This window comes from Lynx canadensis, chromosome A1 (assembly GCF_007474595.2).
Source record: "Lynx canadensis isolate LIC74 chromosome A1, mLynCan4.pri.v2, whole genome shotgun sequence".
Taxonomy (NCBI): domain Eukaryota; kingdom Metazoa; phylum Chordata; class Mammalia; order Carnivora; family Felidae; genus Lynx; species Lynx canadensis.
Genome location: NC_044303.2, coordinates 81,541,036 through 81,684,112, shown reverse-complemented (window position 1 = coordinate 81,684,112; position 143,077 = coordinate 81,541,036). Strand labels below are relative to the sequence as shown.

The following is a 143,077-nucleotide window of genomic DNA, read 5'->3' as shown; positions in this document are numbered from 1 at the left end:
TGGGCCGTGGACACAGCCGGTCAGGATGTGGCCGTGAGTGGATCAGAAGAGGGTCCGAGTAAAGCGGGTCACCCTCCTTGGTGCGGGCGGGCTGTGCCGTTGCATTGAACCCGAGAGAAAAACCCCGAGTGTCCTGAATAGGAGGGATTCTGCCTGCAGACAGCCTTTGGGGTGGGAATCTCCATACCCTTCCTGGGTCTCCAGCCTGCCTGTGGGCCTGCTCACCTCAGACTTGCCAACCTCCTGAATCGGGTGTGACAGTTTCTGAAAATAATCTCTAACACACTTCTGTTTGTCTGGAGAACCCCCACTAATACAGGTAACGAGGTGTGATAGTGTGTGTCCCTCGCAGGGGGACAAGGAGGGTGGAGTAGGTGGCCGTGGCGATGATGGTGGTGTGGGGGTTGGGGGTGACATTGGGGGAGGGGTGATGACCAGGGTAGGACAGTGGGGGGGTGTGACGGCTGGGGAAGTATGTGATGGTAGGGGAGTGATGGCAGGTGTGTGTGTGTGTGGGATGGGAGGTATCTGTGTGTGATAGTGGAGGGATGTGTGGGACAACTGGGGAGTGTGATGGCGGGTGGTGTGTGTGTGATGGTGGAGGGATGTGTGGGATACTCGGGGGTGTTACCACGGGAGGCGTGAAGGGGGGCTGATGGCAGTGCTATTCCCACAGGTCTGTTGGGTGGGATGCGCTCATCCAAATGGAAACCCTTTGGACAACTCGTGGCACACAGTTGGCCCGTGATGATGGTCAGGGTGTCAATTACCACTGTTAATTACGGCTATTTCCTCCAACTGGTTATTTCCATTTTCATCACGGCCTAAATTAATCCTTAGAACCACCTGTGAGCTGAGTGCCATCATCCCCTATTTTGAGTTAAAAAAACAAAACCCTGGAGTGAGCTCGGGACGTGGCATCGCCAGGCCCTCTGGTGACCCGTGGCGGAGGGGGGTTGGCGCCAGGCCCGCTGGTCACCCGTGGCGGGGCCTGACCTCCCTGCCTGCGGGACGCCCCCTCGGGTGCTGGCCGCTGGGGGTTGGGGGCCCAGAGCTGCCTCTGTAAAGCGCTGTTATCAGGGATTCAGATGCGAGCAGTTAAGAGTGAAATCTGAGTCGAGAAACATCATGTGCGATCTTTAGCTGGAAAACATTTTCTAGCAAATGTTTTTCAAGTCTATTTGGCCACTTAAAAATAGCATCTTTTTTAAAAAAGTGTTTTCTGGGCTTACGACTTTTAGCCTCTGAAGACTCAAGTGGAACTTTTTTCTCTTTCGGTAAAATCATGCACAGGTGTGTCTGTCACCAGGAGCGAATCTTCTCTGGGCCTGAAAGGAGATACCAAGGAGGGAGTGTAACCGGGAACTCGGAGGGAGTGTAACTGGGAACTCGGCCCGGTGCTCACATGGAACCGGTCGGCCAGGTCTCAACCTCCCTCACCGTGGGGCCACGCAATAGGCTGCCTCGATCGTTTACCGTTAACTTACCTGAAATACAGTTTAAAATCTAGTTCTTTGCTCACACTGGCCACGTTTCAAGTGCTCACGGGCCCTCGGGGGCTGGTAGTTCCCACGCCAGGTGGTGCCCGCGGAGAATGGCTCCTTCACCGAGCCCTTCCCCTGGGTGGCGCTGTCCCACGCAGCCGTCTACGCCCAAGGCCAAGCCTGACTTTTGTAGAGTCTTGGACACGGCCATCCCTGTTCTGCCGAATGGTCTCTAGCTGCCACCATCTGACTCGTAGCAGAGGCCAGGCGGCCTGCAAAGCCCCCAGGACCTTCTATCTGGCCCTTTACACAGAGTGTTTGCTGAGCTTGCCCTGGGGCTGGCCTGCTTGTGGTGGCCACACGTGGCTCTTGAACCCTGGCCCCTCCTGGGGTGCAGCCGGGTGGACAGGTCTGAGACGGGCCATAGCAGGGGGACGGGGGAGTTTCTGAGCACAGCAGCTTAGGTCACAGGGTGTGCCGGGAGGGGGTGTGGGGACACACGGCCTCATCACACGTGCATCATACATGTGGTCTGTGCGCGCGTGAATGTGCGTGTTCCCTGTGGGGTGGGCATACAGCCAGTGAGCACTGCTTCCGTGGGCAGAGGCAGGAGGGGCCGTGGGGCTGCCTGGGGCTGTTTCCTTCTCCAAGGCGGATGGAGGGCTAGGATCCCACAGGGCAGAAACCCCCTCTTCACCAGGGAAAGGCCACCAGGTTACTTGCCAGTGACACTGTGCCCCGGGAATAACAGGCCTCCGCTTTATTGCTCATTGCACCAGGAGGCAGATTCGTCCCTGCAGGGCTGTTTCTAGAAAACGCGGTGGCATAAACTCCAGAGCAGGGGAGGCTCACGCTTGCAATCAAAGCGAGGATGCTGCCCAGGACTGATACAAAGTCCTTGGAACCAGACGCAGGCGCCAACCTGTTGAGCTGGGGGCGCGGGCTGTGACCTGTTTGCTTCGTCACCTGCGGGCTGGGCTCTGCCATCCAGAGAGGAGAGCTGCTAGGCTGGGGAGAGCTGGGGGACCGGTGCACCCAGCACGTCTCCCCATGGGAGAGCCACAGCGCAGGGCACGCAGGGGCTCTTGGGGCACAACAGCAGCAGCTTTTACAACGTGGGTCTAACTGCAGAGCAGACGCTTGTGTGAGCAAATCGGGCTGTGCTGCTGGGGATCCAGCGAAAATGCTGGGAGAGAGACACTGTGTCTGAGCACAACGTCTGGGCGCTCCTTCCTTTCTCAGTGTCCCTCTACTTACCCTGAGTTTGAAGTCTCTCACTTATGCCCCTGCAGGGCAAGAGGACACTGTGGGTTCCTGGGTCTCTGAAGTGTGACTCATGGAAGACGTTGGATTGAAATCGGTTCATCTGAGCACAGCATTGGCCTGTGACGCTGACCTTGTGACCGAGGCACCTTCCCCCATGGAGGAGGGGGGACGATCTTGGACACAGATGCAAGCGTACGACTGTATTTCCTCTCTGTTGATGTTCTAGAAACATGACAGCCCGAGGCAGCAGTACCCCCTGCACAGGTGCCGAATCTCCCGGAGTGACAGAGCAGGCCGAGATCCAAGCGCTTTTGCTTCTGACGGTTTCCCCAGGGGTAGACGCTGCTCACCCAGGAACGTCACTTTGAGGAACCGGAGTCTGAGGCACAGAGCTGGCCTCCTGGCACCTGCAAGGAAGGCAGAGCGCCCAGAGATTCTGCACCTGGGGCGGGGCGTGGATGCAGCGGAGCGGCCCAAAGGGAAATGCGCTTGCAGAGTGTCCTGGTCACCTGCAGCTACGCCCCACCCCCCCCTGCACAGTCGCAGGGGTCGCACCGCACGGGGCTGGACTCCACCAAGCACGAGCCAAAATAGCAAGAGCAGGGATCAGCCATATCCCGAACTGCGTGTGGTTTAGGGTCGAGTGTTAATTTGTCGCAGACAGAGGGACTGGGCACTCTCTGGGTGCTGCACCCACACAGTCAACGGTGAGGGCATCTGCTCCCAACAGCAAGTTGGGATGGAACAGCTAAAGGAGCAGGCTCAGGCCCCGGACGAGGCGGGTGTCCCCACGACCTCGGCAAGGCAAGCTCTGTAGAAAGAAACTGCTCGATACATTCGTGGTGAAGGAGTGTGTGCAAGAAAGAACTGCTGGCCGAGTACCCGGCCGGTGAGGAGGGATTATAACTGAGCGCTAGAATCACAATAATTGTACCTTCACACGATCTGGAACTTCTCATCCATGCTCACGGCTTAGGTCTCCTGTTAGTAAGCTACACGTCGTTCATTCTGTAGCTTGGGCTTCTCAATCAATTTCTTTTGGTCCTTATTTAGAATCTATTCCCACACTCTTCCGACTAGACACCCAAATAAGAGTAAAATTCCTCGATACTGCATTTTGATCGGATGTACCCGGGAAAGCACTTGTATTTGCACCAGGAGAGAAAGACTCCCCACCTGCTTCCTCGAGTTCCCCCTTAGTTTGACGGGGATGCTGCTAGTTAACAACAAATGTCCTATGTGTCAAATTCAAATAGATTCTTGCCTCTCCTCTTTGTTCCTCTATTTTCTTTAATTTTCTCCACATCTTTAGGTTGGCGCACACAGTTGCAAAGGCAGACGCATCTAACTTGGCGTCTGATACATACACAACTTGAAACCCTGGAGTCACGATGCCAAGTTGAGAGGGGGCGGTTCTTGGATGGACTGGTCTATGGGGAAGGGGGACAGTGAATGATTCAGGGGACCCCCTCCCCAACTCTGGGAAACAACTCAAAGTATTTCCTCATTACAGCCAGCGGCACTATTTTCAGGCCAGAAAGACCACAAGTTGTGAGAGAGAGAACTTCTTTGTGCTGTTTTCCTAAATATAAAAATTAACAAGTCTTATAAATCTTTACCTGTAATATTTTTTCTTTCATTTTCTATCCTCACTGCCCAGGACAGTCTCTGTTTCTCAGAGGTCCACTTCTGGAAGTGGTGGTTTGTTGGTAGTGGAGCTATTATCCCACTGGAGACACCGTTTCAAATCTGTGTACATTGGAAAGACACCAAGAACTTGGGGTCAAGACACCAGAGAGGACAATTCACTGATGTGAGCTTTGTATTCTAAACCCATCTTCCCCGTGAAGCATTTGCCAACTCTTACGTAATCATAGTTACAGAGTCTGACAAGCAGAGCAGAAATCAGGCACTAAGAGTCTCCCAGTAATCTCCCAGGGCCGGGGATAAAAAAAAATGTGAGTTCAGGGCTTCTGAAGTAGCTAGGACTGGGGTGCCAGAGAGAAGGCATGTGAAGTGTAGTGAGTCTACACATCTGATCTCTTTGTCCCTCAAAGCATTCTTTAAGTTCCCAGCCATGCATTCAGAAATGAGGTGAGCAGAAAGTCATAGCCAAGAGGCTGAACACCCAAGGAGAACTTTTACGCAGCCTCATAGCATGAAATAAAAATAAAACTCAAGGTCCTATAAATTCTCTCAGATTTAAATCAAAACTCCTGTAGAAATGAAGAGTAAGAGAAACTGGAAATAGACCAGATATTACAAAGACTGAAACCTGGTGTTACAACAACTCAAGATGATCAGTTCTTATTCTAACTAGATGCCAGAGCTAGACGAAGGCCCTCCAGAGTCTCTGCAGTATTTCACAACACAACGTCCAGCATTCAGTCAGTAAGCACCAGTCATACCAAGAGTTGAGGCGACAGAAATAGACTCCTTGTGATAACTTCGATAGTGGAGTTGTTGAATACAGATAAAAAATCACTATGGGGGCGCCTGGGTGGCGCAGTCGGTTAAGCGTCCGACTTCAGCCAGGTCACGATCTCGCGGTCCGTGAGTTCGAGCCCCGCGTCGGGCTCTGGGCTGATGGCTCAGAGCCTGGAGCCTGTTTCCGATTCTGTGTCTCCCTCTCTCTCTGCCCCTCCGCCGTTCATGCTCTGTCTCTCTCTGTCCCAAAAAATAAATAAATGTTGAAAAAAAAAATCACTATGACTAATCTAATTCAACAAAAAAGATGGCAAGCTTCACAGAGAAGTAGAATCCATAAGATAGACTCATATGGAAATTCTAGGTTTAAAAACACATTGATGGACATTTGGTACAAAGTAGATGAGTAGCCACAGCAGAGGAAAGTAAGTTATCTGGAAATAGGTCAGTAGAAAACATTTGGATAAAAGCAAAACAAAACAAAGCATGGAAAATAAAAAGAATGATAAGAAACATATGGGACATAATAAGATCTAATATGTACAACTGGAGAAGGGGGAAGAGAGAAATCATTCAGAATTGATATTTGAAGAGACAGATTAGAATTTTTCAAAACTCACAAAAGAAATGAAGCCATAGACTCAAACATCACTAAAAGCTGGATCCGGGCACGATAAGTGCAGTGGACAACATCCAGGCACATCGCTGTAAATCTGCCGAGATCAACAGACAAGAGAAAGTATTTAAAATGCCAGAGGAGGAAAGGAGCCTTAACCATCAAAGGAGCAACGAGAACACAGAGGAAGACAGCAGACTTCTCAGTGGAAACTATGGAAGGCAGAAGACAATGGACACACTGAAAGAAAATAACTTGCTAACTCAGAATTCTATGTATTTAGTAAAAATATTCCTCGAAAATGGAGATATGGATATTTTCAGACAAATACGCGCCTGATAACATACCCAGAAGAGCCACACTAAAATGCTACAAGGAATTCTTTAGTCATAGGAATGTATTGTCGGTTGGAAGCATTAAAAATGCACTACAGAATAAAGGGCAGAAGGAAGGGTACATATATGGGTAAACCTAAATGAATATTAACTGTATAAAACTAACTATAATGTTCTGTGGTGTTTAGGACATTTGTAAAAAATTCGTGATGAATATGATATAAAAGATGGTTATTAATGGGGTTAAATAGCCTCCTGTCCTTGCATTTCTCAGGAAGTAGTAAAAGCGCTAATTTATTTTCAATTATAATAAGTCTAGGATGTAGGGGCACCTGGGGGGCTCAGGTGGTTGAGCGTCCGACTCTTGATTTCAGCTCAGGTCACGATCTCATGGTTCATGAGTTCGAGCCCCGAGTCGGGGTCTACATTGACAGTGTGGAGCCTGCTTGAGATCCTCTCTCTCTCTCTCTCTCTCTCTCTCTCTGCCCCTCCCCAGCTCACACAACTCTCTCACAAATGAATAAACACTAAAAAAAAGTCTAAGGTGCATATTGTAATTTCTAACAAGGCTGTTAAATATTAAAAGAATACATAATTAACAATGTAATAAAGGGGAAAATGGAACGAAAAAATACTTGAGTGACTTAAATAAGGTATGAGGGAGAAAACATAGGCAAGGGAGACAAAAGAAAACAAATAGTAAGACAGTAGATATAAACCCGGCTATATATATCACTAGATACATTCCATGTACGTGGATTAAGTAATTAAAAAGCAAAAAGAAGGAATTTCAAAAAATACATCCTTATATTTAGTGCCTAAAATACATACATGAAATACAATGCACAGAAAAGGTGAAGGTTGCCAGACGAAAGATGATATACCATGCGAACGTTAGCCAAAAGAAAATTAGTGTGGTTATGTCCATTAATATCAAACAGAATAGATTTTTTTTAAGCAAGCTCCATGCACATGCATGGAGCCCAGCACGAGGCTCGAATTCACGACCCTGAGATCAAGACCTGAGCTGAGATTGAGAGTCAGACGCTTAACTGAATGAGCCACCCAGGCGCCCCCAGAGTAGATTCAAGGCAAGAAGAAATACACAGTTAAAGAGAAACGTGTCACACAACTAAGGCTTCAGTCCACCAGAAAAATATAATAATTTAGTCTTTATGAACTTGATAACATAGCTTTGAAATAAAGAAAAACTGACAGCCCCGTAAGAGGGTGAGTCCCTCACAATCATCGTGGGGGACTCAAATGCACGTCCCGTAGAAACAGACAGTTGATGAGTCTATAGGACCCTGAGCCCAGCACCTGCAGAATACCCATTCCTCCCGACTTCCAGGGGGAGCAGTCACCAGAACCGTCCATGTTTGGCCATGAAGCAGGCCTCGGTCAATTTCCGAAATGGAAATCATAGAGCAAATCAGTATTTTTAAGCTTTTTCCAACCCATAACACATCACAGGGGATCCCTCTGTGCCCCGGGTGGCAGTGCCCATGCCCATGTGCTTCCTGCCTCCAGAGGGTCACGTCCACGTCTTCTCTGTGGAGCTCTCACCCAGCCTGACTCCGGACCCAGTGGGAGACTCCCTCCAGCTCAGACTTAGTGGATCACCTGATGTTTGTTAGTAATGCTAATGTTTGTGTTCTTGTCCATAAATGTAGTTCTCAGCTGCTCTCAGCAACCGTCTATCCCCTGCAGCACGCAGGGTCTGGACACGCGGGAGCCACCACCGAGAGGAGACGTTCTGATGTGCGCAGACTATTAACTCATTAAATTTTCAGCTTTGAAAATCACCGTATTCAGGGACCCCGTGAGAGTGAGGGAGGGGGTGGGGGGACCTGGTTGATGATGTTTTTACATTTTATCTTATGGAGGTCAGTCCTGCTCTGTCAAAGCACCCCGGGGATAAACACTGCAAGGTCCTGCTTGGGACCAAAAATGCTATCGGCATGCCTGGCAGGGAGAGCCCGCCGGGACTGGCTCCACCAGGGACCCTGTGATGGTGTGGCGATGAGAAGGCCACCTAATACCTCTGAGTGGAGACAAGTGGAGGTGACAAGACAAAAAAACTAGAACTGTATGCAAAAACAAACCCCAACCCCCTGAGATACCCATTTACTGATGGAGGGGCCGAAGTAGGAAAGGGGTGTCTGCGTCCTGCTCTGCCACCGACTCACTTGGTGATGAGGGAGTCCCGTGTCCCCTCTCTGCCTGGGGTCCTCAGCTAGGATCACAGGACGGGCTGAAAGCCTCGATCCTCTGGTCCCAATGCCCGGGCCTCCACACTACCACCGACTTGATGACATCGGGGAAAGAGAAGAGAGGACTTTTGTTTCACTGGAGAAGTGTGGGCAGCCGGCAACCACCAATAAGAAGGGCGTGTGTTCTAGAACAAACACCAGTCCATTGCCAACACGGCCTCAAGGCAGAAGTTCTCTCTCCAGGGCTGTTTTAGGACCTGATTCATGAATGTCCACCGACTTGCCCATTTAGAAAAAGGAGGCAGCTACACCCTGTCCCGAGTAACATTTCCTAGCCTCACCCCCATGGATCAAGCAGAGGCGTAACCTGTCCATAGTCAGAGTGGGTCTGGGTAAGAAAACCTGCTCAGAGAAATGTTCTGGTCAGCCCCGAACATGCCGTACGTGGGTCAGACGCCCCCTGGAGCTCACAACCATCTGCACCACAGGGACCCAACCTGTGTGTTCCCGTGCTCGGTACACATTCCAATGCGGAGAAGTTCCATGTGTGTTTTGTGTACACGTGTGTGCACTCTGCAGGGCACTGCCACGGGAGGGGGGCAGCAGGTGACTCTGGTTCTTCATGGACACAACCCTCAGAAGCTAAGCGTCCTCAAGCCTTATCCTGTTAGAAAACAGGAGCCTCTCAAACCTTTCCTTTCTCAGACTCAGTAATTTCTGCTTATTAAAAAAACAAAGGAAACCCACATACCCTCCACCTTAACATTTAAAACAAATAAGCTCTACTTGGGACTCATGAATAAAACACACTTCCTCGCACAGCGTGGTTAACAGTATGTGCACATATATGCTCTTTATTCCTGAGGGTGGGGCTGTGGGGTCTCACGAAGTCTGGAGTTTCCTGCTTAGGGAGCTCCCTCGGGGCAGGTGGCCTTGCTGACCGTCCTCTGCGTCTCCTCGGAGCTTCACCCTTCTCTTCCACTTACTGGGAAGAGCTCCCTGTTTGGAGAGAGAGTTTCTTGAGAAATCCTAGGCGCCCTGCTCATCCTGTGGCTCGGACCCTCCTGGGCTGTCCCACTGGTGCAGGACTACAGGCGTGAAGCCAGCCTCCAGTGTCCCCAGTCTGTGGGCAGCAGTCACAGGTGCTGTGCGGCTGGAAGGAACCGCAGGAAGAGAGAGTCCTGGGTGGGGGGAAACGGGCTTGCAAGGGTGCAGAGGACGACAGAGGGCAAGCCAAAGCCCCAAGAGGTCAGGGCAAACTCGGAGGCACTGTTTGCAGGAGGGAGAGGGGGAAGGTGTGGGTTCGGGTGAGGGTGGCAGTGGGCCAGGTGGGGAGAGCCCTGGCAGGATCTTGGGGAGCCCAGGCCAGGATGCAGAGAGGGGAGGAGCCACAGGGAGGTGGTCACAGAGGGAGGACCGAGTGGGGGCCAGGCCGCACCCTTTAATGCCTCACTTGCCACAGCCTTCTGCCTCCAAACCAAGTGGGGGCCCCTCTGAACACTACTGGGCTGGGCTGGGGTGTCCCCTCCCCTCGGGGGCACCCCCTGTGGACGCAGTCCTGTGATGTCAGGCTCTGGGAGGTCAAGGACCTCGGTCCCTCCCGTGTATGCACTGCTGGGCCCCCAGCCCTGGCACCAGAGGAGTGCCCGCCGCCCATCCCCCAGGCAGGGCAGGCCCAGGGCCAACGTGCAGGACGGCAACGTGGAAAGGTCCTGCCTCAGACACTGGAGCCATAGGGACGTTCTGTTCTCACGACAGAACTCTCAGGGCCCGGGGACTGGGATTTGGCAAAGTTTCCCTGACATCTGACTAAAGCAGTAGAAAGTGGCTGGATGTCAGTACCGGTTGGTAAGTTTGTGGCAGGCGGGGCACCGCTCACCCCCCTTTCAACCCCCGACTGCACTGGGCTGTCCACTGGGGGGGGGAGGTGCAGACTGTGGGGGGCCTGCAATTTCGGGGCCCCAAGGCTGCTCTGGGCCCGCACAGAGTGGCTCCTGGCTGCTTGGTGACCAGTCACACAATGCGAGGTCTCTAGTGACCCGTCTGTGGCTCCACCCTGCTGGGCATTTAAAACAAAGACAAGATAGCAGGCTGGCCGAAAGACGATGACGGGGGGCGGCGAGGGGGGTGGGCGGGGAGGTTTGAAGGAGCGACTGACCGGAAGACGCCGGACACAGAAGTGTCCCAGCAGGCTGGAGCGGAGGGCGATCTAACCTTCCCCTGGAATGTGGGTGCCTCGAGGGCAGGGGTTCCGTGTCCACGGTGCTCAGTCCCCAGAACTGGGAAGGGTGTGGGCCCGTGGTAGGTGCCCAGTGAGCACTGATGGAGGGCGAATGAAGGTGGCCAGGTGTAAGTGTTTGGTCCTGCACTTGGCTCTACGAGGACCCAACTGATGGGGCCTGCACCGAGGCCCATTTACAACCCCCCGGAAGTCCTTCGCTAACACTAGCTTGAAATGTGGGCGTGATGTGCCCCCAAACCCGGCGGTCTCAGGGTGCGTGGACCGGTGTGTGGTAGAAAGAACGCAGGAGATGCTGATTAGAACCGTCTACGGGACTACAGAGTCTACCTGGGAGAGGCTGGGAGGCCAGGAGGAGGACTGGCCTGGAGAAGAGGCTCAGGAGTGTTCTGGAAAGTTCCAGGAAGAAGCATGGGCCGGGGCAGAAGCCACCAGGGGAAATTCGTGGACCAACTTCAGCAATTAAGAAGTTGTCCTGAAAGGGCAGGGGGTGGGAGGAGTGGGTGGGGGGGCGGAGGGCGGGGGGCGCTCAAAGGTGTGGGACTCCCCGGGTGGGAGGCTTGGGGACCTTGTGGGCCTGGTCCTGTGGTATGTGGTGGTGGGCCCACAGGTCCCAGGGACAGCTGAGAAGGGAGGGGACACCCACACGTGGCCCAGGACTCGTGGAATTTGGACTCAATGGGCCAGGAGTCCCGCACTGACAACACAGGAAACCCGTGGGGGTCCCTGCCAGTCTTCCCAGGGACTGAGTTACCTGCCCCTCCAGAGAGCTGTCCCCTGGAGCAGACGGTTTACTTCTCTCCACGGCCGGGGCGGGGGGGGGGGGGGGCGCATCCCAGCACAAGGACCCACTTATCTATTATTCCACTTACCTGAAGATTTTCCAATGTTTTGAAGGATTTTGTCCAGAATTGATGTTTTTTTATATTGATCATTTTTTAAATTCTTTCCTGTGGGGAAAAAATAAGTACAATGATCAGGATTTGGTCAAGGGTTAAGTCACGATTCCAAACACCTTTTTAGCCTCAGAACGACAGCTCTGGAGACACCAGTTCGCAGGTGAGGGCGGCCTGCCCCCGAGCCAGAGCTGCGGCCTGTGCGGCCCCGGGCGGTCACGGACACGGCCCTGTGGCTTCCTCCTCATGCTGCCGCCCCAGCCTGCGTCCTTCAGGTGATGCTCCTGGTCCCTTGGACGCGTATTTATGACATCTCACGCCCCATCCCGGAACTGCCCTTACCCCAGAATCGCGGGGCCCATCTCACCGCTGCAGAGAGGGCAGAGTGTGGGTTCACAGCACGGGTCGGCGGGGAGAGGCCCACACGGCCCACGAGGCTCCCTTCCCCGGGGGTGTGGCCTTTGCCACCGCCCGGGGCGCTCTCCCCCTTCTCCTTCCTGGCTGCCCGGCTCTCCAAGCATAACAAGGACACTGCCATCCTGAAGGTTTCCCGAAACTCCACTTGAGCGCAGCAGGAAGACGCAAAGAAAAACGTTCAAGCCAGCACATCTGTCCACCACGCGGGTCCTGCCTGGTGGCCGGCTGCTCTGTGGGGCTTATAAAAGCGCAACCCCTCATTCTCCTGGAGCCTCCCAGCCCCGTGATCAGCAGGTATTCACCGAGCAAGAGGACTAATCTTTTGTTACAGCGAAGGCCAGCCGTGAATCACTGATTAGGGCATAAAATTATCCGTGTCCCGTGCGGCACGCAGGCTGGAACAGAGCCCGAAGTCCAGGCACATTCCAGAGGTCAGGAGTGGTGCTTTGGGTCGTGGGGCATTTTTGGACGTTCTGGATAGCACACAGGGGGCTGGCTGTTCCAGCAATAAGAGAGAGAGGTTCTCGGCAGATCCTTCAAGGTGCTTCTGGCTTTTTTTTTTTTAATGTTTATTTATTTTTGAGAGACAGAGAGAGAGTATGAATGGGGGAAGGGCAGAGAGAGAGGGAGACACAGAATCGGAAGCAGGCTCCAGGCTCTGAGCTGTCAGCACAGAGCCCAAAGCAGGGCTTGAACCCACGAACCGTGAGATCACGACCTGAGCTGAAGTAGGACGCTCAACCGACTGAGCCACGCAGGCGCCCCAGTGCTTCTGGCTTTAAAACATTCCTCAAAGTTATTTTACGGTAACAAATTCGTATTTTATAAGTATTATAAGCCCATGGTAGAATTTGAAAATCTGAAAAAAATAAAAAAAACTGTGGAAAGTAAGGCCATTTCCAATAGTTGGTGCCTCGTTTCCAGCTTCCTCCTGGAGGCCACAATTGCCATCCACCTCTGTTTCCTTCTGGTGACGGAGATTGTTGCCAACATCATACTCTCGCTCAATATTTAAAACCACATTTATGTTTTTTAGAGGAAATTGCTTAGGAAATTTTGGTGGTAATTCAGACTGATGAATTTTAGGGAAACACATAATTCATTAATAAGTATAAAACATGTGCATCTCAAAATGCTCATTTCTGGACTACGATCTTTAGTTAGGACTCCACGTGCCATGGCGACATTTACACGGACTGTGTAGGTGTGGTTCCACCTGAACATCAATGCACTGATGAGGCTTGTGGGAAATGTTTACTTTCCAGTTGGGATGAGACCCCAGGGACACAAAGCATTGAGGTCACTGGGTGGCACGTGGTCCAGCTGGGAAAGCACCCGGGAGGCAGGGCCCCTGGCTTCTGCTCCTTCTAGGCCACCCTGAAGCTTTGACCAGAGTTGAAATGCAGGGCTTTTCCTATATGTGAGAGCCCGCTATTTGAACTTTCACACCTGGAAAAGATGGGAGTAACAAGGACCATATTTGTCCTCCCAATTTATTTTTATTTTTTATTTTTTTTAAATTTTTTTTTCCAACGTTTTATTTATTTTTGGGACAGAGAGAGACAGAGCATGAACGGGGGAGGGGCAGAGAGAGAGGGAGACACAGAATCGGAAACAGGCTCCAGGCTCCGAGCCATCAGCCCAGAGCCCGACGCGGGGCTCGAACTCACGGACCGCGAGATCGTGACCTGGCTGAAGTCGGACGCTTAACCGACTGCGCCACCCAGGCGCCCCTGTCCTCCCAATTTAATAAAAAAAAACTAGAAAATTATATGAAACAATGATTTCCCATTCATCAGACAATGGGCAACAAGGGACAGTGACCCCTGAGGAGGGACTGCCAAAGGGCTCCCGTGAGCCTCTGGTTCCTGCCTGGAGTGTTTCTGGTCCTGTGTGATGAGGGAGGACGTAGGCAGAGCCCTGTGGTGGTCACCAGGAGGGGATGGGGCTGGGGAGGCCAGAGCAGCAGAGGCGAGGGAACTCGGACACTGCAGAGGGTGGCCCTGTCTCCAGCTGAGTAGGGGTCAGTGAGAAGCCACAGGAAGCCTTAGCGTGGAACAAGAGCCACCCAAAAGGTGGCAGAACAATCTCCAGAGCTCACACAGGCCAGAAAAAGTGGCGTCTTCGCTGGTAAACGTAAAGAGCCTCATTATACACAGACATCGGGTAGAGTGCTCTGAGTTTTACTGCCTCGGTATCGGGGAATATTAGCCTTTGGGGTAAGGGCTGCTTGGTCTTAACAAAGCTTAAAAGTGAACCTCAAAGTATTTTAAGTGGGTTCAAGAGCAAGGCTTGCTAATATTTTTTAAAAATAGAATATCCAACATCCAACAAAGTGAGATTCATACTTGGCATCCAAACAAGAATGAGCAGGTATGAGAATAACCAATGAAATATGACCTATAATTACCAGAGTCAACCAATCAAAACTGGCCCAGAATGACTCTATAGGTAGAATTAGAGGGCAAGGATATCAAAATTATCGTAACACCATATCGCAAATGTTCAAGAAGCACAGAGTGTCAATTCACATAAAAACACAAGACCCAGCTATTGCACTGTCTACAAAATCCACCTTAAATATAAAAGCACAAGGAGGTAAAAAATGAACTAAAAAGATCAGCCATGCGAACATGATCAAAAGAAAGCTAGAGTGGCTATTTAAATATTAGACAAAAACAGAGAATATGGCCAGGAATAAAGAGGGTCATTTCTTACTGTTAAAGCAGTAATTCATCCAGAAGATAGAACAATTCACATTTTTATGCATACGGATGAAGTGCAATGAAAGAGCTTCGAAAGGCGTGAAATGAACACTGGTAGAGCCGAAAGGCACAGTGAGCACATCCACGGTGATCGTCTGAGACTTAAATTCTGCTCTCTTAATAGTCGAGTAAATGGGGAGACAGGAACTCAAGGGTGTAGGAGACCTGAACAAGGTAGTTCAGCTACTTGATCTAATTGACATTTATAATTGTTGTGACTCCACAAATCAACAACATGTACACGTTCTTTTCAGACATGGGAGTACTTGCTAAAGAACGCTGTATTCTGGGCCATATTTAAAGTTTTAAAAATGCGTTAAAAAGATCTAAGTCATACACTGTGTGTTTCTGACCAAACAGAAATAAATCATAAATCGGTAACACAATGTGTTGGAAAAGTCCTCCAAATACTTGAAAATGAAATGGCACATTTCTAAATGGCCCACGGGTCAAAGAACAGATTTAAAAGGTGAGTTATAAGGCATTTTGAACGGACAAAATAAAAACACAGCATATTGAAATTTGTAGGGCGGGATTAAAGTAGAATTAAAGGGAACTAAACATTCACAATAAAAAAAGAGTTAGCCTCAAGTCTATGACCTAAGTATTCACATTAACAAGTCATTAAAAAGGAGAGAAAAACCTCAAAATACGCAAGTGAAACAAAAGAAATTAAAAGAAAAATCACTATGATAAAAAAATAGAAAACCAACATGGAAAAATGAACCAAAAGCCTGGTTCTCTGGACAGATTAATAAGATTGATAAACTACTGATCAGACCACCAGGGATTTAAAAAAAGGCACAAATTACTGATATCAAGAGCGAGAGAGATGACAGCCCCAGGTTCCTGCAGACATTAAAAAGGGCGTTGAGAGACCACTGTTTAGATGAAATGGGAAAATTCATCTAAGACACAAACCACCAAAGCTCACCAAAGAACATACAGATACACTAAACAGCCTTTATCTACAGAAGAAATAAAATGCGTACTTAAAAAACCTTCCCACAAAGAAATTACAGGACCTAATGTCTTCATTGGTAAATCCTTTCGAACATTTTATGTAGAAGTAATATTTATTTCATACAGACAGATCTAGAAAACCGAAGGAAAGGAGTACTTCCCAATTCATTCTGTGAGGCCATTAGTACCTTGAGACCAAAGCTAGACAAAAAGCTCGAGTAGAAAAAACTATAGGCCAACATGATCATGAACATAAATGCGAAAATTCTTAACTAAATTTTGGCAAATTGAATCCAAAGGATATAAAAAAGGAAACTGTATCACGGGTTTATCTCAGAAATACAGGCCTGGTTCAAACACTCAGAAATCAAGACAAGTAATTCGCCATATGAACAGAATAAAGAAAAAACCAACTGATCATTCAGTAGATGAGGGGTTGGTAAACATGCTTACAGGCCAAGTATGGATCAGCACCGGTTTTAGTAAATAAAGTTTTGTTGGGAATATAGCCACACCTGTTCTTTTATGTGTGGTCTCTGGCTGCTTCTAGTTAGTAGTTGCAACAGGGGCCATATTGCTCTTAGACTAAAATATTTGCTATCTGACTTTTACCAAAAAAGTCCTCTATGCTTGCAATTAGATACACCTAATTTATGAAAGGGCACCCGTTCTGACCACTCGTAGTTAACCTCCAACACTGTCTGGAACTAGCGGGGTAAGGCAAGAAAAATGAATAAAAGGTGTATGTATTGGAAAGGAAAAAAAAAATCTATTCACAGATGATATGATTCAGTAAGCAGTAAATCCTAAATAATCTACAGGAAAGCTTCTGGAACACAAGAGTGAGCTGAGCAAGGGGGAATGTTACAGAGTCTTGTACAAAACAATCACATTTCTATACACTGGAAATGACTACCGGGGGTTGAAATTTAAAAAACAGTATCATTTATGATCACATCAAGAATTATGAGATACTTATGCATAAATCTAATAAGACATATGCAAAGTCTTTATGCTGAACACTACAAAACTCTGGTGAGAGGAACCAAAGAGGACCTACATACACAGAGTCCTCCACAGAGGGCAAGACTGAATACGGTTAAGAAGTCGGTGCCTGACAAACTGATGTATAGACTCATAGCAATTCCAGACAAAGTCCCAACAGAATGGTCTGCGGAAATTAACAAAGCCGCTTTTAAAATGTATACGGGAAGGCAGAGAAACCAGAGCAACCAAGTTGATTCTGAAAATCCGAACAAAGCGGGAGGACACTACCTGATCTCAAATCTTGGTATCAACGTACTGTAGCCAAGGCAATGTGACACCTGAAAAAGAGTAGATCTTAAGTCCGTGGAACAAGTAAGAGGCCAGAAACAGGCTCACAAGAATGGTTGATTGTCAAACTATGTGCACAGGCAATTCAACAGAGGAAAGAGGAGTTTTTGCAAAAAATGGTGTTGGCACCGGACATCAATATGCAAGAAATCAAACCAAAACGAAAGAAATCCTTATCTTACACCATATCACACAACTTCACTCAAATGGATCACAGCCCTAAAGTAAAATCTACAATTTTAAAACTTCCGGAAGAGAACGTGGAAAATGTTTGTGACTTTAAATGAGGCAAAGATGTCTTATTTGACACTGAACGAAACTTGATACAATTGGATTGGCCAATGTTAAGAACTTCTGATCTCTGAAAGACACTGGTATGCAAATGCAAAGCAAGCCACAGACTGGCAGGCAATCTTTCCGATCACATGCGTGAAGAGGCTTGTATCCAGAATGTGTAAACACATCTCAAAACTCAACAGTAAGAAAACAGACTAAGGAAATGGGCACTAGACCAAAGGAGATCTTCAGATGGCAAATAAAGACAGGAAAATACGCTCAGGATTACCAGTCACTAGGGGGGGAAGTGCAAACCCATGCCACAGTGAGACTCTTGTGCGTCTGCTAGAGCGGGCCCGGAGACAGAAATCTCAGGTGTTGAGGAGGACCCAGGGCCGCTCCAATTCTGCTAGCAGGGATGCAACTTGTGCTGACAGTTTCTTTCTTCTTCTTTCTTCTTAAAATTTTTTAATGTTTTTACTTATATTTGAGAGAGAGAGAGAGACAGAGTGCAAGTGGGGGAGGGGCAGACAGAGAGAGAGAGAGAGAGAGACACAGAATCCGAAGCAGGCTTCAGGCTCTGAGCTGTCAGCACAGAGCCCGACACGGGGCTCGAACCCACGAACCCTGAGATCATGACCTGAGCCGAAGTCGAAACGCTCTACCCACTGAGCCACACAGGCTCCCCCACTGACAGTTTCTTATACAGTAAAACATAGCTGCCATACCTTTAGCTGTTTACCTAAACTAAAGGAACATTGTTTATTCACCCAAACCCTTGTATGGGAATATCTCCAGTGGCTTTTTTTGTAATTCCCAAGCTCATTCAGCTGGTGGTGAGTAAGCCAGCAGGGGCTGCAGTGAGGGGAACCGAATAATTACGGGCAAACATGCATGCGTCTCAAATGCGTTGTGCTAGTTGAGGAAGCTACACTCAAAGGTCTACATGGTCTTTGTAGTGTATGACATTCCGGAAGGGGGAAAATCATAGAAACAGGACACAGGTCGGTATATTAGGGCTCCGTGGAAGGAGCGTGGAATTTTCGGGGTAACGGACCTCTTCTGTATGTCTTTGTGGTGATGGTTACATGACTGTAGAAAGGATGAATTTCCCTGTATCGCACTGAATCTTACTAAAACACAGAAAGTCTAGTAATAACGCCTAACACTTCTTATGAACCAAGATCTGCCCCGAGTTCTTACCTTTTCAACCAATTTAATTGTCCCAATGACCCCACAGCTTAAGGCACTATGACTCCCAGCTTACAGATTGATGAAACAGGTTCGAAGACGGCAGAGCCAGTGAGCGGTGGAGCCAGGGTCTGACAGGCTCTTCCTCTCTGCCCTGCACTCTTTCCCACGTCCCATGTCCCACAGACGCTTGTCCGTTTCCAGACCCGTTCCGCCGAGAAGGATGGCAGGAAGGTTAGCTGGACTTCCACGGGCAGATGACAAACACACGGGGTTGAGATCAAGCAGGAAAATGACCCATGCCCCCAGGGGACAGTCATATCACATGAGCAGTCCCACCTATCGCTTAGCAGGAGAGAAGGGCTCCCAGCCCAGGAAGGAGAGCCCGTCAGTTTCCAAGAAGGTGCCCTGCCGTGGCGGCCAGAATTCACATTAGAGAATTCTATCCTTGGAGCCCTACTTTAAACCCTCTTTGCCGCGCTGTCCCAGGTTGTGGCGTAGGAGGACGACGTTGTGGTGTCTATACTTTTTTGTCTCTTGGCAGTCGGTTGGTGGAGCTCAGCGTAGCCCTGAGCAATGAGTCCTCAACACGTGGGGTTGCTTGACCGCCCCGCTGAGAGCCGCCCATGTGCTCGCCGGGGGCGGGGGCTGGAGCTCCGGGAAATGCCCGCCTGTGGCCACAGGCCCAGGATGCACACCTGCTCTCCAGAGGGGCCTGTGGTTGCGTGGGCTCGGGGAGAAGGGACGCCTGGGGGTGCCCAGCTACGCTGAGCCGCAGGGGCCCAGAAAGGTTCCTGGAGCAGGTATCGGACTGTCTTTGATCTGCACAGTCATTTCTAGTGGCTCAGCCTAAGACCCTAGTCCTCAGGGAGGTGTTCTAATCTACTCATTCCTTCTAATTTGGAAGCTTCCAAAACCTGCTCGCTGTTGACCAGAGACAAAGAAGAAGACTGGTTTCTAAGGGGCCTGTTTGTCTACAAATGACATGAACTGACTTCTAACCCAGTGTAGATGAAATCACGGCACACCTGGGGGTCTAGGACGATAAACGAGCAGAAGTCCCCTTTGTCCCTAAAGTCAGTGTGAAGGGAAGAGAGTGTCCGCAAATCTCACTGGCCCAGAGCACTGGACTGGAGATGATGTTATCTTGTGGCCGTGAGAAAGTTCTAGATAGATGTGTCCACAAAAGCTGGGGAGGGGCCCCTCCCCCGAGGCACCCCAGGGAGGCAGGAAGCGTTGGCTGCTGGCTTCTGAGATGGAAATCATTTCCTGCAGGGACACCTGAAAGGTAAAATCACCTCCATTGTTCTCCCTGGCACCCGTCCTGCACACTCACAGCGCAGGTGGGAAAGACAGGAAGGGGGAGGCCGAGGGCCGGGGTGCAGAGCCACGGGCAGAGCCAGAAAAACCAAGAACTGGTCACAGAGCTGGTCCTCACTGCTCCAGGCAGCCGCAGGGGAGCCCCGGCCCCGGGTTCTCCAATGCCCTTGGAAGCGGTGTGAATCTCCAGGGCTAGGTCCTCGGCTCCCCGGCTCCCCGGCCTGAGGTCCCGACACAGGACCGCCGTGAGGTCCCTCGGGGTGATTTGAACGTGAAGGGGCCAGGCACACCGTGAGCGCTCCGAGGGGGAGAACGTCACTGTTGCTGCAATGGTTGTAACAGTCACAGAGGGACGATTACCTTTCATACTTATGCACCATTGACGACGACACTTGCACTATTCACCCGCTGACTCACTGATTCGGCAAACGCCAGGCAGCAGCCGCTGTGCCGGGTGCTAGGTCGGGGGGCCACGCGAAGGGTGCCTCCTGGTGCCTGTCCAGGAGGGGCGCACAGGCCAGGGCCCATCACAGTTAGCGGAGCTCTGGACTTCGTGTCCCCCTTCCGTGGATGCACACGGAGGAGTACTGGGGAGGTAAACGCAGAGGGGAGTGGATAGAAGCCTCGACTAGAAATTCGCAGACAACCGTGGGATCCTGTGGTTCCTCCCAAGGAAGGACAGAAGTGACGGCTTTCAAGTCAAAAGGGTCATTGTAGACACTAAGCTTTCTTTCCTCCTCAGGTGAGGGCCCTTACCTGTCCCTGTACCTGGAGCGTCCATCTGTGCGTCTCCACCGACATCGCCGTCACCCAGATACACGCCTCGTGCTCCACACGGTGGGTTTCTTAGTCCTTGTCTGCTAGCTCTGAGGACAGGACTATGCTTACGCGGCTTCTGGGAGACGGCAGGACCCGGTGGATGCCGGCGTCAGCAGCGACCCCTCCTGCCCACTTCGCTCGGGAAGTCTCTGCCAAGGGCCTGTTGTCTGCAGCTACCCTGGGAAAGTGTGCGCCCTCCAGAGCATGCCTGTGGGGGGCCCTGCCTGTGCTGCTCTGGGCCTCCGGGGGCCGCGGGGTTTCCGATAAGGAGCCACGCTTGTCGCGGTCGGACCTGGAGTCATGGAGGAGGCATCCCCTGGGCAATGGCTGTTCTCTCACTGGCTGTGGCACAGCCACCAAAATCTGCTTTTCCTGGATCGGGGAGGAGTGATGGTGGCTTCCTCCCCTGGTGGTCAGGGGCCGCCACCCCAGTGTGCTCCACGCACAACTCCCTGCTCCTTTGAAGCTTCAGACTGCGCACGCGACAGTACGGGGCCGTCCACAGGTCACCTGTCCCCGTCCTCCTCAGCACCTTGCCCCACTATGTGGGAGCCACGACTTTGCAGGGCTGTGTCTCCGACCGCGAGGTAGTCAAGGACGGGCTGAAGAAGTATTGCAATTGTCACTGACCACCACGTGCTGGTTGAACTGCCTCAGGGTCTCTCGCCCACAACAACGCGGCTCGGGGCAAAAATGCACGTGCAGCCCACAAATAACACCCACGGCTCTCGGTCTGCAGCACAGCAGCGGCCTGGCAACACTGAACACAGGTCCGTCCTTGCTCACGGGGCCAAAGTCTGCAACGTCACTGTCCCACCCAGACCACAGCCTCCTCACGGGAATGTGCGGGTGGTGCTCCAGGCGACTGATCACTCAGAAACAACCTCCCGGCCGGCCAGCTGGGGCCTCCCCACCACCACCGCCCCGCAGGACCCCACGGTCCCCCGCCCTTCCCTGGCCAGGGCCGGGCGTCAGGGGCCCCGGGTCACCGGGACCGAGAACAGCCCAGCAAACCAGACAAGGCTCCTCTGAGCCTCGCACGATCTCTTAGTGAAAATAAGACGGCAGAGCATTTACTTCTTTTTTACTGCAGTCCACATCCGGCAGGACACCCCGGGCTTGTTTCTGGGCACTGACAGAGGGTGTCCACTGCCAGGCGATGTCATGGGGCGCCCTAGAGTTCACGTGGTGGCCTCGTGGAAATGGGGCTGCGGCAACTGTGACCAGTTCAGAGCCGGGCCCACGGTAGCAGGGCGGGCCCCGATCCAGCGTGACTGGCGTCATAATTAGAGGAGGACATTCAGCTGCAGAGCAGTGCGTAAGGAGCAGGCATGTGGTAACAAGGCAGGGGTCGGGGAGGCTGCTGCAAACCAGGGAACCCAGGAGGGCCTGGGGAGACACCTGAGAGCTGGGAGAGCGTGGAAGGGACTCCCTCACGGCCTGGAAGGAGCCGCCTGCCAAAGCCTTCGTCTGGGACTTCTACCCCAGGACAGAGTGACAACGGGTCTCACAGCACAGGAAGCCAGCACGCAGGAGGACAGCCTCTGGAGCGGCCTGGGGGGCTGGCAGAGGGTGGGGGGCCGCCTGTGCCCATGGCCTTCACGCGCTCACAGCTCCCCGCCGGCGGGACCCGGCCCTTTGGGTCTCGGGCACAGGAGCCTCATCAGCACCGGCCTTACAAGTGTCGCTGCCCCCGGGAAGCTGATTTCCTGGCCCACGTGTGGTGCCTCCGCAGGAGGCCGGTTCCTGGGGAAAGGTGGCTTGGGGAGCCCACGGCGCTGACTCTCCACGAGGGAGACGGTTTCTCTCCGGATGCACTCATGTCCTCGTCCTGTCTTGCTCTGCCACGGCCTGTCTTTGTCCTTCGCTGTTCGAGAGCTTAGAGAAAAGATTTCCTTCTCCGTTTTTCTCCTGGTTCTCCAGTCGGCTCCTCCGCCATCACACGGGCCTCCCTGGGTCCCCCGACGGGTCCCAGAGCACCCGCCATGCGCAACACGCAACGATTCTATCGAATTGCCTTTCAGTGGCTTGTGAAGTTGTGAAACATTATGGAATGTTGCCTTTTGGGTGTTAATGGATCCACGTTTCCTCCACACATTCCCACAGTGGCATCTTGGCCAGTGTTTTGCTCAAATGAACCCCAAGATTTCAGGATCCCCTTGACAGCTGGTTCATCCAGAGCCCACAGACGCCTGCCTGGTACAAAGCGCTGGGCGACAAGGAGGACACAGCAGGCCCCTTTGGGAGCACACAGGGGACTCGTGGGGCTGGTGGGGGGCAGGCAGGGACAAAGCAGGGGCCGTGCTTCCCCAGAGACCAGCGCCCCAGCTCTACTGTGCATCGTTCCCTCAGTTTTTAGGGGCCAGGTTGAAGTGGGAGTTGTCTTAACACTTCTGTTCAGCTTTTTCCAAACGCTCGAAGGTCTGGCTCAGGTTGTGGCGGGAAGAAGAAGTGACTGGGGGCCTGGGGCCTTGTCACAGCCAGGCTCTGCTTCCTCGACACCTCCCCCTGAGGGAGGCTTTGGACTTCATGAGGCGGTTTCCTCTTCACTGAAAGGGCTAACACAAGATCCAAGTACACATTGTGTACTACAGCGCGACAGCTTATTTACGTAAAGATGAAAAAATGGACAAAGACACAGCAGGTAAACTGAAATAACAAGAAAGCAGGTGGTAGTGACCCTTACATCAGGGAAAGTAAAATCCAATCCCGAAAGCATTAAACATGACAAAGAAGGGCTCTTTTTAATACTGAAAGCTAGAGTTCGTAACGAAGAGATAATGCTCATGAACATCCTTGTGCCAAATGATACAAGAATCAACGCTCGTAAAGCAAAAACTACAGGAAATGCAAGGATGTGTACGGGGGGGGGGGGATTTACACCCCATTCTAGGGAAAGATGAGGAGAAAAGAAGAGGCGAGCAGAGAGGGGCCTAAAACCACATCAATAAGCAGATACTACAAGTACCCTTCCCACCCCGGCAGAGTGCACACCTTCTCAGTGCTGTCGCAGCATTCACAGAAATTAATGTCAGGTCACAAAGAAAATGTACATCAGCCACACAGTAGCACTACTGAAAACACTTCCTGATCATAGTTTAATCAACTAGGAATTATTAACAGAAAAAAGAGAAAAGGCCCTACTACCTAGAAATCAGAAAACACCTCTCAGACAACTTTTGGGTAAAAAGGAACTATGCACTAAAATTTGTAGAATTTCTGGGAGATAATGACAATGAAAACATGATATATGAGAATCTATGGGACACATTGAAAGAGCAGAGCACCAACCACTTATCGGTAGAATGAAGTCAGTGAGCCACTCAGCCCGCAGACTGGGAAAGGCAGCAAAAGCTCACTACAAAAAAAGCATAAAGAAGGAAATAGTAATGACAAAGACACAGATAAATAGGGGTGCAGAATGGAAACTCGGTGTAGTTAGTTAATATTGCCAATACCCTAGATCGTGGGAAGAAATTAATACATTAGACAAAATGCTGGTTTACCTAATAAGGAAGATAAAAAAAAGAGCATATATTTATAAAATAAGACATGACAAGGGGGAAATAGCAGTGGAAACAAATGTATTTTTAAAATAATGCGATGAGTTGGAGACTTCCTTGCAAATACGTTTGAGAACACAGAAGAAATGGATGTTTTCTAAAAAAAATATGCATTGCTAAAATTGACTGCATCTGATTAAGAAAGATTAAATGAATCACTTTGCCTAGAAGAAATAGAGAGTTACTGAGTAATTATTCTAGGAACAAGCACCAGAATGAGATGGTTTCACAGGGCATTTCTGACAAGTCTGAAAAGACCAGATGGTTTCAATGCTCTTTAATTTCTAAGAGATTCAAAAAGAAAGAAAAAAAAATTTAAATCTTTGTTATGAGGCAGGTATCACACTGACATTTCAATCTGATAAAAAGTACCAAAAAACACTACAGACTAATACCACCTATGACTGTATTTGGGTGCAAAGTTACTAAATAAAACACCACAAGCAGGATCCAAAACAATGAACATGACCAAGTGAGATCTGTTCTAGGAATGCAAGGTTGGTTCAACACAGGAAAATCCATGCATACATCATTCACTGCATTAATAGATCTAAAGAAAAAACTTCAGCGTTGCCGAAGATAATGAAAATGGCCGGGACAAAATGTAAAAAAGTTGGTGGTTACTTTTTTTTTGCTCATGAAAATATGTAAGTCTTTGTCTAAAAGCCAGAATCTTACTTATTGGCTAAACTTATTCTGCTAAGACTGTGAATGAGGCACTGAAACCCACTAACTCTGCTACTTCCAACCACTGTTCTAGAAACACGAGCTAATGCAATTAGACAAGAGAAACCAATGAGATGCATACACATTGGTAAAGAAGAAGAAAAATTCTATTTGTACGTGATAATGCAGTATGTTTGGAAAACCCGAAAGCATCAATGTTAAAATGAACTGAAACAATAAAAGGATTTAAGAAGGGAGCAGAATAATACTTAGCCTTCAAAATCAACAGCATTCAAATACACAAAGAAAACAGTTACAGCACTCAGGGCAAAGAATGTCCTCATTTGTAACAGCAGCAAGGCAGACTGACTCTCCCGCCCCGTCCTCCCCGGCATGCAGGCAGGGGTAGCTACTGAGTCACAGTCGCTGTCAGTGGAAACTCTGTCCTTACCGTCAGAAGAGAACTGTGATTCGCTGTAACCCTCAGGATTGCCGAGTCGGTAAACTCTGGTCAGTACTGGTTCTTCGATGACGCACATGGAAAAAACAGGTAGACAGGGTTTTGACTACACATTATGAACGTTTTGGCCATGGTTTATTTCAAACACTAAGTTGAAATGCAATATCATTTCAAATTTATTTAAAAATGTGTTCTGGGGGCGCTTGGGTGGTTCAGTCGGTTAAGCGTCCGACTTTGGCTCCAGTCATGATCTCACGGTTCGTAGGTCAAGCCCGTGTTGGGCTCTGTACTGACAGTGAGGAGCCTGCTTGGGGTTCTTTCTCTCTCCCTCTCTCTCTCTCTCTCTGCCCCTCCATGACTTGCACCTTCTCTCTCTCTCTCAAAATAAATAAATAAGCTTTAAAAAATAACGTGTTCTGGAAAGCCATGGCACAAGTATCAAGTCAGGCGTCATCTATCAAAACCTTGTATTCACTTGTTTGCTGGCCCCACCTCCCAATTAGGAGAATTTACATCTCCAACGACATGCAAACACACGCCCAGCAGGCTGTTGCCGTGGCGCCCTGCAGAACCGTAGAGACAATGTAAAATGGAAACAAGTAGAAAGACGGCGGGCACGAGGCGTGGTTCACTGGCACAGGGGCGTGCCCCGCTGGAGAACCAGGCACCAGCTCCCTTAAGGGTGTGCGGTGGCTCCCAGCTTGGTGTGAGGGGACAAAGCAAGGGCCTGGTGGGCGCCCTCACCTAACAAGTGAGGTGATCTGAGTGTACGTGAATCTCATTTGAGCCCAAGGGAACACGGGACGCGTGGGCACGGCCCGCTAGGCATGCACGTGGTGGGCCACTAGCGGATTCTGGTACGTACCTCTGTCTATCGTGATGACCTCCAAAACCATAGTAATGCCCACATATTCAAATACAAACATCTACATCAACAGCATGAGGAATGAGCCTGACTTTAACGGGAAACGAGGGGCACACAGAAAGGGCGGGAGGAAAGACGTGCCCCGGGTGACCCTGAGAACCACACGTGAGACAGAGACAAAGAACTCCTCACCGACACTGCTCTCCTGTTGGCCAATCTGATTTTCCCAAGGGGTGGGGGGAGCAATCCGAAGTCTCTAGACTAAGCAAGTGCTTCGGTTACTGTGGAAATGGGAGCCAGATTTTTAAGAAAGTTCCAAGGAGCGGGATGGAGGCCGGTCAGCTGCAGGTCGTGGTTTTACGTAGAGAAAGAGGGAGACAGTTTAATATGGGTGTGTGTGCACGTGCCTCTGTGTTTGTGCGCGTGCACGCCTGTGTTGCACATTTGTGTGTGCGTGACTGGTTGTGTGTGTTTGTATCTGCACACACATGTGTGTCTGTAGGTCTGCATATGCACACACGTCTGCATGTGCCTGTGTGCACACACGTGTGTCTGTGTGTGCATGTGCTTATCTGTGTACGTGTCTACCTGTGTGTGCACGTCTCTGCATGTGTAGTGCGTGTCTCTGTGTGCACACATCTCTGCGTGTGCACAAGCATGTATCTCTGCATGTGCACATGCGTGTCTGTGTGCATGAGCGTGTGTCTGTGGTGCACATCTCTGCGTGTGCACGAGCGTGGTCTCTGCATATGCACATGCGTGTCTGTGTGCACGAGCGTGTGTCTCTGTGTGTGCACGTCTCTGCATGTGCACAAATATGTGGCTCTGTGTGTGCATGTCTCTGCGTGTGCATGTGAATGTGTGCGTGTGTGTCTCTGTGTGTGGTCACATACTTCCCCAGCCCAGCCTGATGAAGGAGGCAATGACATTCTACTCCAGTCCACCTGACACCCACTTCTTTGTTTCTAAGTTTCCATCCTTTGGTGAAAAAGAATCGCGACTCCGGGGCTGGGGCTGGGGGGATAGAGGCCCAGAACACCTCATGGTGCCAGAAAAGTGGGGAGGTGTTCAGAAGGAGGGGGCACAGTAACAGGACCAAAGAGCCAAATGGAGGGACCCCCCAAGGGGCAAATCTGGGGTAAGTGAATGAATAAATAAGGGACAAGCTCTTCTCAGGGCAAAAATCCCAATAAAGAAACCCAGAAGGAGTGATGGAAGCAGAAAGCTGCCATTTCACAAGCTCTCTTCTCTAGAGCCTGCCACAACCCTTCACGGGCCAGGCATCCCGCGAGCTACATGGGCACCTTTCTTTTGCGTCATCTTTAGGGTGAGGAAAAGATCTGTCACCCCGTGGGGGGCTAGCTCCTCAGCCTCAGTGCCTGAACACTGGAGTTCATTTCAGCAACCGTGGCCGTTGGAGGGACACTTTCCCTCACTCCGGGGGAACCTCCCTGGTGGCGGGGGCGACACTGGCTCTCCCTGCCCAGCCCCTGACCCCAGGGAGGGGCAGGTACCCAGCTGACGTGTGGGAGGGGCGGGCAGTGTGGCAGCCCTTCCTCCCGGCTAGTGGCCACCTGCCTGCCGGGACCTTCCTGCCAGGCTCTGCTTCTCCAGGGTCAGGACCCACGGGCAGGGGTGGTGGGCAGGCGGTTCCTCGACAGAGACGGGAAATCAGCCCCACTGGGAGTGAAGCAGCCTCAATCTCTCTCCAGCCACGCTTTCATCCTCCGTGACGGGGACGTCCCCGTGTACATCTGCCTGGCTCCTCTGTCCTCCCCACCACCTTCTCCTAAGGCAGGGGCATTACCGTGTTGCATTTACCATTATTGAAAATTTTGTCCTCACTGCCAATAGAGAATTGTGAATTATCGGAGAGTCCCTGATAATTCTGAGTGCCACCAACTTCAAAATCCTCATTCATGCTGTCATCTTTGATGAAGACCATGGAAAAAAATAAGGAAACAAATTTTTGATTACACACACACGAACATTTGGGTCCACACTGTATCTTACGGAACGCTAACAGTTGTCAAGTTCTACTGAGAACGTGCCTTGGAAAGGTTGAGATGTACCGGAGTCAGGCGTCATCTGACCACCTTGAACCCAGCAGTTTGGGCCCCAGCAGACGCTGGGTGGTGTTCGTCCCAGGAACCAGAATTCACATCTGGGCGCACAATTGCAAGAAAGTGCTGAACTTCCCCGGCTGCTGAATGCAGTTCACGCACTGCTTGTGGATTTCTGCTCCCGGCCTCCCCTTAGCAACTGTCAGCCAAGTACTGGGTCTTGGTTCTCAGCGAGCTGTTTCACTGATCGACACGCACCCCGGACACCACGGAACCGCCCTTTGGAAAAGCGCCTTCTCTCCCCCACGTTCACTACTAGCGATGTGGCCTCGGGCAGGTTCTTCAGACCTTTGTTCTGTCCCGCGTGCAATGGGGTCAATGTCACTGCCCGCCCTCTCAGAACGCTTAGGTACGTGTCAGTGAGCGGGTGGTCGCAAGTCCCCGTTTCCATGTGTCCCCCCCGTTCCCGCAGTGGCTAAGCCGCCTTTGCATCCTGAGCACAAGAACCTGCTTGCGTGTGCACCCCCGAGACCACCCCAAAATAAGAGGAGCTCGTCTCTGCCAGCCTCGGCTTGGCCGCCTCAATCTCGGGAAGGTTACAGAGAAGGTTCCGGACACCTGTTTCTTGCACACGGCCATTTGCTTTTGCCCCAGAAGTAAGCTGGCCTTAAAGAATGTAAACTGGTAGGATTGTGTCTTCACAACCACAGACCTCTAGGAGTACACGCAATCACAGGTGTAAAAAATGTATACTTGCTTTTATCGTTGAACGACTTTGTTGACAATGTTGATGCTGTCATGTGCTTTCCAGCCACTGATGACTTATTGGATTCAACATCTCTTGGACTAGAATTTCATCTTGGGAAAAGCACATAAGGACACATCAGAACCAGTGGAGCAGGACAGGTACCCTCTTGTTCTACCTGGACCGAAGGCAGTCTGTGAAGCGGGACTAGAAACCGGAACTCAAGGGGCACCGTGGAGACGGACAGGGTTGGGGTCTCTAAAGAGCCCTGTCTGGGGTGGGAGACCACTGCCCCCTCAACAACTCCTGAAAACCTGAGGGGCGTCCAGATGCTCTGGACAATAAACTTTGTTCCCCAAAGACACGAGCTAGAAAGCCTGCCCAGGTGCCGTCCCACCTCTACTCTCTGCCCCTCTGTCCTTCTGTCCCCTCTGAGACTTTTCCCAAGCCGTCCCCTTGGAGGCACACGGTCTTTCCCGATATCTGCAGAATGCAGCATTGTTTTCTCTCTCCCTCTACGTCTCCCTGACAGCTCCCAGGAAGCTTCTAACGTAAGCGCACTGGGCTTTGCGTCAGACAGACGGGACCCACATCCTGGTTTTGCTCTCACTGGATCACGACCCAGGAAGCTTCTACTTGGACCCTCATTTTCCTCCTCTGTAAAATGGGTCTGTCTTATCGCATCAGGTGTGTTAATGAGGGTCACATAAAGCCGTGTATGTGGAAAAGCCCTTAGCACAGTCGGGGACCGTGGTGGAGACTAATGTAATTTAAAAGACAGCAGCTGGAGTTGCCCGACCTCTGCCTCCTATGAGGAACCCTGAGCAGGTCCGGTCCAGGTGCTGAGGCTGGAGCCCACCTAGCAGGCGATGACTATTTGCCCAGACTTTCCTGGTCCACATCCTGGGAGCCCTGAGATCCTGGGCAAAGCACACGGCTGCCCACCCGGGTTCCAAGTCATGTGACTTACAGGAGTCCAGGGGAACAGAGTGTGAAGCGTCAACTGGAAACAAAGGTGTCACCGCCATGTATGGGAAGACGCTCTTGCACGGCTCTGTGTGGCATCCTCCAACCTCCCCCACAGAAGCTGAACTTGGCTGGGGGCCGTGGGCGGCTGGGGGCTCAGGACATGCAAAGGTCAGCGAGCCCCTGGCTTGACAGGAACTTGCTTCTTCTCCCGTTAGAGAGAAGTGGGTGCTTCACCCCCCACACCCTTACTTCTCCTGCCCTGGAAGTGGACCAGTTCTGGGGCTGTGGAAGCCATCTATGACCACAGGCAGAAGCTCAAGGGATGGCCAGGGTTGGCCTCAGGGCCATGACTTGATTGTCGCCGAGCTGCTGGTGACACGGGAGCACAGCCCCTTACTGCTCCCATTCTGGCCCTGCTCATGTGGCCAGTGGTGTTTTGCCACACCTGTTTCCACCTTGAGAAGATTTTGGCCACATCTTCTGGGCCAGTATGTGCAGAAAGAGCCATTTTAAGTCCCCGATCAAGGGACTAGTTAGATCAAGGTGTCTAGTTAGATTTTGGGTCAGACAGAAGAGCGGATATTCATGGAATAACTTGTATTGAGCACTTACTGTGTACCAGAAACTGTCCAGGTGCCTGGGGGTCAAGGGCGGCCCAGCCCTGGTCCTGGTCTCTGTCTGGAGCAAAATACGCAGCCGTGTGCAAGGGGCAGGACTCTACGTGTGTGACTGTGCACAGCACTTCACAGAGCACCCACCAGGGGCCGGGACAGGAGCCTGACTGACCAGCTCAAGGCAGTGGGAGCTCCTGGAACCAGTCTACCTCGTGAAGGAAGCCAGGTGGCCTCCTGGGACACTAGAGACCATCAGCTGCACACATCCTGAGAGGTCCTCAAGTGGGCGGGGACAGTCCTCAGGGCCAAGAGGAGGCTGAAGCCAGCCGACCTCACACCACCTTCAGAGGGGGGGCTGGGGGACACCTCAGAGGTGAGCAAACCCAAACCACAAGTTTCCACAGGCCTCCAGAGGCACTGTGCGGTAATCATAGCAGAAACCCTCAGGGAGTGACAGAGCATCAGGTTGCTGTACGAGTGAGACAACGCTTGCCTTTGAATTGTGTCTAATTTCTTATGGGTACTTGTTGTTTCTGGTAAATGAGACACTGAATATACAAACGGACAAGCACCAGACCTACGTCAAAATAAAACCAGCCCATTGTGTCGGCCGTAGCCCAGACGGCCGGGGGGGCGGCCTTCCAGAAGGCACTCTTGCAGCCCCACCTCCACCCCGGGCAATCTGCCCCTGAGGGCAGGAAGGCTTCCCCAACTGTTGTCCTGCTTCCAACCTGGGACCAACCAGAGAAAGCCCCATGTGCTTCCCTAACCCATCTCTGGACCTGCTTCTGGTTAGCTGCCCCCCGTGTCCTGGCCAGCACCCACGTCTGGCCCCTCCCCCCAGCTGGCCTGGGCCCAGCACTTCCCCTAAGGCTCCCCTCAGCTGTCCTGGGCCAGCACTTCCCCCAGGCCTCCCCCCGCAGCTGTCCTGGGCCAGCACCTCCCCAGGCCCTCCCCCAGCCTCCGCCCCATGCTGTTCTGGCCAGCACCTCCCCTAAGCACCCCCCAGCTGTCCTGGGCCAGCACCTCCCCCAGGCCCCCCCCCCCAGATGTACTGGGCCAGCACCTCCACCATGGACCAACCCCACCTGTCCTGGGCCAGCACCTCCCCAGACCCCCCCCCCCCCCAAGCTGTCCTGGGCCAGCACCTTCCCCAGGCCCCTCTCCCAGCTGTCCTGGGCCAGCACCTCCCCCAGCCCCTCCCAAGCTGTTCTGGGCCAGCACCTCCCCCAGGGTCTCTGCCCCCAGCCACCTCTTTTCCACCCTGAGCTCTCCCTGCCCCACCCACCTGAGTCTCTGCCACATGCACATGGCAGTGGCCTGATGGATGCCCTGCTACAGGGAGCTCTGAATGGGCAGCCCCTGCTGTTCTCACGCGGTGGCCTCACTTATTTCCAGAGACGCAGATGTCTTACTCTCCCGCCCCCATCCGGGGGAAGTATGGGGTGGGTGGAGAGGGAGCCTCAGCTCCCCTTCTGGGCTTAGTTGATCAGAAATCCCAGTGACTCATCCTTTCCGACTTTCTCCACAGTGGCCGGGACTTTGGGGGGTCGGCCCACGGGATGGAGGGGGTGCTGGTGTCAGGACTATGGTCCTGCGGGGCCCGGGACGGTCAGAAACCCCAGGAAACTTGGGAGCATTTGTCTCCACCGCTCGCGGACCTGCTGGTGCCCCCGTTCTTGCTGGAAAGTTCACCTGACAAGGCCTCGCCCTTCCAGGTCTGGCACCCTCAGACTTACCTGACCTGCACGTAGCATTTTTAAGGGCATCTAAGTCACACCTTTAAGCTCACACCTGCGTGGGGCAGGGGCCTCCATGCACCTGAGTTCTCCCCAAGGCCTGAACCACACACAGAGCTGATGTCCTGTCATTTTATGGCCAGGACCTGCTTCAGGGGGACTGAGGCACCTGTGGGCATCGGAACCACTGCCTCTGAGTCTGAGACGGGAAGCGCGGAGATGAGCAGACGGCGGTAGCCCCAGACCAAACTGGAACATTCATTCATTCGCTCATTCATGTAATCTGCCAATCCACCTGTCTGTCTGTCTGCCATCCCTCTGGCGGTCAGAGAGGATTTCCCAGGGCCTCTGCTCCATCAGACTTGGAAATGCAGCAAAGTCCAACGTTGTGGCAGAGATGCTGCTGGAAAGAGCCCACATGACCAGACAGGCACTCCGCTGTTTGAGTTTCTAGGGCTCCTGCTCAGACCCAGGGAAGTCCGAGTCCCCAGCCGGAGCCTAGGGGGAGAGCCGTCCCAGCGGGAGGGAGACTGCCGGGAGCCCTCTCTCTCTGCCCAGGGGGCTTCTACAAATGTGAAGTGAGGGCTGGACCAGAACTGGGCGCCCCCGTAGCTCTGGCCATGTGGGACCCACGCGTGTCCGACTGACATGTCCTCTAAGCGTGAACTACACTGAACTGTGAACACTCCGTGTGACAAAAGGCTGAAAATACCTCATTAGTACTTTTATGTTGGTTACACGTTGAAATGATAACATCAAACAAAATGTGATTAAGTTTCACCCGCTTCTTTTAAAAAAAAAAATATGGCTACTGGATGGGGCGCCTGGGGGCTCAGTCAGTTAAGCATCTGACACTTGATTTCTGCTCAGGTCGCCATCTCACGGTTTTTAAGTTCAGGGCCCGTGTCAGGATCTGTGCCGGCAGCACGGAGCCCGCTTGGGATGCTCTCTGTCCCTCTCAAAGATAAAATAAACACTTAAAAAATATATGGCTACTAGACAATTTAAAACCGTATGTGTGGCCTGCGTTGTACTTCTTTTGAGCAGCCCTAAAGTCAGTGATTCCCAGGACAGCAGGGCTTCTGGGGAGGGCTGGATACTGGGCATTTCTTACGTGCTCCTGGCTGGCATGGCTTGCTGGTCTGGGGACCCGCATTCAGAAGCGATGCTCCACGGCCCTTCTTGCGTCTAATGGCCTAAAATTCTACTTCTTTCCTGAATTCTTGGGAGTTTGACTCAGGTGAAAGCACTGAAGCCGTGGCCATGGCTGTGGCCATGGCTGTGGCCATGGCGTGTGGTTCTAACCTCAAACCAAATCACACCCTCCACCTGGGCCACCAGGTTCTCTGGGGAGCACCCATTCACAGGCACCCACCCCTCCAGATACAGGCCAAATACCGATATGAGGAGGTTCCTTACCAAATATTCCAGGTATATCCTCCGGATCTTTTGAGCTGGGTGGCATTTCAGTGGTTGGACCTGGGGGGAAATAAATACCCTAATAGTTTAACAATTCGTTGAATTTGCACTGATCTCTCTCTCTGCGGTGCCCACCAGCCCGCTGCAGGGGGGAGAGGCCTGCAAGGGGTTCCCAGGACTGGGTTCTCATCCGGAAAGTGGCGGGCAAGGCGGCCGTGTGGTAGAGGGACGTGCCCTGTGCTCTGACTCCTGCCGCGTGGGGCAGTGCTCGCTGGCACCGTCCCTCAGAAGGGAACACGCGTCCTGGCACCTGGGATGACTGCCCTTGCACGTGCTCCGCGGACAGCCAACCAAGAGGGACGCGCACGTCCTTTCTGAAGGGCTCCAGAGGCCGGTGCCTCTGGGAGCTTAGGGACGTGATTTGGGGAACGGTGGGGGTTCTCTGGTCGGGAGGGGATCCCAGAGAGACTGGCCACCCGCTCTCTCCCTTCAGAAGCAGAGTGATTCCAGGTGGTCTGTTTACAGGGAAGGCACGGGGTCTCAGGGGTGAGCCGGCCAGGCCAGACGGCAGACTTCCGTGGGATCCCTGGACGCCCGACCCCCAGCCTCCCCGGCCTCGCTGGGGGCCCGGCAGTGCTTGGAGTGAGGGTTTCCGCATGGCGGCACCAGCCGGGGGCTCCCTACTACTCCTTTTGCTCAGAGCTGGGTGTCCTCGTCCATTTCCTCGACTCAGGGTCAAGGTCAGCCTCCCTTCCCGCCCCCGGGGAGGGGAGAGGGCACGCCCGGGACCCGCTGGGCAGCGCCACCTTGCCCGGCTGCACAGAGCTCGCAGGCGTCTGCAGACTCTCCTTCCAGCAGTAAACCAGTGACGACGCTGATTTTCAAATGGTTTTAATGACGGACAATCTGCATACCAATGGCCTCATCTGCACGCGGGGCTTAGAACAATGCGGAAATCTCTGCAAGGAGGTCTGCACGGAGATGACAATCGCTTCCCAGTGTGCTGACCTCCCGGCAACGAGGCAAACAAAAGTACAGTTCGCCGGGGATGAGGCATTAATGAGTCATTAAGAATGGGCACAGCTGCGTCGAGCGAGCACTTTGTCAAAAATACTCTTTTCATTCTGTGTCTGTCCCGTGATTATAATGGGAGTATTGTGCCAGTCAGGCAGCAAGCGTGTGCAGAAAAATATTTATGCTCTAGAATACCCGCACGGTTTTCAAAGTGCATTGTCAACGGTGGCGGCTGTGGCGCGTTTCGCCTGTTGTCACCTCCGACTGACAGTCTCTCGGCTTCAAACCGCCGGCGCCGGAGTTACCAGGATCCCTGACTACTCCTCCATATTTGCACAGTGCGCATCCCGGACACCGGGAAGGGCTCGCTGCTGACCTCTGCGGCTGTGCTCTGGTTAATTTGGGGAAAACAAGGCAAACCAGGCCCATGGCTGCCGTTCCCGTCTCTCCTAGTGGTCAGGGCGACTCACGTTGGCCAACGGCACCAGTGCCCTCGGAGGCGGTAAGCCCCCGGAGGCGGGGGACTTCAACCATCCCCGTTTTGACTGCAAACTTTCTAATAGATGAAGTTCTCATTTCCAGTTTCTCCCTTAACTCAAGCAAGACTCGGAAGGCAAAGCCTCCTCTGATGGGAATGGAAACTGCCTGAGCCGGCCGGAGCCCACACGTGATGGACCCCATGACAATGATGCACATGACCCTTCCTGTCCATCCGCCTGTGCCCTGGCCTCTGTCCACATCTCTGCAGATAAACCTGGAAGGGTCTTTGCATTTGGAGACAGTCTTGGGGACGCCAGTCCGTGCTGTCTTCTGGCTGTCGGCCTCACCGAAATAAACTCCTTTCTCGTGTCACCACCACTGTCTCCACCTTTGGATTTTGTCAGCAGCCGGAGCTGGTCTGTTTGGGACCCCCGGAGACAGGTACTCCCGCGCCCCTGCACCCCAGCCGCAAGCCCATAAGGAAACCCACTGTTTCCTTTCAGAAAATGATTAGGGACTGCCCTTAACTGGCCTTTCAAGCCGGGAAGACCATGACGGTCACCTAAGGGTGTCCCTGTCTGACAGGAGACCAGGTCGGGGAGGGGCGGGCTGGCTTAGGGCTGGAGGAGTGCTCTGTCCCTGGGCGCTGGGAGCACTTCCCGAGGGCACTGGCCCGTGACAGTCTGAGCAGGAAGGAGCAGCCTAGAGGGACGCGCCCTCCCATGGGGGACACACGGCCCCACCTGTTACACACCCACGGCGTCGAAAAGGACACTGTCCTTGGGAAGCGCCTCAGAGCTCAGTTTGCTGAAGAAAAGGAAGTTGGGGATGTTCAGTCCTTTCAGGACCCCTGACTTCTGGCCCGACTGCAGCCAGCTGGCCCGTCCCCCCCTGGGACGTGTGGGTGTGGCAAGGGCGGGAGGGGACACAGAACCGGCTCGGGCAGCACCCATCGTCCTGCTCTCAGAGAAGCCCCCAAACCCTGTGAGTGAGCCTTCAGGGTCCACTCGGCCATCCTTGGGAGCTGGGGCTGGGGGACCATCTCGGCCCCGTTCCTTCCATCTGTGGTGACCTGTGAGGCAGGTGTAAGAGTGGCCAGGTGGCCTGAGAATAGAGCTTCCTGGCAGGAAGTCGGGTGGGGGGTCACGGAGCACCCCCTCCCTGCCATCCTTTACTGGGGAGTCACAGAGTCCCATCCCGTCCCGGCCGGCCTGTCCCCACTCAGATCCTCCACAAGGAAGGGGCCAGCATGGGAGGGCCGGGGCCAGAGGCACGCGGGGGCCGTCCTGGGTGTGATCGGCACCCTCCCTGACAAGGGCATTTGGGGACCACGGCAGATCGGGTGCAGCCGGGATGAGCTGCTGTGCAGGCTTCCGTTAATTTTGTCCGGGTCTTCACGACACTGGCGTGCAAGGGACAACCGCCTCATGTTAGCAAGAAAAGGTTTACGTGAAGCGGTAAGACCCCTTGGACAGGACTACAAGGTCCTGGGGACAGCAGCAGTGTGTGTGTGCAGGAAGTGCAGGGTGGCGGACGGGGCGGGGGCGACCGGGTCTCTGTGCTGCCCTCGACTTTCGGGAGGTTAGAAATTGTCTTTGTTTCCTTAGTTTAGGGGGAGAGGGAGAGAGAGAGAGAGAGCAAGCATGTGCATGAGTAGGGGAGAGAGGCAGAGAGGGGAGAGAGAGAAAACCCCCAGCAGGCTCTACACTCAGCACGGAGCCCAATGCGGGGCTGGATCCCATGACCCTGGGGTCAAGACCTGGGCCAAAATAAAGAGTCGGCCGCTCAACCGACTGAACCACCAGGCGCCCTAGAAATCATCTGTGATAAAAAGTGAAAATACATCACATACGCTCCTTCCCCATGGGGTTCTGGAGTTTGAAAAGGACTTTCAAGGTAGAAAAGTGTTCAACTCGCTTCACTCTCTCCCAGAAATGGGTGGGAAACTGGGGAGGTGGGGAGGGGCCTGACTCAGCCCCAGGGAGACATGCGTTTCCCACCGGCCCAATAGCCACCCACCTGTGACTGTACCTGAATTCGTGTTGATGGGCTGGGGCTCCGTGTGGCACCAGCAGGACAGCAGCAGGACAAACAGGGTCACTCCTCTGTCTCCTGCCATGTTCCCTCCGGCTGAAGGAGGAAGACCATGCCCTGAAGACCTTGGTCTCCAGGATACCCTGGAATGTCCAGGGTCCTGTGACATCACGGCAGGAAGTGAGCGGGGTCCCACCCTGTGTTCTGGGGAGGGTAGTGTCCAGCGTCCTGTGACCTCACAGCAGGAAGTGAGTGGGGTCCTGCACCCTCGTGCTGGGAGGGCCATGTCTGGGGAGCTGTGACGTCATGGCGGGAAGGGCGCAGGGTCCTACCCCGTGTTCCGGGGAGGTTAGTGTCCAGCATCCTGTGACGTCATGGCAGGAAGTGCACAGGGTCCCGCCCCTTATGCAGCGAGCGTGGTGTCCAGGGTCCTGTGACGTCACGCAGGAAGTGAGTGGCATCCTGCCCCCTGTGCAGGGAGGGCTGTGTCGGGGCCGTGTGACTATGAAGAAGCAGGGAGGCTGACTGGGGCAGTAGGGTAACAGAGATCCCCTTAGCATGCTCACTTCCTGTTCTGGAGCCTTCTTTTGTCCTGCAGTCCCTGAAGCCCGAGGGGTGGGATAGTAATCAAGACTCTAAGGGCACGTGGCAGAGCCAACCAAAATCAGCTTAAGTGACAAGAGGTGCCTTGGAAGGAGGATGGTGAGTGGTGGGACCAGCATTTCCAGGGGTCTGAGAAGAATAGGGCTGATGCCCCAGGTCTGCCACTGTCCCCCTTTCCCTCCTTCTCAGCAGCCCTGACTTCTCTCTGGTGGTGGACGCTCATCCCAAGACAGGAGCATGGCTACATATGTCCCACAGCTCATTGTCTCAGACATTCTAGGCTTTTCTCCATCGGCATCTGTGAGAAAACCCCAAAGGAAGGACTCTGGTTGGCTCGCCTGGGTCATACCCGACCAGGACCGATACCTGTCCCCAGGCTCACAGTGGGGTGGGTGGTCTGCCCAGGCCACTGCTCTTGTGTAAACAGGTGTGGGGTCCCAGGGGAGTGGACCAGGGTAAAAGAGAGCAACCATGCCTCCTAAAACCTGATAATGGCTCTGAAGATGGCTGGCCTACCAGGGGTCTCTTAGAGTTCTGATTTTTTATTGCTGAAATGGGGAACTTTTGCAGATTTTTGCTTAGGTATTCTTCCTGGTGGATGTAGTGGAACCGTTCTACCTCTGGGAGTGATCATGAAGGACGCTGCAAATATGTGCAGTGTCCGTCAGGCATGTTAACATGGCTTAGGTTGCGGGTGATGTGGTGGGTTTCATGTCCCGCTTGAGCTAATTAATGGACTGATGACATATAGACCAGTGGTGTGGACTTCTGCTGTTCAGGTCCTTGAGCCAGCAGCCCCAGCATAAGACAGTGGAAACAAAACACAAATGGACAGCGGCACCTCGAGTGACAGAATTGTGACCCACCGTCCAGGGCCACCGTCCGAGTGGTTAAGCAGCAGTTCCTACAACAATCAGCCCCAAATGACCTGCATCTGATCAGTAATTGACAATTTTCTTAATTTTTGTCCCACTTCCTACCTATGCCACCAGGAGAAGGCAGCTCCAGGCATTTCCCTGTGAGGGGCTGGGGAGCAAACCTGGGGAGAACCACCTGGGGCAGGCGTGTCCTCAGCACTCACTTAAAACAACATAAATTTAGGGGCACCTGGGTGGCTCAGTCGGTTGAGCATCCGACCTCGGTCCAGGTCACGATCTCATGGTTCATGAGTTCGAGGCCCATGTCGGGCTCTATGCTGACGGTTCAGAGCCTGGAGCCTGTTTCAGATATGTGTCTCCCTCTCTCTCTGCCCCTCCCCTGCTTGTGCTCTCTCTCTCTCTCTCTCTCTCAAAATAAAAACATTAAGAAAGAAACATAAATTTATCATCTTAATAGTCCCAGAGGCCAGAGTCCACACTGGGTGGACGGCAGCGATGTGTGACTTCCAAGGGCTCTCTAGACTTCCTTCCTCTGCCTCTTCCAGTGCCCAGAAGGCACTGCGTTCCTTGGCTGTGGTTGGTCTTCTCCATCTTCATCTGTCCTCTCTCTGGTTCTCCCTGTGCTGGTTATATAGACATTTGAGATTTCATGGGGCTCTCTGTGAGCATTAATTTTAGGTGCCAACCTGGCTGACCCCGTGGCCTAGACATGTGGCCAAATATTCTGGATGTTTCCATGAGGGGCTTCTTGATGAGATTTACGTTCAGACTGTTGGACTTTGGGTAAAGCCGACTGTTCTCCATAATGGGGGTGAGCCTCATTCCATCAGTTGAAGGCCTGATTAGAGCAAAAACACCGATCCCTCCCGCGCAGGAGGGACTTCTCCCAGCAGATGGCCTTCAGACCTGGACTGCAGCGTCGGCTCTTCCGTGGGCTCCAGCCTGCCCTTCAGTTTGAGACTTGTCGGCTTCCACAATCACGTGAGCCAATTCCTGAAAATAAATCTTTTCTCTCTGCATCCACACCGCCTCCTGGCTCTGTTTCCCTGGAGAGTCCTCATTCGGGCCCCCAAGGACAATCCAGGATCAACCCTCCCTCTAAATTCAGGTGGCTGGCGATCTGAATTCCACCTACAACCGCAGTTACCGCGACCATATTAAGTCAAAAAGTCGCAGGCTCTGGAGATTGCCGGCCTGGGTGTGCAGACACATCTCTGGCAGACCACCGTCCCACAGACAAGAATGTCTTTTGCCCACTTCTGACTCAGTGTGGAATTTTGAGAGTTCATTATATGTTTATTCTTACTAAGTACGAGTACTTATTAGAGCTTCCATTTGCAAACAGTCTCTCGTGGTCAGCAGCCTACCTTTCATCTTCTTTGCAAGGTGTTCTGCAGAACAACAGTTGTTTTTGGTTTTGCTGAATCCAACGTGTAGAGGCCGCTTTCAGGCAACGAGCCTGGGCAGTGGAAGTCTGAGTCAGGGGCCTAGAGTGACCGCCAGGCTGAATGCAAGAGGCCCAGTAAGCGACCCACCCTGAAGTGCCATCGGCTCCAGTGGACCAATGGACTGCCTACAACCAGGCCCGACTCCTAAGATTACCAAAACAGGGAAAATTCCTCCGTCCCCATGCTTCCTCACTGCATCCTGTAACCACAGCGCCTCACCACTGCCTCCTGGCGGACAGTCTCTCTGCTGTCCTGCCCCCACCCCCAACCCCGCCCCCAATGTATTCAACAAACCTCTGTCTCTTTGTTCTGTCCTGGGGGGTGAGTTCTTTCACCGCCTGAGGCCCGGACCCACCCAATCAGAATGTGCCACGCAGTGTAGTTATGTTTTCCATAGTTGTCCTGTCTCTTCCCTAAGCCCTTGGTCTGGAAGATTTATCTTCTAAAAGTTTTATACTTTATAGCTTATAATTATCATGTATAACCACATAGATTTATGATAATACTGTCTATACTTGCGGAAAAATTTTGCTGGGATTTCAATGAGAATTTTGTTAAACCTTTAGATCGGTTTGGAAGGAATTGTCAAAAATGTTTTCCTGCGTGAATTGATACGATCATAGATTCCTTCTTCGTTTGTCCGCCAATATGGTCAGTGACAGCGGGAAATTTCTACTGTTTTAACCTTTTTCTCCTCCGCTGATCCTTTTCTGTCTTCTCCTGCTATTGAACCCATCTTGTGAGATTTTTAACTCTTCAGACATTTAGCGGATATTTAGTTCTAAAATATCCGCTTGGTTCTTTACATTCTCTGTGTATTTGCTGAAAGCTTTTGTATCTTTGTGGAGACTTTCTATTTTTCACTTGTGCCGAGCATGTTTGTAAAGTCTCGGGGAGGCATTTGTATGATCAGTGCATTGAAATCCTCAGCAGTTACTTCAGACACCTGTCCCGTCCCGGTGCGATGAGTGGGCTTTGACTGACATCCGGCCGGTGCGTGCATCGCCGTATAAGACTCTGGGGTCATTTAGACCTTGTTCTCCGTAGGCAGGCGTCTGACACTGCCCTGGAGCCATCGTTACTGTCGATGGGGTGGGGTCCGGCTGCCGTGCTCAGCCTGCTGTACCGGTGTCCCCAACAGTGAGTTGGGCCCTTTTAATAGCTCAGTGAGGGTGCAAGGCTAGGTTCCCCACACAACTTTGGCTGGTGGGCTGGAGACAGGGAACATTTTTTTCTGTGGTGTCTGGCTGGGGTAGAGGCTTTGTACTGTGGAAATGTCGTCTGTCTCGTGAGGCTGACCCCGCGTCCCTGTCATTTGGCTGGAGGGAGCAGTCTGGGTCTGTGGGTGTTTGTGTGTTGCCAGCATCTCCAGCTGGACCCCACTGGGATTCATGAGGCAATCTGAGAACCCAGGGGACCCATTGCCATGCTGTCCCTCGGGTCCTGAGGCCCCTTGTCCTCGGCCGTCTCTGCGTCTCCTGGAGAATTCTCACGTTTGTTTACAAGTACATCAACAGACTTCGTTGTGCTTAGTGACAAGACCAGGGGATGGGTTTTCCTGGTAGAGGTCCACGCGTGCTTTCCTAGAAATCACCAGGGGGTTCGTGTGCAGTGTGGCCAAGCTTTGAGAGGTGGTGCACACTGGGAACTAGGCTGACTCAGCTCCCAGCTCAGCCGCTTACTAGCTGGTGACCTCAGAGAAGCCACACCGAGCCTCGGCTTCCAAGCCATCCCACGAGGACAGGTGTTCCCATGGGTCATTTATTTCCCCCTCTTGCCACGTAGCCCCTACTCACGGGGCTGTGTCGGGGCCCCCGGGGTCATCTCTGCCTCACCTGGCTGTGCCCTTGCCGGTCCCCTCCTTCAGTGGCTCTCCTCCTCACCGACGTCTTGTCTTGGGGGCTCTGCTGTTGGCCTGTCTCGTGACTGCACGGCTTCTGACATGGTTCTGTGGTCCCAGGAGAGACTCCACGCTGGCCAGCTCTAGGCGGGGTGGGAGGGGCTGGCAGCATTTTGGGGTTCAGGTACCGAAGAGGCACCTTTGGCCACAGAATAACCACTGGCCTCACCAGCTCATGGTCCTGCCCAGCATGACAGCTTGAAGGGCTGGGGTCCGTGGGGCAGAGAGCCAAGGGGCCAGGGACAGAGCTGTGACCAGCACCGCTGTTCTGGTTTCCAGGTCCACGGAGCAAATCTCTGCTCCTGGAAAACCAGAGAGGGGAAAAATGGGATGTTTCCATTGACTGGAAGGCCCTAGGGGTAGCGGGCGCAGGTGATAGTCCGTCTGCACGTCGCCAGACGCCCCAGTTAAAGATCCTTTCGAAGATCGTTCAGAGTTGTTTTCACTTATGAAAATATCCCGTAGACCCATAATTTGGCAGTATACATATAATCAATTGTTTCAAAATCAGAAGTGATGCTGGCTATTATAATGTAAACTGTTTTCTAAATGAAGAATTACAGGAATCTAATTGGAGAAGTATACAAACAGTGGTTAATATGCTGCTTCTCACAAAGACATATTACAACTTATAATCTTCCTTTATGGGTGTATGTTGTCAGCGCCTAATCAGGCGTGCGGGTGTATTCAGGTGTTACAACGTTCTATTAGCGGGGACGCCGCACTGTTATTTGCCGAGCTGTTTGTGTTACATTGTTGCTGGCTCTCTGAGCTCCCTTTCCCTGCTCCTCTCTCTCTGGTCTCTGCAATCTGTATAATTGTCTTCTTACTTTTGTCTTCAGAGCGCTTAAAATAGAGTCCTGGGAACAATTAACTGTGTCAGAACCACAGAGATCTGGTGCCCTGCAGATGAATGGTAGGGACCTGTGCTCATGAGGTGCAGCCGTGTGGTATGCCAGTGACCCTTCCTTCCCCGGGCTGCCAACCCGCCCGAGGCCGCATCAGGGCGGGCTCAGTCCCTGGGGGCGCCCACTTGACCTCAATGGGCCCCGATGACAGCTCTGTGTCCTGAGGTCCCTCTACAGGGAATCCCAAGGTGGGGGGTGCGGCAAAAGGGAAATGCCAGGGGTGACACCGCCTCTTCTGTGGGAGCAGCGGAGAAAGGTTTGCCCACGTGAGGAAGTCCCTCCCTTAATTCATTTGTTCGTTGGTTCGGCTTCCTCGTCTCCCCCCACAGCGTGTCTTCTGTCGGCCTCAAAGAGAGGCCGAGACCGGCTCCATGAGAGCAAAGACCGACGTGTCTGCTGAGACCAGCTTCCATGGTTTCAGTCTCTGTTGGGTTCAGTCAGTCTCCTGAATTCAGGTAAGGAACCTGATGTTGCGTTGGGGTAGAGTTCTGTCAAAATGGAATATGATAGACAAGATGCGGTGTTGTGTGAGGGTAGCAGAGCTTCATAACTACAGTTGTGCTGGAAACGTCTGCCCAAACCTGTGCCCTCGTACTGCTGAGGAGGGGACCTCTGCTAGCCGAGCTTCAGTGCGGGTCTTTGTTTTATGTTCTCAAGGGCATCAGCAGGAGGGACGAACAGGGAGACAGGGCAGAGAAACGGAGAGGACGTGCCCCAGCCGCGCGCGGGGGGAGCATGGGCTTCCTCGGTCACGGCCAAGGGCGGGGGCCACCGCTGCCCCTCCCCGTGGGGCTGAGGGTGACCAGGAATTGAAACAGGAAACCCTGAATGTCTGGATTACCTGACCATCTTTAAGATTCCAGAACCATGACTTCAACTCAGACCACTCTGCCCACACCCCTGGCCTTCTCAGCCGTGAATATTGGCGCGCGTGGAAAGAATCCTGTTCTGATCCTTGATCGTTTCAGTTCCTCGTCGCCGTGGCCAACAGACCCAGGTAACGGCTTCTTCCTGGCGAGCTGCTGAAACGGGGGGCGACGGAGAGAAAGCTGGGAGAACCTCACGCGGGCAGCGCTGATCGGGGCACACTCTGGGCAGCATACCCCCCGGGGGCCTGCCCCGTGAAAGGGGACCGAGTCGGCTCCTGACAAAGAAGAGAAAATTGGTGTTACACCCCGTAGTTAATGTGACAACATACAGCTAATGAGCACTTAATGACCCCCAGTCTGCTCATTTCTGTCACCCGTTTGAGAATGTTACTTGTTTTATACTTAGCCCTCTGCTGGAGGATTAGCTCCGCGCTCAAGTGAATTAGTCAAGGTTCTTTAAAAATCAGAACAAAAAGTGCTAGCAAATGTGTACAGATATGAGGGGCCTGCCTATGTGTATGCTTGTCTGGACGACATGTAATTAACGTAAAGAAATTTCTGGCTGACTGTGTGAACTGGCAGTGACATTTTACCCACATTTGTTAAGAATGTCACCTTCACCTGGGATGTTATCTTTTCTCCCGAAATCCCTCCGGGGAGGACATCAGAGGCTGTGCTCTCTGCACACGGACAGAAGGTCGTGTGTAGAGCAGGTCTGGGCATCTGTGGATGCACGCGGTCCCAGCACGGATTCGTTGGTTACACACACACACTCACACCCAGTTTTTCCTTCTTCCATTTGATCTGGTTCCGCTCTCTCCTCTTCTCTCGTGTTCTCTTAGGGACGTGCACCGAGAACTGTGGGCATCCAGAAAAGTGGTAGAATCTGTCAGTTTAAAAAAGTGCAAAGGTCTCTTTTTGTTGTTCTCATGCTCTACAGGTCAGATCAACTTAGCAGAAAAGCTCACTCTCACTGCTGTTACATTTTGCAAATGACTGAAAAATATTATTCTCATTTGCTGACTTTTTGTTTGACTTATTTAAAAAATTTTAATGTTCATTTATTTTTGAGAGATAGGGAGAGACATAGTGCAAGCAGGGGAGGGGCAGAGAGAGAGGGAGATGCAGAATCCAAAGCAAGCTCCAGGCTCCGAGCTGTCAGCACAGAGCCCGACGTGGGGCTCAAACCCAGGAACTGCGAGATCATGACCTGAGCCGAAGCCGGAGGCTTACCTGACTGAGCCCCCCAGGCGCCCCTCATTTGCTGACTTTTTAAAGATGACACCAGAGCCTTGAGACCGGTGCTGGGTCTGTCTGCTTTCCCACTGGAATTACATATCTCCAGCACCCACTCAGCCAAGTTTATGCTTCTTTGTAAGAACTCATGTCTCTTTTAACAATGCAGAATAAGTAACAGCCAACGTGCTTTGGAGCCGGGAAAGCAGGTGGAGGCACAATGGTTCTCTTTTGACTTTCAAGTGTTCAGAATAGAATCCCAGTTCCGCTGCATTGCCTGGCTCTGGGGGACCACGGCAGAAATTCAGCCGGGAATCTGCAGTTCACAGAACCAACCATAGATGTCGACACAGTACGCGGCTCCTTAAAACCATAAAGGCACAGATTGTTTCTTCTTGGCTCAGGTGGCTGAATTTTTACCATTAGAGAGTTCTTCCTTTGCTTAAAATATTATGTAATTGGGGCTTACCATTTAAAAATTCAATACTTTTGGAAGGGATAACATGTTAATAATTTACCAGCCGCTGATACCCAAGAGCTAATTAGTTTAGGAAACGGCTTCACGAGCTGCGGTAAATCGTGGTAAGTGATGGCACAGGACCACAGTGGACTAGTCCCTACGGCTGTGCTGTGCTGAGGAGGCCCCAGAGCGCTGGGAGTGGGTGTCCGGAGGGAGGAGGGGCTGGCTCCCTGAAGGTACCCTCCACTCGATTCTAAACGTGTCCGTGGGGCCTTCTTGTAGCCCCCTGTTTCGAGAAGGCGGTACCTTGAAAACCCACGTGCACGTGGAATTCTTTGGGAAGCTGAGGGGGGAAGCGAGAAGAGGCAGCGGGCTGTTTGCAAAGGCCGCTTGTCTGTCGATTTGAAATTGAACACTTAGAATTCTGAACTTTTTAATATTGTTATCTAGTAGCTCTGGGAGGTGGATGGGCCAGCCTTGTGAGACCATTTTAATAGATCCTGTCATCAGCATCTGCTCATGAAAGTTCTTCGTTACATTAGTGTCCCTGAAACTGGAAGGAGACTCCTTCTGCAGTCTCCAGGTGGCCCAGAGTTCAATGCAAAGTTGTTTTGCACAAAGACATCTGCAAAAATAATTGGCCTTTCCGTTTTGATTTCCTTTCTATTGATTTATGTTAGGGACATTTAATTCCAAACCTTGGAGATGGCCGACATGGTCATTCGATTGCGGCTTTGTAGTGAAGAAACCATTAAGAAAGTGGAGAGGGAGAGTCATACAATTTCCTCTGGGATGAGGGATCGGGGCTAATTTTATTCTGAGATCAAGCTCGTGCCAGCCCTGAGCAGGTCACAGGCCGACACGTAGAGCCCCTGGTGGTGGGCCCCGCGCGGGAGGATGCCGCACGACCCAGGAAGTAGAGCTGCGCGCTCTGTGGGAGGGGGGTTTGGGCGCTGTCCCGAGACGCGGTCCTTCTCTGTTCCAAGGGGACAGCTCCAAATACTTCCAGGCACACGTCTCCTCAGACTGTCGTTTGAAATAACTGAGTCCAGTTTTTCTTTTTTTTTTTTCAACGTTTATTTATTTTTGGGACAGAGAGAGACAGAGCATGAACGGGGGAGGGGCAGAGAGAGAGGGAGACACAGAATCGGAAACAGGCTCCAGGCTCCAAGCCATCAGCCCAGAGCCCGATGCGGGGCTCGAACTCACGGACCGCGAGATCGTGACCTGGCTGAAGTCGGACGCTCAACCGACTGCGCCACCCAGGCGCCCCTGAGTCCAGTTTTTCAAATGAACTTTGATCTTAAAAAAAAGATGCTGGTTCCTGAGCCCTGGCGTCCAGGTGGTCTGGCAATCTGATGACGGATGCTCTGCTTCCCACGAAGCCATTACTGTGTCATTTGGAGGAAGGACACTGATGGGAATAGGAGGCCAGGCCACTTACAAGTTCTCTCTTTGCAAACAGCCAACTGATGCGCTCAGTGGATAGCCCCCACCACCGCCCCCCACCCCGGCAAAGGAAAGAAAAAACTTGGCTGAGCATAACCATGCAAATATCTACATTAATAAAAACCTAATCTTACAATTTTGTTTGAACTTGAAGGTTTCAAATTTCATTTCATTTGAAGGGAGTGAAGCCTCGTCAGAGTTTGGTCTTGTTATGGTGTTAGATGCATTTCTCCGCCATGCAAATTTCACGTCAGGACGCCGGGGTCGAGGGTGGCAGTTGCTAAGGGGCGTGTGCCACTGGGGGACTGATGGGGCCACCTGCTGTGGATGCCACTCCTTCTGGAGAAGCTCCAGGTCACCGTGCCAGCTTTGGGGAACGGCTCCTCATGCCCCTGGGACCTGAGGTCATCCCACCCTCAGAGAGCCTGCCCCATCCCCAGTGCTCCCCGTTTTGGGGTCCGCTCCCCTCTGGGCACATGCAAAAGACTGAGACAGGAAGAGGGGGCGGGCCGGGAGCCAGGAGGCAGAGGAGGGGGGAGGGACCAGGCCAGGAGAGATGGCCATGTGAGGTCTTAGTCACAGCAGTGGCATGGCGGGCTGGCCAAGCCCCAGTGGTAACACCCCACCCAGACTTTCCTTCCCGCCTTTTCTCCAGCTGCACCTGCACCCCACTTGCACACATCTCCCATCACGTTGACCCGTAGCACACCTAAGTACGTGCTGCCAAGTAAAACGAGTCAGCTTCTGGAATATCTTCAATGTGACCCCACAGCCCAGGCAAGGGCCTGCACCCCTGCACCCACCCTCACTTTCCTGCAGACCCTGCCCCCCTCCTCTGAACCCCATCCCCCAGCACCCTGCACCCCTGCACCTGCCCTCACCGTCCTGCAGACCCTGCCCCCCTCTGTACCCCACCCCCAGCACCCTGCACCCCTGCACCCTCCCTCACCTTCCTGCAGACCTTGTTCCCCCTCTATACCCCACCCTCAGCACCCTGCACCCCTGCACCCTGCACCCCTTCACCCTCCCTCACCTTCCTGCAGACCCTGCCCCCACTCTGTACCCCACCCCCAGCAACCTGCACCCCTGCACCCTCCCTCACCTTCCTGCAGACCCTGTTCCCCCTCTGTACCCCACCCCCTAGCACCCTGCACGCCAGCACCCTGCACCCCTGCACCTGCCCTCACCTTCCTACAGACCCTGCCCCCCCTCCTCTGTACCCCACCCCCTAGCACCCTGCACCTCTTTTCAAATACTGGCTGTGACTGTGGGTGTGGAAGAGGTGGGAGCACCATGTTTAGGAGCCAGACCACCGAGCTCAGGTCGTCTGTGACCTCAGGCAGGAGCTGGGACTCCCGGTGCCCTCGGTTTCCCCATCTGTACAGTGGGGCTGCTGATGCTCATACCCCCGGTGGGAATGGGGATTAAAGGAGTGATAAGTGTCCTATGGGTGATGGTGTCTTCGCGTTGGCATAGACATCTCAGCCCTGGAGAGCATTTTCGTGACTTTCTGGTATTTTCTAGCCATTCCATCCCACTCAAATCTAAGTGACAACATCTCTTCTCCTCTTCCCCAGCCACCCTGTTCTTTCCCTCCCGATTTTATTCTGTCTTGCTGCCCACTGATTTGACTTCTGAAAGTGTTTTAAGATTTTCTCTTCTTCTGTCAACAGGGTTTGGGAGCTGCCTCATTGTACTGTTAAGTTCTGATCGCCAGGCAGCATCTACCGGCTCCTCGTGGGCGTCTGAGAGGAGAAGTCAGTGGAAGTTTCCAAGGTGAAGCGTCCTCAAGAAGGGAAGCTATTAAGAATTTCTGAAACAGCTTTGCTCTCCTTTGACTGAAATCAGTGCATGTTTTGAGGGATGGGGCGCCTGGGTGACGCAGTCGGTTAAGCGTCCGACTTCAGCCAGGTCACGATCTTGCGGTGCGTGAGTTCGAGCCCCGCGTCAGGCTCTGGGCTGATTGCTCAGAGCCTGGAGCCTGTTTCCGATTCTGTGTCTCCCTCTCTCTCTGCCCCTCCCCCGTTCATGCTCTGTCTCTCTCTGTCCCAAAAATAAATAAACGTTGAAAAAAAAAAAAAAAAGAAATTGAGGGTTAGGCAACAAGATTGATGCCTCCTTTCAAAGGGCCAGGTGTCCTTACTGAGCTGTCCTCTGGAGCACCTGACGGATGCAAGCCTCTGGGGTTGGGTCAGTTCTGGAGCCTCTGAGAGCTGCTCGTTCTAAAGCTGCTGCAGCTCATAGTACAAGGCAGGTTCTCGCTGTGTACTGTCTTTGTGCGGTCAGGTCGGAGTCCAAACTTTGATGGCTTTAGTAGCCAGCAGCTTTCCAGGGTGGGCATGAAGAGACTGTAGACAGCCTTCGGGCTTTATCTGAGAGCTGTTTACTTACTTGTCGCAGGAAACGTGTGTGTTTTCTGCGGAGAGAGCAGAGAGCTGCCTGCGTGGATGCATCATCTATCAGCCAGCAACTCGAATGTGCTACAGAGCAAGGCCCCCAGGGCTGCCGATTCCACCTCCCTGTTTCACGACAGATAGCACTAACCTCTCTTTACCTGGAACGACTAACCCACATGTGGAGAACAGTATGATGGCTTACTCAATAGAGGAAATGGAAACAGACTGTCAGAAGAGGAAACTGACGTGTTTCCAAGTGTGAATCCCTGGGCACAGGGAAGGGGACAGGCATTTGCCTCCTTGAAAGGAGTCGTTTGAGTTAAGAGAAGGGGAGCGTGTCCAGCTGGGTGTTGTTGACATCTGATGGCTGATGTTTGAAGCGACGGCTGGTAAGTCTGTTTATACTCACGTTATATCCGTAGAGACGGGCCCCTAGGAGCACACGCTGATCCGCAGATGTGTCCTGTCTGTGCGTCGCACACACCAGCCACGGTGCTGTCAGGTGCCTGGGGCACGACCGTCCAGACTGGTGAGCAGCTCTTCACAAAGATCTGATCAAATAAATGGACAAAGCGAAGGGCCCACCCTGCCCTGGGAGGCTTCGCACCCCCCGCGCGAGAGCCCCAAGTCGTTGCTGATACGGCGGGAGCTTCCCCGACACTGCTGCACATTCCTGAGGTATTTTGCAGCAGCTGTGGGTTTTTGAGCTATTATAACTAATTTTGAGGAATAATATGTGAGACTTGGGTAACTCAACACGTTTTCTGGATGTGAAGGGACAGGCTGAGGACACAGCAAGGCAACAAGTGCCCGGCAGTCCCACCACCCACGCTTGGGTCCAGACCAGCCACGCGGGTGCCTTCCAACACCGCCAGCATTATTTCCCAGCTGACGCCAAGTGGGGGTCCCGAGGGAGAGCTCCTAGCCAAGCCTATCAGCCCAGCACCATGGAGGTGATCGTACGCTGTTGTTTTCAGCCACGAAGTTCGGGCTTTGCTGGGCTGCACTGATGTCTGGGTGTAAGATCCGCGGCATAAACATTATGGTCCACGTGAGGAAGGTGGTGTTTGCAGGGTCTCATTCGCCAGAGTAGAGCTGAACCCTGCTCACACCAGAAAGGCTGCTAGAAACATTCACAACCGCATGCCAGCATTGCAGCCATACAGAACTATGCACAACCACGTGCATCCACAATCACGTGACCATCTGACCACCCACAGCCGTGCACGACCACGTACAGCCATCCAGAGCCTTGCACCAGCACTGCAGCCATACACAACTGGCGGGGACTGAACACGGATCTGGATTGCACACTGTCTGGGAGCCAAGTGCAAGCACGCCATCACACACGGAAAAGGGGAGGCAGCTGCTCACAGTGATGTCTGTAACTGCGGAAGGTGGGTGCTGGCTGGGGCGTTCTGGAGCTCCTTCTTGACGAAGGAAAACACTGAGGCTGCTTCGGCCCTCGCGGCCCATTGCCTCCTGGGCTGTTGGCAGCAGAATGGGGGCCCGGGTGTCACTCCTCCCCTGGACGGTGAGTATCACGGGGTGACCAGGCTGAGCGGGCCAGTCCTGTGGGCCAGGGCCGTATGCAGAGGTGTGGGGTCCACACGTGGGGCACTGGCCATGCCAGGAGAGCAGCCCATCGCGAGAGCCTGTGCCTTGCTCTCAGGGGCTCTGGGAAGCCGGCAACACCCATTGTGCCCAAGACAAGATGGGCCCAGGTGCCCTCCGTGGCCAGTGACGGGGACTCAGGTGTGGCTCCTTGGGTCCTGCAGGGTGCGGGGCAGAGTCAGTCGGTTCAGGGGGAAGGTTGTCAGGCTCCCGAGCCCACAGGAGGGGCCTCTGGACCAAGGGAAGGCACAAAAAATCCAGACTTTCCTCCAGTTGGTCCCCATGAGGGGCCAGAGGAGAGCACTGGCTGGTGTCCCAAACGCAGTGACATTTGGAGGACAGAACCAGAAGTAGGACCCTCGTTAGAGAGAAGATACCCAATCTGGCTTGCTTTGCAGAGGCCGCTCAGGCGTGCACTGTTTTGTGAGGACTTTCTTGTTCTCTGCAGACAGAAGTGATGACTCAATTCCTAGTTCATTCAAAACCAAGGCCAGAGGGGCGCCGGGGGGCTCAGTCCATTAGGCCTCCGATTTCGGCCCGGGTCATGATCGAGGGGGATCGAGCCCCGCGTTGAGCTCTGTGCTGACAGCTTGGAGCCTAGAGCCTGCTAGGATTCTGTGTCTCCCTCTCTCTGCTGCTCCCCTGCTCTCTCTCTCTCTCTCTCTCTCAGATATAAATAAACACTAGAAAAAACAAAACCAGAGCCATGATGTGTGCATCACGGTGCACATGTCAGTGAGACAGATGCATGGGTGTGCCCCGCCCCGACCACCATCACAGCCCCTCCTCCCTGACCACTTGGCGCCTGGATGGCCGTGGCCGGGGAGCCGCACCATCGGGCAGCTCTCAGGCTGGAGAGGACCTTGGCCGCCGGGCATCTCTTTGTCGTTCTCGGGCAGTGCACAGAGATGTGCAGATGCTGCTACTGGAGTCTGCTCACGAGGCGGCGCTCTGGACTCACACCTGGCACAATTGCCGGGGGCCCGGCCTCACACACCCCTGCGTTCCATCGGGCGGGAGGGGTGCTGCTCTCAGGGTCCTCAGGAGCCCGTGTCCGTGGGACCCAACCCTCCAGCGTGGCGGCCATTTGAAAACCAGGATGATGTGTTTGGGCCATGATTTCCTTGATCCCCTGACCGCCCCAGAATTGCTCCTGGGCGTGGCTCGCTCTCCCATCAGCCGTGTGTGGGGTTAGTGTGTTAGCTTAAAAGTCAGGCCCAGAGTTGCCAGTGCCCGCCTCCTCCCTCCCGCCGCCATCTGCGCACAGCCGAGCGTCATCAGCCCCGACCCAGCTCCCCAAGGCCCGATGGCGGTGCCTCAAACCTCTGTGCGCAGGTGGCCTGTGGATCCCCATAGATGCAGGACGTGCAGGGCCCAGCAGGCGCCCACGATGGCAGTTCTCACAAGCTCCCGGCAGAGGTGATGCCCGGGTCCCGGGCCTCACGCTGAAGAACAAGGTGCTAACAGTCGCGGTGTTCACATGAGACTCGGCAAGACGCACAAAGAGGGGAATTGCTGTCGCGGGGCTGGCATGGTGTCCCCTATGCTAGGTGTTTGGGGACAGGTCTGTGGGGACAGGGCAGGGAAGGCTGGCCAGCGAGGTGGCTGGGCCGCGGTGCCGATTCCAGACCCAGGGCCCAGGGGAGGGAGCTGAGGCTGCGTCTTCTGAGAGAGGCTCCAAGGGGGGTTTCAGGTGGAATCTGTGACTTTAAGTCTTCTGCAGCCAGAGGGAATAAGCCATCAGGGCCCGCAGCCACCCTTGTGGGCTGAGAAATTCGTGAAACGCGGTGTCGACGGTGACTTTGTGCTGGCAGAGCCCGGAGTCCGCTGGAGGCCCTCATGGCCACAGGTGGTGCCAGCACGTGGAGGGTGGAAGCCCAGCAGCACCCACTTCTTTCCACCGCGAGCGCACTGTCTCCGCCACGGCCCCTTGCAGGGAGCCCGCAGGTGCGCAGAGCGGGACCCATGACCTCAGAAAACGTCTGGAAGGCTCTTCTGCCAGGAGGTTGGAATGACGCCCATTTATGGAGGTTAGACCTTTAGGGTCCAATTTAACAAAAGAAGGAATCCAGACTCCCAGAAGGAAATTTGGGATTTCAGAGTTTATTTCTTGTCTTCTGTCTTTGCAGCAAGCGACACACAGATTGTTTTCCTGGACTTCACTTTTTAGGTAAAGAATTCAGATTCTTCAGTGATCGTGTTTCAGAAGTTACTGAAACAGACAATATTCTGACATTTTTCTTCAAGGTGCTGGAAGATCCCTAGGGCTAGGGGTGCAGTTGTAACACCCAAGACTCATGGGTAATTGTCACTCGTCCCTCCCACCAGCGTAAAGGCCGTGGTCCAGCTCAACACAAGCGCCCTGTGGACACTCCTGCCGGAGCCGGAGACCATATTGCGCATCTACTCCTGTACAACCCGGGGGGGCGCTGAGGTCTGGCTGGAGTTTTGTGCCGCGCGTGTGTGTGTGTGTGTGTGTGTGTGATGAGACCAGCCACCCCGTGACGCAGGACAGACCACGCTTAACACATCCAGCAAGAGATAATTGTGTTCTGTAAAGAGAAAACACACCCATAGAGGGGTCATTTATTTTAAAAATTCCTAGTTTTGTAACATTAGGAGCCGAGTGGTACCTGTTATGCAGTAATTACGTCCACTGGCGCTGTTTTGCATCCTTCCATTTGAGTAAGAGCTAAAGAATGCTTTTTACTGTGCCAACACACTCTAAATAATGACATATTACCTTTAATTTTCCCATTTGAATTTAAAGTTTTCTTTGGATCAACACTGATTTGTCAGTTATTTCTACATGCAACTTCCACTAAAATATACAGCAGATTCTGAAACAGCTTCACATCACGACTCAGCTGTCACGGGTGTCTTGCCTCTGTCAGTGACGGCCGGAAAGTGCACAGGCTCTGCCTTGCACCTGATTCTTATTTATAAATTCCGCTTCATTATTGCAACAAGACACCGCAGGTAGTGCATTTATGTGGGATTCCTGCCCCCCTTTCGGGTTAAAGTCTCTGCGCCTTCAGCCGCAGAGCTCCTGGTACCCCCCGATGGGTTCAATAATCACCCAGAAATGCACTGCACGCTGGGGCTTATGGCTTCCATATATTTAGTGCGATCATTTTAGGGGAAAAAAAAGGACTATAATGAAGATTATGTGTGGGGGGAGAAAAAGCTCAGGAAAGAATTAACTATGAAATAATGTAATTACTCAGAGGCTCTTGGACATTTGTTTTTAATATCCAGGAAAATTTCAGAAGTTCTCACAGCCCGCTGTATATGCTCTCTCGGGAGATCTAAGCACCAACTTTGAAAATGCACTTTGGCTGGTTGCGTGGTGGAGACCTGGGGCTAATTTCTTAAAAGGGTTAAGCTGGCATGTTCCGCATTAAATTACCGCCGTCATTCAATTCATTAGAAGAGTTTATGGAGTTACAATATGTCTGTAATTTATAGCCTGCTTACTGACAAAGCTTAACGCTAACATACGCCTAATTTGCCAGGGTTATCTCAAGTTCCATTCATCTCCCCCGGTGACAATGCGCATGATTCCATGCTTCACGGACAAGGTACATGCGGTTTCGTATTTAGTGCTATCAATCACAGGGGATTGCCTCTCTCTCCTGCCTCAGCGTTCAAGGTGATTTCTCTGAGGCCTCTGATGAGTGATGACAGGGTGGCCCGGCCACTGGAGGGCGGCGTCCCTCAGTGTCCCCAGAGGGACCTGGGGAGGCCGCGTGTCAGCCGGGTGACACAGTCGTGGCAAAGCCTGGATGTCCTAGCACCACCAGGGCATTTCAACCTGGTGGGGACGGCATCTCATTTACAGGCCGTCCGCACGGAAGCGGGCGGGGAACGCGTTCTCCTGGGTCAAGATTCCCAGGTTCCTGTGTGTGGGGCTTCATCCCTGCCGGCCTGCTGGGGACAGCCGGCCCGAGCTCAGGGCCACAGCACCCCCTGACAACAGCGCTCTCCTGGCCGCCGCCGGTTCTCATGGAACAGCGGCCTTAGAACACGTCTTGCAAAGCTTGTGGGCTGTATGAGAGCCACATAGTGAATGAGGTTGTTTAGCTCCTGTGTGTGCAAAGAGCACAGTGTCGACACCTGGGTAGAGACGGGTCTGTGCTGTAGGGTTCAGGACGTGCCGGCACCTTCTGTGTCTCCGGACCGGTCTCGGCTATGTGTGTGCTCACGCTGAGTGCACGGCCGCGGCAACAGGATCCGGGCAAGGTGTTGGGCCTGTGACCCTGTGTTATCCAAATGGCAAATGTTTAAAATAGCACCTCAAGCCTATAAGTGAACAGAGGTAATCCAGCACACAAAAGCAAATAGTTCTGGCAAGTTCCAGAATTACTGGTAGACGGCAACTCGACTTAATGGAAGGCTTGATTGTATGTGTATTTTCACCTTTTGTGCAGGAGACCAGCCACAACCGTCTGAAGGATGAGCCTTCCGGAAAAGGTCTCGGGTCCAGGGAAGCAGCTCTCACTGGTGATGCACTCTGCCTGGGTCTGTGTGGGCTCACGCCCAGACCCCAGGACGGCGGGGATCTTCCCTCCCGGACGGTGCTTACCTGCTTTCTTTCCATGTTGTCTTATTAGACCCTCCTCGATAATTTCAGAAGCCGATGCCTGGCACGGCTGCCTGGGGCTGGAGGGGATAGGGGTTGTGGTTCAAGGGCTGTAGGCGGGGTCTCTGCTCCCCAGGACGGAAACGTTCCGCAGATCCCGCCCACGACAGCGTGCCGCACTCTCAGAAGTGCCGAGATGGTGGTCTTTATGGTGTGTGGAAGGCCCTGACCCTGGGGTCTTCAACTCACACGACTGGGATCATGATGTCATCACGGTGACTCCAGAAAACCGCGGAACCCACGGGTCCCAGGGGGTGGCCACAGGAGGTTCCCCGTTGGTAATTGAGCTGGTTGTCCGCCGTGCTCCTGAGCAGCAAGGGTGGAGTTTCCGCACAGGACGGAAAAGCCCGCGTCGGGGGCCTGTTGGAAAGCATAAGTCTGGAGACTCGAGGGCCGTGCATCCTGGGCAGCAGGGCTGATTCCACACGTGTCTTTTCGTCCAGAAGTTGGAGGCATGTTAGACTTTTTCCTGTGACCGCTCCTGCTGCTCAGAACGTCTGTGATGCGGGTGTGGGGGAGGGCACGGCACCCAGGTCCAGTTTGTGGGGAGAAGCTCCCAGTTATTATGTGGCTAATTAGGCAAGGCCACTGAGCTTCTGGGAGAGCTGTCATGTGAGGCGTCAGTGGTACTTGTACAGATCGGTTTATTATTACCTTTTGGGAGATTGTAAAGCGAGGCTGCCCCACCTGCAGCAGCTTGCAGTGGCCTGGAAGCTTCTCTTTCAGGTCACAGGGGTATCAGCGCGGTCCCATCCTTCACATTAGCTGCTCATCCCTGCAGAAATGAATTAGCATCAGAATCCCGGGCACATGCAGACGGTGTCCTCTGAGGCTTTCCTAATGTGATCCTGACAAATGGACTTTCACGTACGTGCACGCTCCTTTGCAAAGGATGACGCTCCTTTGCTGGGGACAGCAGAGGGACAGGCGTCCGGAGGAATGGTCGGGTCCTTCATGAGACCCAGTTCAGGGGTCTTGTCCCTATAGGCCAAATGAAGAGAGGGGTCTCATCCTGGCTTGCAGTTTGGAGACCCGAGGAGCTAAAAAAGAAAAGATAAAAGGAAAGGGAAGGGAAGAGAAGGGAAGGGAAGGGAAAAGAGAGAGAGAGAAAAAAGAAAGGGATGTTTTGTGGCAGTTTCATGGCAGTAGAGGGCCTGCTCTTTCAGGAACTTAAACTAGAGAAATTTTAGTAAGATGTGTGAAATAGAAATGCACATTTAGCAAGAGAGGAAGCTATGGCATGTCATGTGGGAGAAAGGAATCTTCTAGATTTGCTTCTCTTAACCACGAGCTCAGGTGAGCTGCTCTCCCAGAAGGAGGACAAGTGGACAGACAGAGATGGACAGGGAGAGCATTGTTAGGGGACCGGGCTCCTGTGGTCGTGGAGGCCCAGCCCACCACCTGCTGTCTGCAAGCTGCAGGCGCAGGGCAGCCGGGGTGCGGAGGGGGCGTCCCTGTCCAGACCCGACGGCCAGAGAACTAGAGGTGCCAGGAGGACGGGTGCCCCGGCAGAGGCAGAGCGAAGATGCCCTCCCTCTGCCCGTTTGCTCTTTTCGGGTCTTCCACAGATTGGATGGGGCTGCCTGTGTGGGTGAAGGTGTGTCCACTCAGCCCAGCACTGCCGACGCTGGGCTCTTTGGGAAGCGCCCTTACAGACTCAGCAGAAATAATATTTTATCAGCCATCCTGGCACCTCTGAGCCCAGCCAAGTTGACACAGAAAATCAATCATCACAGGTGTAGATATTGTTACTTGTTCATTTGTATCTGCTCCCCCCCCGTGTGTGTACACACAAACACGTACACACGTGCACATGTGTGCACACATACAAGCATGCACACATACATGAATGCGCACACATGTACAGGCACACATGCATGCACATGCACACACATGGTTGATAACACATGCACACATGCACACATGCATATGTGCACACATGCACAAATATACACACACGCAGTGCACACATGGGTTGGTAACACACACACATGCATGCACACGGGTTGGTAACACACACACGTGCACACACGGGTTGGTAACACACATGGGCACACGTGCACACACACGGGTTGGTAATATGCACACGCACACGTACACTCACGGGTTGGTAACACACACATGCACACGTGCACACACAGGTTGGTGACACGCACACACATGCACACACACGGGTTGGTAACACGTGCATGCACACACACACGTGCACACACGGGTTGGTAACACATGCTGGCACATACATGCACACATGCACACACAGGTTGGTGACACGCACACAGTGCACACACAGGTTGGTAACACACACATGCACATATGCACACACAGGATGACACACACGTACACACACACACATAGGTTGGTAACATGCACACGCACACGTGCACACGGGTTGGTAACACACGTGCGTGCACACACACGTGCATGCATAGGTTGGTGACACACACACGGGTTGGTAACATGCACACATGCACACACAGGTTGGTAACATGCACACACACACGTGCACAGACGGGTTGGTAACACACGTGCGCACACACGCACATGTGCACATATAGGTTGGTGACACGCACACACGTGCACACACGGGTTGGTAACATGTGCACACGCACACGCACACGCACTCACACATGCACACACGGGTTGGTAGCAGCAGAGGGTTCACCGGACTGGGAGCGGTTGGGTGCACTGACATAACACAGGCTCCCACCGCTCACTGATCACATTTGGAGAGCAGGGTGCGGTGTTGGTGCCCCACTTACTGTGTCCAGTTTCCACCGCAGTCCCACTGAAGGATCTCACAGGTGAAGCGACTTGCCTGAGGTTGATGGCGCTGCCATGGTGGAGAAGGCCCGCTGCTGGCAGGGCCGTCCTGCTGTGGGTCGCACAGCCCCGGGGCTCCTCTGGTGGCTCTGGCACGTGCAGCCATTGTCGGCACCGCCCCACAGCTGGCCCCCTCCCTCCGGAGCTGACAGTGGCAGCGAGGGGTGGCCCTCTTCCAGGCAAGCCCATCTGAGGCTGTGGGCATCTTGGGGTGCGTGGCTGAGGACCTGGGGTCCCGCCTCTCCAGCCTCCTGGAGGGGAACCTTCAGTGACTAGAAACTGGGGTAGAGATAGTGTCACTGAGCCCGAAGGTCCCAGACCCCGAGGCACTGGGGATTTGGCTGCTTGGCAGGGGAGTCAGCGGTCAGGGAGGCCCCGTCAGCCCCCCATGCCCTGCCGTGGGTGGACGGACCCTGAGTCCCGGGTGGTAGCATGGAGCATGGATGGCAGGGAGGCCGGTGGTGGAGGCCAGCCTAAATCCAGAGAGAGGCCATGGGGGAGAAGCTGTAGGATTGCTGAGAAATGGTTTAAAAAGTGGAAAAGAAATCTACCCTCAGAAACTGACTTGGTCGGAGACTGAGAGGGGGGAGGGTAGGTATGGCTCTGTGGCTCCCAGACCAGAAATCAGGCCAGAGGAGGGCAGATGTCCTCGGAGGGCGAGTGGTCTGGACACCCTGTGTAAGCTGTCCTCTGGGGGAGCCATGTCCTGGGGGGGGGGCTGGAAGCTTGGCTGGATATTTCTTGTCCTAGACTGCAGACCGTGTGCAGCTCAGGGAGGGGGCTCCACACAGGGTCTCGCTGGAGGTCCTGAGGACAGCCTGTGGGGCCTGAGGCAGAGCCAGGCAGGTGCAGGCGGGGCCTCTGCTGCTGGCCAGAGCAAAGTGGAGAGCCTGCCCCCCACCCCCTGGCTCCCAGGCCAATTTCAGATCACGTGGGAAGCTCTTTCCACGGCCCAGTGGGGACACACACGGATGACAGCCAGCCTGCTTCTGAGGCCAGAACTGCGATGTGAGCACAGCAGCCACGGACCACGGTGCTCCACGAGTCTGATGGGGAGGGGCTTTGGGGGCGAGCTGCCCCGAGACAGGGGACTCGACGCCAGTAACACAAAATGTCTCATTTGCAATTGTGTATTGATTGCATTTCGACTTGGTAACAGTTTGGATATATTGGATTAAATAACCTATTACTCTAAAAAGAAAGCACTGTGGTTCTCATAAAGAAGGAAATGCTTTTTGGTTACGCTTGTTTCCCAGGGCTCTGGGCTCGGAGCTGGGATTTCACGTCTCTGGGCTGCCCTTCTGAGAACCAGGGTGGTTTCTTCCAGGAATGACCCTCGCTCATGTCTCAGCAAGAACTCATATAGTATCAAGTTCATCAGTTCCTCTGGATCAAGTAGCTAGGAGAGCACTCATTCTTTTAAAAATAAAACAGCATATTTTTCTATTGCCAAAGTAACACCGGATTTTAAAGTGATAGATGTTCATTTGGGAAATGCCATTAGTGTTAAGAGAACAGAAAATAAGTTCTTGTATTTCTGTCGTTGGAGCCCAACACGGAACCCCTGGTTGGAGACAGGAAGGGCATCTCAACAGCTTTTTTCAGGTGAATGTGGATATTCGTTGAGGCCGCACTAAACCGCGACGTGTGGCGGCTTCCTCCAGGGTGTTTATGCGGTGGGGTCTAAAACCCTCGCAGTGAGCTGTTCCCACGCTGTCACGTTAGAGCCCGTTGCTCTGTCTTGGGCTCTGAGCACATCTTTTGCCCGTTTGGCACAGGGTGACGTAGATTTTCCAGGTGTTGACACACATCGTCATGCGATATCAGAAAAGATCACCTTCCTTGGTAGCCCCACTGACCTCGCCAGAAAAGATGAGACACCGTTAGGAAGCAAGTGTGTCAGGCTCAGGGGTACAGATTCGTTTTCTTTGGTTTTTGCTTGAAAGGCCACATGGTAACTGCCAGCTTCTCTCCTTAAAGATCCAGGCACGCACTGCCCTTTTCCCCGGGACAATGTCTCTGCCCAACAGCCGGGTCTGAACGTTGAGCTGCCGGTGGGTCTTTTAAGGGAGAGGGATGTTCCACGAGGGAGCGGCCAGTTCGCTTGTAGCTCAGACGGCGGCACGGTGTCCTTTTCCTCGTGGTAGCGCGGCTCTCTCGTGCCGTGTGCACACGTGTGCCTCGTGCACGGCACTGCCGATGTCCTACGAAGGGCCTTTGTGGAAAACCCGGACTCTGGACTGGGTGCAAAAGGACAGTGCGGGGCTCTTGTTTAAGGACAAATGAAGAGTTTTGAGATGGGGACTGCACAGCATCGGCCGCGCGCTGGCCCTTCTGCGCACCGAGGCCACGGGGGTGCTTGGGTGTCTCGCCTGGGAGGCCAGCCCCGTGTTCTTGTGCTGCCAGACTTCATAAAATGACTTCATCAAGCACATTGTTAAGTGCAACTGGCATTTTCTGGGCCTGCTCTGAGGGTGATGGTGGCCAGCACAGTGACGACACCAGACACTTGGTTGCCGCTGCCCTGGTTCACCCTGAGGTTCCCGAAGTTGACCCGCTGTTGCTTTGGGGCGTCGGTGCAGATGTCCACATGGTGAAAAGGCCGGGAGCATCTCAGCATTGTCGGGAAAACAACTCCAACCTTGCTGACCCCCAGAAGGTGCTGGACACCCCGGGGTCCCATGGCCACACTCTGGGGAGAGCCTAGGGCAGACCCCTGGGTTCCAGAGAGAGGGAAAGATGGGCTGAGAGAGGGCTAAGTGGGGAGCCAAACACGGGAAGGCATTTCATTTTATGTGTTTTCTTTTCATCTTTTCCTTAGAAGGCATACTTTAAAATCCGTGGTACTTAATTCTACTTTATGTTTTTATAAAGGGCCAAAGGGGGTGTTGCACTGACTTTCCCGTCACCGTCCTCAGCCGGCACGAAAGTCCCCCGGGAGTGTCCCCTGCTGTCTGCCGGTGGCTGAGTCTGGGTCACATAGGTCCCCGTGTTGTGCCGATGACCTCGTATGTCCAAGCCCGGCCATCTCCTCCTCAGACGGCCAGGGGGAAAGTGCAGGCGCGTGTGCGCCTGCAGGACGGGACCCCGGATGGAGAGGCAGGGCCCTGGGAGCCCCCGCTGGGCCCCGGGGCTGTGTGAAGCCGCCTCTTGGGAGCCTGAACTAGTTGAGGGCCTCTTCCCAGCAGCCGGTCACAGCCGGTCTTGTCCAAGAACCACTTCAGCCCAGCAGTGAAAACAGACCCTCCGCCCTCTGAGATGGGGGGAGAAAGCCCCGGCTCCCTGCAAAATAAAGACTAGGCAACATCTTTCACTTCTGCTGGAGCACGGAGAAGACTCATTAAAGAGAAGATAAAAAAAAAGAAATCCCATCCAGTGCTTTTGACCAGGCGGGCCTGCAGGACAAAAGGCCTGGTCGTGCGCCGCTCCCCGAGGGCTGGGGCCGGGTCCTGGCTGAGAGGCCGGCTGCGAAGGCGCTTCATTATTGGTACATTTTCCTGCTCGGGGCTCCCGCTTTGGCAGCCTTATGCCAGCACCTGTGTGCACAGACCTGGGCCCGGACGTCCCTGCAGATGTCACAGCTCTTTTGTGGGATCTCCTATTAGTGGCACTTAAGAGGCAGGGGCCAGGACGGCTTTGCTAAGCGTGGGATGGACACAAACATTGTTCCCGCTGTGAGCGAAGGGTCACACGGTTTCCCTCGCCTCTAAAGCTGAGCCAGATAATTGCTAGTGATTAGCAATTTTAATTACCAGGTGCGAGGTCAGGACCCCCTCCTGTAATTGGGTAGGTTGTTAGCAATCGTGTAGATGTGACCGGGGACTGTATTTTACCAATATGCTCTGGGTCTCGGAAAGTTAATTAAATTAAAGCAACTAAAAATCACCAGAGGGCGGCCTGGAGTCGGATGAGCCAGACAGAAGTTTTTGGTAAAAGTCGTGCCAGGAACGGGTCTCAATGAAGCCGAGTGAGGAGCTGACTGCCCTGTGCCCGCGGCACACCTGTGGCCCGAGGGGCGGCCCGGCCAGCGCCTTCCTGCGACGTCCGTCCCTGGTTTGGGGGGCTGACTTTCGAAGGTCGTAGGGCCACAGTGAGCAGCCCTCACGTCTCCCGGGTTCTGCCGGGGAGGGTGTGAACGTGACCTCACAGCACCCCACAGACCCCTCCCCATTCCTTCTCCTGAGCTTGTCTCGCTCATGACCAGCTTGCCCGGCTGTCTACTTGGAGTCGACGGGTGTCTCCGAGTAACAGGAGCAAGAAGAGCCTCTGGAAGTTTCCCTGGCGTCACTGTGGCCCCGGATGCCATCCGAGGTGCACGCGTCTCTCCGGGCGACCCCAGCGTCAGCAGCAGGGCAGGACCTGTGGGAAGCAGCGTGTGCTCACGGTGGGCGCGCTGGCCGCGGGCGGCTCAGTAGAGGGCTCAGCAGTGAGAGCCTGACGGCCGAGAGCAGGGTCCCCACTAGGCTCTGAGAAAGAACGGGGAGAAGATGGGCCCACCTTGGCCGTGATGGAGCACAGGCCTGCTCACCGTGGCGCCCGCTCTCTGCCCCTCTGACCGGCCTGCTCGGGTGGGAGTGGGGGCTGCCTGGCCCGCTCTGCTCGCCCCGCCCCGCCTGTGCAGCAGAGGCAGGTGCGGGGCGAGCCCCCAGCCCCAGTCCTGTTCCAGCCTCGGTTTTCTTGGCACTGTTCTTAGCAGCTTTAATTAAAAGTATTTTCCTTTCACGACACACATTATGCTCCTTGGCCACAATGCGGGACCCTTGCTGCAAGTGCTAACTGTGGCAATTCATTCCGGCGGCTCCCACTCCCGCAGGAGGCTTTGTGGCTTCCAGAAGGAGAGGCCAGGCGCCCGGCGTGTGTGGGAGGGGCCCCTCGGGGTGGGGCGGGCTCTTGGAAAAGCCTGAGGCTCGGGGACAATGACCCAGGGAAGCTTCTAGCTGGTTGGACGCCACTCGGGAGTTCGCGTGAGCCGTGCAGGGCGGCTGGGCCCAGATGCCGGCGCCCACACTTGCGTGCGAGTCCAGGAAAGCGGAACCGGCCAGGTTTCCCAAACGGGACAATGTTTCCAAAGCTGACACTCAGCAAACCAACCACTTTCTTACTCACGATGTGTGACGATGGTGTGTGCGGCCTCCTCTGAGAAAATGGGGGGAGGTGTTAGCGCTCTGTGAGTTCACCACGCCTGCCGTGGAGACGCGCTGTCACAGGTGCCTGTCATTTTACACACGTGTGTTCTAGCGTGTCGCACGTTTACACTACATATGTTACAGGTGCCGTCCGCGCACGCTGCGATGTGTGTTGTGTGTGATATTACCTACATCTTTGCGTGGGCTCCTCACACGCGGGTTACGCGTACCGCACGTGTGCGTTACGTGTTGTGTCTGTGACATTCATGTGACGCTGCTGTGCTTGCATGTTGTACTTCTTAGACGCACGACAGAACACGGGTGTGGGTTTTTTCCATGAGTGTCGTGCACACCTCACACGTACCTTACGTGTGCTGTGTTCGTGTGCCGTTGCTCTCTGTGCCTGTCATAGGTGAGCGTGCACGTGTTATTCACAGACACATCTGTGTGCACGCGTGTACTTTACATGTGTGTGAAGTTCACGCTAACACGAGGCTTAGGTGTCGGTGGTCCCGTGAGGAGGGGGCTGCTCACTGGGGCTGAGACACAAAACTGCATCCTCCTTGTGTGTCCCTCACCCACACCTGCTCCCAGCTGTGCCGGACATTGTGCATGCTTTCGCCCCCAGGGTCACCCGGTGGTCTCACGGTGCCCCCCATGGGTGGTGCACAGACCCCACGTCCCCCCCCCACCCCACCCCAGACTGTCCCCTGGGCCCGGGCACCGTGCCAGGTCTGTGTCCACGTGGCTCCTTCGCGCCCACCCAGAGAGGAGTGCCATCCACTTCCCGGTGTTTTGGCCTGCAGGGCTGTGCTGCTCCGGAAACCACGTCACCGTGCGTCTCAGCCAAGGGAACAATGAGTGCGTCACCCTTGTTGGCGACAGCACCAGCGTCTGTAGAAAATGCCTCTCCCTTTCCTTACGCTCGACCCGGTGATCCTTAGAACCACTTTGCAGGACAATGAAAGCAAGACCTGGAAATGAGGGTGTGGAGCTCCTTTCCAGGTGCCGTAGGCAGCCGGACCCATCCACACGGAAGGGGTGTGAGAAGTCGGCCGACTCGGAGTCCTGGCCCTTATTGTCCTCCAGGAAAGTCCCTGTCTGGGTGGGTGGCAGGGTCCTAGTGTCCGAAGGGGAGAGCGGGAGGCTTGGGGCGGGTCCTGGATGGCTCTTAGTGCGCAGGGTGACAGCGGCGATGAGGCCCAGTGGACACCTGCCAGCTTCCCGGTGCACAGAGGCTGGGCCCCACAGGGACGGCCACCAGCTGAGTGGCAGGGACTTGAGTCTCCCCACGCTGGTGGGGGGGGGGGGTGTGGTGTGGTGTGGGCAGTGCCCGTGGTCAAAGCAGGTCCTGGGAGAAGACCGCGGGAGCACCTTTCGTCAACAGCCTTACTTTATTCTGTAACTTTTCATTCAGAAATCACCTCAGATTTACAAATAATTTCAAAACTAAAGCGTTCTCGCCTACCCTTCACTCAACTCCCCCAAGTGTCACCGTTGTGTAGAATCACAGCTCGATATCAACATCAGGCAGTTAACACCGGTACATTCTTGCTGGTTAATCTACGGACCCGATTCAAAGGTTGCCACCCTCCTCACAAACGTCCCTTTTCTGTCCTGAGAGCTGGCCTCGGGCCCCATGTCTGCGTGTTTCTCTCATCGGAGACCATTCCTTCGTACACGTTTGTCTTTAATGACCTTGGCGTTTCGCAGAGGGACGGCCTGTGATTTTCCAAAACGTGGCTCAGTTGGGGTTTGCCTGGGGCTTCCTCATGAATAAGCCTGAGTTTGCGTCTTTGGCCAGAAGTCCACCCAAGTGGGGCCTGAGGGGTGTCCGGTGCCCAGGTGTCCCTCCCCTGGTGAAGGCTGCTTCCGTCAGGTGCTCAGGGCCCTGCCTGCCAGTTGTCTCCACTGTGAACTTGTGCTTTCCTCTTGGTAACCAGTAAGTATTTATGGGAAGATATTTTGGGACAAGGCAAATAGCCCATTCCTCGTTATATTTTCACCTACCAGTTTTTGCCGGCATTGATGGCTCTGGCTTCAACAATTATCACCATGTCGCTTGCCAAGTGTGATTTCTATTTCCATCATCGAGTCTACATTTATTAGTTAGATTCCGCGGTAAGAGCTTCCCTTTCCCCTTATGTATCAACTATTTATCTGTATCAGCCTAAGCCCTTGGGTGTTTATTATGTCCCATGGGACACAATCTGTTATTATTATGGTTGAAGTGGTCCCACATTTGGCCGTTGGACGCTCCTTCAGTCGAGAGCTCTTACTTTCTAGTCACATGTTGTGGCAATTTGCTCTGATTCCAATTTTCTGACTTCTCCACTGTGATCTGCACTGTGGGCTCCCGTTCAGGCCCACACTCCCGCTGGAGGCGAGGCGGGCGTTGCACCCGTCAGCTACCCTGGACAGAGGCCCCGCCTCTGCACCCCTGCCTGGCGCAGACTGAGCCCGGGAGCCCCCTGCCGTCCCGCAGTCCAGTGCTTGCCCTCAGTGTGGCCGTGTCCCCTTCCCTGTGAGGACGCCTGCAGGAAACAGCCCTGTGGAAGCTTGTACTTCAAAGTGCCATTTCGGGGAGAAAAGCCCACAGAGCCGGAGGAGGATGCCGTGAGGGGAGGAGGCCGGCTGGGCGGGAGGGGAGCGGGATCTGAGCTGGTGTTTGGCGCCCTCACCGCGCCAGGGCCATTCGGGGCCTGCCGTGGACCGAATCCAGCCTGCGCTCCGCCCTGAGTCAGGATGCTGTGCTGTCCAGATGAAGGATTTGGGGAAAACAGCCCATTAAAGTAACAGAAACGTCTTTCCTGTTGTGTAAATACAGCCTGAGCCATCTGCTCTGGTGTTGTGTTCTTTTCACTGCCGCCAATATGGTGGAGGATGCTCTCCAAGGGTTTCCATGAAAAGTAGCTTTCGTCCCATTTTAAAAAAGAGTGAAATAATCCTCCACACACCACAGGCCCAGGAGGCCGTGGCTGGGGCCCGCCCAAGAGTGCCGTCCTTGAGAAAATCTGAACCGAGTTAGGGAACGACCGTAGGCGCCCTGTGGGGGGACTGTCACAAGCGTTCACGCCGTCTGGGGCGGCGCCCTCTGGAAGGGTGCCCAGAAAACACAGCGTGTCGGTGCCCAGAACGCGGCTGTGGCCGGGACCCGAAGCCTCGCGTGCAGACGTGAGAGGAGGCGCTGGGGCTACGCGGGGTGGACGCAGGCCCGGCTTGGGGTGCTGGGCAGGGCACTGGAACAGGGCTGGGGGACGCCTGGTGCCAGGTGGGGTCCTCAGAGCGTCAACGCAACGTGGCCGCGGCTCTGACCTCCTCTCCCGGGCCCTCTTCCAGAGGCTGAGGGACCGGCTCAGGGACGTAGGTGGGGAAGCCCGGGGAGGGCCGGCTCCAGGCGCAGAGAACCCTGACATGGGACTTTGGGTGCAGAGAACCATGACGTGGGACTTCTGCTGGTCCTGTGGCCACAGATCTGGAGCAGGGGGTGCCGTGGGGCCGTGGCTGTGGCTCCACACATAAGGGAACTTCGGGGCTTCAGTGGGTCCCTAGATGAAGGTGAGAGGCACTGAGGGCCACGAGCCTCCTGAACCTGTTTGGGGCCCTGACTGCATGCGAGGCCTTGGCTGCGGTGGCTCCACATTTCCCCATGTGGGCCTGAAGAGCTGCTGGTGGAGGTCGCCTCGGTGGATGTTTCCAGAAGAAATGAGAGACTGTCACTCGGGAGCCTGAAGTCAGGCACTAACTGGTACTGCCTGGGGAGCCTGGTCTGCCCCTGCCCCATCCTCCCGGGACCCTCCATGGAAGCCCTTCTGCCTTGAGGGTCCCCAGCCTGCTTCGGGGGTGATGCCCAGGCCATGTTCTCCAGGTTCTGGGCTCCCGGGACGGAGTGTGTGTGAGAAAGGGACGGACGCTGTGCACCAAGCAGCTTTGAGGTCCGGCGCTGCCCCCTGGCACATCCTGTCTGACGGGGGGTGAGCAATCAGGGTGCAGGCGCTGGGAGGAGGTCATGTCTGAGGAGGGACAGATACCTGGCTTGGGGCCCATGTGGGCCCAGGGCCGGCAAGCCACCAAAGCCCAGCTGGGCCTCTGGGGCCTGCTAGAACCCTCTGGAACCCGTTTCCGTGCGGGTGGACCCAGGTCCGCACCCATGGCCGTCGTCGCAGGCTCTGTGGCCCATTCCAAGTGGCCTCGGAGTTCTGGGGGTGAAGGCTGACCTTGGCCATGGTGTGGGCGTGCAGGCTGAGTGGAACCACTGGGCATGGGGGATGCCCATGCGGGCTGGCCTCTCCCTGGGAGCCCAGGGAAGCAGTGGGACCTGAACTCACGTGGCTGTCACGGCCTCACTCTGTGCGGCTGCGTCCAGGCCTGAGTGCCCGGAGTCACCAGCAACCAGAGACAGAGATGGGGCCGGTACGGTGGTCTGCCGGGGTATCTCGTGCCTCCCACAGGCCTGTGTGGACATGGCCCCCACGGTCAGGGTGCTGGGATGGGGGAGAGGACCTGAAAATCAGGCCACCGCATTTCATGATTTTCCGTCACCTAAGAATGATGGAAACAGACATCTTGACCCATTTCTGGGACTCATCCCCTGTGCACCCCCACCCTGAGGAGGAGGCGGGCCCTCGGCGGTGAGGATGGGGGTGTTGGGAGAGTGCACAGTACCGGTGGTCCTGGCAGCAGTGGCCTTGTCGGCGCATCGGGTGGCCTGGGACGGGCGTTCATCCTTGCCCGCCGTGGGCGCTAGGGCCGAGCAGCAAGGGAACCACGCGGGCTGCGGTGGCCTTTGGCACATCTGGTCTCCTGTGGGAATGCAAGCATATTCTTCCCTCTTGACGTGGGGGGACAATGCTTGGCCCTCAGAACGTCCAGCCCTCAAAGCCCCACCGCCTTGTCGCCAGGGGGAGGGGGGGCGGGGTGGTGAATGGGGGCGTGGCCCCGTCCCCGGTTGGGGGTAGATGGGTGCATGTCCTCGAAGGCTGTCTTGCTGAGTTTGGAAATACTGCCCTGTGGCTCAGGGTGACCTGGCATCTGCTGGGCTCGCAGGCCACGGCACGGGCACTGCCAGCAACCCACGTGTCCCTGGCCACGGGTGGATGGAGGTGGATTTGAGGCCCGGCCGTGGGCCTCACATGCCATTTCCTGCCCTCAAATGCTGAGGTGGCTCTTTTCAGGAAATATTGTGATGACTCATAGGATTGAAAATAGTGACGTCCTACAGCAAGCCTCTGTAACCTCCTCCCGTGACAGGGACACTTATGGCCTTGTCTGTCAGTACAGCGCTGGGCCACGGGCAAGGATAGGGCATCTGTGTGTGTGTGAACACACGTGTGGTCTTGGCCCGAGAGCCAGTCACGCACCCCAAAGCCTTGAAGTCTTGCTTGGTAGACAACCAATAAACTGTTCTGTATTTTGGGATCTGCTATTGACTCATGTAGGAAACTCTGCGTGTCATTAAGTTCTGGGAGCCAAAATAGACATAAAATTTACATTCAGATTCTATGTATCTTCAGTACATTCAGAAGTGTGCTTGAATACTATAAAGTCTCGCTTTGCTTATGTGCGATTGAAGCCTATTCTAGTTTGTTATAAAATTGTTTCTGGAGAAGAGTCGTCAGAATGCTGAGGCCATGGTGCAGAGATATGTTGGCAGAGGAAGAGGAGGGGGAGGAAGAGAGGAGGAGGGGAGGGGGAGGAGGGGGAGGAGGGGGAGGAGGAGGAGGAGGGGAGGAGGGGGAGGGGGGAGGGAGGAGAAGGGGGAGGAGGAGGGGAAGGGGAGGAGGCAGGAGGAGGGGAGGAGGAGGAGGGGAGGGAGGGGGAGGGGGGAGGGAGAAGGGAGGAGGAGGAGGGGAAGGAGGGGAAGGAGGAGGAGGGAGGGGAGGAGAGGAGGAGGAGGGAGGATGAGAAGGGGGGGGAGGGGGAAGGGAGGAGGAGGGGGAGGAGGGAGGATGAGAAGAAGGGAGGGGGAGGAGAGAGGAAAGGGAGGACGAGGAGGAAGAGGAGGGAGGAGGACGGAGGACGAGAAGGAGGGAGGGGGAGGAGGGAGGAGGAGGGAGAGGGAGGAGGGGGAAGAGGAGGGGGAGGAGGCAGAGGAGGAGGGGGAAGAGGCAGGAGGAGGGGGGAGGAGGGAGGAGGGAGAAGGGAGGAAGAGGAGAGAGGAATTGGAGGAGGTGGGAGGGGGAGGAGGGAGGATAGAAAAGAGGGAGGAGGAGGAAGGAGGAGGAGGGAGGAGGGGGAGGAGGAGGGGGAAAGAAGGAGGAGGAGGAGGAGGGGGGAGGAGGGGGAGGAGGGAGGGGAGGAGGAAGAGGAAGAGGGGGAGGAGGAGAGGAGGAGGGGAAGGAGGAGGGGGGGAGGGAGGACGAGGGGGAAGGAGGGGGAGGAGGAGAGGAGGGGGGAGGAGAGGAGGAGGGGGAAAAAGGGAGGGAGGGAGGGAGGAGACGAGAAGGAGGGAGGGGGAGGAGAGAGGAGGAGAAGGGAAGAGGAGGAGGGAGGAGGAGGGAGGAGGGGGAGGAGAAGAAGGAGGGGTCTCGAGGGTGTGAGGTGGCAGCAATGGGCGCTAATGAGAGGGTAGCAGTAGGGAGACAATGGATGTCTAGGAGGTAGCCTTCCAGTGTTTTAGTGTCACTGTCAGTCCCTGTGCCTTGGCCCCAGATGAACCCTGGTCTCCCGGTGGAACCACGGGCACCAGGAGGCCATGCCACACGAGCTCCCTCCCGGCAGTTCCCTGGCCCTCAAAGCCAGAGGTGGGTTTGGGGTGACTTTGACCTTAACTCTGCTTTTCGTCAACTTTTGTAGGTTGAAGTTCGACCCCTGTGTTGTTGGAACACAGATCTGGGCTACTTATTGATACTAGTTACCTGCTGTGCGTCTGAGCGCCTCCCGGCCTCCTTGCTGTGCTCTGAAAATGCAGGTATTGTGCGCCGGAATTATATCTCGCTGTGATAATACGCCTGTATTGATTCAACAAAATGAGTTGTCTATTTTGTTTTCACTTCGACATCTGAAGAAGGAAAGACTGACAATCAGAAACATAAATATTTGGACTTCACATCTTGTGGCATGAAAATTTCTTAAAAAGTGTAATAATTGCAAAAAAAAATTTTACCGGGAAATGCAATGTGTTTGAACCCGGAGGATGAACTTCTCACAAAAAGCACTTATTCCAGAGCAGTGTTAACATGTTACAATCGCCGGAGCACCTAAAAGGCAGAAAATAGACAGCATTAAAGGCACAACAATCCAAATATAAATATGGGACACTGCGGCCCGGAGCTGTGCTGTCTTACGTGTTACAAGAAATAGATAAAAGGTGGTATTTTCACACTGCTCCACTCCAGAGAGGGTCTCTGGGCTCCGAGGGCTCCTCCGACGTGCCTTTGCTGTTCCACTCACAGGGGGCTGGGTGAGGGTCTGACCCCACAGGTTCACACCAGTTTGATGTTCTGGCATGTTCGGTTCATGGAATAGTCTGGTTTCGGTTGAATTTCAGTGCTCACTTACTTTCCTGTATGTAATGGGATATTTTGATAAATAACTCCATTGACCAGGTTATTCCTGTTCAAAGAAAATAAGTACTTTTGTAAAAAAAAAAAAAAAATAGGAAGACGGTTTTCTTCAAAAGACCATGGATGTGTTTTCTTAACGGATCTCACCTCCTCTGGTGAATCCCATCACCTCTTGGAGATGTGTAAGAATCACAGGTCGTGGTCAATCCCATGACTGTCTGGGTTGGGACTGTAGGGATTTTTGCTTCTGAGAATCACCGTCTGATGGTCTCTGCTCTGGCGGGCCCAGGGAAGGGACAGAAGGGCTGCCACCGGCTGGAATGTCGGGGGAAAGTGTGGCCAGCATCCACACCCCTCGTTTGGCTGCAGCACCCAGTCTGCGTGTGGGGAGCCACCCTTCCCCTGCCGGCCGGTGGGTCTGCTGGGGTTGACCCATGCCGGCTCCAGGGTGGGCGGGAGTGCAGCCGGTGTGCAGCCGGCAGAGCTGCACACACCTGGGTCCACTGCGGACCCAGGGGAGGCCAGGGCTCCAGGCCTGCTTGTGGGGTGGTGGGAGCCGTCAGGAGAGGGCAGCTTCAAAGTCAGAACTTCAGCCTCACTGAAAACTTGCAAGAGAAGTACTAGTGAGTCCAAATTCTCCGGGTTCCCCAAACGACATCCTGCCAGATTTGCCTGACCTGTCTCCTGCCCTCTCTCGTCCTCGTGTACATTCGCGTGCACACAGCACGTGTTTTCTGTCCAGACCATTTGAGAGTGAGAATGATAGAGGAGGGCCCGAAGCTTGGAAACGCTGGTGACCTGCTCGCTGTGTGCGGCAAGCCCAATGAGAGGGAGGCCAACACAGATGACACTGCCGGGTCCTCATGTTTGAACGCCCTGATCCAGCCATGCCTGTTGCTGGAATTCGCAGGTACATGAGCCAGGGCATTCCACTTCTTTCTTAAGCCAGTTTGAACCGGGTTACCATTGCTTACGTTCAAAGTCCCACAGCCCAGGAATTGAGACCTCAGGGCTATCATGGGGCAGAGTTAGGGATGCAAACCCAGGGGGTGGTGTTGAATGACCACTGAGGACGAGCCATCCCTGTCACATGCTTCCCGCATCCAGCCTCGAGCAGAAAAGACGGTCAATAAACTATCGAATCAGTGTTTGTCTACCGGGCAAGCAATCGCACGAGGTCCATTCCTGTTCACGTCCTGGTGTGGAAACTTCCACCGTGAAAAAGCCGAGGCTTTTTCTCTCCACCTGTGATCAAACTTTTGACCCAAACGGGATTCATTCTTGAGACAGCACGCGGCTCACCTGCACTCACGTTCCCGGCGACCCGGCTGGCTCGGCCCACACAGCCGTCACACTGGAAGACCCTCCCTTCCTCACTCTGCTCCACTCTCGTGGCCACAGCCTGGTGCCCTTCTCACGGCACAGGACCCCACTGAGGTGTGTCAGTGGTAGCCACAAAGGCGGGGAAGTGGACTTTAGTGGCCGTGTCCTGACAGAGGCCATGCCGTGGTGGGTGGTGAGGGTAGCTCGTCCAGTGGCAGGGAGAGCGATACCCCCTCCAGACGCATCTTGCTGTGCTGTTATAGTTTGTAGATAACCGTTTTCCTTGTGCGGGGTAGCCCCACCATTTAAGAAGGATGGCAGGGAAACGAGAAAGAAAGAAAACGTTTCTGCTCCAAAATGGAAAGGACTATATTTATCTTTTAAGGAAAGTTTGAAACTGGAGATCTGTGAGCTGTGCGGGCTTTTGGGAGGGTGACTGTCCTGTCTCGCAGGGGAGGGAGGGGCACAGGCAGTACTGTGAAAATGAAGAAAACGCCGGAAATCGTGACAGAGAGCGGCTCCGTTGGCCCGAATCCTTAGCTGGAGATTGATTTGGAATATTCACCGTTTCTTTTCTTGGCCACCTCCCTGCAAGCTGAAAACCAGGCAGAAACCCTGCAGGGAATCTTACAAGATCTCTGCTGGCCATTGTTCACTCTGCGGTGGGCTGACCCGTCACCCTCCATGTCCGGTGACAGGAAGGCCATGCACCTGTCAGACACCTCGTCTCTTCTCGTCTCTTCTGTGACTGGGCCTGTCCGCACTCTCCTGCCGGAATGGGAAGGGCTCACCACACTCATCCGTCTCAGCTCCGCCTGTGCTCCCCGCCTTTTCTTTGTAACAAAAGCCCACAACACAGTTAATTCTCAGATATATCTAACTCAATGTTTTCAATGAATTAACATCTATGGCACAAACCAGTTGTTGTTTGTTTGGAGGAGGGGGGTTATTTAGGGCAAGAACACATTTGCTGGTCTAGTCAGTGGAGAGAATAAGCAATGTGAACACTTTGGCTCAGCACCATCTGTGTGTGTGGTGTGTGGTGTATGGATGTGTGAGTGTGTACAGATGTGTATATGAGTGTGAATGTGTGAGTGTGCACGTGTGAGGGTGGTGCACACCTGAGTGTGAGTGTACAGATGTGTGAGTGTAAGTGTGCACATGCGTGAGTGAGGGCGTGTGTGTGCGCAGAGGGGTGTGAGTGGGTGTGTGGGAGTGTGGGTGTGCAGATGTGTGTGGGTGTGGGTATTGTGTGAATGTGTGTGCGTTTGTTAATCTGAGTGTGCAGATGTGTGAGTGTGCGTGGGCGTGCACACGTGAGTGTGGGTGTGCATTGCAGATGTGGGTGCAAGAGCGTGGATGTGAGTTGTGTGCTCCGCCTGCGTGTCAGTGAGTGGGGAGTGGCGGTGAGAGGAGCGGAGGGCACAGGCGCGACCTCTCCGTCTCCAGCCGGACGCACATCTGTGAGAAGAAACATGGCGTGTGTCTCCGAAACGTATGTGTAGGAGTTTCTTGCAGCCTGGCCTGGGCTTGTTAAAGGAATAATAAAATTCCTTTAGATATTTTGTTTCTTGAATTTTAATGAAAAGATTGATTTCTAGTCATTATTTATCTATTGTCAAATTTTAACAAACAGCTGTAGTGATAATTGCCGAATTTCCAGTCTGTGTTTAGAGAAGACTGTCAATTCACAGGCACGGGTTGGTGCTATTATCTGTGCCGAAGGCACTTTGCTGTGAATATACAGACTTAGTGCTGGTTCTCAATAAATATACAAAGATGCTAATTATCGCTACAACTATTTGTTAACACTCAAAAATACATAAAAAATAAATAAAAGAAATGTTATTTTTCCATTAGAAATTCAAAAATATTTGTCTAGAGGCTGCCTCTTCCATAATATTTGGAAATTGCACTATCATTACACTGCGTTAACTTTACCTTTTGTTTTTCAGTCCCTCGCGGCGGCTCCCCCCCCAGCCTTCCCTGGGGTGGGGGGGTCTGCTGCCTTCCTGTCTGCTCGCGGGGCGCCCCCCAGGCTGCCCACGCCGGCGTGGTTCTCGGGGCAGGGACCCACGGGGCTCCACACGCCACGTCCCGGGGTGTCCGGGCGGCCCCGTGCGAGGTTCGACTCCAAGGCAGGGCTGACTGGGCTGCACACCTGCCGGAGGGCCCTGGGGGACCCGATGGGGGACGGCCCGGCAGAGAGAGCCGGCAGGGCTCCTGAGGTGGAGCGCAGAGGGGGGGCTGCCTGAGGGGGATCCCATCTTCTACAGGTTCAAATCTTTTCCCCGTCTCCGCCACGCGGGCGGAGCTGACCGCCGTGGGCTGCAGGAGGCGCGGGCACTTGCGTGTTGGCTCTGTCCACCAATGGCCCATGCTTGCTTGACGCCTCGTCCCCTGGAGATTTTCCCGGGGGTCCCTCCGGGCTGCTGCCCGGGGGGCTGGTTGAGGATGTTGTCCCGAGCACGAGAAGTGAGGGAGGCTCCTGCGCTCCGTGCTCAGATTCTGGAGAGGGCTCGAGTGTGTGCTTCCTGGAGGCCCAGCCGTGGGAGATGGAGCCCGAATCTGTGGTCACCTGGAGGCCCAGCCACAGAAGGCGGGGGCTCGAGGCAGGCAGAATGGAGGCCTGTGACCCCCCCCACCCACCACCCCCCACTCTTCTCAGGGGCCTTCTTGCTCATCAGATGCAAGGAAGCAAGCGTCTCCCCTCCTGCACACTCTTGCTGCTCCAGGGCCCTGCCACAGCTCTGGTGGCCCCAGGCTTGACTCTGGACCTCAGGGAAGGGTGTGGGGTGAGGAAGCCAGGTGAGGCACCCTTTGCTGAGTCAGCTGTCATGGGACATTGCCTCCGGGCAGCCGCCTGTCCAGGGTGGTTTTGTGCTTTGTCGCAAACTCTACCTACAGCTACCGCGGTCCTTCTTTGCCACCTCTCCTACGGTCCCGCCCACGTTTACGGGTGTGGATTCTCTTCTCTGCACATGGGCCCTGACTAAAGCAGGCGTCAAATCCATAGAAATTTGTGTTTCCCTTCTGAATGGAAATATTTGTCCAGTTTCCCTCTACAGAAGGTGAGAGGTGGGAGAGAGATTATAGATCATGTCATTTGAGTGCTTTATTCTATAGACGAGGAAACTGAGGCCAGACAGTATCACGTTACCCTAGTCTGTGCAACCGTTACATCACAGAATTCAAACTCAAATTTAGGTATCCAAATTTTGGCTCAGCATTTCAACATTTTCTTTTCACAGCGTCCCACACTGAAAAACAGAAGTGAGAAAGAAGTGATGTCAATCACCTAGTTCATCCTGTTAGTACTAGTGTTGCTATTATGTATTATTACCACTGTTGCTGCCTGATATTGATCAGCATGTACTTTTCACATATGTGTGTATGTGCGCGTGTGTACCGTGTAGGTATTGCAGAAATAATCTGAGGCCTAGTTCAATATCATCCTCCAGGGAGAATTTTGTTTTCTCCTTCCAGGTACCTGGGGAGATAAGCTATCCAAGGTCACCTGATTTTTTTTCTGGGTGACCCAGCGACTTAAAGCCCTCCTGAAGTCCCCATGAGAGCCGTTTTAAATAGTCCAAAGAAGGCGTGGAAAGAGAAAGAAACAACAACAAAAATCCAGGAGGGACAGTTAGGAAACCACCAATCAAATGGTGGAGCCCAGACAGCCATGTCAACAATGACACCAGGTGTCAGCGTAGCCGACACCCTGCGTGGAGAGAGGAGGTTCTCAGATGGATGCAAACACGGGATCCAACGATATGCTGTCCCGGAAATCTGACCTTAAATGCAAAGCCACAGGGAGACTGGTTGGAAGTAGGCAAAACAGGAGTCAGTGTGCAGGCACGAAGTGTAAAAGCTCAAGTGGCTGCCGTGGCATCAGAAGACGGATTTCAAGTTAAAAGGCATTACCAGAGATAAAGAAGGAAAAGTTACAATAAAAAAGGGCCACTTGAGGAGGAAGACATAACAATCGATGTGTGTCTTCTGTAATAACGAAGCTTCAAAATACATGAAAGAAAAATAGAATTAATGGGGGAAATGGGAAATCCCACGGTCATAGTTGGCGATTTAAAACCCCCGCATCAGCAATTTATGGAAGAACTGACAGAAGCGACAACAAAAATGTCTAAACAACACGACAACCTTCTTGAGTTTGCCGACACTTCCTGAACACCACGCCTGTTGGCGGAGGAACGCCAGTTATTTTCAAGAGCATATGCCGCATGCTGGAGCCTAAAACAAACCTCAGCAGATTTACGATTCAAATCCTGCAGAGGTTGTATTTAATTTAAGTTCTTGTAAGTCAGATCAAATGTCTGAATGTGGCCTGAAAAAAAATCACAATAAAATTAAGTTAGAAGTCTACCTCAGAAATATGACGAAGGTATTCCTCAAGTATTTGGGAAATTACACAACACACTACTAAATAAACCATAGTTTAAAGCACGAAGGAAATTAGGTAATATTTCTAACTGATTGTAGTGAAAATACAACATAGCAGTGTTTATGGGATGCAGCTATAACAGGACATTGAAGGAAATTTATAAAATTAAATTCATATATTAGAGAAGAATTACCTACATCCAGTGATCTGAGCTAACAACTTGAGGCATTAAGTAAAAACAAACAAACAAACTCAACTAAAAGTGAATAGAAGGAAAATGATTTAAAAAGGAGTGGAAATCAGTGAAATGGAAAATAAACAGTAGAAAAAATTGAAGCCATAAGCTAGTTCTTTGGTGAAAATAATGAAAGTATGAGCCTTTAGTTAGGCTAGTTAGTAATAATATTTTTTAAAGTTTATTTTATATATTTTTGAGAGAGAGAGAGAGAGTACCTGTGTGTGATCGAGAGAGGGAGGGGGAGAGAGAGGGAGGGGCAGAGAGAGGGAGGGAGGGAGAGAATCCTAAGCAGGCTCTGCATTGTCAACATAGAGCCCAATGTGGGGCGCTCGAACTCACGAACCATGAGATCATGAGCCAAATCAAGAGTCGGACACTTAACAGACTGAGACACCCAGGCACCCTAGTAATGATGATTTTTTAAAAAGAGAGACTCAAATTACAATCCCAAGAACCAAAAGAAAGAAATCTCTATAGATCAGCTAATGAAAAGGTAATAGATAAATATTATGAACAATTCTATGCCAAGAAACTCGGCGACTAGATGAAATGGACCGTATTTTTCATGGACACAAATCACCAAAAGTGACCCAAGAAAATCAGAGTACTTAAAAATCCCCATGTCAGTCAAACATTCAAATTTGTAACCAGCCATCTTGTCATGAGACCCCTTTGCTGGCCCAGACGGAGTACGCCCTCCTTTAATGACCTCTCCCCTGATGACAGATAGAAACCTCTGGACAAAATTCTAGAAAGACAACTCTGCCGTGCCAGGGCGCACCTCCTTCTTCCTTCTTTGCCCCCCAGCTGTGCCATGAGGGTGTCTAAGTGTGAAACAGTGTTTGGGCGCAGCAGCAAAATCTTTGTATTTCTGGCAACATGTGTGAAACAGGTCCCTGCAAACTGGAGGGTGCATGGGGAACCGGCTTCTCAGGCTGAAAAAGAACTATTTCAGCCACTCTGACCAGTGTGAGGTGGTGTCTCGTGTGGTTTTGATTTGTATTTCCTTGATTGAGGAGTGATGTTGAGCATCTTTTATGTGCCTGTTGGCCACCTGGATGTCTTCTTTGGAAAAGTGTCTATTCGTCTTCTGCCCATTTCTTCACTGGATTATTTGTTTTTCGGGTGTTGAGTTGGAGAATTTAACAGAAGGCCATGGGGGAAGGGAAGGAGAAAACAGATACAAACAGAGAGGGAGGGAAGCAACCATAAGACACTCTTCAAATACACTCTTAAATGAACTGAGGGTTGATGAGGGGGGTGGGGTGAGGGGAAAATGGGTGATGGGGAGGGAGGAGGGCATTTGTTGGGATGAGCACTGGGTGTTGTATGTAAGCAATGAATCACGAGAATCTACCCCCCAAACCAAGAGCACACTGTGCACACTGTATGTTAGCCAAATTGACGATAAATTATATTTAAGAAAAGAAAAAGAAAAACAGCTATTTTGATGGCACCCCAAAAAGAAAAGTGTTTAGGTATACGTACGGCCAAAGAAGGTGCAGGACACGTATGTTTAAAACTACGAAATGCTAATGAATGAAATCAAAGATGGCTTAATGAACAGGGAGCTATATTGTGTTTCCTGGATCGGATGGCTCAGTATTGTCAAAATGCCAGTTTTGCCCGCAAATGGAGATAGATAGATCGATAGACGATAGATCAATAAATGATTAATGGATGATAGAGGACAGAGAGATAGAGAGATGGATAGATGCAAATATTGACAAACTGGTTCTAAGATTATACGGAGAGGTAAGGAAAGAGCAAAGCTGCAGGCTCGCACAGCCTGGTTTCGAGATTTGCTAGAAAGCCTCGGCGAGGGGGACGGTGTGGTTCAGTGAAAGACTGACACTTAGGTCAGTTAATCTACCCTGGTTTTTGACAAAGGTGCAAGGGCAGTCCGAGGGGGAAGGATAGTCTTTTCACACAGTGGGTTCGAACAGCTAGACAAGTGGTACGCAAAACAAAACCAGGGACCCATCGTAGTTCTGTCCGTCCAGAAATTAGTTGAGAAGCCGGGGCAGTGGTGCTCTACTGTGCAGTTCGTGTCGTTCTATTTTGTAGGTCTTGTCTTCAGATCAAGGGTAGCTGTGCTCAGGAAGTTGTACTTCAGGACTCTCCGGGGGACCAGTGGCCATGCCTGGACCTAGTTTAGGTGACAGGATTCTGGACTTTGTGCTGAAATTGCAAAGGGTCTTGGAAAGAGCTGGGTGTTGTTTCTGTGTGGAAGGCAATGTGCGTTCCAGGACACGGGGCAGGTTGTGACGGCCGCTTCCACGGTGGGCCACAGTAATTCCGTCTCCTGGAAGCTCCGTGCATTCCTCTTCAGCACAGCCAAGGGCTGGCCTGAACACTTGGGAGCAGCCAAGCTGCCCTTCGTGGGTGATGGATCATAGGCTGTGGTCCCCCTGACAATGGGGCGTCATTTGGCACTAAAAACGCAGGGGCCGTCGAGCCCTGTAAAGACGCGGAGGAACCTTGAACGCATATGGCTAAGTGAGAGAGGCCAATCTGAAAAGGCTGCACCCAGTGATGCCAGCTACATGACATTCCGGAAAAGACAAAAAAATGTGGAAACATAAAAGATCAGTAGTTGCCAGGGGGTGGGGGGATGAACAGCAGAGCAGAGAGAGTTTCCAGGGCGGTGAGACCACGTGGCGGGATGCTGTCATGGGGGACACACATCATTACACGTTTGTCCAAACCCACAGAGTGCGCGACACCAGGCGTGAGCCCTGATGCACACGTCGGACTATGGGCGATCAGTTGTGACGGATGTGCCACCCCACTGGGGATGTGGATGCGGGCGGCAGGGTGGGTGGGAAATCCCTGTACCTTCCCTCCATGTTGCTGTGAACTTAAAACTGTCTAAAAACGAAGTCTACTGGAAAGGGTGGGGCTGGCCTGTGTAACCGGTAGGACACTGCACGAACGATGCTGTGATGTTTCTGAGGCTAGGTCACACTGTGACGTCCACCTCGTCTGGAGGCTACTCACGCTGCCCGTGAAGCAAGGGCCACGTGCAGGGAGCAGAGGTTGCCCCACCCTGGTCCAGCCTTCGTGTGACGCAGCCCCGGCTGGCACACTGACTGAAATCCTCTGGAGGGATGTTGAACCAGAACTCCCGACCCTTAGAAACTATGTGACAAAAAAAAAAACAAAAAAAAACAAAAAAAAACAACAACCAAACATTGTTTAAGCCAGTAAGTTTGAGATAGCTTGTTTCTGACTACAGATACCACTCGAAAATCCAAATCCTTTTGCTTGACCCTTCTTTCTTTTTATTTTTTTAGAATTTTTTTAATGTTTATTATTTTTTTTTAAATTTTTTTTCAACATTTATTTATTTTTGGGGACACAGAGAGACAGAGCATGAACGGGGGAGGGGCAGAGAGAGAGGGAGACACAGAATCGGAAACAGGCTCCAGGCTCTGAGCCATCAGCCCAGAGCTGACGCGGGGCTCGAACTCACGGACGCGAGATCGTGACCTGGCTGAAGTCGGACGCCCAACCGACTGCGCCACCCAGGCGCCCCTTAATGTTTATTTTTGAGACAGAGAGAGACAGAGCATGAACGGGGGAGGGGCAGAGAGAGGGAGACACAGAATCTGAAACAGGCTCCAGGCTCTGAGCCATCAGCCCAGAGCCCGACGCGGGGCTCGAATCATGGACCGAGACCGAGAGATCATGACCTGAGCTGAAGTCGGACGCTTAACCGACTGAGCCACCAGGTGCCCTTGACCCTTCTTTCTAAGTCAACTTTTAACTTATGTCCCTTGGTTATTGACACAAACGAGCTGATGTAAGGATTCCATCAGGGGGCTGGGCAGGAAAATATAAGCACCGCCCCTCCCCACTGGGTCACAAGGCAGCTCAGTAGGTCCTGGGATGACCTCCTCCTCTGTCTGTGCAGTGGTTGAGGCGAGCGTTGTGGCCAAGAGCGTGTCCTGTGGGCCTGCTCCAACGACCCACTTGTGTTTGTGGGTGGGTCCCAGTGCTCAGCTTGCGGCAGACTCCCGGCGATCAGCGGAGGTATGGCTGGAAGGATCCTGTTCAGTCCACTCCATTTCCCTTACTAGTACGTTCTTCACGGCTTGCACACAGTAGGGGCTCAGTAGACGCTCATTAAATGGATGGCTCAAGAGCCAAGAACTGCACAAGGGCACACATACAGGGGTTTTTCTGTTGTTGCTGTTTAGAAATGAAATGTGAGGAAAATTTAGAAAAATTGGCTCAAGTTTTGCCCCCACGTGAAGCGAAGCCAGAAGACGCTCCAAGTTCATGACCATACGGACAGAGGCGGTGTGCTCATTCCCTGGTCTGGCAGGAGGGCAGGCAGGGTAAGGACGGTAGCCTCTGGCCTTCGACCCGCCTTTCTGGGCATTTCAAAGGCAGGTGGATACAGACGGCTTGCCTGAGCAGAGCCAACCCTCTGTGCCCATGTCCTGACGGGGCCATTTCTTCCCTTCTTGGCCCTTCGATTGGGAGCCCCGGAGGGGTCCTCCTCAGTGCCCACCGTGAGCCCAGGCCTTTGCCTTCTCTGTGGCCTGCCAGGTGACGTGACCGTCACCTTGACACCAGCAGCAGTATGGTAGGAAGCGGGGGGCAGGCGGGCAGTTGGGCTGGTTTAGAATGGGCTCTGGAAGGAAGAAGGGGTTCCCGTTTGGGGCCATGTCTGCCCTGCCTGGAGGAAAGCCACTGTCCTGGGCAGTGGGGGAGTGGCCGTTAGACGCAGGAGGTGCGGGTGGACATGACAGCGTGTGTGTGCTCCAGCCGGAAAAATCTCACAACTAGGAGACCTGCTAACCCTGCCTGGACCCCGCGGGCAGGCTTGCTGTGGACGGCAGGCGCTGGCCCTGGGAGGGGCCCAGGGGAGTTGCTAGTGTAGATGACACAGAGGACGGTCTGCCTGTCAGTCTGCACAGACCGCTCGGTGGACCCACTTGTGAGGCAAACGTTTTCTTTTGACTCTCGCCATGGTGATAAAGGGTGCGTTTTCACCGCCTGCTACTAAAACTGCTCCCAAAAACGTACCAAGTTCGGACCACCACAGGTACAAATCCTGGGGGCACGTGGCTCAGCATTTCCTTTCCTCCAGTCCAGCGGTGTCCACCTTCAGCCCTGTGGCGCATGGATGGGTGGATGGGTACCGCCTGCCCTCCTGGCAGGCGGCTCTGGGCTGGGCCTCCCGGGCAGCCCTGAGGTTGAAGGAAGCCGCTTCCCTGGAGACCTCTCCGGGACACCGAGGGACCCTGGGCCCCGTCCCCCAGTTCCAGCCTTTCCGCGGGGCCAGCCTCCGGGTCATCCTCTGTGTCACGATGGCACCTCCCTGCGCCCCACCTGCGGTCCGCCCGCCTGGGCTGGCTGTCAGGAGAATGTGGGCCCACCCCAGCAAGCTGCTCTCCAGGGCACCCAGAAGTGAACCCCCAGCGGGGTAGCGTCAGGTGCCTGCGGCCGGGTCTCACCCTTGTCCCCGTGTGACCCTCCCGGAGGCACCAGCCAGTCCTGTGGCCACGCGGTCGCCCTCTGCCACTTTCAGCGGGTGTGGACCGGCACCGAGGATCGTGCGAGCTGGGCGCGAGGAGCTGCGCCAGGTGCTTTGTTCAAGCGAACCGTGTCCTCGGCCAGCTCCGGGGCTTAGTGTCCTCATCTGTAAAACCAGGTCTCTGGAGGCTGTGGCAATGAGTGATTATGGATATCCGGTTCCCAGCACAGGCTCCAGCACATAATGAGATTAGATAAATGTTCACTTACGATTATGATTACTATCGTCAACACGCATCCACCTCTGACCAGGAAACAGAGAGGACCCGGGAAAGGAGGAAGCCGTGGGGCCGCCTGGTCCAGCACCAGCGGTCGTGCTCCGAGGAGCTGATGGCGGGAGAAAAGCCTCTTTAGTAATCGATAGAGATGTGCTGCCTCGTGTGCACTCGGGGTAATTGGGGAGGGAGGCCAAGAATTTTATGCAGATAGCAGCGAGGTCCCTGCCACGGGGAGGCAATGTCCCGCACAGAACAGCTTAAGACGAGATTAGCGTGGAGACGGGAGCATCGGCAGGGCCTGCACAGAGCAGATAAGGAATCTGGACCAGGCCAGAGCACCGAGGACTCCCCGGACGCCCCGCGAGAGACCCCGAGAACCTGCCGCCGTCGCAGCCTTGCGTCCGCATTTACACTTGTTGGCGCCCCGAGCCCGCGCCCACGTGACGACGGTGTGTGTCTTTCATCACACGGGGCCTGGGTTCTTCACGGACAGCTGGAGGAATCTGAGCCTCACTTGCTTACTGCACACAAGTTCCTGGTGCCCAGGGAGGCAGCCCAGGCACGTGCGGCCGGTGTCCCTCTGAGGCGTCCCGGACACACCCCGGCCCTCCGCCTGTCCCACGGAGGGTCGGGCCACCATCCTTCTCTTGCTCCCGCGGCGCTCGGCGGCGTCTCCTTCTCCACTGGCCCCCAGTGCCGACTCCCCCTCTTCCTTTTCACTCTCGCCCCCTGTCCTTCTGTGAGTGAATAATGTCCACGGTGGCCGAGAAGCGAAAGATCCAGTGGCATTTGTGTGACGAGGAAAAGGAAACAGCAAGTTTGGGAGTGATTTGGACTTTGAAAATGTTAATAGAGTTGGCAGACACTTCGGTGCCCATGAAAACCCAGAATCCCCTGTGACTGTGAGAGCCAACTTGCACAGGTGCACCAGCACCCCAGTCCCACACCGGAGCGAGCAAAGCCAACACAGCTGACAGGAGACATCCTTGGAGAAAACATACGTGCGGTGTTCTCAAAACCCTCGGAGAAGCCTTTGACAAGACCCAATATGTATCTTCCCGAAGATGGTGTTAAAATAGGAATGGAAGAAAGTGTCCTTAAGTTGATAAATCTCAGTAAAACAATAACAAAAGAAAAAAAAAAAATCCCAAGCTTTAGCACATCTCACTGTCAATAGTACAAGACATTAAAACATTTTTCTTGTAGGGGCACCTGGGTGGCTCAGCCGGTCAAGTATCTGACTTTGGCTCAGGTCATGATCTCTGGGTTTGTGGGTTCGAGCCCTGCATCGGGCTCTGTGCTGACAGCTCGGAGCCTGGAGCCTGCTTCGGATTCTGTGTCTCCCTCTCTCTCTGCCTCTCTCCGCCTGCACTCTATCTCTCTCTCTCTTAAAAATAAATAAAATTAAAAAATTTTCTTGTAGAATCAAGACTAAGTCTAGAATGCAGGCCATTATTATTTTTAGTCAACATTGAATCAGCATACAGGGTAAGAAAATGTAAAAGGTATAAGTAATAAAAGAAGAAAACCAGAACTGTCATTTCGATGACATTTTAGATATACATCACCCCCCCACCAATACTCAGAACATTTTTTAGAATCTATGACATCTGTAAATATTTAGTAATTTATATCAATATTAAAAACCAAATTGCATTCTGTCTACCAGTGACATTTAGAAATTTCAATTTATAAGAAGTTGTTGGATTCCACTTCTGGTCGAGATGGAAAAACAGAGGTGGGGTTTGCCCCCAGCTCCCACCGTTCAAACCCGGAGCAAATGTCCTGGGTATGCTCAGAATGTGCTTGCCCCCTGCAGAGAGCTCTGTGACCTCGTCACTGATAGTTAGACTCGACTCATGTGACACTCTTTGCCCAGTGTCACATTTCTCTAGATTTTATGTTGAGCTCTTTATTATTGTTAAAAATTTACTAATATTTTATTTATTTTCAGAGTGGGGGGAGGGGCAGAGAGAGAGACACAGAATCCGAAGCAGGCTCCAGGCTCCGAGCCGTCAGCACAGAGCCCAGCGCCGGCTCGAACCCGTGAACTGTGAAATCGTGACCTGAGCCGAAGTCAGAGGCTCAGCCGACGGAGCCACCCAGGTGCCCCTGGATTGGCCTCTTTGGGGGGATGTCTTCTCAGGAGAGAAGGTGTTTAACCCTGCTTAAGTTAAACAGATGTACTTCCACGTACAGGTAACCCCCGCAGGTCCCTCCCAGGGCCTGCACCTTCTGTCTAGCTGACCCAGGATGGTGTTGAGAGCAAACAGCGCCCCTAGGGACCCAACTTGGCACACATGCATAATTGCCTTCAGTTTCCCACTCTCCCTCGCCACTCCGCTCTTGGGGTTCAGGTGACTCTACTTGGAGGTATTCCGGGATTCTGAAGTTGGTGAAAAGAAACTTAATTTTCAACTAAAGAAATAAGGAGATGTTCCTTTCATATTTTCTGAACCTCTCACCTGAAAGAGCCCCAAATCTTCCTCTTGAAATCCTAGACTTCAAAAGCGATTTAAGACCTTTAGTAAGTGAGCTAACTCCCTCTATCTTATTACTTCCCATCAAAATAAAACAACGTACGTAATTGGGAGATCAGGGAGGATCAGGGAAATTATTGTGTTTGTTCCTTGGATTCTGCCAAGAGATCTTCCCACATTTACGAGAAAGAAAAGGGCACTGTCTCTGGGACGGAGGTTTGAACACGTCTCTAGGAAGGTCCTAAGACACAGAGGCTCGTGTACTGTCTCAGAAGACTCCAGTAAGGGCATCGCCAAGCGCTTTCTGATTTTCCGTCAGTCACAGGTGTGTGCTGGTGTGCTGGCCTGTGTGATGTCTTCAGAGAGAGTGTCTCTGCTGTGCAGACGAGCCATCACTGGACTGTTCCAAGAGCCAGCCGAGGACGAAGTGTGGACCTTGAAACAGGTGCATGCTTCCTCGTGTGTTGTTGGGCAGAAGGTCACAGGGGGGGAGCTGGAACCCCAATCCGGTCCAGGGGATTCGGAGATTCACAAAAACCAGAGAGTTTGCCACAGAAGTCCTGGCTTGGAAAGTTTTTGTTTCCTCTGCCCAGAACATAGAAAATAGAGCTAATTTTCCAGGTGGCCTTCCTTCCTCTTGGGCTTCGAGAGGCAGGTAGGACTGTCCCGGTGGGTGGGCAGGGACAGGTGGGTGTGAGAACTGTATGTGCCCCGAATAGCCATTTGGGATGGTCCAGCCTGCTAATCCAGAGGCTCTGGGACTTTGGCCTGCACCTTCAGACATCTGAAACTTGTAGGGCCATGAGGTCAGCCCGGGGGCAGCTTTTCCAGGGTTGGGTGACGGAGCCTCATCAGATTGCCCGTGTCGGGTCCATCCCCAGACGTGCCTTTCTGCAGCACTCACTATGCTGACCTATGAATGTAGAGAAACGTATGTGGGTCCTTCATGATCCTTGGAGCCAGGAAAAGAAAAAGCTGGGGTCCGCATCCTGGCCAGGGTCCATGCTGCGCTGGCCAGAGGGGCCACGTCGGAACGGTGGCTTGGGCCAGTGTTAGCTCTGTTCCCTCCACAATCGTCTGCAGCGGACGGGGTTCCCGAGGCTGTGCCGTCAGCCCGGCAGCGGTCACTCCGTGGGTTTGTCGGAGCCCCGCACGCGCACCGGTCACCTTGTCTGGCTTGCAGGGAGCAGTGAAGAAATCCTTAACTTCTCCAGAAGCCGGTGTCCAGCCTTTCAGCGTGTGTGCACACCCAGGGCACAAACCAGCATCTTGTACACGGGCACCTGCCCGTGATCCACACCCAGGTTGGTGTCTCTGGCCTATTTTATTGCATTTAAACATCATTTGTCATTGTTTTCAAAGTGTAATTTTTCCAAAATTCTGCCTGCGGCCCACCAAATTGATTTTGGGCTGCCGGTAAAGTCAGAACAGCAATGTTCCAGGGGCTGTCCCTGGTAGGGGCATCCAGGCCAGCCCTCGGCTTGTGTGGGCTCCACAGGAGTGAGGAGCAAAGTCAGGGCTGGGGCCCTGGGCTCCTTCCCCCCTACCCGGTCCAGCCCTTTATCCACTGGAAGGTGTCCAACGTGCGGGCTCTTCTCAGAACCGGCCAGTCCCCTGCACAGAGCAAGCAGACACGCACTCCTCCCACGGCCTGGTGAACTTCTGTTCCAACCACGTGGCACTCCCACCCCAGCCCACGGATGCGCCCGTGTTGAGACACTAAATTGCCTATGCTCTCAGCTTTATGGGGCTTACGTATCCCAACGTTAGGTTTCCCTCCTTCTTCCGATATCAGAGCAGCTCCTTGGGAGCAGGAACAAAGAATGTCACCTTTTCTGGAAATTTTCTCCGTACCTGTAGGTATCACACAAATTGCGCTTGCTGGGATGTTGTGTGCAGAGGTATATAATTTGGGTTTATACTGTGTTTGTGCAATGTCTAGACATTAGCATGCAGAAACCTGGAGCCTGAAACCACATGTCAACGCACAGAGAAAAACGCTCTTGATTTGAGTAGATGGTCCCCATTATGGCACAAAGTGCAGCTACTGTTAACGTTGTGAGGCTGTCAGAGGACAAACCTTTTATCACTCGCAGAGCTTGGAATCGAAGCAGGGATCCTAGACACTGGAGAACGTAATGGAGCCTTCAAAGCCATTCTGCAGCCGCACCGACCGTGGCTGTGTGGTGCCCTTGACACGCTAAGGTTCAAGGGCTTATGTGTCCTTATGTCTCCTGGAAAAGACACATGCGACGTTACCAATTTGTCTCTAGTTCCGTTTATAAACTTTTCAAGAAAATGATTTCTTCCTGGCCTTGATACAAGGTTACCAAACACGCAGAAAGGAGATGTAATTTCTCCCCAGCCGGCTGGAGCATGTGTCAAATGCACACGCCGTTGCTGAAGCACGGGGTCTGCAGGGGCCCCGGGGCAGTGCCCGGCCGGGGTCTCAGCCCTCAGCACTGTTGTGGGTGGGACCGCTGGGCAGGGCCTGCGGGGACATTTGGGGGCGGGGCGGGGCAGTGAGGTGAGGTTGGGAAGGGATGATAATAACAGTGACTCCATTTGTGGTTCACGGCCCCTGACATTTTCTGGGCTGAGCCCTGTGCACCTCCCCTGCCCTCATACAGACGAGGGAAGTGGGGCCGGCGCCCGGGTGAGCCTTCCTGAGGGGCTGCCAGGAGACAGTGTGGCTGGGCTGTGGAAGCAGGCGAGAGACCCCACAACTCACCCTTGCCCCGGGGCTGCCACGGGGTCTCCGCGAGGCTGGGGAAAGCCCTGTGTCCCGTCAGCTTCGGGCTGCGTCTATGCACGTGTGTGTACAGGCATGTGCTTACGGTGGGTGCATGTATGTACACATGTGTGCATTTCTGTACTCTGTGTGTGCATGTCTGTGTGCATGGATGTATGTGGTGTGCACGTGTGTGTAAACCACATAGTGTGTGTGTGTGTGTGTCTGTGCGTGTGGCTCACATAGCTGTGCACGTGTGTATGTGCAGGTGCCTGTGCACAGAGCCATTAGGCAATTCTGTGACTGTAGGGACATCATTTAAGAGTCCCCGGCTGAGTGTCCGGGAATGACATGAAGGCGAGCTGTGCCTGTGCAGCACCCCTCTCCCTCCCCTCTGCCCTTCGCCTGTGGGTCTGGCCCCGCAGGGGGCTGCCTTGGTCTCTGGCTGGACAGGCCCAGGAGCGGAGGTGGGAAAAGGGGGCGGGCCGAGTCCTGACAGCATGTCTGGCGGGCCCGTGTCTCCCTGGTGCTGCTCAGGCGGGTCAGCTGGACCTGGTCAGGCTGCTGGCTGACCCTCACCACCCCCTCGGCCCCTGAGCCACTCTGCCGCTGAGGCAGGTCCCGTTTGCGCCGGAGCCGGAGCGGCACCGTCCTTCCCAGCAGAGCGTCCGGAGCAGATGGCAGAGCACGTCCACCTGAGTGCCCATGCCTCGCGTGTGGGGACGGGGCCCGGGGAAGGCAGGCCTGCCTGACACGGGGGGGGCTGCGGTCGGTGCCAGCGGCCAGTCTCCTCAGACATGTGACAGGGGCCGGGAGTCCTTCCCGTGTGCTGTGCACTTGTCACCCCAGGCAGTCTTCGGTGGCTCGTGGGGGAGGAAGCGGGCTGTCGGACGGGTGAGGAGGTGCCCAGGTCACACAGGCGGGATGCTGGTGGTGTCCCATCTCTCGTCCTCAGGGGCTCGGGGGCCTGGTCTCTGCCCTCGCGGTGACCTGGACGGGGGCATCGCGCGTGCTCCGTGCCCACTCCCGGGCTCCTGCCGCAGCATCCCTGCGGGCCCCGCCCTCAGCCTCCTGTGTGGCATTGCTCAGGTTTCCGAAGGTCTCCTGAGCACAGGGCACAGGCCCTTTGGCTACAAGCCTCGAGGCTGCAGACGTCACACCTTACACGCGTGTGGGGCACGTGTGCATCTCCCACACGCGGCACTGCCCCCGAGTCACCAAGCGCAGACCCAGCAGCCGGCATTGACCCAGAGCTGGCACCAAGTAGGTGCTCAGTGGGTGCCGGCGGGCGGGAGGGGTCAAGGGCCGTTCTGCTGATGTCCTCATCGCTCACACGTTTGCACGTGTAGCTAATTGTTCCCTGACCCCGTTTGTCACGTCCCGTGCACCGGCAGTGGCCCCATTTTACAGATAAAGAAGCCAACAGGGCAAAGGTGTGGTGATGTGCGGAGGCTCGCAGAGATGTCCCCTGACTGTCACGGGTCTGGCGGGCCGCAGCGTGGGGCTGGCATAGAGGGCTGGTCCCGCCGACACCCCTCCTAGCCAGCAGCCGACGTAATCAGCGTCCTCGGGCAGGGACAAAGGGCCCCGTTTCCGAGGACTGAGATTCTGGAGGCATGGGCCAAAGCAGCAAAAAGTAGTCTTTCTTAAAACGCACCCGGCTGCCCCTGCCAGCCGCCGTGTGCGGGCTGGAGGAAAGATTACAGGGTGAGGGACGGGCAGCCAATCAAGGGATAGGATTGGCCGAGCCATCCTAAATGCTTTATAATTGTGTTTCAGAGGACTGTGGTTTAATGCCAGCCAAGGTTCCCTATTTTAAACCGTGTCACACGATTTAAAAGGACCGCCTCACGTCCTCTCCAACCTTGCATTATGTAAATTGTTAAGACTGTTATCCTGGGAGTTTGCCTTAGTTGCTGGCTGTTTTAAAATTCAGTTTCTAAAAAAAAAAAAAAAAAAAAGAACAGGAAGAAAGAAAAGAAAACCAGCCTCCTGCTCCTCCTCCTCCAGCAGATTGGCAACCTCAGCGTGGTAGGGAGACAGAACCCTGACGGAGGCACGCCGGAACATTCTGCACGGTGCGGGGGGTGGGGTGGAGCACAGACAGCCCTCCCGCAGACCATTGCTCACCTGGCTGGGAGGGCCCGCTGGCTCCTGGCTTTTTCTTTCCATCGCACTCAAAAGGGCTTCTGAGAAGTCAGTTTGCGGCTGCAGCCGAGCCCGGGTGCCCATCCTGGCCTTTCTCTCTGGAGGGCAGCTTTGTAGGCAAGCAATTAAAGAACCTAGAGCATCCAACCTGCCAAGGAGGAGGGGAGAGAAAACTCCTGCTCACCCAGCACAGGTTCCTCCAGGGGCCCCTGTGCGGCTGACCTGCCCGCTGGCGGGCGACAAGCTGGCCTGGTCTGCAGGCACCCGGGCTCCCGTCCCGACTGTCCTTTGGGCCACCTCCCTCCACCTGTTGTTGAAGTTCTCAAGAGACAGACTCATCTACAGGTAGGACAGGCACATGGCCATGGACCTTCGTCCTCTGGGCCACTCCGACTGGCCCGGCTTCTGTCATGTGACCCAAGGGGCCCCCCGAGGCCTGAACCTGAGGCCTGTGCAGCGCCTGGGGACCCGGCTCTTCCTGGTGGTCCCAAGCAGCCAGAGCACAAGCCCGTGCCCCTGGGAAGATTTGCCAGGGAACAAGACCGAGAAAGAGAGACACAGGGGTACATACCCTGGGTCACTGGAGACCCCAGGCTCCCCAGCTGGCATCTGAGCGCGCGTCTCTCAGGTCAGAGGCGGCGGGTGGCCTGCTGTCCCTGGAGGCCCAAACCGTCTTCCTCTCCGTGGCTGTCCTGTCATCTTCACTGATGGGACCCAGCCCCACGGTCACCTGTGCCCCGAACCCCGGCTTGGGTGCCTTGGAGCTTGGCTGGTGTCAAGACCTCATTTCCTCAATATGGAGGGAAAGGAAGTGCAAAAGAAAGTCCACTAACACCTGCAGAGGTGGTTCTGGGGTGTTTAAAATGTGCGGAGGACCCCGAGCCCTGCCGGCTCCCTCTGCCCCCGGGCCCGCCCCGTGGGGATCTCCACAGACTTGGAAAATCCCAGTTTCGTGGCTGAATGTCAGAAGCGTTCTCGACACTGGCTTTCAGTTTGACCAACCACAGACCAGCCCTGATGGCCCCACGGCGATACAGGAGACATATGAGTAATGACCCTCATTCTACGTGAATGTAAGTCCAAACGGGGAGTAACTTTTCGCACCAAGGAGCACGAAGCTCAGTTCTGAGCACGTCTGGTGCCCGTTGGGTCGGAAGAGGTTGTCAGGTGGCGATGGGCCCTGGGCTGCACGTTGGCGGATGGGGTGGCCGTGGTTAACGGGGACGCTGGGCGCTGCAGGTGGGCAAAGCCTGAGCAGAGGTGAGCGTGTGGCAGGTGGGATACACGGAGGAGGTGTAGCGGGCGGGAGAACACAACCTGGGGGAGCAGGAACGAACAGCCTGCCCCGGGAGAGCAGGGGCCTGCCTAGGGCCGGCCTGGATTACCGGATTATCACACCTCCGCACCCCTGCCCAGGCCACTCTTCTCTGCCTAGTACAGCCCGAGTGCTAACTGATAACCTTGGTTATTGGAAACAAAGAAAATACGAGTGTAGTGGAACCAGCACGCGCTACTCACATCTGGTTCTCTAGCGGATCTAATACAAATAGGGTGCAAACTTGATTGGAGAGCTTCGCTCACTGCCTTTCCTCTTCTACTTTCTCGTTCCATGGAATTAAAGAGACAGGAGGACAAGTAAAGATGGGCCACTCCCTCTTTCCCACAGCACGAGCACTAGCCTTCGTGTCCCTCTCCTAGGGTCTGTGAGAGGCTCGCAGGCGCGTGGTCCTCGGAGAGCAGGAAGCACAAGCCCGCATGACACCGTGCCCCACGTGTGGATGCCAGCTAGAGGTCCCAGCAGCCCCGTCTGGTCCCCAGTGTGTGGAGACCCCAGGACCCACTTCCGGGGAGCCAACGCGGGGTCCCCGCTGGGCGGGTGGACCGCTTGGTGGCTGTGCCCTGATCCTGAGGGTGCCCTGCACTCCATGCCTCCACACGGCCCACGACCAAGGTTCTCCACCCCTGGCTATGGTGGCTGCTGGTAGGTGACGCCTCCACCGGACCAGCCAGGGCCCCGGCAGGAGACGGAATCCACCCCGATGTTCTGGGAAGGAATTCAGTGGAAAGTCTCATGGTGGCGGCGTGGACAGTGAGCAGGGTCACGGGATTTGGGTGGAGTGTCACCGGTTTCCAGCCCTGCCAGCTTCGGGTCCCAGTGCTTGCTCAGCACTGGCCGTGTTTGTATCTGCCCCACAAGTCTGTTGTCCCTGTGGGAGCAGGACCAGCTGCAGCAGGCCAGCCGTGATTTCTGGAGCTGGGGGTCACCCTGACCGAGCTGGCCCATCAGGTGGGAGGCAGTCAGGTGGCGGGTGCATTGGAGGTGAGGGATGTCTGCCGCGGCCAGCAGCTGCCCAAAGAGGCAGCTGTGCTGGGAGGCTGGTCATGGCAGGGGTGCTGTCCTGGGCCGGAGGGAGGGCCGGGCAGGGGTGCTGTCCTGGGCCGGAGGGAGGGCCGGGCCAGGCACCGTGCACTGACTGCAGGGAAGCGGGCAGCAGACACTGCTGTAATGACAGGTTCTGAACAGGTTCCTTCCTCCCTCGAATCACCACCATGTTCCACTGGTTCTTTTTTTGTTGTTTTAAATGAGAAACAAACTTGTCTTAATTTTGCTCTGGAGTGGTCTCAGGCCGATTTCCAGGGAAACAGTTAATAACAGTCTTTAAGGAGGAGGCGGGCGGGGATGCCTTTGGGAGCCAGGAGACAAATTAGCGTTTGGCCCCCTCTGGGTGTGTTTCCTGAGCAGAGAAGGGGGGTGCGCGTGGTGGCCGGAGAGCACGCGGCAGGGTGTGGTCCCGGGGTTGGCTGTTCACCTGACCTTGGCACTTCTGTGCTCTGTGACTTTAGCCGCGAAGTGTCGCTTCCTTGGGCTTCCCTGTCAACATCATCACAGGCAGGAAATTGCCTCATTATTATGCTAAACTGGCACGTTGTTTGGATGCGGGACTTGATGGAGGTGGAGAAGTGAGGTGCCCCAAAGGCTGTTATAGTCAACAGCCTACATAATTTGCGCGCTTATTAGGGACAATTTGTGACTTTTTAAAAGTCGAGTGGGTCCAAATGTCAAAAGGGGGAAAATATTAGTTAAAACGTCCGGGAGTAATGAACGATTTAGAATGGAAGAAATCCAAAGAGATTTAATATTTCTGTTTTAATTCTCCACTTAGAAACGCACACAGTATACATCCTGTGTTTAGGACACATTGCTGTGTTCCTGTTGAAAATGTGAACTGTCCCATAGTGTCCTATGGGGTCACTGTGGCGCCCCGGGTGCCCTGGCACGCACTTTGGGAACCACCACCCTAGGCAAAGCTATGCACGCCGTGTGGTTTTCAGATGGTCTGATTTCCCAGATTGTGAATCCATTGTAAGTGCAGAAATTGAGGGAAGGCTTAGAACATGACGGCTCCTGTTTAGGGCTCACATTGTGTTTGTTTGCTTTTTATTTTCTAGCAATTTATTTTTTAATTTATAAAGTAAGGTCTTCGATGGGTTACAGCTAAAGAGAAAACTGGGACTTTCCCACAGACAGTGTGAGAGGCGCTGTCCTGGGGCATCAGGCTAACGGCAAAGCCGTGCACAAAAACAGACGCTTTCCAGAATTTGAAATGAAAGACTACATCGCACGGCTGTTAAATCACAGCTAGATGAGGCGATGGTAGATCCTTGAGAGTTCTGTGAATGAGAAACTGCTAGCTGGTTTTCCAGGGTCCTGGGATATTTATGGAACCACATATACCTTTGCGAGTATGTTCATAGATTTTGTGCCAAAAGATGAAGCTTCCGTTTTACTGCACAAAACACTTTCAGGTGGTGCCGGCGTGATGTCCGGTGTCTGATCTGGAGTTTCCTCCTTCTCCCTTCCTCATCAACGCATCCGGCCAAAGTGCTCTCTTGTCCTTGCGCACTGGGACCCTGTGACCACGTCTTAGCGCTAAAGGCTTGCCTCTTGGTCACCTTGTCCTTAACATCACTATGCTAATTATGTAATAAGCCTTTTTTGTTTGGAACACGGGAATGAACTTCAAAGAGCATCACAAAAAAGAAAAGAAAAGAAAAAGGAAGGGGGCACCTGGGTGGCTCATTTGGTTAAGCGTCAGACTTTGGCTCAGGTCATGATCTCGCGGTCTGTGAGTTCGAGCCCCCGCATCGGGTTCTGTGCTGACAGCTCGGAGCCTGGATCCGGCATCGGATTCTGTCTCCCTCTCTCTGCCCCTCCTCCACTCAGGCTCTGTCTCTCTCTCAAAAAAATAAACATCAGAAAATATTTCAGAAAAAAGAAAAAAGGAAAACAATACCATCCAAGGTGTGGTAGTACAAGTATTTCTTCCTACATTTGCTAATTGGAACATTATAGCTGTAGAAACTGTTATAAGCGAGAAACATTTACAGAATTTACAGCCAAAAGGAATTACACAGAAGTGCAATTAATTTCTCTCCCGGGTTCCTGGGCCTCACTGCGAATCTTGTCCCGCGTTGATCGGCAGTGTGTGGCAAGGCAGCGTTGGGCTGTCGAGCGGTTCTTCCGAGGTGAATGTGCCAGGATTGTTCCCAGAGCTGTTTTCTGGAAGTTAAGTGTGTTCCGAGCAGGGGTGGGGGGAGGGCAACCAGGAGAGTGGGAGCCTGAGGCTGGGGGTGGGGGGATGGCAGGGGGGGGTGTCTCACTCTCAGAAGGGGGTGCTATTACCCCACGGCTCCTGCTGGCGGGTCTGTAGAGAAGCCGACATTTTAAGGGGAAAAAGTGTATTCTCCTGCGTGCTCTTTTCTCCCTTGACTATTCTGTCTTTTTGTTGGTTTGTGCTTTTGATGTTAAAAATAGATGGATAATATTTGTAATGCCTAAGAGCAGCCCCTGTCTTCTCTCTACAGAGTTTCTACTTTTGAATTTTAAGTCCTTTGGTTCGGAAAAGCTTTCCGAGACGCGGGAGAGCGAACAGAACTGCCACCCGAGCCGGGTGTCCATGCAGCTTGTAGGACTCGATGCAGTCTGGCCGCTTCTGAACCTTCTGGTTCCAGCCACGTCCCAGATAGTTGTTCCATTAAAAACCAGATTCCAAGTATATGTCAAATAAAGTTAAATCCAGTGCTGCAGTACACTGACTTCATTTAAATTCTGATTTTGTATGCTGTTGAGATTTAGAAAGCTTTCCATCCCTGTTTTATAAACCTCTGAAGATCAGGGCACTGAATCTTGCTGTCGGTAGGAGAAATTAAGTGTGGAAGATCAAGTTCATTTCAGAACAGATTGAAACAGATTCTGAAGTTGGCACAATGAATTTGTTGCACGCTAGAGAAAGTGAACTGTTTCTTCTTTTTTTTAGATTTGAGATCCTGTTCGAGTGTGTCTTTAAAATGAAAATAAAAGGTTTTCACTAGAACTGTTCATTTTTAGAATTATTTACAGAGAGGATTCAGTGTCACAGCATCCACATTTCAGACCTAAAGTGAATATATTTTTTAAGTCAGAGGTGATTAAAAAGGCCATCAATATAATGTTTCATATGTTAAGTAGCAGGAGAGCATTCGTTCTCTAGTCCGAAATGGAATTATTATCAGTGAAGTCCAGTAAGTTATCACTTATTTACACACCCAGAAAGAGCTTGAACATTTAAAACAGGAAGGTATCTTGTAATAAAAAGTAGGGGGTTCCAGGGCCTCTGGCTTTCTCACGGCAGGAGGTCTGGGTGGGCACTTTGTGCAGAGAACTCTTCGGACGCACCCACGTGCCAACTCTTGGCAGTCTCCAACGCCTAATGGTGATCGGGCGCAGTGTTGAGGCACCAAAGGCCACTCAGTGGGGGGCTGTTTGCATGCAGACCTGGGAATCGGTCCTGGGGGTCCCTGAGCAGTGTATCTGTTCACTTTTGTGAGTTCTCTTGCCCAAGGGATTCATTCCACTGTTGTATGAAGTTGGACCGTTCAGGGTTGGGCTCCAGGAAGGGTGTGGGGTAGCTCTTCCAGGAGTGGGAAGATCTTTGGGGAGGGGGTATAATCGGAGGACTTCTAGTCCAAGGGGCACCTTGGAGATTCTCTACCCCTCACTTTGCAAAGGAAGAAACTGGGACTCAGTAGACCAAAAGGTGACCCCCACCTCCAAGCCACACTGCACCATGCAATATGGTGTGTGTTCTGGCTCAGTGGTTAGAACAGTTATACGTAGAGTATATCTTACTGATCGTCATGATTATGTGATGTCACAGGGTTTCCCACAGAAAATCTGTCACTAAATTGGTGCAGAATCTTGTAATTAATGATGTCTTAGATACTATGACCACAAGTATGAGGTGCCCTTCTGTTTTATTCACCAAAGTGTTTCCAGTCTCTAGCCAATCAACTCATGAAAAAGCATACAAACATTGGGTACAGATATTCGCAAGTCTAATGCAGCTGCACGTGTTAAAATGATAACCGGCTTGGCCAAGTTGGGGTTAACTCAGGAATCCCAGTGTTCTATCACCCTAGGAAAAGATATGGATATAATTCATCCTATTTACAGACTAAAAGAGAATGAGCACACAATTGTCACAAGAGAGCAGGAAACGTATGTGATAACCATCATCTCAGTAACACTAAACCTTTCACAAAACCAGGAAGCGAAAGTATCTTCCTCACCCCAACTCAGGGTCTGTACCAAAAGCCTCCAGTAACTATCATTCTTAACAGTAAAAAATGTGAAAGCGTTATCTTTAAAATCATTTATAAATGAGGATGCCAGCTATCAACATTCTATGCAGTGCTGTACCTAAAGTCCTACCCACTACAGTAGGTCAAGAAAAGAAATAAAAGATTTAGGGATTGATAAAGAAAATTATATTAAAAGACCACTGTCAGAATTCGCAGACAATATCCACATAAAAAAAAACTCTAACAGAATGCAGAAATATTTATATTTCACAAGAGAGCTAAAGCAAGTTTGGATAATCAAAATCAAGATCACAATACAAAAGACAATGGCATTTTTATTCACCAGCAAACTATAGGTAGAAAATATAGTTTTCAAAAAGAGACTGATTAAATAGCAACTATAACAATAAAATAATGCACTTGTCGTAGCCATTGGTAATATTCACCATATATTTCTAATTCTTTTCCCAGGTACATAAGGTTGTCCCTATGTTCCCACAGAATTTAGGTGTGGTCACATGAGCAGAAGGGACATGTCTTAGGACCCAGGGTACAATTCTCAACCATCTGCTACGGTGTTGCCAATGGTCGGTATGGCTGTTGCCCCATCCTCTGGGTCCAGCAGGAGCAGAGTCACCAGCCAGCCTCTGTAGCCAAGTAACAAGAATGAGAAATAGACAGCTTACCTGATCGCATTTGCAAAGACCTTGTTTCCAAATAAGGTCACATTCACAAGTTCTGAGGATAAGAACTCCAACATATCATTTTTAGGGATACCATTCACCCCACGACAGTGGTGTTGTCTGCATTTGGCAACATATTACAAGAGAGATGAGCTTAGAGATTCCTCTGTGAGCAGGAATCAAGGAGGGGACGGAAAATCTACAAATTCATTAACTTGTAGGCTGAGAGAAGACAATAGCATCTCATCCCACACAGTAAAAAATTAACTTGGGAAGTTTTGAACCACTCTATTGTTTGGATTTCAGTCCTTCAGCCAAGATCGCACCAAAAGTATGGCCATCGTACCCATTGTTAAAGCTTCTTAATAGATTAAGTTGTAAGGGAATGACAGGGGTACCTTGGTCAGTACCATCTTTAGAGTGGACGAAATGGCTCATGGGTGAGACCAGCAGAGCCCGACACACCAACAGGTAGGTTGATAGAGAAGACGTGGGGGCAAGAAAGCAGAGGTAGAGCAACTCTGAAAGGTAGGTCTCAGTAAGAACGGAGGTGCAGCTCTTGGCACATGTAGCCTAGTGAAATCAAGTAGCAAAAAGCTAACTGAGCTTCTGGACATTTTAGTGCCAAAGAGCTACCAGCCTGGGTTAAAAGAGGATGTGATTTTAGGGATTAAGATCGCCTTCACGTCCCATCACCTACAAATAAGGACACTCGGAGTATATACCTCTGATGTCCATATCAATATGGCCAAGGAGGCTGACAGAAAAGGAAGAACCTTCTAGAAGGAAGGGTCAAGTGTCACAGAAATCAGTGAACCAGAAGCCACACCCAGGAGCAGAATCATGACCTAATCAAGAGACATTATCCTCCACTCAGAGCAGAGAATTATGGCCATGTTACAGACCCGTGGCTTGCTTGTTCTGAAGGGGATGGCAGACTGTGGTTACCTCATCCCTGCTCTTCCAGTGTGGACTGGGTGTGTGAGAAGCAGATAACCGTTTTTTTCAGATCACAGGTCTCTGGTCCAAGAGAGCCGATATGGGTCAGATGAAGAACCAGGGCCTCACTCGATGATCCAGATTTGAGCTCGATACAGAGGCAGAAAGCCACGGCGGAGGAGGCTGTGTTCTGCATGTGGAGAGAAGAACTATTTGGTCGCCAGAAATGTGACTCTCGGGAGTAATTAGTGCTGTCCACCAAGTATTTGCCATCTCTGCCCAAGTCAACAGAAGTAGGCTCAGCCGTACGACTGGCCGGGAGGTACAAATGGAAATGACATCTCTCTTCTCCAGAGGGAGGGGGCAGGAGCCAGCGAGAGAGTCACCACACAAAGTGGGTCTTTTCTGCCATTCTGGGTCGCAGACTGGGGAACAGAACCCGAAGTTCTATATAGTGGGCATGTAGCAAAAGTAAGAAATAAGCTTTATCACTTCAAGTCACTGAGATCTTGGGCATGTTTGTTATGTTTTATGTTTTTATGTCTTTGGGGTAGAAAACGTTTCTTAAGCCAAACACAGGAAGTACCAGCTGTAAAAGAACAGGTTAATAAAGTCAACTCCATTTAATCTAGGAAGTTCTTTTTGGCCAAAAGTTACCGAAGGAGGACCAACGGACAAGCTAGAAGTTGGGAGAATTCTTCACAACACAAACAACAACAGATTCGTTACAAAGAAGCCTCACAAATCAGTACGAAAGATTTCAAAAGGCAATAAAATGAGCAAGAATAGAGACAGTCATCTCATAAGCAAATGTGAATGGTGTGAGGATATCCAGCAATGCTTTGTTGAGATCCATGAGAAGTGAGTTAAGGCATCAGTGAGTGTCACCATTTCCTCGAAGCTCAGGGCATCTGAGGAAGCCCGGTGTCCGTGAGGATGGGAGCGCCGTGTGGTTCCTTACACACCGTGGCCAGGGTGTGAATCGGTACAACCACATTGCACTTTGTACTGTTGGCTCTTTAGTCCGCTCTCTGTCCTTCTAAAATTAAGATGAAGACACCATCTCTCAGCCTCATCCACTCCCCTCAACGCCAATCTGTGTGTGATGCGGTTTGCGCTGTGTCTGCGTTTCTGAACACGTGAGCACCAGGACGTCCTCATCAATGCAAGGTTGTGAGGTCAAATTATTGGGGAGCACTCATTCTATTTCTATTTTCTTCTCTTGAACACGCTGTGTGTTAACACGTGCGAGGCCTCTGAGAAGCTTCACACAGACAAGGAAGGTGAGCCCCTCCCATCTGGGGACCCCATTCGCCCCATCTTAGCTGATTCCCTGCAGACACAGGAGGATTCTCCCTCCTCTGGGACGTGTCCTTCCACAGACATGCCTGTCTCTCGTGCCCTGTAATTCTACGAGGAGTGTCCCCTCCTGGCTTTTCCCTCTCTTAGACAACCAAGTCCAGATTCTGAATGCGTATGTCCTCCCCATCCAGGCTAATGTTCCCTCATTGTATGGGAGCCAATTATCATCGTCCTGATGAACAGGCCGTGTGGGGAAAAACGTCGTCACACCCACCAATAATTACTAATGGCCTGAGCGCACATGACAGTTGTGTCCACAAGCATCTCCCGCACTGAACAATGCTATTCCCTGCCATCCTCTAACAAAGTGCAAAGCTTCTGACTTAGTGTCTTCCTGCCCAGTAAGGACCAAGCTGGGCGCCTTCCAAATCCTACTTCCTATTTGTCTTGCTTCCTGTTTCATACATGTTTTGCTTCAACAGAGGACTCAGATTCTGGTGCGGAAAGGGTGTGCAACCCCACGCGTGTAAGAGTGTCCTGGTGAGGACTGTGCCCGGGCTGTGTCCAGCTGACACAGTGCTGACATATGACCTATGGGTGTAGGCGACAGGCCCCGTTGGGCGGGTTTTGCTAAGACAGCCTACACTCTCCCACTGATCTGGAGCCCATCCTGATTGTTCCCTGTGGCCACAACAGCTATTTGAGGGGAACACATCTAGAAAACTGTTGAAGTGGTCCAAGTGGTCCAAGTGCCAGACTGGCAGAGAGGATTGGCTGATATTGGGGGAGGGGTGTGTTCAGGCCCCGAGTCTGTGGGGGAGGTGTCTGCATAATCAGCAGAAACGTGTCACCGTGAGCATTCCTGGTGTTGCATGCCCATGCTGACAGGGACGCCTCCTCGCTGTGGTAGCACAAAATGACTTTGCTTCACGGGGACCCCCCCCCCCAAGCTCTCTTGATGTGCTGTCATGACACAGAGTCTAGGAATGCCTCCGTGGGCTTGGCTGCAAAATGGTGCTTGTAGGGGCTTCCTGCGCATCCAACAAGGACAGAAGGAGATGAGGGCAAGGAAGGTCTTGCACACTGAGCCGACAAGGAGCAGGGCCGGGCTACAAGGGTGAATCCGCCAAAGCTGCTGACAGAGCTCTATTTCAGGGAATTATCTCAGGGGTGTAAATGCCCTCCAAAAATGGGACCTCCCGCTTGGGGTCTGATCTCATTAGCACCTGGGTGCTGTGTAGGGGGAGCTGTTTCCCGGGACTGCTTCTTCTCCGCAGACATGCGTTGACTTTTTTTTAATGTTTTTATTGTATTTTTGAGAGAGAGAGAGAGAGACAGAGTGCAAGTGGGGGAAGAGCAGAGAGAGAGGGAGACACAGAATCCGAAGTAGGTTCCAGGCTCCGAGCTGTCAGCACAGAGCCTGATGCGGAGCTTGAACTCACGGACGGTGAGACCACAACCTGAGCCTAAGTTGGACACCCAACCGACTGAGCCACCCAGGTGCCCCTTCATTGACTTTTTAATGTTGAAAATGTTTTCCAACGTGAGAGATCAGTTGGTGGAGTACTTTTTCAGATGCTCAGGTGGTCTGTAAAGAGAGGGACGTAAGCTAGTACTTTTGAGTGATTGCCACATATCAGGCATGTGCGAAGCACCTTGTGCATAATATCTATTAGGTCCTCAAACAACTGGCAGGGTTGATGCCATTTTTAGCCTCGCTTTACAAAGGAAGAGTCAGGAACTCGAGTCGCACGCCTGTGTCACACGCATGCACATCAGGGTCTAGTTTCAAAGGGTGTGGTCATTCCTCTGCCACATTTATCCAAACATGGAATGCACAAACATTCAGGATCTCAAACTCAGTTACAGTGACACGATCATGGCTGTGAGCATGGCGTTCTACGAGGTTCTGACACCTGTTCTCTCGTTCATGGATGACCGGAAATCGTGGCATGGCCACTACCTGACGGGACGTGAGGGGGTCACTCGGGGCTGCATTGGGAGGTGACCGGGATCTAGTCCTGCGTCTCAACTCCCGTGTCTCATGGAGACTCCCTGTTGCATGTCGGGATTGGAACCCACATTGCAGGTGCTGAGGCCGCAGTAGGGCTGGCCCTGGGACACGCGTGCACGTGGTGGGCACAAGGCTAGCACACCCAGCAGGGTTCTGTGAAAGCGGCAGCATGCGTGCCGATGAACGTGAGCTGCCAGCACTGGAGTGAAGTCTCTGAATTATGTGGTGAAAATGATTTGTATGAGAAAAAAGCAGAATTATATAATGCGCTTAGTTTCAGAAAAATGCTTTACACAGGCAAGATTCGGTCATTGTTTTCAACGAGACACACACAGTTTGTATTTATTTTCCTTCGTTGGCCAAAGCGTCTTCTGGTGTTGACCGCTCATGAGAGGGAGTGATTCCAAATCAGTACAGGGAAGAGAAACATGGTCTCTATTTTCACCAACGGGGGGTGGGGGTGGGGGGCTGGGTTAGCGTCACCTTTTAAGTATTGTCTTTGGGCATGAAACTGGGCAGTGTTAGTGGGAGCAGATCCAGATTTGAGCACTGAAGCCTCTGTGGTTAGAGGGTCCTCAAAAAAGAATGCAAGGTCAGAAATACAAAATCAAGCATGAACACGAACGTTTATTTAGAATGGCGAAGGAAACCATGGCAGATTTTAATATGCTGACAAATACCCCAGATGTCATAAAATCCAGGCAAAGGTGACCATAGACACTCCTCTGTAATGCCCATCCCCCAGCGTGGGGCGGCACACTCTGGCATCTTCCACAGAGAGAAGAGAACCGTAACTCAGTCTTTACTCTTTCAAGTCAACCCAATTTTGTTTTTAATTATTAATTATTGGTCATTTAGAAAATGTTCAGTTTACAGCTGGTGTTTGATATACCATCTAAACCCTCTGGAGTTTGCTAGCATATTTGGGGGAAACCCTCTATCCATTTCTTTCCAGAAGCCTTAAGGTTTGGGTAATTTTAAGTTTCTTGTCCCGTGAAGAATCCTAATCATTTTCTGAGTTGATGGTTGTCCCCACCAGGCTGTCTGGGCTGTCCTGGCATTAAGGAATGAATTATGAACTCACTGAATGTCTACTAATCGTAGTGATGTGGGTCCTCAGTGCAGTCACTGCGTCCCAGCACCTGGCATGCTGGTGGTGATGTGGGGGCCAGGTGAGGACAGGCAGAATCTGATGGGTTAATGCCTTCCTTTGTAGACTGTCTGAGGCCACATGACCATGCGAACACAGGCTCGGGACCCTCCCCAGCCTTGGTTGGGGATGAACGCGGCCGCTCAGGCTTCACCGGCCTCCTGGCAAGTGGCCCGAGCTTCCATGCAGAGATGGGGGTTCGCCTGAACGGCAGGTGCCTCGCCTGGTCCCAGCCACACACCCGTGCGGATCCCCACAACCTGTACAGCTCATGGCGCTGTCCATGCCTGCTCCCCACGTGGCCTGCGGTGCCGTGTGGAATGGGAAGCATGTTTTGAGGTAAAACGTGATGTGTGCTGCCCTGTCTCTGTCTGGGAGCCCCGCCAGACTCCCGCCGTCCACCATCCATCTACAGAGGGCACGGAAAATGCCTTAAGTCGGGTGCACGCTGACTCTGAAGGCAGGGCTTACCTGCTGCTCTTCTGGAGAGGACAAAGCAGTTTCTACGTCATTAACAACCAAATGGCGTGAACTCCTAACATCTCGCAGATGGAAATCGGTCCAGAAGCGACTGTCTCATCAGCACCGGAAAGCAAGGTGCACTTCAGTGGAGTTTGTCACACCGTGACTTAGGGATACACCCACAGTTTACCCTCTGGCTCCCTGCAGATCAAGCCAGGAGCCAAGGCCGGCAGGTGCCGGGCAGTCGAGAGCAATGCCCAGAGGCGCACTCGCAGCCCACACCTCTTGCTGTGTCACCGCCGTGCGCACCAGCTCTGCTAAGTTCTGTTCCCGCGGGCTCCGCCTGTTCCGAGAGGTCAGAGGTGGGCCCGATGTCTGCACCCGAGGGAGTTTCTCCGATGATTTTCCCCACACCTGGGACATGAGGTGCTGCAAGCGGTCCCAGGTTTGGCAGAAACTGGATTTCAAAATTCACGGTTGTCTCAGTGACGCATACCAACAGGGGCCTCACAGGCCAAGACGGAAAACGACAGGGTCGCTGAACTGCAGCGATTTGGCAGGCCCAGGCCTTCCGCCCAGCAGCCAGGGCTGGTTGCAGCGGGGAGGCGGGAGAGCCCTCGCGTCGGCCGTTTCCCCCACCCCGGCCGTCCAGCGTGGCCGCCATCAGCGGGCAGGTGCAGGAGCCTTGCAGAGCCGCGGGGCCGACCCGATGGTGCCGGGAGCGGAGCAGCCACCGCAACAGGGAGCGGGGGAGAAAGGAAGGGAGAGAGAAAAGGGGGAGATGTGAAAGTAACGGCCATTTACATTAATTTCTCTGCAGAAACGGAAGGCTTGGGTAAGAAAAATTGCATCGGAAATTATATTTCTGGGCATGAAACAATGGTTAGGACTGCATTCGTTGGGGAAGGAGGTATACAAAAAGATCATGAACATTTCAGGGGACTATTTCCCCTTATAAAGCTTATTCTTATAATATTACTGCATTTCAAAAAAAAAATACAATTTTAGAAAAAAAATGAACCGTAGCTCTTTGCAGTGATAGGCGACAGGTCAGAAAAGCATTTCAGAATAATTTTACACCTTTTAACCTTAAAAAATACTTTGCTGACAATTGAGAAAGGGCTTTAAAAGAAGCCCTGATAGGCATCCTCACAGCGGGCTGCCGTGTCCCATCACCGCACGGCGCTTCTGCATAATGTACCCGCTAATAAGGAGCGCCGCACATCACCGGCAGAGGAGTGCGGCGAGACTGATCCTCGCCCAGAGCCGCTATTAGTCATGACACTGAAAGTTTGGTACGTGAAACTCTCGGGAAGACAGAGGGAAGTAAACTGTTTAAAATTTGTGATTTCAGCCAGGAGAGAACCACTTGTCACAGGATTTCGTCTGCATTTGAATGTATCTTTCGTATTCTCTGTTTTCCATCCCTGCTCGAGCTTGGACAGCCTTGTGAAATGAGAACGCTGCGGTGTGTGGTTAATGAGTGGCACCTTCCCCGGCTCTGTGGCTGGCAGTGGTAATTGTTAGCTGTTGCACCAATTACGGGTGATAATTATGAGCCCTAATATGATGGCTGATAGTTGGCGGTTCTCAGCTTAGGGAAACTCCACAATATTTCACTGTAACAAACCCAAACCATCCATCAAGGGAAGATACACTCTTAGGTCTTTGCCGATGGCTTTCGTCACAGGGACACCCCAAGTCGGGGAGAACCCTGCCTCGGGCCGGCGCGGGGCGGAACACGGGGGGGGGGGCGTGGGTTTCTCGTGATTTTCAAAAGTCGGAGGGCTGTCCATAGAGGCTCACGCCCACCGGCGGCACCTGTTAGACATATTCTTAAGAACAAACACGTGGCTTTTCTTTGGTGACGGACTTGGTGTATAGGGTCCCGTAGAGGGTGAACACAGAGGAGAGGAAGGCAGGTGGGAGGGGAGCCTTCCCGAGCTGGGAGCCGGAGGCCACAGGGCCTCCTGCGTGCAGCACGGAGGGCGCCTTCTTGCCACTTCCAAGAGGAGGACATTGAGGATGGGGATCCGGGGTTTCATAAAATGATAGGAAATTGTCCTTTTTAATGTTATAACTTAATAGGCCATTTTATGTGCCATTTTGCAGCATCAGGCAGTTTTTTATTCCTTGAATGACTCTTTTGCAGCCCAAACAGACTACACAGGTTTGCTTGTGAAGAGTCTCTAAAGCTCAGCCCGGACGTGTTTCCATCAAGCGTGGCGACCTGTCTGCATAGGGACACCGACAACCAAGTGGCATGCACTGGCAGCGTTAGCGTGCGTGGGCTCTGGGGGCGGGTGGGGGGCCCCTCCCCCCAGCCACACGGGGGCCCCACCAACCGATCCAGGGCAACGGCAGGAGGACTTGCCGGCCCAGAGCGCCACACTCACGTGCCGGCCACGCCTGCTGGCAGTGATCCCGCTCCTTGGGGACAATCCATCCATATCCCCGGTTCCGTCCAGGAGCCCGGGATCCACTCATGCACGCGCCGTGCACATACACGCGTACCACGTGTGCACCGTGCAAACACTTCACACCCACGAACACATGCACACATGCACACGTGCGTGCGCACCTTTCGCACAGCTTTGCGCACACCTGCATGTGCACCACCAGCATCTGAGCACACACGTGTGCACATACGCACGCAGCACACACACCTGTGAACATGTGCCTGATAGGAAGCTGCTCCCTGGCCTGCCGGAGGCTTGAATGCTACCTCTTCCTCGTGGGTCATGCCAGGAGCCCCTCGCGGGTGCCGTCTGCTCCGCGTGGCCAAGGGTCAGCCCCGCCGGGTAGCCCCCTCCTGAGACGTTTATTTTCCGAGGAAAGAAAATGATGCACTGTGCTCAGGGCCTCCTCTCCGAGGATTCCCAAACCCTGGAGATACCGACATGGGTTCAGTGTCTTGTGTCACGAATGCCACACCGTGTTATTAATGAAGAGGTTGGGGGACGATGGATGGGTTGTGGCCGTCCTTTCTAAGGCTAAGCGCTGACCGGGGAGGAAAGAGGAACCTCCAAGTTCACGAACCATCCTCCGTTGGCCACCCGCACGCCGGGCCCTTATAAGGCTCACGCCATCACATCTGCGCCTCCTCGCGGTGCCGGAAGAGACAGCCCGTGGCAGAACTGACTGGCATTCTTTGTGCAAAATGCAAGATTTGGGGGCACAGACCCTTTGTGGCCCAGTCTCGTTGCCTAACGGCACGTAGCATTGGGTCACACAGTGACCTGAGGTGGTGACCTGAGGCGGTGGCGTGCGGACCGAGGACAGCCGCCCCAGGCTGAGCACACGCACGTTGGATGCTGGGCAGACTGGTGGGAAGCCAACCTTTCCGGTTTTTAATTCTTCCTGCTCTGCCCGAAGTACACGTTCTCTCTCTTCTCCATGTTTCCCCCGCTGGGGGTTTCCCTCTTCTCTACCCACGGACTCTGCTGGGGTCGAGTCCTGGTGAGGCCTCTCCTTGGCCTAGAGCCATTGCAGCCGCCAGGCCGAGCTCTCCGGGGCTCTGAGCGCCCTCCCTGAGTGTCCACACTGCCTTCGTTCCCATCCTGGCCTCACACTGCCAGCAAAGCAAGGAGGCTCACCTCTGCAGAGGCTGGCATCTCCATGAGACCAGGAAGTTAACCAGAGCACAGCCCAGGGCAGGGTTTGAGCAAGTGGGAGGGACCCATGCCCGGGGTGGGGGGGCGGCCTCCCCAATCCTTAGTGTGCCCAGAGGGAAGGCAGCTGGGAGCATGTGAGGCTCTCAAGAGCGTGCCCCCCTTCATTCGCGGCCAGTCACAATCCAGGGGGGAAATCCCAGCAGGGACAGGAAGTAGATTTACTTTCTTGGCCTCTCTTGTGCCTGTGAGCTGGGGACGAACTATGTGTGACTGTCCTTTCATTGTAGTGAAATACAAGGAGTACGACCCAGGCTTAACCCTCGATGCACAGACAGGAAGATAAATGGGGGGACAGATTTTGCCTCAAGTAGAATGCTTGCTTCACCCCTCGTCTGCCCCGGGGGCTGAGAGGAGAGCCTGGCTGAGTCCTGCTGTCCCCTCATCCCCATGCATGTCCTCTCTAAGACCTGAGCACTGGTGTGCGGGGAGCCTGCAGGGGAGGCCAGGGCGAGAGGCAGGCAGTCCTCACTGCAGGTGCCCCAGGGCGGGACGTGGGGAGGGGAGGCCAGCGCCCTTGGGGCTGGACGCTGCCCCACCTGGTGGGAAGGGGGACTGATTCAGGGAAAGCACTTGGTGTCAAGGCCTGATCACATCACCCTCTTGCAGCCGTGTTCCCATCAGTGCTATTTACTCACATCACTCACCCTACTGAGGAACGTGTCGGCACCTTGACCCAGCACCCTGGTGGCGGCTAATTATTGGTGGGAGAATGGCACCCTTTCCAGGTGGCAGGACTGGAGAGTGGCTTCCGGCCCACGGCCAAGTCGAGCAAAGGAGCACGGGCACTCTTCGGACTCACCGGCAGTTTCCAGCAGGCGCTCTGGCCACTAAACCACTCGGCTCTGGCCTGCAGCGAGCGGGGGCGGTCTGGCACTGGGGGCGCCGGGAGGAAGGGGGACATCCCTCTGTGTCCTTCAAGATGGGTTCTGAGAAGGAGGCCACTTTCTAAGCGGGGGACCGTCGTCAGGTCAGGAGCCGGCGATGCTTCCCCAAGACCCACCTAGGTGATCTCCCCAAACCAGGGCCGGGGGGCAACACAAGGGGCAAATGCAGAATTCCTGCCTCACACCCTCCCTAGCTGGCCGCCTCAAGCCCTGATCAGCGCGGCGTGAAAGCCAAGCCAGTTTCAGAGAAGGGCACACCAGTTACGTGTCTACACGTCACCGTGTTGAGCTCAGCCGGCTTCCTGCCTGCACACGGGAGGTCCTGTTCCCTTCTCCGGGATGTTAGAGCCCAAACTATCGTCATCTTCATCTATCAGATTAAAAATCCGAGCACCTAACAACGCACTCTGTCAGCAACGCCGTCCGGTAAAAATGCTCTCCTACGTCGCTGGAGGCAGAACGGCACAGCCCTTGTGGAGCAAATCAGGTGAAACGTAGGAAGATTACATGTCCTGTTTCTAGAAACCTGTTCCAAAGACACAGTGACAAACACGCAGGATGGCATACACAGGGTTTTTCACTGCGGCCCTGCTTGTAACAGCAAACCTGAGTATGCAGCGGGAATAACCGTATTTGTACCCACAGATGTGCAGGAGGGCCGCGCAGTGTGGGGACGGCGGCAGGTGCACAGGGCCTGTGGCCATCCGTCTGAGAAAGGGGAGGCGTGCAGACGTTTCTGTAATACACACACACGGGTGGGGATACAGTAATCTGTGTGCATTACTCATTCCATAACTGGGAGCCCACCCCTCCCTCCCCCCTGCCCTCTCCCCCACCCCTCCCCTCCCCTCCCCTCCCCTCCCCTCCCTTCCCTTCCCCTTCCCCTCTGGCAGCTGACAGTTTGACCCTGGAACTCAGAGCTCTGATTCTGCTGTTTGTCTGCTTATTTCTTCATCTGTTTTATTTTTCACATTCCACGTGAGTGAAGACAGATGCTGCTGTCCTTTTCTGTGACGGACCTGTTCCACTGAGCATAACCCTCTCTGTCTGCATCCCCATCTGTTGTGCAGATGGCAGGACCCCTTGCTTTTTACGGCTCAGTAATATTCCACTGTTTACACACTACAGTTCCATTATCCGCTCCTCTGTCCGCAGACCCGACGGCACCCATGTCTTGGCCGTTGTAAACGGGGCTGCGGGAAACATAAAGATGAGCTTATCTTTTCAAATCAGTGGTTTCGTTTCCTTTGGGTGAATTCCCGGCAGTGGGATTACGGGGTAATGTGGCATTTTCACTTTGGAGGGAATAAAAGGCACAGCACAGGGCACTTGGTCAGCGATACTGTGATGTGTATGGTGACAGATGGCAGCCACACTTGTGGTAAGCATCGGCTAACGGACAACTTGTTAATCACCGTGCTGTTCACCAGGCACGAATGTAACACTGTGTCAACAACACCCGAATGAAAAATAAAAATTAAAAAAAATCAGTGGAAGACAAACTATCAAATACATTTTTGAATGGTCACTTATGGGGGACAGAGAGGAGGGGCTGGAACCCCCCCTGCCCTGCAAAACAGGCCGGGAAGGTGAAGTATGGAGGGGACGGTGCTCACTCACGGCCCCGCCAGGCAAGGTCGGTGGGCACAGCCGCACCCCTTAAATTCTGCGTCCTCGGAGCTGTGATGGCCAAGCCCGTCACTGGCCCCATATGTAGATTTGACTTTAAATCTAAAGTAAATATTGCCCATAATTATAAAACAATTAAATTTAAATTGAAAAATTCCTAAAAAACCAAACTATGTGGAAGAAAGGACAGGAATGTGTGTGGAGCTGGTGGCAGGACCACGGACAGGGTCTCATCTGCATGACCTTAAAACTCAGGAACCTGTGACATCCCTGTGGGTAGGGTCTAGGGACAGAAGGAGCACAGGAAGGAATCCAGAAGGAATCCCATCATCATATTGTGGGGCCATCTCTGTGTGTGTGTGAGCCCTTCTGTAGAGAGACGTGCTGCGACACGGACAGGACGTGTCATGAGTGAGGGTTTCCCCCAAACCATCCAGGGAAGTAGCTGGAACCAGAGTGGTGGTAGGTGGTCGGTGGTGAGGGTGGGTCATGGGCACAGGGAGATCTACTGAACTTTTCTTTCTGCTTTTGTCCATGTCTGATTTTCTTTCCGTGATAAGAAGAATAAAGTTTGCTGAGTGACTCACTGGCCGGCCTTGTGTTGGCTGAGGAGGAAAGGCTTTCATTTTAACAACAATTCTGTTCGTAGGCACTCACACAAATGCTTCTCAGCTTGTGCCCATGCCCTCCAAGCCACCCTCAAGAAGTCATCTGTGGGCTGTCATACATGGGTCCGCGGTTGGAGGAGGCAGAGACGGGCTGCTTGCTCTGGACGGCGCATTCGCTTCCCGTGGTCACCGTGACAAAGTACCACAACCCGGGGGTGGGGGAGGGGGGCTTACCATTTATTATTTCACAGCTGTGGGGGGCTGGTTCCCCTGAGGCCGTGAGGGAGGACGTGTGCCATGCTCTCCCCCAGCTTCTGGGGGTTCTGGCGCTCCTTGGTATGCAGACATGCGGCCTGTGTCCACCTCCACCTTCGTGTGGTGCCTCCCGTGTCTCCCTGTGGCAGGGCCCTGTTGTAATAAGGACTCCCTGCCTGCTCCAGTGAGCTGTTGTCTTGATTTCATCCACACTGACTGTCTTTCCAGCTACGTGCAGGTTCCGAGGTCCTTTGGGGCTAGGGCTTCAACAGGTGAATTTGGGGAAGACCTACAAAAACAGATTATAGGTGAAAACCCTGTGTGGCTGTGTCTGGAGGAGCCAGGGGTGGAGCTAGGCCGTGGGGTGTGCTATTTCTTCCAATGAGAGAACCCCAGGTGGGTGCTGGGGAGCCTCCCCTCCAGTTTCAGCCCCTGTGGGTGGGGGCACCACTGGGCTGTGCACCTGTGGGGCAGGACACGCCCACTCGTGGCAAAAATCCCTTCCCTGGGGCGCCTGGGTGGTGCACTCGTTTAAGCGTCCAACTCTTGGTTTCAGCTCAGGTCATGATTCCAGGGGCACGGGATCGAGCCCTTGTGGGGCTCTGTGCTGACTGCGCAGAGCCTGCTTGGGATTCTCTGTCCCCCCCTCTCTGACCCTCCCCTGCTTTCTCTCTCTCTCTCTCTCTCAAATAAACATTAAAAAAATCCCTTTCCAAAAACAGAGCGCTTCTTCCGATGTGATCTGATAACACTTAAAAATCAATTTAACATCAGCGTTCCTGGAAGATTTCCAAGCATATTGGGCCATTGAAGATGACTCCAAACCGAAGCGAGTTTGAGCCCATCCACTCCATGCAGCCGGAACCCCAGAGGCGGAAAGAGCCGGCGCCCCAGGGCGGTGTGCAAACCCCTTAGGGCCTGCGGCCGCATCCCTCTCACACCAGAGGCAGTGAGTTTGGGCTGAACCGCCTGGAGTTTTCATCCAGTGTCCACGTCCCGCTGGCTGTCACCTCTGCTGTCATAGCACAGCCACCTCCTTGTTCCACTTTGACTGCCTTCTGGGGAGCTGGGGGGTGAGTAAAAACTAGAGACAATTCCAACACGGAAAGGCCCTTAAAATGCCCAGTTCACTTCATTTGCGCTCAAAATATAGACAGAAACATCAGTGGCTGGTGAGCTCTGCGTCTACCTGAGTGCCAGGCCTGGGAAGGTCTTCGGGGAGGTGGCTGGGTGGCATGGGCGGTGCCTAGCCATCTGGGGTGGCGTCTGGGTGGTGGGGGCAGTGCCTACACAGCGGGGGACGGTGTCTAGCCGGCGTGGGGCGGTGCCTGGGCGGCAGGGGCGGTGCCTAGCTGGTGGGGGGAGGTGTCTAGCTGTCAAGGGCGGTGCCTGGGCGTCGGGGGCAGTGCCTAGCCATCAGGGGCGGTGCTTGGACATTGGGGGGGCCGCGTCTGGCCGGCGGGGGGCAGTGTCTAGCCATCAGGGTCGGTGCCTGGGCAGCGGGGGCGGTGCCTAGCCGGCGGGAGGGGCGGTGTCTAGCCGGCAGGGGGCGGTGCCTGGGTGGCAGGGGTTGTGCCTAGCCATCGGGGGCGGTGCCTGGGTGGCGGGGGCGGTGCCTAGACAGCGGGGGTGGTGTCTAGCCGGCGGGGGCGGTGCCTAGCCCTCAGGGGCGGTGCCTGGACATTGTGGGGCAGCGTTGGGGCCGGTGCTCCGCCCAGGGCGTCGCAGAGGATGAGGCACCGCTAGGTCAGCCAGCGAGGCTAGAACTCGGAAGCACCTCTTGATGCTCCTCCACACCCCCCACTGCCTTCAAATTCTCGCTCGAAGCCACCAGCCTAGAGGTGGCATCTTGGAGGGGCTCGTCTATGCAGACATCTGCTGTCCTGAAGAAGGCAGGCACAAGCCTGGTTGTCCATATGACCGGCCCCAAGGCTCAGCCCTGCGATTTAGCCGCGCAGGAGCCACGTGTGCCGTCCCTGCGAAAGGAGGTGTGAAGGTAGCGTCTGCAAGAATTGGTGGGCACCTGCCCTTGAAGAAGGCCCAACTTCCGGCATTGATGCCGATGCATGAGTCATGCAAGAGATACCTGGTTTTCATTGCTTACCTTTGTTTTCCTATTTTTCAGTGCATTTTACTTTACCTTTTCAATATGTTTATTTATTTGTTTTTGAGAGACAGAGGCAGAGACAGCGTGAGCAGGGGAGGGGCAGAGAGAGAGGGAGACACAGAATCCGAAGCAGGCTCCAGGCTCCCAGCTGTCGGCACAGAGCCCAACGTGGGGCTCGAACTCACGAACTGCGAGATCATGACCTGAGCGGAAGCCGGAGGCTTAACAGACTGAGCTGCCCAAGCGCCTCTTTCAGTGCATTTTAAACCTCGTTTTCCTACCCATAGATAATGGTTGTGAAGACTGACTTTTGGATGGTTTCTGTTTAACCCATAAGAAAACCAGCAAGCAGCTTTCTGGCATCACTTACTAGGCTCGGAGGGTGAGGAATTCAGCATTTCGGGTCCTTGCCATGGCGAGCCCGGGATTCCCTCTCGCATTAGAGCTAGCATTCGTGGCCTTTGCAACCTTCCTGTGTGTGAAGAAGCCCCAACACATTCAGTGTGAATGAATACAATTCCTGACATTTTTTTGAACGGAAAAACGTTACCGACAATGTGTTTGCAAAACCTTCCAAAAATGAGTTTTGTGAGACATAACATATGCTCCTGGAATTTTCTATTTCAAGTTTCATAAAACAACGCATACAATTTTAAGGATTATTTTAGAAGTTTTCTGGAGACCATGTGAGATACTTGCCTTTCTCCTATGTAAGACTCAGCTCCCCACCTGTTTGCTTTTATGATGCCTCGTAAGTAACACAGGAAGCCGTGGGGGCTCTCAGAAGGCCGCCGGGCGAAGAGCATAGAGCCTGGATGGGATGAGTTTAGTTTTAGAACTACTTAAAAAAGACAGTCGATTGAAAAGCCCTCTTTTTTTCCCCACATACAAAATAAAAAGTGTGCCAGAGGGAGCCTGCCAGACGCACACGCTCCTGCAGAGACGTCCAGGAGAAAGCGGTTGTTTCTGGAACCCAATTTCTCTCTAAATTGTACCTGAAAGCAGACTAGCATTATGCTGTTTATTAGCAACACTAAGTGCCCTCAGCTGAAGCAGACTTGCCAGCCCTTGAAGAGCAGAGACTTTCTGGGAGGAGCATTGTGAGCTTTTAACCCTTGGCCGTAAGAAAATGCATGTTAATTCCCCCTTATCCAACACACGCGAACCAGACATGATTGTCCTGCTCGGGAAGCCTGCGCCAGACTCCCCTTATTTTCAAACGAAAGTGAATTATTGTTGATTTTTTAAAATACCTTTTGTTGGGGCGCCTGGGTGGCTCAGTCGCTTGGGCGTCTGACTTTGGCTCAGGTCATGATCTTGTGGTTCGTGGGTTCAAGCCCTGCATCAGACTCTGTGTTGACAGCTCGGAGCCTGGAGCTTGCTTCGGATTCTGTGTCTTCCTCTCTCTCTGCCCCTCCCCTGCTCTTGCTCTCTCTCTCTCTCTCTCTCAAAAATAAACATTAAAAAAATAATAAATTTAAAAATGAATAAATAAATAAACATTAAAAAAATTGTTTTAGTTAAAAAAAAAAGTCATTAATGAAATAGCCACCCAGCCTGGAAGAGGGCGTCTCCCGGGGAGGGGGCTGTCTCTTGCTCTCAGGGACCAGCGGCACCCACGAGGCTGGCCCCTCGACCACCTTCTGCTTGCCTGGCCACCCAGAGCCAGGCACGCAGGCCAACCAAGCCCTGAGAAGGAAGGAACAAGCATTTCCAAAACAACCCGAGGGAAACAGTATCCGTTAACAACGACGATTTTCGGAAAACAGAAGCGGCCGTTCAGCAAACGTGTATTATGTGAAGTTTCTACTTTTTCAGAACATGAGGCAGGATTTCAGCTTCAAATAACTAGCATGTGCGTTTGTGTCCATTTAATTGGGATATTAATTTTAAACACTCTTCTCCAGGCAGGATAATACCAATGAAAACCCAACATTAATACGTTAATAAGGGCTTCCGACAATTTAGTGCAGATATTTAAGACAACAAAGGCCACACTGTGTTCTATGAAATGTCCTTTTGTCCTTTTCTCCTCCTGGAAACAAAAGGTTTTTTTTTTTAATTTTTTAATGTTTATTTTTTAATTTTGAGAGACAGAGAGAGAGCATGGGCAGGGGATGTACCGTGAGATCATGACCTGAGCCGAAGTTGGATGCTTAACCGACGGAGCCACCCAGGCGCCCCCTGCTTAATGACTGTTAATATTTCCTGGAGAATTTTCATCATAAACCAAATGAGTGTGCTGAGCAGATGGACCGACCTGGCTGGGGCGCAACAGGCCTTGGAGCTGCTGTGTTTGTGCAGACTCGCCTCCAGGGAAAGGCTCCTTTCCCGCCAGAGCTCCCCCCGCCCCCAGCTTCCCCTTCTCAGTGGTTCACCGCGTGGCTCCCTCCTTTCCAGACACCAGTGGAGCCCACGCACGGGACCCCAGGCCCGTGCCCTTCGACGGCTCCGGTGTGGATGGCAGCGGACCCCGCCGTCTGGTCTGCAGAGCCCCGGAAGGCACGGACAGCGGTGGCTGCGTGCCTGGGCCCACGGAGAAGGGGTGCAGAGGGAGGACCTGGACACGGCGTCTCTCCCTCCCGCCCCCCCTGCCTGCCACATTCCTTGGGCAGTTCCCACAGGCCCCCGGGCCCAAGGAGGTCAGCTCGGTCCAGACAAAGGAGCCCCCATCGCCCGACCTTGGCTGGGCTGTCAGCCCCGCTGATTCATGACTCCACCTTTCATCTCTCTGATCCAGAAAGACCCATTTCACAGCTGACAAGATTGAAGAGGCACAGAGCTGGGAGTGGGGGCAGAGGAGCTCTCTCAAATTTGTAGTATTCAAACCACCTGCTAAAAACAGACCCACACAGGTTTTCTTTTCATCCTGGGCTTCATTTCTGCCTCACAACGGGACACGTATTTCAGACACAGCGTAGTACACAGTTTGTGGTCCTGGGATGTTTACACTGTGGTCGGACAGAGGGGAAAACGGGAGGAGAGGGGGCTCCAGGTCTGGCGGGGGTGTGCGTGCGTCACACCCGAGCACAAGCTAATGCCTTTGTGGAAACACTAATGTTGGGATAAAATCCGCATCTGTGACATCGGAGCCGTCAGCGTGTGTGTGTGCGTGTGTGTGCAATGTTGATGGGAGGAAGAATAACATAATAGGAGAGAAGCAATATACGTCTTTTTAAGAGATTCTATTTGTAACAGGGTTTTCCCCAGTGGTGCCTAATTTGTCTGCTCTGAAATCAGCAAATGAATTAATTTAACATACGTTTCAACTGATGATGGACATTATGTCTCCCCAAATAATTCAATCTAATTTTCCTTTAATCAATAGGGCCATCACCTTCTGCAAGAAGGATTTTCCGAGGATTTTTAGATGGTGTTTTAGAGGATATTGGAGGGGGCGGTTCCCAGTGAAATGACGCTGGTGAAAGGGAGGGCACCGTGTGAGGGGTTAGCGGTCGTGTAACCCGGGACCGTGCACGTCCCCCTCAGGTCCCTGAGCTGAACTGGACTCAGTCTGCAGCAGGCAGCCGTGCCGGCCTCTGGCTACAGCTGCTGTCGTGAGCGTTCCTGACATCTCTCTCATCAAAGGGCTTATTGATTATTAACGCAGAATTTGGTGTCTCTTTAAATGACTAGTTTTCTAAGAGCAGGTGCACGGCCCCGCGTCCGTGCCCTGGTCGTCAAGCCTCTGCACCAGGACCGGGGTCTTCGTTTGTGCAAACCCTCGTTTTCTGCTTGCTAACCCTTCTAGTTGTGTGTGTCAGTTCCATGAAGGTTACCGGGTGTGCTTTTTCTTCCTGCAGAAAAGGCGGGACAAGGAGGGCCCCTCGTTCTTCCTACGAGCATCCTGTCCTTATGCACTTTCTTTCCTGAGCTCTTGGCTGTGAATTCCTTCTCTAATTGCCGACTCTGGCTCATCCTGTATAATTTAAGTGTGCGTTGGGAGGGCCCACAGAACCAGGGGGTGGAACCGAGGGGCATCTCCATGGGCATGCACACATGTGTATGAAGGATGTGCGGTCAGAAGGGAGTCTAAGGAAAAAGCAGGGAGGTTTGGGACAAAGCAGTGGGATAAATCTTGAGGGACCATCACACAGGGAGCCTCAGGCCCAGGACCGGTGACTCTAAACTAGGCAGGACGTACTCATCCGTCATCCCTTTGTCCTGAGACTCCCTCCCTCCCCCGCGGGGGGGTGTCACCTTCCCTCTGCTGCCCCCACCCCTTTGTAATCAATACAATCCTCAGCGGTTGCTTAGAGAAACATATTTTTAGGGGTGAGTGACCAGGGCTCAGATTTGGGGGCTGGGGAATGAAGATCAAAGAAGCACCCCTCCCCCCAGCCACACTCCCCATGTCCAGTGAGCCCAGGCTGCATTGTGAGCACAGCCTCTGCCTCCGGGACTTCAGGAGGCTGAACTGCCCCACCAGACACACCAGACATGCTCGACGTGCCTGACACGCCATTCACACCGGGCTGCTGATGTTCCAGCCCAGGGAAAGCCTACGGACTGGGGCCGGGTGGAGGGGCTACACGACCCTAGCGACCGGGACCCTCACCCCAGGGCTGCATCTCTCCATCAGTAACTGCAAGTGCATGTGGAGGAGACGGCCATCACATCGCATGACACTCACCGGTTCTGTGCAAAGTCACGGTCATCTGGATATTGAAGGATCACACACCCTGAATTGGTCCTCACTTCTGCCGGGGCCTGGACCCTGTGTGGACACCAGGACGGCCTGACTCACTTCTGTGGAGGCCTGGGCCGTGTGCTGCCAGCTGGGCGGCTCTGCTCAGATTTCAGACACCCCCGCCACAGCATCAGTGACATCGGGCGGTGTGTGTTCCCAGGAAGCACACAGTGCGGTCACCGTAACGTGAGGGAATGTTGGCCGTGCAGGCCCAGGAGCAGACGGGAAAACAGTCCTTGGCAGGAAGGAGGGAGGGAACATCAGGGCCTCGTGTGCAAGTGAACAGCTTGGTGCCCACCGGCCGGGCCACATGTGATGCGTGCAAGAGTGTGGATCATTCCAGAGGTCCTCTGTTTGGGGAGACCACCTCACTGCTCCGTGTGGGGCTGTAAATCGTCCTGCAGCCGTGGATGCGGGCAGGCCGGCCTGCTCCCCTCTGCAGCACTTGTGACAGAAGCCGGGGCCCCTCACTCCGAGGCCAAAGCACAGCGTTAGCATCCGGAGGCCTGAAGACCAGATTCCGAGTCCCTGATGTGCCTTCCTCACTGTGTGAGCTTGAACAGGCCACTGAAATTGGGGAGCCTTGGTTTTCCTATGCATACCTATCTCCATGCCGTGGTCGCGGGTGAAGTCAGTCGGCTGATGGGACCCCTGGGGCAAGACGCATGGGACAAGGTGTGGGGGTCCTCGTCTGCATTCAGTCCCCCGCGGGAGCTGGTGCAGGGACATCCGGTTGGCATGAGGTGAGATGGCAAGCATCAGATTATTTCCGGACAGCCTAGGCTCTGAGGGAGGGTGAGCAAGGATACAGCACGACGGCCTCCTGGCCGGAGATGGTCTTGAGGAGAACCAGTCGCGGCACCTGGTAAGCCGGCCTGGGGTTGTTGTAGCGCCCACGAGGACCCGGGACAGTGACAGGACAGTAATAGCCCTCCTGCCTGTCCGCCTCTGCTGCCCCCCTTTTTAAACATGTCACACTTTTTGAGATACAGGCACAGTAGGCAAGTATCTTTGCCCCAGTTTACAGATAGGTAAACTGAGGCTGAAGGCCCATGACTTGCCAGTGGTCAGTGGCAGGATGGCTCCAGCACCACTGGCAGCTCTCCCTGCTGGTCACACTGTCAACTTTAATGTCGGCGGCTTCCATCAACCGTGGGGAAATACGTTCCCCTGAATGAAAAGTAGAACGATGTTTTTATCGCATTATGTTTAAACTGAAGTAAAGTTGAAATAACGTTGAAATAAAGTTGAGGGTGAATCAGTTCTTTTAATTGAAAGGCATTGAAAACACATTGGATTTGTAGAGTACTTTAAAAAGCACTGTGACGAATCTTCGGTAAAGTGGCAAATCTTTCTGACATGTGAATAGTCATCCTTAACGTTTCTGCTCTGAAGGTGTTTTTCTCCTTAAATATCACCTTCTCTTAAAGCAGGTCACACCTTGGTGAACGGTGTCAGAGAGAAAGGATTTGACCGTGCGGCTTTCCTTCACTTACGGGCTTTTGCAACAAGTACAAAAAAGACACATGTTAAAAAAAAAAAAAAAAAAAAAAAAAAACCAGCCCAGAAAACAAAAAAGAACTCTTACAGAATTTCTCCAATTTATCTCCAGTTTCCTTTCCTGGCATTTCAATGTATTGTGGTTTGCCTCACATGAGCAGCAAAGTTGGCCAAGAGTCATGGTGGTGAAGACGCCCCCCCAGTCACATCCACCTGAGTGCCCCCTCCCCCAACACCGCCAGCATCAGACGCCGACAGAACCAGGTCCTGGGTCAGCACGGTACCACTGAGGCAATGTGGGCCGTGGCTGAGGGACAGCAGGGACCATTGCCCTGGCGGTGCTGTAGACACAGGCTGTCTTGACCCTGAACTCCACTGAGAAGTTTTTTGGGGTTCTTTTTAGTCACTTATCGCCAAAAGATGCTACAGTAGGCATGAATAATCCCGATTACAAAATATTGTCTCATGGATGCACTTATTTGGTTAATAAAAAGTTGTCTTCATGGGGTGCCTGGGTGGCTCAGTCGGTTAGGCGTCTGACTTTGCCTCAGGTCATGATCTCGCGGTCCTTGAGTTCGAGCCCCGTGTCGGGCTCTGGGCTGACGGCTCAGAGCCTGGAGCCTGTTTCAGATTCTGTCTCCCTCTCTCTGACCCTCCCCCGTTCATGCTCTGTCTCTCTCTGTCTCAAAAATAAATAAACGTTAAAAAATAAAACATTTTTAAAAGTTGTCTTCATTGAAGTATAGGTGACAAATAATATATTAGTTTCAAGTGTATAACATAGTGATTTGATCATTTATATACCCTGCGCAATGAAGTGTAGTTACCATCCACCCCCAGAGTTATTACTGACTGTACTGTAATAATGTAACAACATGACAAGTGTACTGTGTTCCCTTTTCATCTGCGTGACTTATCCCCTCCGTACCTGGAAGCCTGGACCTCCCGCTGCCCAGCTCCCACCCTCTCCCCGCTGGCGACCCTCAGTTTGTTCCTGTATTTATGGCTCTGGTTCTGGTCTTTGTTTATGCATTTGTTTTGTTAGATTCTACTTATGAGTGAGTCATACGGTATTTGTCTTTTTCTGTCTGACCTACCTCACTCAGCATTACAGTCTCTAGGTCTACCCGTGTCACAGACGGCAAGATTTCATTCTCTGTCACAGTCGAGTAATATTCTTTTTTTTTTTTTATTTTTTTTAAACGTTTATTTATTTTTGGGACAGAGAGAGACAGAGCATGAACGGGGGAGGGGCAGAGAGAGAGGGAGACACAGAATCAGAAACAGGCTCCAGGCTCTGAGCCATCAGCCCAGAGCCCGACGCGGGGCTCGAACTCACGGACCGCGAGATCATGACCTGGCTGAAGTCGGACGCTTAACCGACTGCGCCACCCAGGCGCCCCTCGAGTAATATTCTTGTATACACACCACACCTTCTTTCTCCTTCATCCACCCACGGCCCCTCGGGCTGCTTCCATAATCTGGCTGTCGTGGGCAATGCTGCCATAAACGTAGAACTGCACGGATCTTTTCTTTCTTTCTTTCTTTCTTTCTTTCTTTCTTTCTTTCTTTCACGTTTATTTATTTTTGAGACAGAGAGAGACAGAGCATGAACAGGGGAGGGGCAGAGAGAGAAGGAGACACAGAATCCGAAGCAGGTTCCAGGCTCCGAGCTGTCAGCACAGAGCCCGACGCAGGGCTTGAACTCACGGACCCCGAGATCACGAACCTCGGGTCATCCTGAGCCGAAGCCGGACACTTAACCGCCTGAGCCACCCAGGCGCCCCAAGACTTTTCTTCTTTTTAAGTCATGCAGTAATGCTAGGGTCCCGAAGTCCTTCTTGTGTTCCAATCGGACTCCTTCCTCTGAAACAAGGTCCCACCACTGCACTTTGTTTTCTCTACTTATGAGAATTATCTCCTTAGCTTGAAAGTGAGATTAATGCGGCTCTGGAATCTTAAAGGCAAAAGGGAACTTGGTTCAAATTCGTCCACTTTGCAGGTGGAGAAACCGAGGACTGGAGATCAGGGGGAGGGAGCGATGATCACCTCAATAGGAAATGGAATGACATTGGCTCTGTGGACTGCTTGTTAGAGAAGGAGATGGGCTGTGTGACACGGGGTAGGTGTTATGTGACATCAGAGGCAGGGGCCGTGTGACATGGGGGCAGGGGCCATGTGACATCAGGGGCAGGGCTGTGTCACACGGGGGCAGGGGCTGGGTGACACGGGGGCAGGGGCCATGTGACATCAGGGACAGGGCTGTGTGACACGGGGGTTGGGCTGGAGTGCAGGCTGTTCTGTGGGCTCTAGATGGTGTCCTGGAGAACCACGCAGCTGAAGAGCTAAGCAGAGGAGAGCAGGTATTGTTACGAGCAGGTAATGTAGAGCTGCCCCTCCTTCTGGGGTCAGCTCCACGTGATTGAACCCAAGGCTCCATCCAGGCAGGTACATGATGTTCATCGTCGCTGTGACAGGAGAAAGGCTCCACCTGTTTTCCTCTTGCCAAAATAACAAAGGCTGTGATGAGTGTTTGCAGGAACACCCACCCCCATCCTGTGGAAGAGACGAGCGAGAAAAAAGCAGGGGGAGGGAGCACTCATCACCTCAATAGGAAATGGAAAAAGCTTGCAAATAATGGATCTGCCAGCAACATGAACTCAGGGCTCTGGGAAAGTAAGGAGGGAGGAAGGAAAGGAAAGGAAGGAAGGGGGAAGGAGGGAGGGAAAGAGGAAGGGAGGAAGAAGGGGAGGAAGGAGGGAGGAAGGATGGAGGAAGGAGGAAGGAAGGAGGAAGGAAGGAGGGAGGAAGGAAAGGAAAGGAAGGAGGGAGGAAGGAAAGGAAAGGAAGGAGGGAGGAGGGAGGAAGAAGGGAAAGTAAGGAGGGAGGAAGGAAGGGAGCAGGGAGGAAGGAGGGGAGGGAGGAGGGAAGGGAGGACAAAAATTTGCAGTACACTTGTGTGCTGGGCAGGGGCCCCCTTGGGGGTGGAGGGTGGTGCCCGTGGGAAAGTAGAAAGGAAGGAGGCATCCATCACTTGCTTTGTGGGAGGGGAAGGAACAGTCTTGGAGAAGAGGGAAGATCTGGAAGAAAGGGAAGAATGTCAGAGAATCCTGCTGGAGGTGCGAGCCAGGAGCAAGCCTCCCCCCCCCACCCCCCGGAGGGCCTCCCCGCGGGAACAGCCAGAAAGCAGCCTCTTCCCGGTGCCCAGAGGCCTGGAGGGGAAATCATTGTCACCGCGTCCCGCCTAATCACGGGTGCTGTGGGGGGGCCATTTCTGGAGGGCTTTTAAAAAGCATATCACACACAGTTCCACAGGAGCCTGCTCTGATTCCTCCTGATTTCTGCTCAAGTGAGAGAATGCCCACTTAGGAGGAGGTCCTGATGGAAAGCCAAGGACCCCCTGCCGGCCGCCAGGAGCCAGCGCGTGGCCTCTTCAGTGTGCACCGGCCTCCGGGCCAGAACCGGGGGCACCACAGGGACAGGGTGTCAGTCCCCATGCCGGCGGGGAGACAGGGGCCCCAGGCAAGGGGGGCACGAACTCCAGGCTTCGCTCTGTGCTCATCACGCAGCTGAGATCCGGCCACGGAAACGCAGGAAGCCGCTGGCCCGAGATGAAGCGTTGGGTGTCGGGGTGCTGGGGTGCCCGAGGTGCCGGGGTGACGAGCATTGGGGTGAGAGAGGACGCCAGTCCCGGCCTCTGCCTGCACTCGCGGGCCACGCTCTGACTTCGGCCAAGAAAACACCTCCGAATCACAAAACGGGATCAATTTTGTGCTACAGCCATCTGACCTACGCCATCAGAAAGGTAGTGCATTCTTGGGGCTTCACCAGCTTCCCGGTTTGGGGGCCACGCACAGGTGCGCAGAGGTCCGACGTCACGTGATGTGCGCACACACGTGTTTCTGCCGGGGCTGCCTTCCGTTTCACCTGGGAAACTTCTGGCATGCCGCTGGGCACCTGCCTCCCAGAGCCACTGGGAGAATGCATGGCCCCCAGGCACTGGGAGAATGCACGGCCCCTTCCACCTGCCCTGCTGGGTCAAGGGGAGCTCAGCTAGCAAGACAGCGGCACAGGTGCACAGAGCCTGGGCGAGAGGCCTGCGGTCGTGGGGTGTGCCGCGCCTCCCCCCTTGCCCCCCAAGCAGCTGGCTTGGTGCTTACTTGTTCTATGTCTGAATCTCTACAGAATGAGGTAGGTTACGCCAGGTCATCTGCTAGAAGTTCTTATAAAATCATGGCTATGCTTATGATTTAAATATTTAAGTCTATTTGCTTGGACTTTGTTTCTGGTAATACAGTAGATTAGCTTTTCAAAAAGCTAGTCCTAGGACAGCACACTTAATGTGCCAGATAAATTAGAAGAAAACAGTCTCTTTTGGTGAATGGCTGGCCATGAGGACAATGAAGGCAATTGACCGGGCAGAGACACATGGGCAAGTCGGGGAGACCCACATGCCTGGACCCTGATGTTTGTCCCGAGGTATCTGCCAGTCTCTGGCGGTCCTGGCCTGCCTTGAATGGACCTCACGCTCAGAGGGAGACAGCCTGAGACTGAGCACAGTGGCCTGAGCCTGAAGCCAGGACCCCAGGACGATCTCCTTCTCAGTCAGTAGAAGCCCCCGCCCACAGCGGGTGACCCTAAGGATGAGTGCCGGCCCCAGCCGCGGCTCTGAAGGGAGCATGAGAAGTCTTCCTGAGAGCTCCTGGCCACAAGCCTGGCTCGTGTGGCTGGAGGCCCAGCCATTTACTAAATGTGTGATTGTTTGAAAAGCTGAAAATGTAGAGTGCCCCTGGGTTGATCATGCCTGAAAGGAAGAAAGTCAAATCCTTTCTTGAGAAACCCACTTTGGGTCAAGGACTCAGAGAATTACTAGAAATATATTCTGGATATGGAAACTATAGTAACTTAGGGTTACTCTACAGGAACTACACTTTGGGAAGAGTACAGCTCTTCCCCAGATGAAATACTTTGGTGTAAATCTCACAAAATAAGCATGGGCTCTATATGTTGACAACTCCAAAATGCTCCTGAAAGAAATCAAAGTAGACCTAAAGAAATGGAGATGTATACCATGTTCATAAACCAGAAGACTCAATATAGTAAAGATACAAATTCTTCTGAAATTGATTTATAGATCTAATGGAATTCTGATAAAAATCCATGGTGGACTTTTCATGGATATGGAGAAGCTGACTTTAAAATTTACATGGAAAGTCAAAGAAAATGGAAGAGCCAAATCTTTTTTGAGAAAGAAGAATAAAGTCGGAGGAATACACCACTGGGCTTGAAGACTTTTCGTAAAGCTGAAGTGATCAAGGCAGCGTGATATCGCGGAAGGGATTCAGGCCACAGAGTCCAGAGGCAGAGCCACGCGGTGCAACTATTTGGTTTTCAATGAGGCTGCAAAGCTATTTCAGTGGAGAAAAGATAGTCTTTTCAGCAAATTATGTTGGAAAAATTGGTCATCCATTTTTAAAGAAGTACCTTGACGTAACCCTCACACCTTACACCAGAATTAACTAAAATAGATCTTAGAACTAAATGTAAAGCATAAAACGTTAAAAGAAAGTTTAGGAGAAATGGTTTGTGATCTGGGAACAGGCAGAGTTGATAACTGAGGCCCAAAAGCATAATTCTTATTATGAAACATCGATAGTTGGGCTTAATCAAAAGTGAAGACTGGTTATCCGTGGGAGACACTCCTAAGCAGGTGAAAGCCAGCCGACGGCAGAGAACGCTCACCACTCACCTCCAGCAAAGGACTGATGTCCAGAACACACAGAGAACTTTTAAAAGTCAATGGCAAGAGGGGCACCTGGGCGGCTCAGTTGGTTGAGCGTCCGACTTCGGCTCAGGTCATGATCTCACAGTTCATGGGTCAAGCCCCTCATCGGGCTCTGGGCTGACCGCTTGGAGCCTGGAGCCTGCTTCGGATTCTTGTCTCCCCCTCTGTCTCTCTGTCCCCGCCTCTCAAAAATAACACAGTAAAATAGAAGTCAACAGTAAGAAACAAACAGCCCATCGTAGGAGTGGGCAACAGACATGTTGCCGAAGGGACTTACGGGAAGCCCTCGGCATACACGGTGTTCGGCACCATTTGCCACTTGAGATGCTCGTGCTCTCCAGCAAATCGCCTTTGGTGAAACGGTGACACCAGGTGCCCGTGAGCATGGCCACAACCGGACGGCGCACGTGTGGCTGGTGGCAGTGGCGAGCGGGCCACGGACCCCTCTGAGGGACTGCTGGGGGCTCCCGGGTACTGGGGCACAGGCCCTGCGGCCAGCTCACCCCACTTGTCCACCCACCCCTGCGCACTGGGTCTCAGGCAGGACAGTTGCCCACGGGGACATTTTTCCAAGGTCTGGGGGTGCTCTGTCGTCATAGCTGGGTTGGGGAGCTCCCGGCATCTGCTGCTTAGAGGCCAGGGGAGCTCCCAGCCCCCCGCCCCCTGCAGCACACAGAGTAACCCCAGATGAACTAGGTTGAAAACCCTGCCCTGCAGAAAATCTGCTCACAGAAAAGCCTATACAGAAATGTTCACAGAGACTCTAGTCGTAACTATCGTAAAAGCCGCAAATAACCTAAATGTGGCCCAGCCACAGGTGAGGGGACAGACAGAGCACGCCAGGTGCCACATGCGGCTCAGCAGGGAGCAGGAGCACAGCTGCCTATAAACCCAACGTGGTAGCCGCATCCCAAAGTCGGTCCGGCGCGTCGTGGAAGGCTGCCTGCAAGGTCACATGCTGTGCGATCCCTTCCACGCTGCGCTTCGGCAAGACCAAACTGGTGACAGAGAGCGGGTGAGCAGTTGCCCGGGGACGGGTGTGTGGGAGGGTGTCAGCGCGGACGGTAGCGGGTGAGCGTGTGGAGGGAGCTGTTTGCCATCAGATTTGTGGTGGTTACGTGACTCTTACGTTACTCTTTGCAGAACTACACAAGCCAATTTTACGGTGCATTAATTTAAAAAATAATATTAAAAGGTGACCCTTCAAAATGAAAAGAGAAGCAAAACTAGGAGAAGGAATCCAGGACATGCAGGGTTATCATCTGGAATACGGAAAGAGCTCCTATGCACCAACGGGACACACACAACCTGGAGACATGGACAAAACACACGAACCAACATCTCACAGGAGAGCTGAGCGGGAACATGAACAGCAAAACAGCAAGAGAGAATAAACAAAGTCACGCAACCTCATTAGTAACCAGAAAAACGCACGGTACAGTTAAGCGGTGGTAATGACCACGTTCCACCGACTGGCAGAAATCAGATGGTCTGGGACCAGGCAGTGTGAGGACACAGAGCCATGGAAACCTGCAGACAGTGTCATGAGAATTAGCTGGTAAAATCTCTTTTGAAATGCAGCATTATCTACCCCGGGGGGTTGAGCAGTGTCCCCCCAAAAGATGTGCCTGCGTCCTGACCCTGGAGCTGTGAACGTGACCCTATTTGCAGATGGCGTAAGTGAAGGATCTTGAGGTGCGATCACCTCGGCCTACCCGGATGGGCCCCACATCCCATGACGGGTGTCCTTCCCAGAGGCAGAGGGAGAGGGAGCCAGAAGAGAGGCCACGTGAGGGTGGAGGCAGAGGCGGGAGGGGCCCGGCGAGCGTCCAGAGGCAGTGTGACCCCCACACCTCCGTCACCCACGCTGGCCTCCAGGGCCTCCAGGGCCCCCAGGCTTTAAATCTGGGGCCCCCAGCAGGAGGTCGTTCACACGGCAGCCGCAGACACGAATGCACCTACTGATGAAGCGGCATGGGCGTTTTGACGACCCCACTATTGAACACTCAGCTAAAGCCCCTTTTTGTAAAAACTTTGCTTCTTTTTTTTTTCCTCAATTGCATTCTACTGTAAAAGCACATTTCACACTAGAAATTGGTGCCTCAGTGTCTGTAACTGGAGCAAAAGTACCAATGCTTATGCCAGAATACTGTTTGCTGTCTTCTGTTTGGTTCTCCTCTCTTCTGCTCTCTTCTGTTCTGTTCTGTTCTATTCTGTTCTGTTCTGTTCTACTCTGTTCTATTCTATTCTACTCTGTTCTATCCCTTTTTCTTTTTAGAAGCAGTTTCTCTTCCTTTTACTTTCTTGAGAGACAGAGAGCAAGCAGGGCAGAGAGAGAGGGAGAGAGAGAATCACAAGCAGGCTCTGCGCTGGTTGTGGGGCTTGAAATCACGAACCATGAGATCCTGACCTGAGGCGAAATCAAGAGTCAGACTCTTAACCGACCGAGCCCCCCAGGCGCTTCTTATCCCTTTTTCATTAAAAAATAAAATGAGTTGCATCTCATAATATTAACTTCTCACTCCACTGAGGATCAGAACTGACCATGTGAAAACACTCCTGTAAAGAACCCTTGCTGTGTCTGCACCAGGACGTGCACATGACTCACAGATGATGACAATAAGTGGGGATGACACCATGTCCCTCGAATGGACAGCAGCCACACCCTGTACATGGCGGGTGTGTGGGAACAGAGGGTGCGAATCAAATACATTTACTTCAATCGATGTGGATAAATCTCAAAAACATGACAGTGAGTGGAGAAAGGTAAGTTGTGGAAGGTATTCATAATGGTCTATAAAGGTCAGAAACAAGGAAGAGAAAATATTACTCAGTGACACACACGAGGAAACTATTTTAACAGGGAAGGGACCGATGAAGCTAGTTCAGGGCACAAGCTGACCTTGTGTGACCTGGGGGGACCCAGCAGTGCCCTCGAGGTCCACGTGCCTGACGGCAGTCCCCCCAACACAGAGGTAGGCGCATTGCATGCCACCTGCATCAGGTGAGTGGGTATATTTTCATCCTTTTCGTGATGGCCACGGCCGGTTGCCTACCTGATGCACATTCTCTTCTTTCTTCCAAGGGCATGAACTTTTCTTTGGGGAGCACTGTTTCCAGTTCCAAACGTCCCCGTGTGCTCCCTACAGGAACACTGTTGGTGAAGCAAAGTCCACTTACAGAGCCCCTGAGGGCCACACTCTGCACTCCCACAGCCATCCATTCACCCAACACGTGCCACCGCGTCCCCGGCACCGTGCTCCACGCAGGCGAGGGCAGGGGTGGGGTGGGGCGGTGAACAAAAAGACACCTCATTGTCCTCGTGACTTTACAAAGTGATGACACGGTATTTGTGTTATGTAATACTGTCCACTTGTATGTTTAATAAGATTAAAATTTGTTTTAACTGTATGGCTGTGATATAAGATATAACTTCTGCATTTTCTTAAACATTGGAAAATTTGAGGGGCGCCTGGGTGGCTCAGTAGGTTAAGCATCTGACTTCGACTCAAGTCATGATCTCACGGTTCGTGGGTTCGAGCCCTGCGTCAGGTCCTGTGCTAACAGCTCGGAGTCTGGAGCCTATTCGGATTCTGTGTCTCCTTCTCCCTCTGCTCTCCCTTGCTTTCTCTCTCTCAAAAATAAAAATAAACATTAAAAAAATTGGAAAATTTGAACACAAATACAAATATCTTTCAGAGTAATCGTGTCAAGGTCTCATTTTGCTATTCTGCCTTTAAAAAAAATGTTTTTTTTACATTTATTTATTTTTGAGAGAGCACAAGTCAGCGAGGGGCAGAGAGAGAAGGAGACACAGAATCTGAAGCAGGCTCCAGGCTCCAAGCCATCAGCAAGGAGCCCGACGTGGGGCTCGAACTCACAAACCGTGAGATCATGACCTGAGCTGAAGTCGGACACTTAACCGACTGAGCCACCCAGGCGCCCCTCTGCCTTTTTTCCCCCACCCTCATTTGTCTCTGCCTCACGGGGGCTTGTTCTGAACATTGTATGTTCAACAACAACAACAACAACAACAACAACAGGTTGCTCCTTTTACAACTAAACAGAGGTTTTCAAGCAGGATGGAAAGGTGGCCTCTATTCTGAGACCGGTCCTCTCCGGCTCTCTCTCCACCCCAGCTAGGAGCATGGTTTTGAATAAACCTACAAATGCCGCGCCCTCCCCCCCCCCCCCCACTGGATTTCTCTATTTCAGCTTGCGATTATTCCGGGTTTTCTGTGGTGTTTAAAGGTTGGGAAGGGACCTCATGCTACCCCCCAGCGCCTTTACCTTTTGAAGGAGCGTAAGATCTACCCACCACAGATTTCGTTACGGCGTCTCTTCAAAGACTGCCCGTCAAAGTCGGAACAAGGTCTAACTCTTGGCAGAGCAAAGCATGCCTTTCAAGATGAACTCCTTTGCTGTGCCTCCTTTTCTGCATCCGCCACTCTGGCGAGTCCCAGCTTCCTGCGGATCAGCAACCGTCACCCAGAGGTTCCCGAATGTATGCGAAGTCAGAGAGCAGGTGAGCATTTCTTAAACTGAATTCAGTTAATGTTAACGGAACACCTGTTATGGGCTAAGCGTTGCGCCACACCCGCTGCTGTACAAGACAGAAACTCAGCGGCAGCCGGTTAACATTGACCGAAGGAGCCGCAGACATGGCAGCGGTGACAATGAAAGGAACACCCCGCATCCATCCAGCATTTCAGAGTACAAAGTATTTTCCAGTGAACGTTCTCTTTGGATTCTTGTGACTCCCTGGAAAAATGGAGCTGGTACCTGCTGTCCCATTTCACAAAAGAAGAAGTTGAAATCCGGAGACATAAAGAGATTTTCCTAAACAAATAGTTTGCAAATGTAGGAGTCCAAATACAGACACCCTGCCTCCAGGTCTCAAAAGCCCCACTTCTCCATCCTGCTAGTGAGTCACCGACCTGGTCAATGAGCCAGTGACAGATATCCGGTGAGCGCGTGTCCTGGACAGGACACCGTTGTGAGGGCTTGGGACCCAGAAGAGAAGACACCAGGGTGTCGTGGACGTAAAGTTCCACGGCTGTGGACTGAGTAAGGTTTCCCTAAGTGGCATGCCACTTACACTGCCTGGGAGGGGTTTTCTTGGGGCAGAGACAGTGACGGGGGGTTCCGACCTGCTGTCTCTTCTGGCCGGTTGGCACTTATGTCCCGCCTGTGCGGTTCAGAGGTGTCTCTTCAGCCATTATAGAGAAAATGGCTTGTGTCTGCCCCTCACTTTCCAGCTGTCAGACCTCTCTTTCTCTCTCTCTCTCTCTCTCTCTCTCTCTCTCTCTCTCTTGTTCACAGAAAATCAGACTCGTTTGGCAGCCCTTGTCTTTATGAAGTCATGCTGGCTGCTTGGCGTCCTGATTTATTCGAGATGTGTGAACATTAACTGTGATGCGTCTCCTGTCTGGTTCACTGAGGATGCTCTCGCACACAGGCGCCATCAGTCTTGGAATCCATCACTGAGCGTGTGGTGGAAAACATTGTAGACTTCTCACACCCGCGATAAGACTTTGTTTTATTCAATACTGTGTTCTTTGAATCCAAGCAGCATGGGATTGGTCTTTGTAATTTTCACTTCCTATTAAAAACAGTGAGAATCTGGGGCGCCTGGGGGCTTGGTCAGTTAAACATCCAACTTTGGTTCAGTAATGATCTCAGGGTTCTCAAGTTCAAGCCCTGCGTTGGGCTCTCTGCTGTCAGCATGGACCCCACTTGGGGTCCTAAGTCCCTCCCCTCTCTCTGCTCCTCCCCTACTTGCACTCTCTCTCTCTTTCTCTCAAAGATACAAAAAAAAATAAACATTAAAAAATAGGGCTGCCTGGGTGGCTCAGTCAGTTAAGCAACTGACTCTTGATTTCAGCTCAGGTCATAATCTCATGATCTTGAGATCAAACCCCGCGTTGGGCTCTGCACTGAATATGGAGTCTGCTCGGGATTCTCTCTCTCTGCCCCTCCCCTTTCTGTGTGTTCTCTCGCTTTCTCTTTCAAAAAAAAAAAAAAAAAACCCAGTAAGAATCTTCCTAGTACTATTGTTAGCTGTTAGAAGAATTCCATTGACTGATAGTTATAGAAAGCCCTCAAGACATAGTATTTGGTGTTTTCTATCCCTGATGCTTTAACCAAACATCATGGTTTTGAACACAAAATTCATTTTGCTCTGTCTCTCATTTCAAGTGAGTGAAAGTGTCCAAAAGGGATACTTTGCACATCCAGGTTTAAGACGTTACCAGAGTACTAATATGACTGTGAACAAATTTCTGTTTTAAATGGCCCATTCTGCATGGATTTATCCACCACTGACTAATGGATGTTAGTTAAATAGATCTTTGGATTTCCAATCTCTGCCTCAGACTCAGCTTCTAATCGGCTCATCTGATTTTCAAGCAAGTCAAAAGGCCCAGAGGAAAAATATGGACCTAAATGTAACACATTTCCTTTGAGTTGTCCTGATAATATTTCAAGGGTAATCACATTCGTGTGGTACATTCTATGATCGAGAAGGAATCCAGATCTCTTCAGAAATATGAAAGACATACCAGCAGGTGTTCAAATGCAAACAAGAGAGGATCCAAGTGTGCTAGAAGCAGCAAGGATATTTAATTAGTTCACATAAAAAATACCTGTAGCGGGGCTGCTCAGGATAGGCACGTGGCTCAATAGTGTTATAAAAACTCAACCTTTTCTCTATTTCCATCCTGTCACTTTCTGTTAATTGACCCTCCCCCTGCCCCCCCAAAAGTCTGTATTTACAATATTTGGTTCATATATTATATAAATTTATTGAAGAAAAATTAGCAAAAGAGTTACCCACAATTCCCTCATCCCAAAGATGATCAGTGTTGACATACTGGTCTATAAATTTCCAATTATTTTCTGTTTTACACACACACACGTATTTACATATTCACAAAAAAATTGGCTTCTACAAACTCTTTGTAACCTGCTTTTGTCCCCTCACAAAGTATCATAAACATATTTTCTTGATAATAAATATGTCTATGGTTTTATAATATTCTATTGTATGGATATATTTGTATATTTCTAATCCTTGTTTTTTAATTTTCACTTTTTCCCTAATTTTTGCTTTTATAAATAACTATGATGAATATTCCTGCAAACATATTCTTGAACGTGTCTTTTTTTCCTTACCTTTGTTGACTAATGGTCACCAGGCAGCTGCCTCAGCTCAGTGGTTGCATCTCAAGCAGGAAGGTGGGGGGTGATGGGGAAGGGGACTCTTACCTTGTAAAGATGTATCTTCTCGTCTAGAAGGAAAATGTTTCCAGAACACCCTTCAATGGACTTTCCCTTACACCTCATGGCAAGAGCTGGGCCGCAGGTGCATCCGAGACTGTTCCTGGCAGAGTGGAATCGAAGTTCCTTAGCTGTTTCAGACCAGTCATGGCTTGTCCCCTGGGATTGGGGCAGGCACCTGCCTTCCCTGACATCACATTTGCAGTCTTACTTGAAGAAGACAGAGGGCTGTGGTGGCAGGGGAGACGGGAGAACGTGGCTTCTGGGCGGGTGTGCCGTCCGAGGCAGCTTCCTCTCCACTGAGCGGCTCTCACTCGGAAGGAAACATGAAACCAAGGTTGAATTGCATTAGAGATTTCTATCCTCACTCAGCCTCACCAGTAATGCTTGTAACCCAAACTTGGTAGGCAGCAGAGACCAGCACTGGGTCTCCAGCGCAGCACCCCTCCCTGGGGTGACCAGCCCGCTAGCTGGCGGCAGGTTGGTCGCATTAGACCACTTCCGTTGTGGAAGGGGAAGCACTTTGCTCTCACTGGAATAGACGCGTACTTTGGATGTGGATTTCTCTTGTCTGCTTGCAGTGCTTTTGCTAAAACTGCCACCTGTGGACTCACAGAGCGTCGTATCTACCACAAGTATCTGGGCACTGACACTCATCAAGAAACTCACTTCACAGCAAAAGAGGTACAGCAGTGGGCCGGCTCTTGCAGAATATTCACCGATCTCACTGTGTGCACACTGTGTTCCCTTGAAGCCTTTGATGGAGCAGTGACATGGCCTCCTAAAGACTCAGTTACAGCACCAGCTAGGTGGTGATACCTCGTGGTGCTGGGTCAAGGCTCTCCAGGAGGCTGCACGTGCTCCGAATCAGTGTCCAGTGTGTGGTTCTGTTTCTCCCACAGCCAGGATTCACAGGTCCAGGAATCAAGAGGTGGAAATGGCAGTGGTATTATTCACCATCACCCCTCATGACCCTCTAGCAAAATATTTCCCTCCTGGACAAGAACTTTACGTTTTGCTCTCATGAAAGTTTTAGTTGAACAGGGAGGAAAGCTTCCACCAGGAGACAAAACGATGATTCCATTGAGCTGGAGGTTAACACTCCCACCAGGCCACTTTGGACTCCGATGCCTCTGAATGAACAGACAAAGGGGGGTTATTGTGCTGGCTAGTTTGATCGCTTCTCGTTACCACGGGGACATGGACCACCATTCACAATGGAAGTAAAGGAAAGTATGTCTGGGACCCCTTAGCACGTCTCTAATATCACAGTGCCCTATGATTAAAGTCAGTGAAAAATACAACGACCCAATGCAGGCAGGGCTAATAATGGCCCAGACCCTTCAGGAATGAAGATTTGCCCCCCCCCCCAGGTAAAGAACTACCAACAGCCAGATGCCCTCTGAAGGCAAAGAGAATACAGGTGGGTGGCGGAAGAAGGTAGTTCTAAATACCAGCTACAGCTGTGCAACCAGTTGTAGAAATGGTGATGACAATTTTTCAAGAACATTTCTCCCTTATTTAAGTACAGGATCTCAAGGAGAAGAGTGAACATCGCCTAGAGACTTTCCGTCCTCTTCCAGGAAAAGAGTTTGCACGTGTGAATGGAGCACGGCGTGGTGCCACCATGTTAGGCAGGAGCATGGCTTTGTTATTGTCCTTATGTGGAGATGCAGCCTGGCTTTAGGAGATGTGAATGGATGCTGAGTGGACAAGGGGTGGACTGTGATGGTCAGTTTTGTATGCCAACTTGGCGAGGCCATAGTACCCAGTTATTCAATTAAACACTGAGCTCAGTATTGCTGTGAAGGTGTTTTGTAGATGTAATTGATACCTACAATCAGTTGCACTTAGGTAAAGGAGATTATCTTGGATAATCCGTGGGGGTGGGGAAGAGGCAGATACAATCAGTTGGAAGACTTTAAGACCAGAACCGAGGTTTCCCGGAGGGAAAAGAATTTCCCATGCACTGTCAGCTCCTGCCTGAGTACCTGATGGCCTGTCCTACAGGTCAGGATTTGAAGCCAGCCTGCCCAACTGTACACGTCAATTCCTTGCAGTAAATCTCACTTTTTCTCCACCCCCCACCACTGATTCTATATATGGTTCTCTTTCCCTAGTGGGACCCTGAAAGAAACAGATACTAGGCTTGCAACTCACATAGTGGATTCTTTCTGCTTTCTCCAGATTTCCATCCAAGGCCAGATGTGTTCATGTCAAGCTTTTGAAATGTTTTCATGTAAAAAGAGTTCCATGTCAGAATCCATCATTTTATTTATATAAAGTAATAGAATGGAGAGAAAATGAGATTTCAGGGTCAAATATATTACCCTAAATGGTGGTATTAATTTAACCCGCACATCATGGTGTTTGCCATGCCCAAAGACCATGTATCATCTTGGGTCCCCAGTACCCATGCACGGAGTTGACCCTGTTCCTGGTTTTAAGGGGAGAAAAATTACCCCAACAACTTCTGGGGCCCCTTTCAGCCAGAGATCCCAATCCCAGGTACCTGGCCAATTTAGGAATGGTGGGAGCTACTAGTTTGCAGAAAAGGAAAGTCTTGGCACAGGCCCACAGCATTGGGTACATCATGCTCAGTAGACAGGAGCCATTCCCAAGTTCCAGGTCTAGTGTGCCAAGGTCACAGACATTTGATAGAAAAAACAGTATTTGATAAGATCACAGACCCTGTAACTCTCCTGTTTTCGAATTTCTATGAAAAGTATCAGGGTATTTAGAAAGAAATATTACAATTTGACCTCAGGGCTTAGAAGTCCCACACCTCCCTCACAGCTGCTAATGCCATGACAATACACCACATTTGTACAGCCTACAATGGTTTGCAGACTGCTTTCGCATAAGCTCAGTTAATCTTCGCAAATACCTACAACAACAAAAAAAATACCTGTAATAGAAAAGTTTACTCTTACTTCACTGTGTTATATATCTGTTGATACCACTTCTGTGGGTCAGGAGTTGGGAGAGTATGGTGGGGATGGGGCCTCTGCTGGAAAACATGAGGCTTATCTGCTCTCAGGGCTGGTGGGTGATGAAGGCTGTCAGCTAAGACTAGCTGAGGTGACTGCTGGAGCATTTGTACCGGGCCTCCTTATGTGGCCTGGGCTTCCTTTCAACATGGTAGCTGGGTTCCCATGGTGAGCATTGAGAGGGGACAGGAGAGGGGTAGAGGGGGACAAGAGTGAGGCCAGCACCAGGCCAAAGAACGTACATTCTGTGACCTGGATTGGAAGCCCATGGCACAGCACCCCACTGGTTGGGGCAGTAAGAGGCCCTGAGGAAAGGGAAGGCAGGCCCACCACTCACTGGGGGAGGGCACAGTCACACTGGAAGAACATGTGGAATGGGCTGAAGATGTTGGTGTGGCCATTGTTGGAAAATGCAACCTGTCACGGTCACCGACAAGGAAAATTAAGCTTTCGACATTAAGTGACATGCCTAAGGCCACATAGAGATCAGGGCCAGGCCTGGGTGCTCTGACCCAAGACCTTGGTTATCTGACTATCGCATGACGGCCAGTGCTGGGAACGTCCTTCCACGACTATTTCCTCCATTTGCCCTGGAGCACGGTGGTCTTTGTCCTTTATGCTGCCATCTGTCATCATGCCACCATTGGCTATTTCTGATGTTTGGAGGAGAAGCATGTGGCAGTCAGGAGTTGCAGGCAGATCAGGGTTTAAAAAATTTTTTAAGTTTACTTATTTTGCAAGAGAGAGAGCATGAGTGGGGTAGGGACAGAGAGAGAGAGAGAGAGGGGAGAGAGAATCCCAAGCAGGCTCCTCACTGTCAGTGCAGAGCTCAATGCAGGGGTCGAACTCACAAAACTGTGAGATCATGACCTGAGTTGAAGCCAAGAGTCAGCTGCCTGACCATCGGAGCCACCCAGGTACCCCCAGACAAGGGTTTTTAGTGTGGGGTTTTACAGCATGACTTTGGAGCTACGACACCCAGATTCAAATCCTGGTTCTCTCACTCACCACTTGAGTTGTGCTGTCATGGCACTGGTTAATCATTGAAGATTGGAGGTGATCTCATAAGAGTATTTTGAGAAGTAACTAAGTTAACCTACATGATGTGTTTAGAACAGTGTTTTTACATGGTGAGTGGCATTGCTATTGTTACTGTCACCCATTATTGTTACCTGTTCCTTCCCAGCCACCAGCAAGCTCTGCTTCCTACTTGGTGGGCCATTCGCAACCACTGCCCACATGGGGCCCTGACAACCCAAATCAACCATGTTTAATTTAACGTTTCATCTCTCTGGTGAGACCCAGGGCAAGAGCAGTGAGCCCAGTGTCATGGCACATGGGAGGGAAGAGAAGTCAACTTCTGTAACAACAAGGCTGTCACTGGGATCCTGGGATGTGGGTCACCCCCGCATCCTGAGTGTAGGCAGAGTGGCGCTGAGCTCCATTTCTGTCTGGGCTGAATCAAGTCCCAGACACAGAAGCACATGGGTCACATCAGTCTCGCTTCACCCAGTGCTACCTGCTCCATGTCAGAGATCGGATTTCTGTGACTCCGCTTCTGCTGGCCGGGCAGCCCTGCTGGTTAGGAGCCACCAGAGTGAAGAAAACAAGTGGCCAGAAAGGCCAATTCCACCAGCGAAGGGGGTGAGGGGGCATCTGACACCGACATCAACATGTCCTACATTGTCACTTGGTCTGCTCCTCCTCTTTCTTTAGCGGCTGAGTCTTCATCCCGTCTGCGAGGACGTGTGGTCACTGCCCAGCGGGTGAACACCTGTGAACATGTGTGGTCACTGCCCAGCTGGGTGAACAGACCACCCGAGGGGGCTCATCATCCAGCTTCGAGCTTACGTGGACCTGCTAGAAAGGGAGAGATCGTGTAACCAGTAACCATCTTCTAGAGGCGTCTCCAAATAGAGGAAGCCCTGATTGAACACACGGTATACACCAGGCATGGCACTGGGGTCCGTGGGGTCATGTTACAGGCTGAATTGGGTCCCCAGAATTCCTAAGTTGAAGCCCTGACCCCCAGTCCCTGCCACGGTGTCGCTGCATTGGATGTAGGGATTCACCCTCCATGTAATGGGGTGATGTGAGGTCGCCAGGGTGACTCTGATCTGACCTGACCGGTGTCCTTGCCAGAGGCCTGACGACAGACCCCAAAGAGGCCACCATGAGGGTGAAGGGTTCAAGGCAGGGGGCGTACGCCCTGGAGGCCGTGGAGAGAGTGTCTCTGGAGGAGGGGGCGATTTGTGGTGACAAGTGCCATACACCGAGTCATGTAACATGGTTTCATTTTATTTTGTTCATTTTAAATTATTGTGTTTTATTTATGTGTATTTATTTATGGCAAAGCAGCCTTGGACTTGAATGGGTTGTGAAGAGTCAACGTAAGTCAGTACTTTCCCCCAGGAATATGCACACACACACACACACACACATGTTCGCACGTATGCCACACTTCCCCACATAGACACGTGCACACATGTGCACGCCTCACACACACCTATACATGTTCACACACCACACACACACACACACATGCACACATGTATTCTCATGGGTGCGCACACACACCGCACACCCCTGTACATGTTCATACCCACATATACTTGCACACACCATGCACACACACACACACACACACACACACACACACCCCTACCCTCACGTCATTTCACCCATTTTCCTCCTTTCCTCCCCACCTGCTACAAGCTTCCCCCAGTCTGGTCACCTCGCCCATAGCGGTGCTCTCTCTGTAAGCGGCTTTGGAGGCACCCTCGGTTACATCGTGCAGACATGTAAGGCGTTCCCTGTGACAGATCTCTGTGCTCGTCTGTGATCCCTCCCTTCCCATGCCCCCCACTCCCTCCCAGCAATCACAGACCTGCCTCTGACTCCGACTCTGTACAACTGGAACCACAGAGTACCTCCTCTTTTCTTTAAGGTTTTTTTCAGCAGACAGAACTGCCACTATGAGATTCTTGCACATCATCGTGTCCCTAGTTTGTTCTTTTTTGTTGCTGGAAAGTATCCAGTGCATGAATATACCACGGTTTGCTTATGCGTCCACCTGTTGAGGGACATTTGGGCTGTTTTCAGGGTTTTTTTTTTAAGTTTTTATTTTTTCTTAGAGAGAGAGAGAACGAGTGGGGGGCAGAGAAAGGGAGAATTCCAAACAGGTTCCACGCTCAGCATGGAGTCTGATGTGGGGCTCGATCTCACGACCCTGGGACCATGACCTGAGTCAAAATCAAGAGTCGGATGTTCAATGGACTGAGCCACCCAGGCACCCCTGGGCTGTTTTCACTTTTTGACTGTTGCAAATAGACTGCTGTGAACATTTGTGTACAAATCTTTGCATGAAGACATAACTGCTTTTATTTATCTTGGGCAATTCCCAGGAGGGTGATGGCTGGGTCATCTGTTAGGTGTATGCGTGACCTTTTAAGAAACTACCCAACTGTGTTTCCAGGGTGGTTGTACATTTTACATCCCACCAGTGGGGCCAAAAAGAGTTTCAGTTTCTCCACATCCCTTGGTATAATCCAACCCTTGGTATACCCTGGGTTTACCAAGGTGTACCTGGTATTCCCTGCCAACACTTGGTATAATCAGGGGTTTTTTTAATCAAAAATTTTTAATTTTAGCCCTTCTGGTCAGTGTGTAATGTATTATGAGCTATTTTTTATTTGGACATAGCATCTTTAGGTTAACATTAAGGGGGCGTGAGCTCACGGGTCTGTGCTCCCACTGGGGACCCAGAGTCCTGTGGTCAGGGAGCAAGGGGACCTGTGTCCAGCCCACATTCCCCTGTAACCAGAACTGCCCCTTCTGTGTGCTTCAGATATTGGATTTCCTACAGCCTTTGCTCAAAGGAAGGGCTTCAAAAATGTTTGAAAGCCACTGTCCTAGATGACTTCCCAACTTCTCTCAGATGTGGTGTTGGTTGTGGTCTCCACCAAGATGGGGGTGCAGAATTGATGGAGGTAAGTCACTCCCACTGAGGAAGATGTGGGAAGACCTGTCCTTCCAGTGCTTCTCCGGGATTTGTCCCTTCTTGCTCTGACAGAAGTCACCAACTCATCAAGTCACTAGAGAGGGAGAAGCTGACCTTGAGGCCCTGGACTGGGTGGGGTCATGAGCCAGGCCCCTGTCATGTCCATTCCTGCTGAGCCTGGCTCTCTGGTGACCATGAGTGACTGCACGCCTGGGGTGGAGGCCTGCTCCCTTCTAAGTGACAGTGCTCCCCTTCCTCATGACAATGTTCCCCTTCTAGGTGACATTGCTCCTTTTCTACATGACAGTGCTCTCCCTTCTACATGATGATATTTCCTTCTACGTGAGGGTGCTTTCCTTCTATGTAACAGTGGTCCCCTTCTACGTGAGTATGCTCCCCTTCTAAATGACTATGCTCCCTTTCTATGTGAGAGTGCTCTCCCTTCTATGTGACGATGTTCCTCTCTTATGTGATGATGCTTCCCTCCTACGTGAGTGTGCTCCCCTCCTACATGGTGATGCTCCCTTCTACATGAGGGTGCTCCCCTCTTATGTGAGGGTGCTCCCTTCTACGTGAATGTGCTCCCCTCCTACATGAGGGTACTCCCTTCTACGTGATGGTGCTCCCCTCTTACGTGATGATGCTCCCCTCTTACGTGATAGTGCTCCCCTCCTACATGGTGCTTCTTCCCTCCTACATTGCGGTGCTCCCTTCTATGTGAGGGTGCTCCCCTCTTATGTGATGATGCTCCCATCCCACATGGTGCTGCTCCCTTCCTACGTGGTGCTGCTCCCTTCTACGTGAGGGTGCTCCCCTCTTACGTGAACGTGCCTCCTCGCAGCGAACATGCCTCATCCTCCCTTGCCGCCAGAGAGGCTCCTTTGCTGTTTGTCCACCTGTCACCTCTATGGCTCCTGCCTGGTTCCCCGCCAGCTGGCGAGAACACCTGGCCCATTCAACTCCAGAGGTCAGTCCTCTCTAATCTGCCCTTGGCCTTCCTGAAGTTGATATTTTCCATTGGATTTTCCTAGACTTGGGACCTGACAGGCAGCGTACCTCTGGTGTGCCGACCTGCGCGGGTTTGGACACCGCCCGTGAAACGCAGAGTTCCCAGTGAGACTGGTAAGCCACAGTCAGGTGCACAAAGAGTTAAGCTGTTCAGCCCTGCTCCTCTGGGGACAGTCGAACAGAAGTAGGAAAAGAGCTGAGAACCACGCCGCGGATGACGAACGGCTCCGGAATAATGCTAACATGACTGCCAGCTGTCTGTGAGAACAGGGGGGCGGCCATCGTGGGGAGTCCCCCACCCCCAGAGCCAGATCCAGGATGGGCACGGTGTACGGGGCACCAAAAGGCTGGGTCAGAGCCAGTGTGAGGGGGGACAGATGCTGGCCTCATCTGTACTCAGCCGCTAACCCACCAGCCGCTTAGAAGTCAGACTTCGGGCTGAAACCGCTGTGTCTCGAGGGAGGAGCCCCTGGCCGGGCATGGTGACACGCGGGGTCGTTCACTCCCCGTGGACAAGAGTCTTGTCGGACAACGGGCTCTCCGGGCTCCTCTTCCAGTGCCGAGCGGTCCTCCCAGCTGGAGGACGTCAGCCCTGCCTTGGAAACAGTCGGACAAAGTCCTGTCAGGGTGGATCCCAGACCTACAGTGCGTGGACCCTGGAGGGAGGGACACCTGCCTGCTGGTCTGAGCTCTTCTCTCACTGACTTTCCTCCCCTCCCTCCCCTCCATCCCCTCCTCAGCTTCTCTCTCCCTGATGCGCTTAGCATCACCTGGAAGAGACTGTAGGTGCTCTTTAAAAGTACCCTCGACACCGCAAAGGAAGAAACAGAGCAGAAAACATAATTACTGGCCACTTTGGAAAAATAAATATTTCTTTCATTCTGCTGGACAAAAGGTGGCAAGACGCAGGTGGTGAGGTGCTGGGAGGCCATCCGCCTCCCTGTGATCGGAAGGGGATCACAGCTCGTTTCTGCCTGAATCAGTGCTGTGGCCCCAGCTCTCCTTCATCTGTCCTATCACTTGTGGTTATTTCTGCCGGGCGAGCATTCCATCCCACTCCAAAGAGACCATAAAGGTACGAGACTAACCCAGCAGGAGGCAGGGGAGGCCCTGGGGAGGGCAGGAGCGGAGGGGGTCGGGGGGACCAGAGCGCACCATCCGAGAGGTCCCTGTGTCTCACTCCCCTGTCTGCTGAGGTCTTCGTTCCTTTCTGCATCGACCACACTGCTGTACCCCGCCGTGCATGGAGCCACCGGGAGTCAGGGGCACGTGGCCGGCCACTCTCAGGAGCTCACTGGACCAACTGGCTCCAGAGGAGGGACTGTGAAGCAGGCAGACCAAGGTGGCAGCATCGCGAGGCTATTTAGAAACATGGCAGAGTCTCCGAAAGGTTCTCCGAGGGGTGGGGACAGAGGGCTACAGAAGCAGTGTGGGTCCCTCCTACTTTAAAATCGTGTCCAGGGGCGCTGGGGGCGGGGGGGTCAGTCGGCTGGGCGTCCGACTTCGGCTCAGGTCATGATCTCATGGTCCATGAGATCGAGCCCCGCGTTGGGCTCTGTGCTGACAGCTCAGAGCCTGGAGCCTGCTTTGGATTCTGTGTCTCCCTCTCTCTGTCCCTCCCCTGTTCACACTCTGTCTCTCTTTCAAAAATGAATAAACATTAAAAAAATTTTAAAAATAAAATCATGTCCATTTATAGCTTTAACACAACTGAAAAAATTTTTAAATAAGCAAACGAGCCCTCATCAACCTGCAAAAAGGCCCCGTCACTCACCCCACCCCCTGAACACCCTTTGTAGTTTCTCTGCCAACAGGGATGGTCAATTTGTGCCCAAACAATTATTTGAGGACCTGCCTTACACTAGGCATTGATTCAGGTGGGGTCGGGGTACAGTTGTGAGCAAAAGCACACCTGGAACTTGGCCACATGACGCCCACAGTCCAGTTAGGGAGACACGTGTCCGTCCAATAGTCACATGAGTGACTATACCATTTAAAATGTTGGGGGGGAGTGGTTGGTGGCTCAGTCGGCTTGATCTTGGGGTTTGAAGTTTGAGCCCCACGTTGGACGTAGAGATGACTTAAAGTCTTAAAAAAATGTCAGAAGGTCTCAGCCTGAGAACTCAGACCGAGGTCTCAGACTGACAGCTTCTGGCTGTGACCGGGGTGAGGACGGTGCCACCACCCCCTGCAAGCATTGGGTACCTGGCCCTGGCCAAGGCGGCTATGAGAAGAAAGTTCTAGATGCCTCCAACGATCACACTCTAACCCCTTAGCCTGCAGCCTCTCCTTAGTTGGGGGCGGGGGGTAAACATCAAATCAAGAGAATAAAGTAATATCTTCCCTCCAGGGACAATACAGTGATTGCCGCCCTATGTGGCTTCTGCCTCTCATGCTGCGTGATCTCAGGCAACTGTCTTCGCTTCTCTGTGTCTCAGTTTTCTCACCTGTAAAGTGGACGTCTTAAACACGCTGTCTGGTGGGGCTGTTGAGACAAACGGCTTCACATATGTGAAGTGCTTTGAATAGCAGCACTACTCTAACACTGCCGAGATGTTGCTTTTGTGTTTTGCAGTGTGACCCACACACATCGCGTCAGCCGAGGACCCTGGTCGCTTGGAGCTAACCCACCCTTGAACGCGGTGGACAAGATTCCCAAGCCAACCACCTCACCATGACGCTGTTAATCTGGATATTCAGCAACTAGATCTGGACGCCGTGTTGAGAGTCATGGCCGGCCCACCCCGGGAGACACTGAGACTGGGGGACGGCCGACACAACCTTCTGGGCCCGCGATGGGCAGGCTCACTGCCCCCGGGCCACCGTCACTTTGACAGGCTCCCGCTCCACAATCCTGGTGTCAGCCCCGTGGGCCAACCTCCACCCGGGCAGTCATCCCGCTTCCCGCTTACTTCGGTTGTCCGCCTCTCCTGCTGTCTCCAGAGCATCCTCCCCGGCGAGGGAGGACGGATGGAGTTCGAGTCGGTTCCGGGAAGGGCTGCGAGACAGCGAGCAGCAGTGGCTGTCATCCTGCTACGTGGACAGACACCTTCCTCGCACCGTGCCCTCCCACCACCTTCCGCAGCCTCCTACGTCTGTCCCTCTCATCCTGTGGCCCGGTCTCAAATGCACGTGCAAAGTCCCTGAGGCGGGTCGTGGGGGAGATGGACGCAGCCGAAGGCCAAAGCCAGGACAAGTGCCTCACGCGGCTGCTCGCGGGGCTTTCTCTCTCGGGGCAGCTTCCCCGTGGCCGCTGGCCCAGAAGTTATTTATGACCCAATAAAAATTAAAAGGACTTATGGGAAGGATTTACTTACAGAGTGGATCGGCTCTGGCATTCAATTCGTTGCTGGTGTTAACTCCAGCC

General features: G+C 52.9%; 1 long non-coding RNA gene across 2 annotated transcripts; it reads right to left on the bottom strand.

Moving 5' to 3' along the window:
• Positions 1 to 9,168: 9,168 nt before the first annotated feature.
• Positions 9,169 to 12,223, bottom strand: LOC115499081. 2 transcript variants are annotated; one of them, XR_003964065.1, is made up of 3 exons: positions 11,819 to 12,223; positions 11,453 to 11,530; positions 9,169 to 9,340 (listed from the first exon to the last, which is right to left on the bottom strand). It is a non-coding gene; the product is annotated as an uncharacterized LOC115499081 (long non-coding RNA). The 2 variants fall into 2 exon arrangements; XR_003964064.1 differs by having other exon boundaries at positions 11,844 to 12,223.
• Between the last annotated feature and the right edge of the window lie 130,854 nt (positions 12,224 to 143,077).